Source organism: Eubalaena glacialis, chromosome 1 (genome assembly GCF_028564815.1).
Source record: "Eubalaena glacialis isolate mEubGla1 chromosome 1, mEubGla1.1.hap2.+ XY, whole genome shotgun sequence".
NCBI classification, from domain to species: domain Eukaryota; kingdom Metazoa; phylum Chordata; class Mammalia; order Artiodactyla; family Balaenidae; genus Eubalaena; species Eubalaena glacialis.
Window position 1 is genome coordinate 210426893 of NC_083716.1, and position 117815 is coordinate 210544707.

The following is a 117815-nucleotide window of genomic DNA, read 5'->3' on the forward strand; positions in this document are numbered from 1 at the left end:
TCCTCTTTGAACAGCATTTGAATAAAAGCTGTGCTCATTTGAGGAGAGCAAGGTTGAATCAGAGAAGATGGATGTGAAGATTTCTCGGAACAAAGGTCTAAGAAGTAAAGCAAAGAGAACTGATGTTCTGTATCAAACCGCCTGGGAAAGACAGCAATCTAGTGATTTCATTATTTGACATTTTCCCACTTCCTTCCCCCACTCAGGGTGGGGTGTGCCAAAGGTAGAAAAACGCAGTGTCTGAATCTCACAAGAAGTTCCTGTGACTATGGCAGGCAGATGGGCAGAACAACTTTTCTTTGGGGACAGAAAGCAGCATCCTAATTAATTGGAGAGAGAACAGCAAGGGCATTCTTGAGAATGCCAATTTACATCCAACAGAGAATCCAATTTGCCTTCATGTATATCATGGTTGTTTAGAGAGGGGATGATGAAGAGACTTGGGGTCCAGCCTTTGCTATAAATACCTCATTCACTCTCGCCTTTATTCACTGTTTGTTGGACTCCGATGATGTGCCAGGTGTTGTGAAAACAATGAGTTAGAAAGTGAGATTGAACCAGCCCTTCCTCTCGTGGGGCTCTTCGACCTTCAACAGTACTTTTCTTCGTGTGTTAGTTCCTCAATCCGAAATCTGAAAATTGAAATTCCCTAAAGAATTCAACTCAATTCAACAAACATCTACCCAGCCCTTAACTTAGTGCCAGCTAGTGTATTCAGGGCCAGAAGGCTAGAGAGCAAGGAAAGGGGATGGGATCTAGGGTGAGTTAGACGGGACCCCGCCTTAAAGAAACGGAAATAAGGCGGGGAAGGCAGACCCGGAAAGGACAGATCAGGGCTCAACTGAGGCACAGGCACCAAGCAAAGGAGGGCTAACTCTGAATGCTGAGGGAGAGCAGGAGAAGGCCCCAGTGGGGCGACGTGTGTCCTTTACGCTGGGCCTTGAAGGAGGAGATGCCTTCTCTGGTAAAGAACTGGAAGAGGGCAGCCCAGGCTGAAGGTACAGCATGAGCGAAAGTCCTGGCATGAAAACGCGACGCTGGTGAGAAAGGCACTTAACACGCGCAGCGCTCCTCGGTCACGTGGCTCCTGTCTGCCGCCCTTTCCTCTCGTTCCCGGGAATTCACAAATGCAGTTCAGAAGGGGAGTCAGGAAACAACTGGGCTCCAAGAACCATCAGAGCAATTCAGCTAAGTCAGTACTGGAAACCGAAATACTGACATGCGGCAGGGTGGTGACAGAGAGCTTGTCATCTAAAGGAGACAGCCACTGCTCAGCTCGGCCCAGTAGAAGGAAAGTTAGAGCAGTCAGATTTGGGGACTTTTCAGGGCAGCTAGACATATATATACATAGACACACATCTCTATGAAAAATATAAAGTATATGTATAAAATGTGTGTATACACTCACACATATGTACAGGTATGTATACATATACACACACATATGTACATACATTCTACATATTTATATTTATATTTTTCCCCTTAATGTTAAATATCCTTAACAAATGCAGGGCAAATAAAACACATGTGCATCTGTGGGCCAAATTCGGACCCACGGTCCACCTTGCTGTAAGTAGAGAGGAAACTGAAGTCCTGAGAGGATAAGAAACTTGCAGGGGCCAAGACTAGTAGGTGCAGTGACTGGGGTTCATATCTTGGGCTGTTGGACCCCAAAGCTGAGCTTGCGGGAGCCCTGGGCGAGGACCAGGCAATCACTCCCATTATGGAGCTGGATGTTCTGGAAGGAAGAAGAAAGGAAGCTGTGAAGGCACACCGGGAACAGGGTTGGTGATCTAGGAATGCGACAATCTAGCAGAAGAAGTTTGTTTTGTTTTTTTTTTTTGTATTTTCGGAGGGACGTTATCTTTACTACTTTATTATTATTTTTTGTCGTTTTCTTTATTGGAGTATAGTTGCTTTACAATATTGTGTTAGTTTATACTGTACAGCAAAGTGAATCAGCTGTACGTATACATATACTCTCTCTTTTATGGATTTCCTTCTCATTTAGGTCAGTGCAGAGCTTTGATAGAGTTCCCTGTGCTATACAGTAGGTACTCATGAGTTATCTATTTTATACATAGTATCAATAGTATATATAGGTCAATCCCAATCTCCCAATTCATCTCACACACACCCTTTCCCCCTCGGTATCCATACTTTTGTTCTCTACGTCTGTGTCTCTATTTAGCAGAAGAAGTATGTTTTAGATGATTAGGAAAACCAAAACTCACATGCACTCACACGTGAAGAGTAGTGAGAGGAACTGGCCAGTCTGAAAAAGCTTTGGTACCAAAAGAGAGAGACCAAGGACCAGCAAAAGGAGAAAATACTGGGAGTCATCACAACTGCCGATATTAGATTCTAATGAGTTAGTACTCAACAGTGGCTTCAAACACTACAGTGAAAATGTATTACCAATTAAAGGAAAACACCAACCTGTCCAAAATCAACCCAAAAAGAGAAACGGAATCCTGCACCCTCCATCCCCAGCCCTTCCTTCAAGCCTCAATCTCGTTTGATCAATAATTGTAATAGCATCCTCCAGGCCTATTAAAGACCACAGAAGTGAGCTCTGCCCTGCAGGGTGCCACAGGTGAACATTTGCATATGTCAGCGTAAAGAGCATTTCCACCAGCCTCCCCTGTTCTCCAGAGACAACCCTGGGGCCTCGCAAGTATTGGCAGAATTTTAGCAGACGGTGAAATGACACACACATGTACACTCCCACTGCATGTGTGTGTGTGGTGGATGTGTGTGTGTGTGTGTACACGTGAACACAGATATCTATGATCTGTTGGGTTGATGATGCTGGCAGTGAAGCAAGGTGGGGAGGAGAGAAAAAAAAAGTGTTGAGAGAGAGGAAAATGGAGAGATATTTAATCTAAATGTACCCTTTCAATGACATTTCTTTCTGCAGTAACCATCCAGCTAGTGAATGATGCAGCTATTCCTGGGTTAACACCTTAAGAGAATTTTTTGATTGAAAATGTGGATTCTTTTCAAGAAAATAGGGAAAGCTACATATTTAGATGCATGGTATCAAGCCATTCAGGCCGAAGGCACAGCAGGATAGGCCTTATTGGGTATGAATGTGCCAATGACAGCCTTGTCCTGTCAAGCCTTTGCTGTAATTAATTATACACGCCCTTCGAGATTTCAACAGAAATGAAACTCTGAGGGGTTCTTGGGGAAGATCCACAAAAGCCACAAAGCAGATCTCTTTGACACAGACTGAAAACATCAGGTAGTAAGGGGTTCCCTCGGCTTGATTCACGGGAAATAAAAGGAAAAATAACTTAATTTTGGTATTTGTGACAGGCAAGGCCTAAAAACCTGCAAAGGCTCCACAGGCGACAGTCTGGTTTCCTCCTTTTCCATGAATGATGCCCTGGGAAGGCCGAGCCGGACGAAATAAAAAAGCAACAGCCCTTCATTCAAAGTAGTTCCTTGGAGGAGCAAGGTCAGAGGGGTGAGAAGGATGGGACCATGTGACCCAGAGGACACACAAAAGCCAGGGAGGGGGCAGGGTGGGAGGGTGGTCACTGCCCCCCCCCCAGCTCTCCCCACCAAAGCCAGGGTCACAGTGTCAAGTTCTCCCCTAAGATCTCCTTTTGCTCTCAGGAAAAAAATTTTTTTTCTACTTGACATCTATTTTTAAAGCTTTTTTCCCCCTATAGTGTACATGCTCAGGTCAAAAAGTTCACTCAGGGACTTCCCTGGCGGTCCAGTGGTTGAGATTTCACCTTCCAATGCACGGGGTGCAGGTTCAATCCACTGTCAGGGAGCTAAGATCCCACATGGTTCGGGGCCAAAAATCCAAAACATAAAACAGAAGCAATATTGTAACAAATTCAATGAAGACTTTAAAAATGGTCCACATCAAAAAAAAAAAAAAATCTTAAAAAAATAAAAGTTCACTCAGTCCACTTTCAAAATGCCTCTGTGGTGCCCCTGTCTGAGCAGCTGACACAGGCGCTGAGGGCCGGGCTGCGAACCTGCCCAAACTTACTTTGCAATAGTACAGAGTAAGAAAGGGCCAAGCGAGGCATGGGGCTGGGGAGGGAAAAGCACTGACTCCCGGGCAGAGAGAGGCGGGAGTGTCCGAGGCCAGCTGCTACCTCAAGCATTTCAGCATCAAAAGCTGATCCAGCTGGAGTCACGGGAGCTCCATGTAACTAACTTGCATTTTCTCTTTTCTTCCTGGCTAATGGCGTGTGTGTGTGTTTGTGTGTGTGTGTGTGTGTGTGTGAGAGAGAGAGAGAGAGAGAGAGAGAGAGAGAGAGAGAAGATCCACTCAAAGTCCTGTCAAGAAACAACCGAGGGACTTCCCTAGCGGTCCAGTGGTTAGGACTCCATGCTTCCACTACAGGGGGCACAGACAGGTTAATTGAGGGGTGAAACAAGACGTTTTCTAGCCAAGAGGAGAATACACATAGATGTGTGTGTGTGTGTGTGTTTGTGTGTGTGTGTGTATGAAATGGGTATTTGTATCCCTCAAACATATATTTCTCAATTATTTTGTAAAGAAATTGAGAGTAGGAGATAAAACAGAGTGTTAATATTCACTTCTCGTTTTCAGCCCAAGGAGCTCATTGGGCCTGAGCAGGCCTGAGTCTATTACTTAGATTGGGCTTGTTATTCGTTTCTCCATTTATATCTCTGGGTTTTATTGCATGTATATTTATTTTCTTTTTGAAAATCATCATTTCTATGTACAGCAGAATATCCATGTTTAGTTCTCCCTCAGCTCTCCTCATTCTTTTTCCTGAATATTGAAAAATCTCCTTTTCAGAAAAAAGTTGATTAGACTTGTTTACTGGGTGAAAAAAATCCATTCTCCAAGTGTAAAATGAATGAGTAGGAAAGGAGTTTTTTGGAAAAAATAGAATTATTGAATCTAGATTGGCATAACATATATTATACTGCAGTTTACTCTGAAGAGAGACATGAGATATGGATGACATCATTCTAACAGAAAATCTCTCTGGAAAAATACCTTCCTGCTTTGAAAGAATTTTAACAAACAGTATTTTAGATGTAAGATTGAATCACATTGTAGGTCAAAAACAATTAAACATCCACAATTTCAATGACTGATTCGAATACAAGAGGACTGAGAAAAGTGTCATTATTTTTTTACTTAAATATAATAAAAGTTCTGCTTGAATTGTACATTTAAAATGGGTGAATCTTATGGCATATAAATTATATCTCAATGCTGTAAATTAAATGTTTGTGTACCCCCCAAAATTCATGTCGAAAACCTACGCTTCAGTGTGGCCTTTGGGAGATAATTAGGATTAGACGAGGCCATAAGGATGAAGTCCTCACGAGTGGGATTAGTGCCCTAATAAGAGTGGGGCGGGAGCTTGCTTACTTCTGTGCTCCCTGCCATGTGAAAATACAAGAAGGTAACTATCACAACCCGGAAGAATTCAACCATGCTGGCACCCTGATCTCGGACTTCCAACCTGGGAGAAATAAATTTCTATGGTTTACAGGCCATCCAGTTTATGGTACTTTGTTATAGCAGCCCAAATGGACTAAGACATGCAATAAAGCTGTTACAAATACTATTGAGTTATTTATTCATAACTATTTGCAAAGCACTAACCCATTATTTATAGGTAGGAGATCTACTGAGGGTCCATGAAGCTCTATGAGTTATCTAACTTATCCAGAGAAGGGGAGAAAAACAAGCCACAATGAAAAGCCCAGACCTTGCTCCTCTTGGCTCAGTCCCCTACCTCACAAGACTTGAGTGTAAAAGGGCCCAATCTATTGCCAGCATTTGCAGTTCTCCAGGACAGGAGGATAATTAAACCAAGGCCACAGAAGTTTGTAGAAAAAGAGCCAGAAACTAAAGTCCATGGTCTCAACTGCTTCTTTCTCCATGGTAAGTTAACCATTAACTTGAGACCAAACAAGGACTTCGTCTTTTTCTCTGAGGCTTCCCTCTTCTACTGTGACACACCTGCTTCTCCCCACCCCACCTCCCAGCCCACCCTGGAAAGTGTTATCAGACAACAGCCTCCCTGTGGAAGTTCACCTCAACCCAAAGGGTCCGTGCTGGGAGACAGGAAAAAAAACAGAATTGGCAGTAACACTCTGAAAGTCTCTCAGGTGCTGTTCAGCATGCCACCACGCTAGCATGCTTTCCTGGTAGCAGATGGATCCACTAAACCTATAGGAAGCCCTCTGAGAGGTGCTTCTCAAACTTGAATCCCCAGCGGATCTAAAATGCAGATTCTGATTCTTTAGGTCTGGGCTGAGCTCTGAGAGTCTGTATTTCTCACAAGATCTCGGGAAATGCTGATGCTGCCTTGAGCAGGGACCACACTAAGCAGTGAGTTTTTGAACAGCACTGTTCAAAAGAAATGTAAGGCAAGGCAAAAACGTGAGCCCCGCACATAATTTTAAATTTTCTGGTAGCTACATTAAAAAAGTAAAAAGAGGGACTTCCCTGGCAGTCCAGTGGTTAAGACTCCATGCTTCCACTGCAGGGGGCCCGGGTTCGATCCCTGGTTGGGGAACTAAGATCCCACATGCCAGCGCGGCGCGACCAAAAGAAAAAAAAAGTAAAAAGAAGCAGATGAAGTTAATTTTAATACTACATTTTTAATACATATGAACTTATTTACAAAAGAGAAACAGACTCACAGACTTAGAGCACGAACTTATGGTTACTGGGGGAAGGGTGGGGGGGATAGTTAGGGAGTGTGGGATCGACATGTACACACTGCTATATTTAAAATGGATAACCAACAAGGACCTACTGCATAGCACAGGGATCTCTGCTCAATGAAACGACCTAAATGGGAAACATTTAGGTTTCCCACTGAAACAACCTAAATGGGAAACAACCTAAATGGGAAAAGAATTTGAAAAAGAATAGGTACATGAATATGTATAACTGAATCACTTTGCTGTACACCTGAAACTAACACAACATTGTTAATCAACTGTACTCCAATATAAAATAAAAAGTTAAAAAAATTTTTAATACTACATTTTTATTTAACCCAATAGTTCAGAATGTCATCATAACTAATGTAAGAATTTATTTTTGAGCTGTTTTACATTCTTTTTTTCATATTAAGTATTTGAAATCTGGTATGTATTTTACACTTACAGCACATCTCAATTCCAACAAGCTGTTTTAAGGGCTCGGTAGCCCCATATGACCAGTGGCCACTGTTACAGGACAGCTCTAGGGACCTCCTCACGTGGCCCTGTAATGCCCAGCCAGGCACCCCACAAGCGGCAAATGCTAAGAGGAATTATTCCCAATCTACTCTATTCTTTCCTGGTGAAAGGTCTGCTAGGAGTTCCTGGAGACTCAGAAAAGGAGACAAGAAATGTCTTGTCTTTTAGGGAGGGGCATGATTCCAAGAGAGGAAGGAGAGCATTTGCATTTGGGAGCCTAGCAAGGACAATAGGAAGTTCAGGGTGGCCAAGTGTGGTGCGTGAGAGGCAAGGAAGAGGCCCCAGAGCTCCTGAGCTGCTCGCCAGTCCCTGAATCTTCGTCACCCATCACTGACCTGGTGCTGCTTGGGTCCCTGCCCCAGACTCTGAGGTCACGGCCAAACTCACCAACCCTATGACTTGAATTTAGTGCCAAAATCAAAGAGGGCAAAAAAGAAATTAAAGAATTATAAAATAAAGAGAAAAAGGAAAGTGAGACAAGTGGGAGATAAAAGAATCCCAAGGAAAATAAAAACTCCTCTAAACACTTAACCTCTATTTACTTTCTCACTTCCTCACTCTTAGTTCCCAGGCTACACACAAGAAGATAAATTTTGGAGACTTTTTTTCCTGCCTTAGCCTAGAAACAGGAGGAGGCTTGAAGCTACAACATTCAGCTTTTACAAAACCAGCATGAGAGTATCCCTTGTGACTCTTCTACAGAATTGGCTTCTGGAAGTAGCCAATTTCCAGAGGACCATCGACTTCAAACTCCCTTCAAGGCAGGAATTCTTTCAGAAACAAGGACAGCCAGCCAGCCCTTCCATGAGAACTTCCAGAAAGAGTTCACTACCTCCATAAGGCATCCTTTTCCATTTTTAAGAAATGTTACAAAATTGTTTCTATCAAGTGGAAACTTACCTCCATTTAATGTTCATCCACTCATCCAAGTCCTATTTTCTGGAACTACGCAAAATATATGTCATCCTTATCCTTTAAATAATTGAAGACAGATGTTCTGGCGTGCTTGTCCTAGATCTCTTCCTGTTCAAGTCTGCCAACACTTTTATATCAATCTGAGACCAATATATATAATATTATAATTGTCCAGAAAGAGGATTAGTTAAGTAAATTGTAGTACTTCCATACAATGGATTATTATGCAGCCATTTAAAAATGATGATGGAGATGTAGATTTATTGACATTGAAAGATTTTTACCATATGTTAAATGATTAAAAGGCAGGCTAGAAAACCATATGTATAGTAGGATCCCATTTTAAAAATACATATATAAATATAGATAAACAGAGAGAAAAGTCTAGGAGAATACACACTAAAATATCACAGGGTTATTTATGGGTGAAGGCATTATAGATATTTTCATCTTTTTGCTTAACAGCATTTTCTAATTCTTTTACAGGAACATGTGGTACTTGTATAGTACAGTTAAATAATGTTTTCTGTAAATAAATTGTAACCAGTCTTCATAGCAGATAAGGATCAATGACAAATCATTCATCATTCATTTATTCATTCAATGAATGAATGTCTACTATATGTCAGACACTGTTCTAGGTGCTGGGAGACAATAGTGAACAAGACAGTCAGAAATCCCTGCACTTCTGGAACCTACATTCTAATGAAGAAGACAGATATCAAAAAAGAAATAAGAAAAATATATAGCATATTAGTAGTGACAAGTGGTCTGTTGAAAAAATAAAGCAGGCAAAGGGTAGCAAGTGTAGGGGAGGTTGAAATTTTAGATAAGATTGTCAGGGAAAGCCTCACAGAGAAGGTGCTAATTGAGTGAAGACCAGAAGTAGGTACAAGGATGTGCCACGTTTAGGTGTGTGTGGAAAGAGAGTCAAGGGAGATTCAGTACAAAGACCCTGAGGCAGGAGCATGGCCCACATTCAGAAACTATCAAAGAGCCCAGCAGGGCTGGAGTGGAGGGAGCTGGGGAGAAGGAGACAAGGTCAGAGAGGAAACAAAGGCCAGATCAGTAGGGCTTCGCATCACTCTAAGATGGGCAGCGCATGGAGGTTTCTGAGCAGAGGACTCACGTGATCTGACTTATGTTTTAGCAGAATCACTCTGGCTGCTGCTGTTGAGAATAGACTGAAGTGGGCAAGACCAAAAGCAGGGTGACCGGGTGGCCACTGGAATCATCCAAGCAAGAGACGACAGTGGCTTGGACCACCATGGTAACCGGGTGCTTAATCAGATTAACCAATTGTTAGTGACCAGAGTATATTTTGAGAGTAGAATCCTCAGGATTTGCTGATGGGCTAGACGTGGGGTATAAAAGAAAGAAAGGAGCGAAGAATGACGCGGAGGTTTGGAGCAGGAGCGATTGCAGTGATTGTATTCGAGATGGGGAAGACTGGGGAAGGGGCAGACAGGGTTAGAAGTCAGGAGCTCAGCTTTGAACATTCAATTTGAAAACCTCTTGGGCAACCAAGTGGAGGTATCAAGAAGATAAATGTTTCTGAAGACAAAAGGAAAGACGCTGGATAGAGATATGTTAACAAAACAAAATTCAACTGAGGACATTTTAAAGATCTTACTGGCCTTAGGCACTGATTCATGAATCAGGCAGCATCTAGTCTAGCAGACAGAAAGGAACCCCAAGGAGCTGTACAAAATGAAAAACTTTTATAGGCAGAAGGGTGCAAGAACAAGAAAGTTATCATAGGCAAAAATCGGATCAATTATCACAAGGTTACTTTCCCTATTGGCAGGGGCCTATCAGGTAGATTATCTAACTGGTGTTGATCAGGGGATTCCCGATTGACTGGTTCAAGGTTCCATTTCTGGGAAAATGAAAACCTTAATTAAGCTAAATCTCGGTTTTGGTGACATGGGGCTTCGCATAAGCGGCTCCCTTTGGGGTCTGTTGTTCTTAATAGACGTAAATCAGGAGCTGTCAACAGATGGGACTTAAAGGTATGAGATTGCAGAAGATGACAAGACTGTGAGTGTAGGGAGAAGAGCTGCAAGGTCTGAGCCCTGGTGCACCCAACGTTATAAGGTCAGGGAGAAGAGGAAGATCCAGAGAGAGACTGAGAAGCAGCTGAGTGGAGAAGGAAAAAAGATGGAGAAACTCTAGCATCCTAAAAGATGACTGAAAAAAGAGATTTAAGATGGAGGGAGTGGTCAACTGTGTCAAGGGCTGCTGCTAAGATAAGTGAAGCGAGGAGCAAGGGTGACCTTGGGATTTAGCAACACAGAGGTGTAAGTGACCTTGGCCAGAGCAGTTCTGGTGGAGCAGCCGGGGCTGGAAGCAGTGGTGAAAATCTCATAGGAGTAGGATCAAGAGAGACTGGGAGGAGAGAAACTGGAGACAGCTTTCTGGGAGCTTTGCTCTAACGTGAAGAAAAATAGAATCATAACTAGAGATGAGGAATCAAGAGAGGGTTTTTTGTTTTGTTTTTTCTGAGATGTGAAACGTAACAGCATGTTTGTCTGTAAGTGGAAATGATCCAGTAGAAACAATAGGGAAGAGAAGGGAAAATTACCGGCGCAGTGTTTTGGGTAAATGAATAGGTATGGGATCCAAGCACCAGTGGAAAGCGAAGCCCTTGCTAGAGGCAAAGGCTCATCCTCCACGGTACCAAGACAAAAGGAGGAAACGGGAACAGATGCATCTACCAATAAGTAGATATTTTGTAGGAGCGTGTAGGGCTGGTCTCTGATTGCTTTAATTTTCTTAGTGAAACAGGAGGCAAGGATATCTGCTCAAGGTGAGGATGAGGTGTGAGGTGAGGTTGGAGGAAAGAGGAGAAAGTGTGAACCTATCATCTAGGAGAGGGAGAAGAGTAAAGGGATTACGGTACTTGTTTGCTAGGCAGCATTAAAGGTAGACACACTTGAATTCAGTGACCATAACATCATGTTTGAGGCCTCCGATTTATAATTCCTTTTTAAAGAATAACTAGGAATCAATCAATGGAAATATTGACTTCACTACTAAAATCACAGAACCCTAGACTTTTTGAATTGGAGGATACTGTAAATACTATCATTCAACTTCTTTCTTTCATAGAGAAAAACATAGGAGACCAGGGAAGTTAAGATGTTTACTAAACGAGGTCCCTAAACAAGTTAGTGGCAGAACTCAGATCTTTATGGAGGGGAAGAGAATAAATAATTGAGTGGTGTGTCCCCCAAATACAGACTACACATTAATAGCTGGAGTGTATATAACACTTTCTTGCTAGAGATGTACAATAATGGCATGGACTACCTGAGAGGGAGTGAAGGTTAAAAGACATCTTTTAAGTGTTGTGAAGGATGGTTCATGCATTACAGAGTTAGTCTAAATTACCCTTCCAATTCCAATGTTCTACCCTTCAGATGAAGTGTTCAAGAGTACTGTGCAAGAAAAAAAGCATACCAGGGGCAGCATTAGGACTACTAGGATAACTAAGGCCCACAGCTCACTTAAAAAGCCTCTAAAGTCTTCAATTACAACTTTTGAAATGGCAGAACTGACTGAAGTTCCTTATTTCCCCTGCCTGTGCTACGGTACCTGTGCTTATCCAGCAGGAAACGTCTATAAAACAAGTAGCCAGAGGAAGAGGTAGGAGACCTAAGATGCTTGAATATTAACAGGACAGATAATTAGTCCTTGAATAATTGATGCATTTAGGCTCCAAGGCTATTATTCTGACAAACACTCCTAATGGTGCTAAAACTAATCCAAAGATTTCCTAGTGCCAACCAATGAATGGACCACAAGTTTGCTCCAAAGGAAGTGTACAGAAATGATGATTATGTTGCTATTCTAATAAACAGGAATTGCCACAGGAGAGAAGTTACCTTTAAACAAAATCTGGGAAAGTTTCCTTCAATCTAGTTGTAGTTGTAGCATGTTTGTAGTTTTTAAATTTTTCTACAGCATATTGGAAAAGAATTGGGGGAATGATAAGGACAGATAGAACATGTCCACTGATAATTGCTGTGTGTCAAGTGGGGCTAGGAGATTCGGCCAGAGCCCTGTTAGATTCAGTTTATTATTTACATAGCAAAAGAGCAAGGAGCAAAGGTGCCAGCTCCTGTGTCCTCTGTCCCACAGAGGGGGCCAGGTGACTACAGCATGGACGATAGGAAGCTCTATTGCAGAGGAGCCATCACCAAGCTCAGCTAAAGAGTTTAAAGCCTGCAGTTGTGCGCTCACAGTAGGGACAAGGCCTCAAACCTCATCAGAGGCTGGGAAGCAGTGAGGAACTGTCTCATGTTGGCTTCCCAGGGAGACTGGGAGGCAAGTGGGAAATGCCTGATAGCATCTTCTCACAAGCCTCTCATGTGCTGAGACAATCACAGGGCCTGCGTGGAGACATGCACAGATCGCCACGGCGCCAGGGCAGAGCCGTCCCCTATACCATAGTGGGCTTAGAGTCTCTTGGGAAGGATGGTGAAAGAGAGGGAGAAATGACATGCAGAAATCAGTAAAAATAGTCAAAAGAGCTCTGATTAGGACGCTGAGTCACTGACTAGTCGGCAAGAGAAAGAGGACCTACAGGCAGCATTGGCTCACTGAGGTGGGACCCACTAGGGGCAAGGAGCTGACAAACAGCCCATGGGACACAACATAACGGGAGAGCCCAGGGCATCCCCAGCACATGGATCTGAAAACACTACTTCACATCAACAAAATCAAAAGCTATTCAGAACAAAGAATTTTTAAAGGCTAACAAACTATTCTGAGAAACATATTATGTTACGTTACATGAATACGCATTTGAAGAGTTTCTGTCATAGATGGTGCTCCCTAATTATTGTGCTCAACAGACTTTGTTAGAATCTGGATCTTCCTAATCCTTCAGACCCTACACAGCTAGAACCTGGTGGAATAAGCAGGGAAAAGTACAATTTAAAAAGAGAGAGATCCAAAACAGTTGTTTGCTTAGCACTCTATACTTCAGAGTAAAGACACTATGTTCAAAACTAAAATGACAGTTGTTAGAACTTTAGTTTTGGAAGGAATCTTTGAGATGATATAATCCGAAGATTTCCAAACATTTAAAACTTTTAGCTCCAGAAGTCACTTTTCAAACAAAAGCCCATGAAAAGGGAAGCGGGACAGTCCATCCCACTCCACCGTTTTCTAATCCCACCCACTGCTCTGAGGGGCCTTGAGGACACTCCCAGAGCAAAGTTGAGAAACCACTAATTTAGCTGAATTCTCCTAGTTTACAGGTAATAAAACTAAGGTCCTCACTAAGGGTGAGGTTATTTTTCCAAGGTTAAACTTCTAGTTTAGAGAAACAGCTTGCACATCTGAGCATTTCTTCACACTACAGTGCTGTTTCTAGTCAACTACTCATTTCTAAATGGCTACATAGTTTGATTTACTAATACAAATTTGCACTAGTAAGGATGTGTTCCAAAGCAAAACTGACTTTTAGAATTCTATTGTTCTGAGACTGAAATTATGCTTTTAAAAATCACTTTTGTTCCCCTACTGGACTAGTTCCATGGCATCAAGAATAGCTTCCATTCTTAGTAATTTAAGCATTATTTTATCAGAAATTTAAGAATATGTGACTTTAATGTTTCATTGCATTATCTACCAATATTTTAATTTAGTCTTAGACCCAAAACACTTTCCAAAGGAGAGCATCTCCAATCTGGTAATTTATGTCAACAAGAAAATATGATGAATTAATATAAATCAGATTTACTGCCAACTTTTCATGAATAAATTTATTTTGTTAAGTAGCTTATTAATTAAATAGGAGTATGATAAGATAAATAAATTACAATAATACAAATAAATTATAGCCCCAAGTTTCTTCTTATTTTCAGAGAGAAATGTTGTAGGTAATAGCCATGAACAGGAAAACATGTTATATTTTCAATACCAAAATTCAAAAATAATTTTGGCATAGCTGCTCCATCAGTACATGAAAATTAAATAAATAAGGAAAGACACTGGAACACATTCTTTTTTTAAAAATTTATTTATCTTATTTATTTATTTTTGGCTGCATTGGGTCTTCGTTGCTGCGCACGGGCTTTCTCAAGTTGCGGCGAGCGGGGGCTACTCTTCGTTGCAGAGCACGGGCTCTAGGCATGCAGGCTTCAGTAGCTGTGGCACACAGGCTCAGATATCCTTGATTGTGGCGCCCGGGCTTAGTTGCTGCACGGCATGTGGGATCTTCCCGGACCAGGGCTCGAACCAGTGTCCCCTTCATTGGCAGGCGGATTCTTAACCACTGCACCACCAGGGAAGCCCCTGGCACACATTCTTAATGATTAATATTCCGCACATATTTTGAGCAAGACAAGACATGGATAAATGAATGCTGACAATCTAGCATATGCTGTGACAAATGAGTGTCATAGACAAGATCAGCAACTTTGAATATCAAGATATATTTGAAGATTCCTTGTCTTCTCCCTACCCAAAGAAACCAGATGTATTATTTGGCTTCTGCTAAGCATGCCAATGAGCAACAATTAATTGAGGTTCTGCTGTATGCACCGGGCCACCATCCCAAAACAGTAAGGATTTTTAAAAGACAGCTATCCTAATGTAGCTTGTTCTTCTTGAGCAGACATAGGACACAGAAAGATAAATAAGTCAAGGAAACATGTTTTGCATCAAATTATTACTACAGGTAATGAGTGCTGCCGAGGAAAAGTAACTAAGGATTTCTCTGGAGGGGGAAGTCTTCTTGAGGGTAGGATGGCTTGAAGGAAGGTAGCTCTTAGATAAGCAAAGGGCAGGTCTTCACAGTATGCACTATCACAGGTCTAGACAGGACTATGGGTATATGCACTCAAGTGTGTATAGATAAGTTTGGCTGGAAGAGAGGAGCTGTGAAGGGAAGCACATTTGTTGTTGATGATCACGCAATGAAATGTGGTTCATACAGGTTAGAAGAGACAAGATGTGGAGCCTTGAAAACCAAACTATGTTGGGACCTTCCAACGGGGGAATGGAAGGAGATTGAATGAAGGACGTTCCCACTGGAAATGATAAATTGCTCTTGGCCAATTTGGGAGCGTCGTGGGAAGGTCAATCTGGCAGGAGCGTATGTAAAGGATGGGTTTGAAGAAGGAGAGATTAGAAGCAGGGACACCAGTCAGAAAACTAATGTGCTGGTTCAGTCACCAAGTGATGAAAAGCTGGGAGGCTGGGAGAAATCAAGATGACTGAAGATTCTAGTGTGGGTGACTAGGAGGCTTTATACTTGCTGAATGAATGATTGAACAAGGGAGCAAGGGCAGAAATTCAGAGTGAAAGCTGGTTTAAAAGGGATAGATGGTAAGTTTGGATTTAGACAAACCAAATTTATTGTGATGACTGAATACGGAGGTGGAGGTCCTCAGGAAGCAGCAGGAGATGTGAGACTAATCGGAGCAATCAGAGCTGTAGACATAGGTTTGGAATTAATCTCCAGGGAGGTCAACGTTTAAGCCACGGCAGTAGAAGGATCCTACACTGGGAGCTCATGTACAGAGAAGAACAACAGAGAAGGCTGAAGAATGAGGTTGAGACATGTTCAAACTTAGGGAGAAGAAAGAGGAGTTGGAACTAACAAAGAACCCAGAAAAGACATAATCTGAGAATTAAGTGGAGAAACAGGACAATGAAACGTCATCAATGCTGACTGGATCAGAGAGGTTAAGGAGAATGACAGCAAAGATCATCGATAGCTTTGGAAAGAATAGCTTCAGGAAAATAACAAGGTGAAAGCTAAATTGCAATGGATTAAGGAGTAAAGGTGGCAAAAGCAAGTATAATGCTTAGCAGTAAAAAGAAATGACAGCAGTTGAAGGGAAAAGAAAGTAAGGGAAAGATCTTAGTCTTAAAGAAATATCTGTGGTACAGAGCGTAAGTACTGCAGGGCACCATGCTTGACCTCTGTGGACTGCGGAGGTGATATATGGTTTGGCTCTTTAAATTTGATTTCTACTTTTTAGTTTAGCAGTTGACATGCACATCTTTTGATAAAGGACCCTCTACTAATTCTTTATATTTATATTTTATTTTCTTAAATACTTTTTAACCCAAAGTATATTCTACAAGTAAGGATACAATGATATATTTTGTTCCACTACATGATGCTTTGTACTATATAAGGTTAAATGTAGAATTTATAAAAGTTATAAAGCAAAAGACAAATATATTTTAGTTTACAGGGTTTCAGTAACTGAATACATCCTAGAATATTTTGGAACTTGAGTAAAAGTAACCTTATTTGTTGGTTACCCATGTCCTCTCGTATTACAAAAATCAGCACTCCTCTATCAGACCCTTTATCTTCAGACACTTCTTGCCCAAGCTTCGTGCCTATCTTCATCCTCCTTCTCCACAGCTAACTTTTGTTCTTTTGCTCATTTTCTTTCCACTTTCCCCTAGACACCTATGCTGTTTGTATCTTCAGTCTTTTCCTCTAGTCATAAAATGAGCATAAGTAAAATAACAAAGTGCTTACTTAGTATGTGCCAGGGACTACTGTACATGCTCTCCATGGGTTGTATCATGTAATCCTCCCAATGCATTTTATGGATGACGAAACTGAAGCAGGGAGAGGTTAAATGACTTACCCAAGATCACACAGTTTGTAAAAAAAATGAAGCCAAGATTAGAAAACAAAGGAAGTCTTACTCCAAAGTCCATAGCCTTAACCAATTGCTACATTGCCTCTCACCAGATCCTGTAAGTCTCTTCAAATCTCCATTCCTTCCTGTCATGAACTTCTTCAGAGTACTAACTTCATTCAGTAATATTTTCCTGTGATTATGGGCAACCCACATCGTGCCAGGGGCTGGGGGTTCAGGTGCTAAGAGTATGGACACTGGAGCGCCCTGTCCAGGTGAGGTGGACAAGAAGTCATTAGAATGGAGTGTGAGGGGTGAATGCACATTCACAGGCCCTCACAGGCCAGCGGCAGGGGAGGGGCTGACTTTCCTCAACACCAGCACCCCTAGGCAAGTCAGCCTGCTAAGCCTTTACTAGATAAGAGACTCTGGAAAAATTATTGAAGCTCTTTTCAGGTCTGTAAGTAAAATACAACAGATTACGTAGTGTTCTCCAAAATCTGTCCTTATCTTTCTTCTCCATCACTTATAGCTGGCTTCAACAATCAACTGTATGTCCATAGCTTCTGCATCTGCAACTTCAGCTTGGGCCTCTCTTCTGAGCCCTAACTACAATCAGTTGTCCATGCCAGTGGGATGCCCCTGCTTCCAACTCAAACCTTAAGTATTTAAAACCCATTGAGAACCAAACCAAACCAAACCACACCACTGACTCTCTGAAGCCGTTGTGTGTTGAGAGTGGTGCTGTCCACACCTGCCACCAGCACCACCATTCTTCCAGAAATCCAGGGAAGAAGCCTCTTTTTATTCTTCCTCCTCCTCCCTTGGTCCTGACATCTAGTCAGTATGTTTCCAAGTTTTTTTTTTTTAATTCCTCCTTCCTTTCGATTTTTTTTACTGCCACACCAGTTTCAACTTCATTCGCAAGCCTAACCATTGCAGTAGCAGCATCCTAGCTCACCTCTCTGCCATGAACCCCTGTCTCTTATATGAGGCCAGATTAGTCTTCCTGAATCACAGCTGACCATCTCTCCCTGTCCCACTGCCTAGTCTATCCTTCCATGATCATTATGCTCTCACCTCCATTAACTTCTCCTCACCACTCTCCTTCATGCATCGTATACATGTCAAGTTAAACCGCTCCCTATTTTCAAACAAACCATGAGGCATCCTGACTGTGTATGCAGCTTCCTCCATCTGGAATACTTTCTCCATTTTTGGATGTCCCAATACTGCTCATCCTTGAATGCTCTGTTCAGATGCAAAATTTTCTCTCCCCTTTGGTTGCAAATGATCTCTTTCTGACATGAACTTACACAGCATTCTATCGCACTTCTAAGCTCTTGACGATTTATACCTTGTTTATGTAGTTGTGCATCTTCTCTCTTCTACGTGGCAGTCTTGGAGTGCAGAATCCCGTTGTGAGTCATTCTCATATGTTCCACTGTCCTTAACACAAAGTGCTCAAAAATACAAACAAGTGGATTAAAAAAAATGAATGGAAGGGCAAAAACGACAAAAGATGGAATGACAGAAGATTGGAAAGATGGAAGAATAGAGGCAGTAATATAGCATACTACCATGGGCTAGAATGACATTTCAGAATTCTAAGCAGTAGGCATCTTTCCATCACAGGGATTTAAAGTAGGAAAAATAACTGACCATAGTCACATGTTAGAGGAGAATTTTCCAAGAAGCCAGTTATGTGAAAGAAACAAAGTAGTACCACCTTAATGTTCAGATCCACACATTGCTGAAAGCTAGAAATTAATGCAAATAAGTAGGCTTTTAAACAATACAGGGTTTTTTTTTTTTAAGAATTGTTGTTTTGGGGGGTTTTTTTTAATTAATTTTTATTGGAGTATAGTTGCTTTACAATGTTGTGTTAGTTTCTGCTGTACAGCAAAGTAAATCAGCTATATTTATACATATATCCCCTCTTTTTTGGATTTCCTTCCCATTAGGTCACCAAAGAGCACTGAGTTCCCCGTGCTATACAGTAGGTTCTCATTAGTTATCTATTTTATACATATTAGTGTATATATGTCAATCCCAATCTTCCAATTCATCCCACCCCTCCTTCCCCCCTTGGTATCCTTATGTTTGTTCTCTACGTCGGTCTCTTTCTGCTTTACAAGTAAGTTCATCTGTATCGTTTTTCTAGATTCCACATATTAGCAATATTATATTTGTTTTTCTCTTTCTGACTTACTTCACTCTGTATGACAGCCTCTAGGTCCATCCACATCTCTGCAGATGGCACAATTTCGTTCCTTTTTATGGCTGAGTAATATTCCATTGTATATATGTACATCTTCTTTACCCATTCCTCTGTTGATGGACACTTAGGTTGCTTCCATGTCCTGGCTATTGTAAATAGTGCTGCAATGAACATTGGGGTGCATGTATCTTTTTGAATTATGGTTTTCTCCAGGTATATGCCCAGCAGTGGGATTGCTGGGTCATATGGTAGTTCTATTTTTAGTTTTTTAAGGAACCTCCATACTGTTCTCCATAGTGGCTGTATCAATTTACATTCCCACCAACAGTGCAAGAGGGTTCCCTTTTCTCTACACCCTCTCCCGCATTGATTGTTTGTAGATTTTTTGATGATGGCCATTCTGACTGGTGTGAGGTGATACCTCATTGTAGTTAATAAAGGAGATGAAAGAGCAAGGAGCTAGAGATACGCTAATGAAGGAGTTAAGAAAACATTCTCGTCTAAACTTGAATTTTTGCTTGTACCTGGCAATCCACAGGCTCTCAGCACCATCCCTTTAAACACTGCCTAACTCAAACATTTCACTAATAAGCTTATCTGCTTAAGGCTATTTTTAAAAAAATCAAATCAAGAACTCAGCACAATCTCAAAAGTTTCTGCATTTACACAGATATTTAGAAAAGCATCCTTAAGTAGAAAAGCAGTTTAAAATCAACTACTATATAACTGAAGAAATGGACAGATCAATTTCAAGCATTCTTCTTCATACCCTGTCAATTTCAAAGGCAGAGAAAAGGATGAATGAAGCTGTCAGTGCTGGCCATTTCACTAACACTGTGGTCATCTGCTTCTAGCTGCAGAACGTTTATTTCTTTTAGAGAAGCAAAGTACAATTTTGGAATGTATCTTAAACATGCCTGGATTAGACAGAAATCGAGGAAAAAGTCCAAATGTCCCACAAAAATTAAAAATCATAAATCTCTATACGAGGAATGTGTGATTAGAAGATTACTAATTTTTCTTTGTGAATTTTTTCCTAGCCTCTATTTGTACCACAAAATTCCTCAGCACAGGAAATGAAAAGTTCCAATCTACATATTAAAAAAAAATAATTCAGTTCCAAGGAGATACAGGGCACTTGGCAATGCCTTAAAGCAGCGGTCCCCAACCTTTTTGGCACCAGGGACCAGTACCCGTCTGTGGCCCAGGGGTTGGGGACCCCTGCCTTAAAGGAAGAGTGTTTCTTCCAGTTTTTTGTTTGTTCTTATACTTGTGAAACTATGAAAATGAATAGAGAAAGGGCTCCTGATTAAATGAAATAGAAATTGGCTTGTAAGACCTCCATTATAGCATATAGTAATTTCCAATGCAACTTCCAGTTGGATTTCAAGGTTGGATACCACATTAAAGTCATCTTGAGTAGCATTTAATTGATCCATGGTTATTACACAAATATTAATCATTGTTAACCATAAAGTATCATGAATATAGCCCCCTGGGGTTCTTGACAAAATATAAGGTATAAAAAAAAATATATATATATATATACTCTATTTAAATAACAAAGGGGAAAAATACCCACCCTGGATTAGCAGCTTCCATCAATATCCAGGCAAAAGAAATTAAACCAAAAGCAAGGCTACTTCACAGCAAGATTTATTAATACATCCAAAAGAAAGAAAGAAAAATCATTTTGTCACACTATATACAGATAATACATACAGTGTTTTATACACATATTACATCAGTTTTTACACAAGAAAAATATACATAAAAATGTAAACTTTTGTATACAAAAACCCTTAAACAAATTAAACAAGGACCAGATAACAAAAGGAGACCAATCCATTATTATTTCATCAAATTTTTAAAACGGTAATACAGTACATTCATTGAGATATATATGGAAAACGTGAGCCATCTCTTCTTGTTTAAAGGGAAATTACAAACCGAAAGCCCATCATCTCCCAAAATGTGGTCTCCCCCAGCAACAGCACACCCAATGCTGTAGATATGCCTTTCCTCAGAACTGGGGGCCTCTTCCCAAAATCTGCCAATCTCCTCATCTTGCTCCTACAGCCTGTGCAGAAACAAGTGGCTCCTAGCTTTTGTGCATATAACTAAGCTTCCAGCCACTATTTACACAAATACAGAGAAGATTCTCAGTTTGTAAGTTCCCTTTAAGCAGCTTTTTTTTTTTTTTGTATATATTTTTAATGTATGGCCTTAAAACATACTTGTGTGCCAAGGTGAAGGAGAACACTGAAAGAGAAGGGCTTTGAGAACGGCTAGTCCTTGCTACCGTGCAGTTACTTTGTTAGAAGAGATTTCAAAACTGTGCAACCTGTCATTTTACTGGTTTCCAATAAGCTACCTCACCTTTGATTTCCCACTGCAACTTGGTTTCAATCTGTACTTCAGTACTCTGGTTAGTACCATACAATTGCCAAGAGGCTTGTTAAAGGCTGCTTCTGATATCAAGTTTCAGCTAAGCTACTCTGTGAAATCCCTCAAACCCCAACCTCTATTTGAGTCTTCAAGGGTACTCTTATTCCACCTGTTTTTTGTTAACATCTTAAGATTTAGGATTGTCCATCTACACTCCTCTCTCTATAAGGTCTTGAAATGGAATCTGCTGCCAACTCATCACAAAATAAAATATGTAACAGTTTTAATATTCTTTCATTCAGGGTATCAAATTGATATATTAATGAAAAATACCTGAAGCTGTGGGGAGTAAGAATTAAATCTAGGTCGAGTGCATGCAGACTTGGAGTTCTTAAAAAAAAAAAAAAAAAAAAGTCTGGGAAGACCTCTGACTAAATAAATGCAAAACCTACTTAAGACAACTGCATGAGAGAGCTGTCTTCTCTCAAAGCTGAATTTTGAACAAGGCTGAAAAACAATTAGGTGATATATTTCCCTGCAGCTAGAGAGTAGTTAACTTCCCCCAGGCAAAATGATCTTAATGATCATTATTTATTAATGAAAGGAAGAGGCAAACTGGTGAATTAAGTTGATCTAGGAGATGGTGGATGACATACAGTAATGGAAATATTAGGATTGCTTTATAACTGAAATAAACAGGCTAGTTTGTGGTACATCTCCATTTCAGAGAGAGGAAAATGCACAAGGTTCCCCAAGTGAATCTCCAGCTCTCTTCCTCTCACGGGACAGATGGCATTTTTAAACTGACAGTCTCCCTTTCAGTTAAAAAAAATAAAAATAACAATAAAAGGAAAAGGAAGATAAATAAATAATGTGTGGACGTCTTTAGATGAGACTTTTAAATGTTCTTTAAATAACTTTTGATAATGTATTTTAAATCATTACATACAACTGCCATAGCAGTGACAATATTCCAGTAGGGGCAGCATTTTGCTAAATGTAAAAGATTGCCATTTAAAACTCATACATATACATATGTATATACAGTATATCAACACTATTTATATACATATATATCTAGAGAGCAACATTTCATTGCCTTTGAACATCTATATATCCACTCCCACAATATATACTAGAGACATACTGTGTGAGTATATACGAAAGTATATGTACACATGCTCCGACATGTATATATACACTTTTGTCTGTGTGTGCATAAAAGCTTTAAAGGCACAATATATAGGGATACAAGTTTTCTAGAGAGCTGCAGCAAAGTTAAAACAGAATGTCACCAATGTGAGAAAAGTCAAAAGGAAATATAGCAGAACTCATTACACAAGAATTCATTAAAGCAGTTTCACCATGAATAAAATGAATTATAGAATTTAAGAGGCTTAGGTTATAGAATTCAAGAGGCTTTCCATTAAAATGAAAATGGTAAATTTATGATTAAATCACAAAGTAAACCAAACTTTTGAAAGGACAAATTAATGACAATAAATGACAAAATAAACCTAACACTAATGTCAATCATAAAATCATAATTATGTTCTTTTTCAATTTAAGTAAAACGTCCCAAAATTATCTAGGTAAAACTTTCAAAGTAGTCTTGTTTGAATGTTGGTTTTTGGGTTTACTGGTTGTTTGTTTTGAGACAAAGATGATGCCCAATTCTCAAAATTACTAAAAAAAAGTATTATATACAAAATTTGTTATCTTCTGGGAAATTTCAGAGACAAAGATATTTAAAAGAAACGAGTGAAATATTAATGAAATATGGCTAAGCCAAATGATTCTGGCTAGAAAGGACATAATAAAGGGAAAAAAACACAACGAAGTGTGATTTTTAAATGGTGAGAGATTGACTTAGAAGGTAATGAAGATGAAGAATAGTGAGACTGGCAAGTAAGTACAGTTCTAAGAGGAACTCATAAACAAGACTATAATCCTAAGGACTTCCATCTTTGTATGCTCTGACGATTACCCTAGACTGTCACCTCTTCTTGCTTATAGAATAATCCAGAATTTTCCATAGACGTATAATCTTGCTTAACAAAGGCTGTTTATCTATTATACACACACTTTTTTTAGGGAAATATATGTATATATATATTTATCTATACACACACATATACATACGTGTATATATAGATTTATACAAATGTATAAATAAACATAATACTTCTCAATCTTTCCACTGACAAGGCAAGTTCACATTCAGCAAAGTGCCACCACATCCCATATACACATCTCTGTACAGATATACACAAAAGGGTCTATTTTCACCCTTCAATCAGGGGAAATTTATTCTAGCAAATCCCATAGTAACTGAAGGGAGAAATGGCACCAATACAACGTCCCTTCTTTCATTTGCATGCATATGTACAAGAAATACGCAGATTTTAAAAACCTATAAAGCAAGAGTGAGTGAAACTGGGAGATGCTGCAAAAAATACAACTGTAAAAAGAACAACATACAAAGCTTTCCTAGGTCTTGAGTTATCTAAGATGAATGAGGCTTCAAAGGTAACTACAAATTCAGATGGATTATTAGAAGTTGTTTTGACATGTCTCAAAGTATATGATTTTTTAATATTAAAAATAAATGTGATTGGAGCATTTAATAACAACTCTAGCTTTGACTATTTTAGACCACCAGATACTTCAGTAACGAATGTATAGCAAAAAGACAAAACTGAAAATATAGGAATGTATTTTTTTTTTTAAATTCCAGATAAATCAGGTAAAAAGTCGAGGGTAGCATAACTTTTCGTATAGCCAAAATATGGGGGTTGGGGGGCATGCTAACTTCATAAATAACAACACAACTGAGTAACTTTTTTTTTTTTTTTTAAATTTTGGAAATAACTGAAATCAACCCAGCTTTGAAATGTGCATGGTGAAATGATCCCACCAACTCTTTAAACAAAGCAGCCCCTTAAAAGATGTCATTCTTTATAAAAGGCCTATACTTTTCTTAATTTCACCAAGACAAGGTGATCAATAATATCTTATAAATCAGAAGATGAAGAAATCTATTATTAACATAAAAAAGGTTCAGCTGATCTCTGGTCCCATCACCCCAATAGATAAACACAGCTCATGTCCAGGTCTGTTTCTCTCTTATTTTTACTCTCAAAAGTGAGAGGCTGGTCTTAGAACCTGCTGTTTCTTGAGTCATTTTAAAAACATAGCATAAGTTAATCAAAAGGTTAAAATAAAATGCACATGATATCAGAGCTAGCCTTTTAACATAACATAATCAAGAATTTGGTGTATTTATACAACAGAGACGATGAGAAAGTAACTCCAATACCCTCAACTAAATAAATCATATTTCTACCATACATTGTTACCTTTTTCTCTTTTTACCTAAGCACACATTCATCTCTCTCACACACGTGCCCCCAATGTATATTTTTGCATGTGTGTAAAAGCACAGACATATACATGCACACAAGTACTTTAATTCTATTTTTAAGTCACAGTGGGAATTCCTTAGTGAGGAGGGATAAAAAGTTCCTGAATAAGACACTGAGAACATCTAGATTTATTATTTTCTCTATTTTACTTCCCAACTTAACTGTAATTAAAGAATAAATCCATAGGAAATAAAAGAGGTTTTAAAAACTTAGTTTACAAATTCCAGCTACAGTAGTTGGGAGCTTTACTTGATCTATGTATTTCTATTTACCCTGTAACTAAGCTTCTAGCCATCGTAAGTGTAAACCACAGATCATTTACTAAAGAGACATCATTCTCAACAGTTCTATGAGCAGTAATAAATGGTCTAAAGGTGTTCTATGTTTTGAGGCCCCAGGATATCCTTTTATTTTATATATCTGCAAGGTAGCAAAGGATAGCTATACACCTTGACACGGCAGAGATCCAGTGTAAAAAGGTGCTTCACTAGTTTGTTTTGTCAAAAAAAAAAAAAAAAGCTCATATATAATTTTTTAGCTATTAAACACATAGGCAACATAATTCATTACACTCAATACAGCTTTAGTATAAAACTTATAATTTATGAGGTGATGTTAATAGTATAAATTAATATACCTTTTCTCTTAAAATCTACAATAAGTATTCTGAAAGCACATTGGGGAAGGAAATTTTTAAATAAAAGTTTTAAAGCTGTGCGTGGTGGGAAAGGATTCTGTATGCTGAGGCTGAGATGAGAGCCTGAAGGAGAAGGAAAAGCGTCCCATGCAAGACACCGTGGGCTACGAAACCAAATGTTTTCTCTTTCTTGCGCTCTCTTCAATGATGAGTCACCTTTAGTTTCTTTTAAAACTATTTTCTTGTTTTAAAAACTGCCCTAATTTCCACAAGGAATCCCTGAGACATACTCAACACTACACAGTGAAAAGAACTATCACTGTTGAGAGGAACTGATTCAACCCTTCAGAGCAGATGAAGACACCGTCACAAGCACCAAACCTCCCATCCCTTCCACACTCCTCGGCTGCAGCCTACTGTACCTCAACAACGCAGGGTGGAGTCATTTCAGGGCAAATCAGTCTATTCCCCAAGTAAAAGCAAGGGTGGCATTTAGCTGCATTAGAGCCTTCTGCACTGCATGTTGAAAATTTTTCCAAGGGTAACTTTGGGTGCATATAGAGCTTACTTCAGTGGTCCCCAGCTTAAAAAAACAAACAAAAACAAAAACCAAGTGAAAGAAGGGGATTCTATTACTCTTAGGCCAGGAGCAGTACAGATCGTGTGTGTGTGCGTGTGTGTGTGTGTGTGTGCGTACTTCAGTGCCGGGTGTGGGCTGAGCAAGCAGGCAGAAGGGAAAACAGAAGGAAAGCTGTGCTGCCCTACATTGCTAAGAGTTAGACAGGTTTTCTCCAATAAGACTGTTTTTGGACTGAACTTCAGATCACCAAAACCCTGCCACTCAAAAGTAGCCAAACATCCCCAAGATTTGGGAACCTGGGGTAAAAAAAGTCATTCCAAGTTTGTTCTCTTCTTCTCTCTCTGAAATGCCACGTTTCTTTTTATTTGCTCTGTATCACAGTGCAGAGAGGAAAGCTAACAAAAAATAAGAGCTGGAGTGAAAAGAGAATTTTTGCTATTTAGAAATAAGGCTAAGTTTGACCCACAATTTTCGCATTAATGACACCGGTCATTAGGAGAGACATAATTATTCATTTATGTTTTTTTTATGTTTTCTTTCCTAACTCACTGGTTAGGAAAGAAGAAAACGCTTAACGGATATCCAACTATGTCCTTCACTGATATCTTATTACACATCTTTTGAAAGGTGGCATTTAAAAAATGCTACTTTAATCTACTGAACATGGATTTTGGATCCCTCCAGAATATGATATTGGAAAGCTTTATAAAGTTCAGAATATTAAGAAGTCATTACATTGTTTTACTTTTCTATAGAATGCCCATGAAAATTCAGTTGTTTTCAATGTATTGAGAGGAAAACAAAAAAAAAAAATCTACGTTCTATCACATATATAGTCCCACCCCCCCCACCCCATCCTCAAGAAATATATTTCTTGTCAGGAAAGAAATCCTTGGAGCGATGTAGGTGTCTGTGATGAAAGATCTGGTATGACTACATTTTCTTCCAGGGAATCCTTTAAATTGCCTCATTAAACTGCAGAGTTCTGTTGACCATTTAAAAGACCACTGTATTATTCTATATATACCAGATTAAAAACAGAATTTAATAGAATGTTAAAAGAAGGCTAAAAAGAAAAAGGATGAAGAAACTGGAAACGAGACACCTAAACAAAATTTAAAGGAATTTCTAACGCTGTAACTTGAACTGGTTAACTGCTGTTAACATCCTCGTCTTCTTGCGATACCATCCACAGCAATCTTATGAACTAACGTGAAGAAAAGGCAACGTGCCCCACACAAGCACTGCCGATGAAGCTACCACCCGTCACCGCCACTCCCACCATGCAGGGGCACAGGAAGGGCTGCGGGCAGGTATCAGTGAATTCACAGGATGGGCGTGACCTACAGAGGCTCAAATTCTAGCGCCCAGTGATAAAAGCCCAACGGTAAAGGTCAATAGAAATATACATTTCCTCATGTAAGAAGCAAATTGTACAGCTAGGGCATCTGCATGTATCACGGACACTGTTTCCTTCCAAATCGAGGAACTGTCTTTGCCTCTGTGGATTATGATCACTGACTGAGAACGAGCTCTGATAAGGAAAAGCTTTAGTGTTAGTCACAGAAAGTGATGATTCTTAACTTGCGGTTGAGAGGTTGGGCTTATTTAAGAAATAAATCTTATAAATAACTATTTGGCAAAGATAAAGTATTAGCTTTCGTTAGCCTTAAACTGCTCAAGACAATAACTACAATTTTAAGGAAAAGAAAAAAATTTTTTTCCAACTTTATCTCCATACCTACTATTTGCTTCTCATTAAATTATACTCTTTTCATGGAAGGACACTAGACACGCCATACTGCCTGCCAACATGAAATTGCTCAGGAAGTCATTTATGAAGCAGTTCTATCTCACATGGTAGGTTACTAGAGAAAATAATCCTTTGCCATATAAGCTATGCGACGATAATTAGAAAATTTTTCCATTGCATAGTCTGTCACTTGGTGGGTTAAATGTAATTGCTATTTACTATTGCGAATTGTTTACTAACTACATAACCTACCCAGATGTGCAAATTGCTAAGCCATTTGTACAGAAGAAAAACAATGTCTTAAGTACTTTAACTAAAATAATACTAACAATTATGCAGAGGGTGTAAAGGAGAAAAACACATCTTTCCTTCGGATGCTACAGATCACAGCCAGTGAATATTATACATTAGAATGGAATTCAGATTCTCAGAGCACAGAATGTATCCATTAACTGCAGCAACTTTGTAAATTAAATCACATTAACACAATCTAACTGGCCTTTATAAATGGTCCCAAAGTACTGCAGAAACAGAGTGAACCTTCTTTGCCACTATTTCTCATGAGTTTAACACTAGAATGAAAGCTAGTAGCCACCTAATTAGATAGAACCTTATATAAAATTTGTTTTTGATTCCAGTATTGCCTTATTATAGAATAAGTGCTATTTTAAAAGACACTGATTTTCATATTTCTGGAGTAAAAGACACATCCTTCCTTTCTTTACATATTAATAGCAAACCTACTACTAATAGACTAGAATTGCTCCATTAGCTAAAAGAACAACATTAACAGATATCTCTGGGTTCACAGATGTTCTTCTCTCTTCCAAAAAGGGACTCACATGAAACAGCAAGAGCAAACAAATCGCAAGCTCGGATATTTGTTTTGAAGTAGACGAAACGAGAAGAAAAATTTGTTTTTTTGCTAACTCCTCAAACCTACACTGGTACTTTCTACGGGTGCCCTTTCTTCAGCTATCATCGTGGGCATCTACACAAAAATGAATTTACTCAAAGTTTTTGGTGTGAAGCTGTAACTGGCAACATTCCTGATCATTTCATGCCTCCTTACCAGAAAGCAGAAAAGGGCTTAAAAATGCACAGAAAACAGAAAATTGCAAACAATAAAATGTGCAACTTACTGCAAACTCAGTTTTGATAACTGAAGAATTTTAAGCAGCTACCACGAGGGACAAATAGCCAGAAAAATTCAGATCGACGTCCCATGACTTGCCCTTCACTGTCAAAGAAGGGCTGATGAGAAAGTCAATGTGTATGTACCACTTTTACCTCAATAAAAAAGAAAGTCAATGGGCTGCTCTGCTACAACCTTTAATTAGTACACAATGGAGACGGAATCGAATCACTGGGAATGGACAGTTATCTCGTGATGATTATAATGGGATGTGAAGAGTTTAGCAAACTAAATGACACTTTTGAGCAGAGGCAACTACTCATAATCATTTCATTACAGTACATTAAAATAAAAAAGCTTACTAACATAGGTTCACAGGTGAAAAATATTCAAATGATCTCTTCTCACCCTTCAGAATAGAAATTTACGGTGCTACCAAATATAATTTTGCTTTGTGACATCATTTTATAATTTAGAAATTTCTCAATCTGCAAAAAAGGCAAAGCTATTAAAAAATAAATCTTCCAATCAATTATCATGATAAAAAAAAAAAAAAACTAAATATATTACAAACATATTTTTGGCCCACAAAAAGAAACTTCAATAAATACAAAATAGGGCATATAATGATTTCATACAGTCATGTGACATTTCCCCTCCATAATCTCAGGCACGTTTTATCTGCATAATGCCTGCTGATTACCATCATTCCTTTAAAAAGCAGAGAAAGAAAAGCTTTCAAAAGAAGGGACTGGTTAGAATTAGCATGGCATAAAGAGAATACATATAGGAAGTAGGAAAATACATCCAAATCTTTACCTATTGAAAAGGAATTAAGATCAAATATTCCCTGACAAATGAATTATTATATCACATCATTAATAGATATGTTCTCTCTACTCATCTTAAAATATATATATGTAAATTAGACTAGACTCAGGTATAAATAGCCAATGGTATCTCAAGGGACAGTGAAACTTCTCAGCAAAAGCAGAGCACAGATGCCTTTAAAATCTAGTTCCACCCTTGGGCGGGGGGATCGGGGGTCGGGGAGAAGGCAGGTAAAAAGAAACCTCACATATTCATTTCATAGTCACCAACTTACTAAACTATCCAATATGATTTTTAACCCTAAAGTTCTGGTACTTAAAAAAAAAAATTTCCCCAAACTTAAACCTAAATACTTAAATTATTTTAAAAGTACCAAAGGGTGGGTAAAATTTATGTCTAATTTCCATATTCTGCTTTGAAAGAAACTTTAAAATGTGTATCCTTCAGATATTACACATCACTTCACAACTGGTACATTGATTCTACAAGTGTCTTCAACATTTTACAAATCTTACCAAAGAATCACTACTGTAAACATGAAAAACTCAAAAGCAAAAGATGGATCAAGGAGTTCACAGATCCCATCTTTCCAAACCTATCTGACCTATCCTGCTTTTCACATCAAAACATTTTAATTACATCTTGCAAACATATTCCATGGAAGAGGGATTTAGAAACAAACGCATGTCTAAAAAGGCAATATAACCAACCACCAGATCTCAGAATCGCAGCAACCCCGCAGTCCCTCCAGGCAAGCTTTTCAAGACATCTGCAGGGCACTGACATGAATTCAGCTTTTTGTGTTCTGGGCTAACTTAGCAGAAAAGGGTTGTGCTATTCACGCCACCAGACCACCACCCTTCTCCATTCAGGAAAGTCGGTTAACTCAGTGGGAAAGAATGACCAACCTTATCAGGGTTGTGAGATGTGGGAAAGGAGAAGAGCCTTCTACTCATTAGGAAAGAAAAAAAAATAACAATGGGACAGCTGCTTCCTGCCCTGCACAAAAACACACGCGTGGGTGCACACATACACACAGGCAGTCAAAAGACTAATTTTTTTCTTTTTAATTAAACATGATCACAATTAGGAATGGAATCCTGGCCTCACGTGATGTTTAGCAGTTGGTGCTAAGTCAGAGCCTTGATCTGCCTCTACACACCGTTTGCCGTCTCTTACACAGGAACTCGATGAATAGGCTCATTCTATTTAGAACCACCTATGTAAAGACCTGGTATTAGAATGGAAAGCATTGATCTGAATACTAGGAAATAGTAAAGGGCACTGGTAATCTGAGGTATCTTTCACTTCTAGGACTTGCTGCTAAAAGTCGATTCTATCCAGTCACTGTGCTGAGCCACTAAGGAAACCATTGGGGGAGAGTGGACCTGCCAGGAGGGAATGAGCACCAGTGCGGAGGAGCACATGTGAACACTGAAGCGAGGTCCACTGCGGGGTAACTTGCTTAACTGGAAAAGGGAGTTCTCCTCTAGTCCCCATCTGTTATTTTTAAAATCTTCTTTAGGAAAAGGGGAGAGGGGTGATAAAGAGGAAAACAAGATAGAAAACACCAGGTTCCCCACCTGCCTGCAAGCACACAGATACGCTCAGTTAGGGGAGGTAAAGGGAGAAGATGCATTATTGGTACTTGTAGCTGTGGCACCTGTCACTGTGAAGCCTGTGGGAGGCGCTATTGAGCTGTGGCTGGGCTGCAGGTCCTTGGGGATGCCACTGTGAGAACTCAGCTGGTGGCCGAAGGCTGCGCTGAACTGAGGGAGTTGCTGCTTGGGAGAGGTGGAGGCCAGCAGTTCAGCAGAAGGCCCCATGCCACTGAAGCTGGTCTGCGGTAACCCCGGAAGCACACTGGAGCTGCTGGGGGTCACAGTGGCGAAGGCAGGCTGTGTGGTCTCTGAGTTCGAAGTGGTGGGTGGTGTGGACAGGGAAGTGGAAAGAAGATGTCCATCTGCGCCGAGAAGGTTGCTAAATGGAGAGGGATCTCCGAGGCTGACAGGGAGATTGCCCCAGTGAGTCCTGGGGTTTACGACTCCTCCAAGTGGCACCTCAAGTTGGGTTGGGAGCAAGTGCTGCGCCATGATGGGCATCTCTGCTGAAAAGGTAGCTGCCATGTTATCACCAGAGTAAGATGTTGTGTGGGGAGAGGTGATATGGTCACTGTAGGGGGACGGCACGTGCTCGCTGTCATAATGGCTTCCATGGGGCGAGGAGTGTGAATGATCACTGCTGTATTGCTGTCGTGAGGTGATTAGGTCGTCTGCCTTGCTCAGCAGCTGGGCAGGATGTGGCCTCTGGGAGGCATGGCTGCCATCATGAAGTCCATGAAACTGTCCTGGGAAGGCTCTCTCCCCAAGTGCACTCTGGCTGATCAGAGTGGCAGAAGTAAGGCCAACGTTGGCTGGGGCAGAGAACTGCCCCTGGATCTGCCCTGCCAGGGGTGTAGGTGGGTTAGACAAGGTAGCAGAACGGAGCAGGTTCTCATCCAGCTCTAGACTAGGAAAATTGTCGTGTACTATACGCCCATTCAGCAGCTCCCCCAGGTCCGCGTTTACCTCTCGGCTCAGGGACTGAATTCCTGAAGCTCCAGTCCCTGTGGAGAACACCCCTATTCCTCTGTCTGACAACTCCTGGACGGGTACACCGTCTGACTGGGTGAGCACCCCGATGGTACTCAGGCACTCGAGAGAAGTCACGGCCTGCAAGGCCCGTTCGAGCTCCTCGGCCTCTTCGGTGGTGGGGAGGAGATCCCCGTTCTTGCCTGAGTAAACGAGAGCCAGCAACAGTCAGCAGAGCTTTCAGCGCCCCCGACCACAAAAATCGTACGGCGGAATCATTGGTAACAATATTCTATTAAGGATCGGATGGAAAGGAAAAAGTGAAACATTCGGCTGCAGGACAGGTGTGAGGGGTGAAGCTGTCCCGGCCTGAATCGCACCTTCCGCTCGTTTACAGCACCATCAGAAGCCATCTGAGCAAAGTGTGCGGTGCTTAGGAGTCTAAGCGTTACCAGTTTAAAACCCAGGTGACTATCTGATTCCACGTATGTTTTTACCCGAAGTTATATTAACGTCATTAAAGCGGAAAACACGTCAATCAGTTCGGATCTGAGACAAAAGGCTGTGCGGGAGGAGCCGCCTTTGTGCCTCTACTCCTGGGCTCTTCCAGCTGGAAGGGCAGCTGTGAGGCCCAGAATACAGAGCTCACGTGCGTACTTCAGCGCAACACCAAGCACTCAGCTCGCTTCATAGGTTACCTTTAGAAATGCTTCTGCCTTACTCTCTACTCTTCCCCTCTCACCCTTCGCCCATTTCTAAGTGATCTTCACAAAATGGAAGTCACAGGCCTCGCTGATTTCATTTCCAATATAAAAAATCCATTGTTAGGAACTTGACTGATCACCCCCCAAATATCCAGTTTTTAATGGTGAAAGAAACCTTCTAAGAGTATAAAAGATTTCCCCTGAAAGCACTAGAGAATTGGCGGTATTAAGTCAACTTTGTTCTGGAAAAGTGCACTTCAACTGAAGTACAGGGTGGGGTATTAAAATGAGGACAAGTTCTGAAAGGTATCAATAAACTCAAATTTAAAATGTCTTTGTGCAAAAATAAACGGAAGTAGGTGCCTTCCCTGGCGGTCCAGTGGTTGGGACTTAGGGCTTTCACTGCCGCGGCCCCGCGTTCAATCCCTGGTCGGGGAACTAAGATCCCGCGTGCTGCGCGGTGCGGCCAAAGATAATAAACAAGTAAAGGAACAAAGTTATAAACCTAGCTCTCAAATGTACTGATCCACTAAGGCTAGGATATCAGTTTAAAAACTGTACATGCCTCACCTTCTAAAAAGAGTAAAACAGTCTTAGTGCTTTACCTTTCCCGTCTCTGGTGAAAGACGTTACACGTGAGGAGGGATACTCCAAACATCTCTCAAAAAAGTTACCTCCCCCTTTAAAAAACTCATTTTAAAAACCAGTTTTCGCCAATCAAAACATTGACCATACCTTCAAAAAAATCAAAATCTTGTAAGTCATCAGGTAGCCGCGGCAGGACGTCTGAAAAGTCCTCCTGGTTCAATTCCAAGTCATGTGGAATGTCAGTGATCTCATTGGCAATGTCATCCGGCAGCTCATCAGCACTCAGCTCTGGCGTGGACGGGCTCCTGGGGAAGACGACACGATTGGCCCCGCCCCCTCCCCACTTGACCGCCACACCAGTGTCCGCGAGTCAAGTCTGTCGATGCAAAACCGGAAAATCCTAACTCAAAATGTCTCCCTTCCTACTTTAAGAGAAGGAAATCGGAAACCAAAACGACAGACCTCGCCGTATGCAGTTACACACTTCTACAACGCTTACCCATGTATTAAGAGAAGACAACCATTTGGAGGTAACTATTTTTACTGCAAATTAGTAGAATGAATGACAATTTGGTGCACTAGTAAAATGAATTACAAATTGGTATATCAAGTGTGTCTTAGTACTTTCTAGTAGAATTTAAAATCTGGTCAAAATAATAATTAAAAAAAAAAAAAAAAAAAAAAGAAACAGGGCTTCCCTGGTGGCGCACCGGTTAAGAACCCGCTTGTGCCAATGCAGGGGACACGCGTTCGAGCCCTGGTCCGGGAAGATGCCACATGCCGCGGGGCAACTAAGCCCGGGCGCCACAGCTACTGAGCCTGCGCTCTAGAGCCTGTGCTCCGCAATAAGAGAAGCCACCGCAATGAGAAGCCCGCGCACCACGACAAAGAGTAGCCCCCACTCGCCGCAACTAGAGGAAGCCCGCGCACAGCAATGAAGACCCAGTGCAGCCAAAATAAATAAATAAATAAATAATAAATGAATGAATGAATGAATAAATAAATAAATTTTAAAAAATGAAACAGATAAAACTGGGATGTTTAGCTGAAACAGAAGCCTCATTCATCTGGTCAAAATGCTTATTACCCCTGCCAAAATTAATAATGCATCAGATTTCTGATGGAATATTTCTGTTGGAACATATATGGAATTTCTGTTGAAATAGAAAAATCTGAGAGTAGTCAATTAAATTCCCAATATCAGCATTTGCTCTCTTGGTTATCAAAAGCTTTGCTTCAGATCTAACCCCATCAGATATTTTGTAAAAACTCATACTGAAAACTACAAAGTCTAGGCTTATATACCAATTGGTTCCTTTAGCCTACTTCCAACACTAGAAAAGTAAATGAAGCCAGATATTCTGAGAACAATCAGAACACGTAAAGGAGATGTAAACTCTGGCGCCATCACTGACCGGATGTGAGAGGCCTCCACTGGCAGTGAGACGCTGGTGGGCATGCTGAGGTTCCCCTGAGGAACTGCAGGGGGAATGGGTTTTTGGGGTCGACGAGGTCCACGCCTTCTCTTCTTCTTGTGTTTTTTGGTAAGTGCAGGAGGCTTGGTTTTTTTCCTGGGTTTCCTCTGCTGCTGGTGCTGAACTTTACGGGAGCTATCTCCTCTCAAGAAATTATCCTTTGGAATGAATAAATGGGTATTTTTAAACTGAGATTATTTGGGAAAAACCAAACAACTATCTGAAAAAAATACTTATATCTCTTAAAATTCTATACAGTGCCTAAAACTATGTATAACGATAATTAAATGAGTAAGAAATTCATTTTAAAATTTAATTCAAATCAATTCAATATATACATATAGCTCATCCCACATTTACAGGCATTGTCATAGGTGCTGTAGTATAAAAAATTGAATAAAATTTGATTTGTGCTCTCAAAGAACTTAGTCTCCCATGGGAAAAACATGACTACAAGGATACATAAATACAGTAGAAAAAACTGGGCAATAATGATATAAACACCTTCTAAGGGTACACAAAAGGAAAATCCTGTATTTGTAGTTATGTGAGATTAAAGGATAAACAGGATTTTAAGTTGTTGGGATAAGGGGGAAGATCATTCTAGGCTAAAGGAAATGGCACAAACAGACAGAAAGGACAGCAAATAATTGGGTATGACTATTGCTCGGGGTATAATGGAGGACAAAATATAAAAGTAAGCTCTAAAGAAGTCTGGAACCAGATCCTGTATGACTTTGAATACTCTGTTAAGGATTTTAAACTTTATTTTATAGGCAATGGGAAATGATTTTTGATGACAGGAGTACATGTTTTAAAAGGATTAACTATCCTGGTAGCAACGTAAAGGGATAAAGAGAAGAGGCAAGTGAGTGGAGGAAATAGTTCCAATCACAGGGCTATTTCAACAAGTATTACGAGACTGATAAATAGCTGAGGGCAAAGTGAGCAGGAATGGAAAATCGAGGGCCTGTTGAGAGAGAATTCTCAAGATGTGACAGCTCCTTGGATGTGGTGAGGATGAGGGGAATATAAAATTCTCAAATGTGTCCAGGATTTCTAGTTGAGGTGATTGTTAGGGGATAATGCCATTAGTTGGGATACAGAACACAGCAGAATAAACAGAATCAGGAAAAAAGTTAAGGAATTCAGCTGGGCTCAGATAGAGTTTGAGGTGTGAAGACGTCCAGGGAGGCAGGAGAAAACCGTATCTGGTGCACAGGAAGGAAGACAGGGATGGAGATGGAGACCTGGAAGTCGTGACACAGAAAAGTCCTTCAAATAGTTTACAGGGACCAGGGAGACATGGTAAAGAGAGAAGACAGTGGGCACACAGCTTTATAAAACTGTTGCAATTAAGTGAGGAGGCAAAGGAAGAAGAACCAGGAAGGAATAAGAAACCTGCACTACAACTAGCTTTCTTCAGCTAGTACCCTTAAATCTGAAGACCCAGATGCACATTTTACTCTCTCTACAATCGGAAAGCATTTTACAATGACGGCATATTATTACTGCCGTCAGCCAGGTGATGGTCATTACAGTTGGTGCTGCCTACATGTTCAAAGTTGGTCATAGCTCTTTGTACTGTCGTTGTTTGAATGAAGGTATGTGCATTGTTGGTTTTTCATGCAGACGAAAAACTGCTGTGTATGCAGAAAGGCACAAAAAGCGGCAGTGTATAAAACTGTTACTGGTGAAGCAAATATTCATTATTGAAGAACTGACCACAATCCCCCCCACCCACCTTTTTATTGCAAAGCAACAACCAAATGAAAAAGGAAAATAATCCACAAAGTGGACAAAGCTGTGTTATAGTAGATGTATGTAGAAAATACTGCCTATCACACACCAAGAATTAGCTGAAACCAGGAGCGCTATAGAAGATAAAAATATCTATGTCCATCTAAGACTAAAAAAGCTATTTTGGTAAGTATAAAATAAAAATTTTAAGCGATGAAAATGCACTGTGCAACATTTTTTCCTTCTTGGTGGTATATAAAACAATCGTGGTTTTTACGATTGATGTCACCTTTGAGTTGATGAACTCAGTAATAACTCTTATAATCAAATACATAAAAAGATCTGAAGACTAATAATTATCACTAGCATCAAACAAAGTCAAAGCAAGAAAGAATAAAATTAAGCATAAATTCAGGAAATCTAAAAGATGTTTAGTCCCAGACAAATACTTGAATCCAAACACAATTACAGACTCAAAAGTCACAAATTTAGAAAACAACAAAAAAGAGGCTGCTTCCCAGCCTCTGTAATTCCTTTTGGTTCAACACTTGACATCTCCTTTTTTTATGCCCACTGTGTGACTGAATAAATAGTGAATAAGCAGCTACTAGTACCCACCAGGTGCTGGCATCCATTCCAGGATTTCCCTCTAGAACCAGTGTGAATCTTGAGCAAGAGGGAGGAAGTAGAGCTCTAGCTCTACTGGTTCTGCTTCCAGGCTTCTGTCTTACTCTCTTAGGCTTATGCTGTGTAGCCAGGCAACGTTTTTGGTAACGTGCCAGCTCCTCCACACAGAAGTGCCCATGACTGAGACCCTGCCTGGCTCTTGGTATTCCCTTACTTAGCTCCTCCAGAGAGCACCTGTGTCCTAGAGGCTTTCCTAATAAGGCCAACTGTTCATTTACCTACACTACTTACAAACACTGTTCTCTCCCAGCATTCTCACTGTCCCATTCTACTTCTATGCAGGACAACGCATTTAGTAACTTACCATCTGTTGCATGGTCTCATACCTGTTGAATACCATGTTCTGTCTGCCAGCCTGGACCTCGGGCAGCTCTAGCCTCTTCTACCAATGGCTGTCCTATCAAGTGGCTGAGTCCAGTTCAGAATCTCACCCCTCTCCCCCACAAGCCATGTGCCTAACCGATAATTTATTCAACAATTACTTATGGAGCATCTTTGTTTCAAGCACTGGGGATATAGTAGCATTGAACAAAAAAATGTTCCTGCCTTTGTGAAGTTTACATTCTAGTAGGGGGATTCAGACAATAAACAAACTAATTAATAAATAATTTAGGCAAATACAAACGTTAGGAAGAAAAATAAGGTAGAGTACGAGGATAAAAAGTAGCAGGGTAGAGGGGAGGCAGAAATGAACTGACACTTGATCAGAAACCTGAATGAAATGAAGGAGTGAGACATGGAGAATCTGGGGAAAGAACACTCCAGGAAAAGAGAAAAACAAGCAGAAAGTCCCTGAGGTGGGAGCATACTTAGAGTGTTTAAGAAAGAGCAAGAAGGCCAATGTTGCTGGAGCTGTGGAAGTGAGGAGAGGGTATAAGACGAAGCTGGAGAGGCTGCCAGGGCCACATCAGGAAATGCCTCATAGGCATGGTAAGAATTTCGGATTGGATTCTAGATGCGATGGGAAGCCACTGGAAAGTTTTGATCAGGGAACTAAAATGATCAGATGTATATTCTAAAAGGCCTGCTCTAAAGGCTACATACTGAATGATTCCATTTAGAAGACATTCTGGAAAATGTAAAATTATACGGACAGAAACACATCAGTGGGGAGAGAAAAGGGCTGACTACAAAGGGCAGCACGAGAGACTTTTGGGGGTGATGGAATGATTCTGTATCTTGATTATGTATCTGTATGCATGTCAAAATTCATAGTACTGAACACTAAAAAGAGTGAACTTTACTATATGTAAATTCAAAGACAGTGGGACCCACATGCATAGTCTACCCTGGCTGATACGTGAGCAACACATCCGGGCACAGGGGGCATGGCAGGAAGAAGGGAGACTAATCAGGAGACTATTACAATAATGTAGGCAAAGATGATGGTAGCCAAGGCTAAAATGGTAGCAGCGAAGTTGGTAAAATGTGTGTGAATTCAAGATATAGTCTGAAAGTAGAGCCATGAGATTTGCACAGTTTTTATCACCCAGTGTTAGTCTCTCACTGGGGGACGGATGGAATACAAGTGTTTGCTCTACTCTTATGTAATTTTTAACTTAAAAATAGCTCAAACTAGTGTCAGATTCTACAACTGCCTTCAGAGAGAAAGCCATCTGTATCGTATTGTAGAAACTTTGCATTGAAAATAACTTTTAAAAACCTGATTAATATTATTTTATACTGTATTTTTATTTTACATTATTATATAAAATATATATTATTTGATGACTAATTTTATTATACTAATTCAACCTTCTGTTTGCCTGGCTGAATCTACCTAAGTAGGAATGTTTAACCAGCTGAAAAGTATAAACTGCTTTCAATTTCTTTAGAAGCATTCACATAAAAACTGTTATACTAATCATCAACTCACTAAATCAATAAAGCAGATCCTAAAGTACAGCCTCCCTATTTAACAATATTTTCCTAGTCTTATTAGAAGTATGATGGAATGGTATAACTTTAAAACCAACATTTACAACCAGGATCATTTACTTCAGTGGTTTGAAAGCTACAGTGCCCGTATTACCAAGGGTCTGTGAAATCATCAATGAAGGTCCACAAAAGTGGTTCAAAAAACATATGGAAGTCATTCTTTAACCGTGATAAAACCTCAATAAGCTAACAAAAATGTCTATATTTTAAATGTTTTAAAATTAAAATGGGAAAGTAATTATTCAATATTTGTATACGTAGTTTAGTATACAACTTTTCAAAATATATGGTCCATAAAGGAAATCTAGAAAACAAAACAGGTTCTTAGAGAAGAAGCCGGTAAACTTCATACACGGCAACTGAGGTCTAGAAAGGGTGACTCATTAGTCCATGTTATACCTATAGCTAGTGGCAAAGCCAGGACCCCAGTGTTACACTACTAAGTCCTGTCCAATGGCCACTTGGTTACCCTGATGCATCCCTGCAAACTAAAATATGCTCATAGCAGGTAAGAGTTGTCTTATTCAACTTTTTAATACATAGGTACCTAGCACAATACCTTGCAAATAGCAGAACAACTCAGTAAGAGTCTGACGGGTGAAATGCATTTATTTTAAGTGATTATATAATTCAGGTAGTTCACTAATTCAGACTTTTCTCTCCAAATTATTCTGAATTAATCAGGGCTTACGCTACCAGCATTAACTAAAGCAATAATTAAGTCCAATGGAATTATAATAAGGGTTGGCTTTTGGCTGAAATTTCATCAAATATCCAAGACATTCGCAGAATTATATATAAGAAAAGCAAAATCCTAGAGAAATGGAGCAAAGAAAGATCTTGGGAAATCTGCCTATGTATAAGAAAATGTATCTTGAGGAGAAGAGAAGTATAGACTAGGTATAGATAATAAACAAAATGACCACATCTAACTAACTACTAAATACTTTCTAGAACGGTGTTTTTTTTCAGTGAGGGTATACAATTAATTCAATAGGTTATGACCAGCATTTTTTTTTTTTTTAGTGAAATAGAAGAGACTACAAAATATGAGGTACTAAAAGAGTATTGTTTCACAAAACTTGTTTCAGTGATTTACATACACATATAGTTTGTACTAAGTCATAAAATATTTCCTACTCTGGACAGCTATCAAAACTTTGAAAGCCTCAAGCTATTACATATAGGATGGATAAACAAGTTCCTACTGTACAGCACAGGGAACTGGATTCAATATCCTGTGAAAACCATAATGAAAAAGAATATGAAAAAGAGTATGTATATACATATATGTATAACTGAGTCACTTTGCTGTACAGAAGAAATTAACACAACATTGTAAATCAACTATACTTCAATACAATTTAAAAAATATATATATAAACTTTGAACGCCTCTGTTGCAGAAAATAAAATTTGAACTTACCATTTTTTTGGCATGTTCTTCACACAGAGGTGTCTGGTGTGTAATGTCAAAAACGGGCACAGAGCACTGCTGTCCATCTGCAAACTTGGCCGTGCAACTTGAGAAGAGTTGCTGAGAGCGGTTCAAGAGGATATCTGGGGTTTTTTTTAAGTTAGGAATAAAATACACTGAAACCATTTAATTTTTCGAGCTCTACATAAAATTTGTTTCTTCCCTAACTTGTGCTTAGTAAGTATAAATTTTATTATCTATAAAAGCTAAAGAACCAACCCAACTACTAATAATAGAAAAATGATAATAGTTGAGCTTATCATCTTTATTTCTCAGAATATACTTCTGAAGGAGTCTATTTTGCTAATGAGCTTCTAACATGAGTCTCCCATTGTGATTTATGGCCATTGTGATTTCTGTTATTTGGAGAAGCAGGGTCATTTCCTTCCTAACACACTGACTCCTAAAAGTTCCACTGTGATGATTAAAAACAAACAAACAAAAAACTTTCTTTTAAGGAAAATTTCTGCCTAAGATACTCATCAAGAATAAATATTTAAAGATATAATTACAAAAAACTTGACTATCCAAATTTGAATTTTTCATTTCACACTTCCAACACCAAACTCAAACTTATAACTTATGAAAAATTACTTTTAAATCAAAACTGTACTATTAAAATTGGAGCATCAGCTTTTTATCATCGTCATTTTTAAGCATCTATACTTTTAGCCAGCCACTAACTACATTTCCATAGATTTACTTTATATCTATTAAGGAAATACCTTTCATTTTTCCTTTATGATTTTACGGTTAAGGCTATTTATAAAGCCTTTACTGCATAGAAACTACTGCTGAAAAAGCTGTGAAAATACAACACCAAGAACAGAAAGGAAGGCAAAAATCAGAAAAGTAATTGCAACTATATAAATTTTTAAAATGCTACTCAACTTCAAATGTTTAATAAAAGTGAAAGTAATAAGATTTCATAACCAGTCTGAAGCTCCTTAACATAGGTTTTCCTCAAGTATATCCTGTCTTAAGATATCTTCTTTCCTAGTCAGTGATGTTTGTTATCTTTCATTCATCTCAAATCAGCACCATATTCGATAAAAATAGCAAATTAATCCCATAGCAAAAAGTGTACTGTGAAACTGCATAACTTTCTTGGAAGACTAAAAACAGCTTTTGAATAATGGGATTTGACTTTCCCATCAATGAGTGTCATGGTTGCCTCATACAAACTACCTAGAACCACTGGAAGGACCAGAATCCTATTAACAAAATTTATGTAAGTGACAGCCACTGGAAAAACCTACTGCTTGCTGTCAACTTTGCTCATTTTGACATGATTCTTGAATACAGAGTCACAATGATATAAGCAGAAAAAAACTACTCAGAGGACACCAAGAAAATCAGAAGTAATATAAAAATTATTTCCAATATTACAGTTATGATTTCAAAAGTCATTCATCACTTGGCCTAAGAATGAAATATATCACCCCAATGAATTAGTACTTTTCAATGCACACTTGATTTAGTTAAGAGGATACGTTGGAAACAATGTCTGGTGAATGGAAGGGCTTTGTTGGTGCACTGTTCACCCTTCACGGTCCCACTGCATGCTGCTGGCTCCACCTCCTTCAACTTGGTCCGGCTTATGCTAAGGAACAAAAACCACAAAACTGATTTTTAAAAATGGTTTAAGAATCCAGGGCAATTATTTAAATAATGTTACTACTCTGCAACACCCACATTTTTAACTACCTACATTCATTATTTAAATGCAAACATGGCGGCTTCCCTGGTGGCGCAGTGGTTAAGAATCGGCCTGCCAATGCAGGGGACACGGGTTCGAGCGCTGGTCCGGAAGATCCCACGTGCCGCGGAGCAACTAAGCCTGTGCACCACAACTACTGAGCCTGCGCTCTAGAGCCTGCGAGCCACACTACTGAGCCCGCGTGCCACAACTACTGAAGCCCGCGTGCCTAGAGCCCGTGCTCCACAAGAAGAGAAGCCACCGCAGTGAGAAGCCCGCGCACCGCAACGAAGAGTAGTCCCCACTTGACGCAACTAGAGAAAGCCCACATGCAGCAACGAAGACCCAACACAGCCATAAATAAATAAATATATTTTTTTTAAAAAAATGCAAATATGAATTACAATGACCAGTTCCAATACTTCTCCAACCTACTGACAAAACAAATATTACATTATAATTGGTCTCGGCTATGTCTATCTGTTTTTGTTTTTTGTTTGTTTGCTTTTTTAAGTGATATTTTGGTTCCTTTTACTTTACAAAGAGGCAGTAGAGAATAGTGATGAAGACCATGAGACTAGATCAGACAGACCTGGTTCTGAATCTCCGCTCTACCTCTTATTAGCTCTGTGACCTTGGGCAAGTTACTTAGCCTTGCTTAAGCCTCAACTTCCTCACCTGTAAAGTGGAGATAAGAGTACTTCTGGTCGACAGGCAAGCACCAAAAGACATAACACACCTAAAACACTTACCACATACAGTATATAGTATGGTACATAGATAGTAAAGAGTCAATGGTTGTTAGTCACCACTATCATCATCATCATCATTTTTTTTTTTTCAGGTTTTTTTTAACATCTTTACTGGAGTATAATTGCTTTATAATGGTGTGTTAGTTTCTGCTGTATAACAAAGTGAATCAGCTATATGTATACATATATCCCCATATCCCCTCCCTCTTGTGTCTCCCTCCTCCCCTCCCATTCCCACCCCTCTAGGTGGTCACAAAGCACCGAGCTGATCTCCCTGTGCTATGCAGCTGCTTTCCACTAGCCATCTATTTTACATTTGGTAGTGTATATATGTCAATGCTACTCTCTCACTTCGTCCTAGTTTACCCTTCCCCCTCCCCGTGTCCTCAAGTCCATTCTTTACGTCTGCGTCTTTATTCCTGTCCTGCCTCGTCAAGCTGCTAAACAATACATCTGCAGAAAACTTAACCTAATACATGAGGAATGGGATACAGAACAGAAAGCTATGCAGTGAAGAATCTCCTTTCCACCCTTGTCTTGATTTGCTAGTTCCCACTCATTCTATAATAAGCATTCATTTTATTAGTTTGTGATCCTTCCATAGTTTTATACAAACATAAAAACATTTTCAAAATAAACAATATTTAAATTCTTGAAAGTATCAATATAAAAACTATGCTATCTATGTAATTCTATAGAGCGTCACAAACTATTAGGCCTTTACACATGCCTGAGTATGGAAAAAGAATCTACTTAATGCACTGAGTCGTAAGTCAGGCATCAAAAATAAAGAAATATTTTGAATTGTTTCTAATATCTTTCTAAGGATTTAAGTGGAATGATTTACACTAATTAGAGAAGGTCATATAGAATAAGTTACATACGAACTTATTACATAAAATCTAAATAAAAGAATATTTTCATTATAATTGTAACTTTCATATAAACAGTAAATGCAAATAGATGCTGCCAGGTGCTGCCACAGAAGTTGCTTTAATTAAAAGTTCTGCAAGATTTGTCAGATCACAAGAGTGAGGAACTAGGTCATTAAGCCCTGTAAAAAGAATACACATTTTCAAAAAAAAAGAAGCTTTACTATTTTGGCAGCTAAGCCTAATTTCTCTTGGTCTAGATTTAAATAGAAGGTACCTCTCTATTTTGAATGGATAATTTTCATTGAACAGTTTAATAATTTGCTCAGCCAGCTACCAGGCCTAGTGTTACAACACGACCCTCACTTTCTTTACCCTAAACTTCAAAGTAAACCATTGGTTTCATTTTTTAAAAATCACCATTATGTTCCAAGTCACCAATCTTTCTCTTAAAATAAACCCAAAGTCAGAATTTCAATATCCCCATGGATAATTAAGGTAAAAATGCCTGCTGTGATGTTAGATATATTTTATTATCCAAATAATCCCAACAAAACAAAGGTTTTGATGTTGTTAATATGAAAATATCTACGACAGGCTTCCCATTTGTATGCTCTACTGGATCCCCCATTAAAAAGGAAGTTTTCACACAACCAACACTATCTCTCTGCAGGATTGTGGGTTATAAGATACTGAGATTTGGGTTTACATACTTTAAGTTATTTCAATGGCTTGTTCCACATATTCACCAATAAATATGACAAAGTTATTATATAAAGAACATTTTAATATTGTTCAGTTTATATCTAAACTATATTTAAAGAATACCTATTAGAAGGTAGTCCCTATAGTATTAATTTCTAAAATATTTAGTGACTTCCCTGGTGGCGCAGTGGTTAAGAATCTGCCTGCCAATGCAGGGGACTTGGGTTCGATCCCTGGTCCGGGAAGATCCCACATGCCGCAGAACAACTAAGCCCGTGCGCCACAACTACTGAGCCTGCGCTCTAGAGCCCGCAGCCACAACTACTGAGCCGGCATGCTGCAACTACTGAAGCCCGCGTGCCTAGAGCCCGTGCTCCGCAACGAGAGAAGCCACAGCAATAAGAAGCCCACACACAACGAAGAGTAGCCCCCGCTCCCCGCAACTAGAGAAAGCCCGTGCACAGCAACGTAGCCAAAAATCAATAACTTTATAAATAAATAAATAAATAAATAAAATATTTAACAGCGGGACTTCCTTGGCGGTCCAGTGGTTAAGACCCCGCGCTTCCACTGCAGGGGGCGCGGGTTCGATCCCTGGTTGGGGAACTAAGATCCTGCATGCCGTGCAGCACAGCCAAAAAATTTTTAAAGAAATAAAACTTTAAAAATTTAAAAATAAAATAAAATAAAAATAAAATATTTAACAGCAATCTTTTAAATGTCTTTTGTGGAACTAGGCCTTTGAGAACAAAAAATATTAAACACAGAGGACATTATTCAACTGACAGCTGATTTCTGCAAACCTAAAATATATGCAATGTAAAGCAGTTAGTTACTAATCACCAAGGAATGACTGTGGCACACTGTCATATGATTATCAGTGATGCACTGAGCAATAACCTTTTTACTAATCATGGGAGACATAACCAAATGACATCATATAAATCTGAGAACTGTAATCAAGTTCATCTTGGTGTTTGTTTTGTAATACTCAGTTATCATGAAATTTTCTTAAAAACATCACTAAGGGTGGTTTGGGAGATGTTCTGAAAAGGAAGCAGTCGATTCTGCCAGTTAAAAATCATAGGTAAATACAGTTTCCACACAAATAGCAAATTGTCCCAAGCTCACAGTATAGTCTCTTACATTTTTGACAGGGTCATAATAATATACGAGACCCGATATATACAATGGTCTACGTCTAGATTGTTTCATGCTGGACAAAACTCAAATTTCTACTGAAATTATACTCTTGAAAGCATAAAAATGTTAGATATCATTATTTTAAAACCTATGTCAAACTGAGTGAGTTCTTTCAATAAACAGAGAATAGACCTTCACTTGTTCAATTCTATTCATTCATTCATCCACACTGGAGATTAAAAACAAAATATACATTGTTCCTGCCCTCATAGAAACCACTGTCTAGCATGACAGGCAGACATTAATGTAAGTATAAATTCTACAATGAAGCAGAGTACAGAGCACAACAGCATATATATCAGGGGGACCCAACACAGTCAGTGGAATCTGGGAATGTTTCTCTGAGAAAGGCAAGTCTCTGAGTAAGTAAGCAGTAAGCTAAGAACTAAAGATGTTCTAGGACAGACAACTACCTCCATTACAGGGGACTGGGAGCTCTTAAGAGTGAGGGGAGCTTTTTTCGTCTTGGCCGCCGACATGCCATCCAGACTAAGGAAGACCCGGAAACTTAGGGGCCACGTGAGCCACGGCCACGGCCTCATCGGCAAACACGGGAAGCACCTGGGAGGCCACGGTAATGCTGGTGGCATGCATCACCACAGGATCAACTTCAACAAACATCACCCAGGATACTTTGGGAAAGTTGGTATGAGGCATTACCACTTAAAGAGGAACCAGAGCTTCAGAGTTGACAGCCCAACTGTCAACCTTGATAAATTGTGGACCTTGGTCAGTGAGCAGACACAGGTAAATGCTGCCAAGAACAAGACTGGAGCTGCTCCTATCACTGATGTGGTGTGATCGGGTTACTACAAAGTTCTGGGGAAGGGAAAGCTCCCAAAGCAGCCTGTCATCGTGAGGCCAAATTGTTCAGCAGAAGAGCTGAGGAGAAGATTAAGGGTGTCGGTGGGGCTTGTGTCCTGGTAGCTTGAAGCCACGTGGTGGGAGATTCATTAAATGATAACAAGTGCTTTTCAAAAAAAAAAAAAAAAAGACTGAGGGGAAATACTGCAGGCTGCAGCCACTATGGAGGTATATTAGATACACATACACAGTTTCAAACAACTTAAATATGCCAAGAAGCAGAAAAATCTTAAGGGCATAGTATTTTTTGAGACACCCAACTGAAAAATAGGTTATTTTTTTTTACAGCAAATATAATGAAAACCGAAATACACAAAATGAAAATGAAATTTCAAAAATTATATAGATATGTAAGGAATATGATCAACAGCTACAAAGCAAAGGTTAATTTTTAGTTCTCTGCTTGTTTTAAACCCTTTTTTCCTCAAATGACTCATGCATGATCACTGTAGAAAAATTAAAATACACAGACTACAAATTTTTTTTAACTTTATCAATAATCCCACCATCTAGAGATAATCACTGGTAATATTTAGGTATATAAACCCCGAAATGTTTTACATATATAATGTTTATTTGCACGTGTGCGCACACACACACACACACAGAAAAAGACAGAAGGAGACAGAATCAAAATGTTCACAGTGCTTGGTCTGTTTTGTGAATGGTGATATTATGGAGATTTTCTGCCTTTTTCTATATTTTTCAAATTTTCACAATAAGCAAGTATCTTCATTATAAACAGAAGGGATTTCCCCCCCCCAAAGAAATCCAATGTAATAAAACATTTTGAATACATGATATATGGGATTATGTAGATATTAACAGAAAATACAATGGAAAGAAAATTTTAAAATAATATAAGTAAAAAACATACAATACCACTTCTGTGGTTTAAAAAAAAAACTAAATATTACTTTTAAATAATACAAAATTTCTAAGCATTGTATTTTTTTAAAGACAGGTAACATTCTCAAATCCTCTACTGAATAAATTCTAATCAAACTCCAGCAAAATTATAGTAATACTTTAATTTTACTGTCGCCTCATGGCAGGATTATTTTGCCATCACAGAACTTTGAGCAACAAAACCAAAATACAATGCTTAAATATTTCAAGATAATATGCCCACCACTCATTGTGTCTCGACTATCCTCTCAAAAATTAGAGAAAACGGACTGAGGTGAGTTCTTAGAAAGAGGTGGTAGTGTGAGGCTCTGACCTGGTCCGACTGCATGCAGCTCTCTGTAGCTCCTGGATCAACTGGCCAGTACATTCTGGCTCTCTACTGGCCGCCTGCAGCAAAGCTTTCCTAAACGTGTGCCGGCATTTCTTTTGACGAGATTCTGCCCGCTCCAGGCGGCAGAGGTGCTTATATTTCTGCTGAAAGTAAGTGCAAAGTTGGGTCACCCTGGAGCTCCTACTCTCTGTATCATCATCATCCGACCTAGAAAGTGCAGGGAGAGAAGCAGAAAACTTGATTACACGTTAGGCTCATTTTAAAAAGGGGAAAAGCAGATGAGGAAGGGGGGCTGGATGCACAGGGCTGAAACTTGTGGCATGTGAGCACACATTTAACAAAATTAGAGGAAGAGAATTTCAGTAGAGCAGCTGAAAATAAGTACAGTGTTTTAACAGTAAGTGAGCAGTAGAGACAATCCAATGCTCTAAGAAGCTTAACCTTCTTAGCTTGTCATAGTTAGACACTCAACGCATCAGTGTCTTCTAAATTTTAAGTGACTAGGGATTTTGGGGAAGAAAATAATTTCTTTACCTCTACTTACTAAAAAGTCTGAGTAAATGACACAATGGTTATGAGGAAACACTCAGCATAATTTCATAAAAGATAGGTCATACCAGAAATAGAGCACTGAATTCTAATGGAGCAGTGAATACTATCTAAGAGCTGCTCTTCCAGATGTATTGGTTTTTAACTACCCTTTTTTTGCTAAGCACTTAAAAGAATTTTGATTATAGGGATCACAATCATTCTACAGTATTTTTTTAAACTACAGGAGATATCCTAAACAACATTTCATATAACAGGGAATTACACAGAGGCTTTTCTATCATTACGCTAATGTTGATTGATCGGTGGCCCCTGCTGGAGCACTACACTGAAAAGGATGTTGAGGGCACATTTAGGCTCAACAAGAAAGAGAGCTGTGGTTAGTTAGCAATGTCTACCACCAGGGAGGTTAAAAAGGTCACCTTTCTATAGAATAAATGTGACCTCATTTTTTTTTACCATTAGGAATAATGCATACAAGACTTGAAAAATGACCTGTGTTATTTTACCTTCCTTCTCTTATAACAAACAAACAGCACACATATGACACTACAGATGATATATTATCTTACTAATATTCTGTAAATCCTTTCTTGGTTTCTCTTCTTGAGTGGTATTACCTGTTTTTTCTTCAGAATAGTCCATAACAGGCTACTCTGTAAACTTCTGTTTAGTATATGTCTTGAGTCATGTTCTCTTCAGTACAGTTTCTACTACAGATATACCAATTGAAGGATCTCACTTCAACCTTTTCACCTATTAGACATTCAACATTTACTCTATGTCTATCATGCTTTGTGAAAAAGCTAGGAGCTTTTTAAAATTTCAGTTTCCCAAGACCTACCCTAGATCTACTGAACCAGAATTTCCATGGGATGGGACGCAGGAATCTCTATTTTAATTGTTCCCCAAAGTCCCACAGCAGGTCTCCATTTGGGAATTGTAGTAGAGCCAGTACATGCTGTTAGTATCTTTAATGTGAGGTAGAGAACAAGAAACATAGGAGAGGTACAGATAAAATGCTTTTAAAGTTCCCTAGAAAGACTGCTGGATGAAAGGCTTTTTGTAGAGGAGATGACAACAGAACTGAACCTTGAAGAAAGGGCAGAATTTGAAGATGAGCAAAGAAAGGTACCTCACAAGGATAAAGCAATATAAGCCAAGATACAGAGACGGACAGGATGGGGAACAGCAAGGACTGAGTAGCCTGCTTTGGCTAAGGCGTGGGGAATGCAGGGGAGTGCTGGTGGGTTAGGCAGACTTTCTAAAGCTAAAGGCCACATTAAAGAGTTCAACCTTTATTCCATAGGCAATGAAGAACCTTGTAGATTATTAAGAAAATAGCTAACAATAACAGAGCTAGGCATGAGAAAGATTACACTGTCAACAGATATAAATGGAGGAAGAGACAGAAGAAGAGAACAGGGAGGAAATTATGATAAAACTCCAGGTAAGACATAACAAGGACCCTACACCAGGGGGGCAGCAGCAGGACTGGAGAATATGAGAGGTAATCTGCATGTATAAGAGACTCTGGGGACTTCCCTGGTGGTCTGGTGGTTAAGAATCTGCCTTCCAATGCAGGGGATGCAGGTTCGATCCCTGGTCGGGGAACTAAGATCCCAGATGCTGTGGGGCAACTAAGCCCATGCGCCACAACTACTGAGCCAGCGTGTTCTGGACCCCGCGTGCTCTGGACCCCGCACGCTGCAACTAGAGAAGCCCATGCGCTACAACAAAAGATCCCATGTGCCGCAATGAAGATCCCGCGTGCTGCAACGAAGACCCGAAGCAACCAAATAATTAGAAAAAAGAAAAAAGAGAGAGACAGACTTTGTCAACTGGGCAAGGAAGATGGAAGGGACAATAATCACCCAGCTGTTTCCATCGGCAAAGGGCAGGAAACAGGAGCAAGAGCAGATTTGGGGTAGGAAATAAATTCCATTTTAGACCTAGGTAATTTAAAGTACAGATGAGGGGTTTCCCTGGTGGCGCAGAGGTTAAGAATCCACCTGCCAATGCAGGGGACACGGTTTCGAGCGCTGGTCCGGGAAGATCCCACATGCCACAGAGCAACTAAGCCCGTGCACCACAACTACTGAGCCTGCGCTCTAGAGCCCGCAAGCCACAACTACTTAGCTCGTGTGCCACAACTACTGAAGCCCGTGCACCTAGAGCCCGTGCTCTGCAGCAAGAGAAGCCACCGCAATGAGAAATCCGTGCAACGCAACAAAGAGTAGCCCCCACTTGCTGCAACTAGAGAAAGCCCGGGCAGAGCAACGAAGACCCAACGCAGCCATAAATAAATAAATAAATTTATTTTTAAAAAAAGTACAGATGAGGCAACAAAGGGAGTGGTGGAAAAACAGTTGGAAATTATAAACTTGGGCACGTTTAGAGAAGAGATACAGATTTCGGAGTCAACGGCTAACAACTGGGAGTGACTAAAAGTAAAAGGCCACAGAGATAATAGGAAGAACACAACACATAAGGGCCATTATCACAAAAGAATCTGGTGACTGGGTATGAAGGATAAGAAAGTCAATAATGACTCAATAATGACTTTGAATCTGTATAACTAAGAGAATGGAAGCGCCATAACACAAAGATGAAAGAAGAGAAACAGTAAGTCTTAAAGGGAAAATAGAGCTAGGGTGGAAAATCAACTGCCAACATTGTTATCTAAAAAGACTCTTATTACTGCAGAGAAAATGTACTAGATGAGTGTTTCTCAAGTTAACCATGGAAAGATGCACCTGGATGTTGCACGTTACATCATGATAAAAGTTTTCAAAGCTTATTCATAACTTCCAAAATTATCTTGTTGTGGTCCAGTAACAAGCAGTTTGCAGACTAGCACAGGTCCACAGACCATCCTTGGCACTGTCCTAAACTAGAAAATCTTCAAGATGCCTCCCACTTCTAAGATGCTAGACATTAATATTTCAAATCTGGTTGCTGAGGAAGAGTAGCAAATTAGGAAGAGAAAGGCCAGTCCTCATAATATACCAGCAGTGACAAGGGCTGGTACCTACAGCATTTCTCGATATGTGTTAAGTTTCCTTCTTTCTTTAACTTTTCTCATCTGGGTGAAATGGAGACATAGCTGGCTCACCTAACTACCATGGTCAAGAGAAAGAAATGATACATGTGAAATCACAACATAAGTACAGGTATTATTATTAAGATGCTACTAATAGCTCCAAATACAGAGCAGTAAATTCCAAACCTGATTTCGTAAAACTTCAGGCTTGTCTGTAATCTCAAGGCATGACATGAAATTTTCCAAATAAAAGTCACTTTATTTTACTTTATTAAAACAACAAAAGAGCGAAAACTTCCCACAAAGAAAAGATCCATGACCAGATGGCTTCAATGGTGACTTATACAAAATGTTTAAAGAATTAGGGGACTTCCCTGGTGGTCCAGTGGTTAAGACTCCGAGCTTCCACTGCAGGGGGCATGGGTTCAATCCCTGGTCGGGGAGCTAAGATCCCACATGCCACGCATATAAATAAATAAATATTAAGAAAAGAAGGCATAGTCAGAGCTGAGGAAAAAAAATAAGGCATAGACAGTTACACCTCAATAAAAAATAAATTTTTTTAAGTGACAGCAAAATAAAAACTTTTTCAGACTTTCAAAAGCTGAAAGAATTTATCACTGGAACACCTGCACTACAAGATATATTAAAGGAAACGTCTCACACAGAAGAAAATGACATCAGATGGCAATCTGGAACTACTCAAAGAATAAAGAGCTCTCTAGAAATTGTAAAAACGTGGGGGATTATAACATAGGTAGAAGTAAAATGTATGACAACTATAGCACAAAGGATGGGAAAGGAGAAATGGAAGTACACTGTCATACGGTTCTTATACATGAAGTGGTATAACACTTAAAGATACACTAAGGCAATTAAGTATGTATACTGTAAACTCTAAAGCAACCACTATAAAAATAAAACAGAGGAATGCAGCTAATAAGCCAAGAAAGGAGATAAAATGAAATCATAAAAAATAATCAAAAAAGAAAAACAGGGGAAAAAGGACAAGAACAAATAGGATGAATAGAAAACAAACAAAAGATGTTAGACTTAAATCCAATAATATCAATAATCACATTAAATTTAAATGGTCTAAATACCCCAAATAAAAAGCAGAGATTGTCAGAGTACATAAAAAAGCAAGACCTAACTATATGCGGCCAACAAGAAACCCACTTCAAATATAAAGACCAAAATAGGTTAAAAGTAAAAGGACTGAAAAAGATACCAAGCTAGCAGTAACCAAAAGAAAGCTGGAGTGGCTATACTAATATCACATAAAGTAAGATCTCAGAGCAAACACTATGACTGGGATAAAGAACGTCATTTTAGGGCTTCCCTGGTGGCGCAGTGGTTGAGAGTCTGCCTGCCAATGCAGGGGACACGGGTTCGAGCCCTGGTCTGGGAAGATCCCACATGCCGCGGAGCAACAAAGCCCGTGAGCCACAACTACTGAGCCTGCGCGTCTGGAGCCTGTGCTCCGCAACAAGAGAGGCCGCGATAGTGAGAGGCCCGCGCACCGCGATGAAGAGTGGCCCCCGCTCGCCACAACTAGAGAAAGCCCGCGCACAGAAACGAAGACCCAACATAGCCAAAAAGAAATAAATAAATAAATTAAAAAAAAAAAAAAAAAGAACGTCATTTTATAAAAATAAAAGGATCACTTCATCAAGAGAACAGAACAATCTTAAATGTTTATGTATCAAATAACAGAACTACAAAATGTATGAAGTAAAAAGTGAAAGAACTCATACAAATCAATAGCAAAAAGGCAAAAAATCCAATTTTGCAAAAGAAGACATACAGATGGCTAATAGGTATATAAAAAGATGCTCACCATAGTTAATCATCATTAAAATGCAAATCAAAACCACAATAAGATATCACCCTACACCTGTTGGAATGGCTACTACCAAAAAGAAATAACAAGTGTTGGTGAGGATGTGGAGAAAAGGGAATCCTTGTACACTGTTGGTGGGAATGTAAATTGGAGCAGTCACAATGGGAAACAGTACGGAGGGTCCTCAAAAAGTTAAAAATAGAACAGAATTACCATATGATCCAGCAATCTCACTTCTGGGTAAACATAACCAAAGGAAATGAAATCACTGTCTCAAAGAGATATCAGCACCCCCAGGTTCACTGCATCATTATTCACAATAGCTAAGATGTGGAAGCAACATAAGTGCCCACACACAGATGAATGGATAAAGAAATTGTATGATACATATGCAATGGAATATTATTCAGCCATAAAAAAAAAATGAAATGTTGCCATTCGTGACATCATGGATGGACATCAAGGGCATTATGCTAAATGAATTAAGTCAGAAATAGAAACAAATACCATATGTTCTTTCTTATATGTGGAATCTTTAACAAAACAAAACAAAACAAGGACTTCCCTGGTGGTCCAGTGGGTAAGACTCTGCGCTCCCAATGCAGGGGGCGCAGGTTTGATCCCTGGTTGGGGAACTAGATCCCGCATTCATGGTGCAACTAAGAAGCCCGCATGCTGTAACTAAGATCCTGCATGCCACAACTAAGACCCAGTGCAGCCAAAATAAACAAACAAAACAAAACAAACAAAAACCCCCATCAAGCTCATAGATACAGAGACTTAATTGGTGGTTGCCAGAGACAGGGGTAATGAGTAAGAAAAATAGGTGAACTGTGTTTTGGGGGATTTTGCTTTATTTGTTTTTTAGTTTCAATAAATTTTTTAAAATTTATTTATTTTAATTTATTTATTTTTGGCTGCATTGGGTCTTCATTGCTGTGCGTGGGCTTTCTCTAGTTGTGGAGAGCAGAGGCTACTCTGCGTTGCAGTGCGCAGGCTTCTCATTGAGGTGGCTTCTCTTGTTGCAGAGCACGGGCTCTAGGTGCACGGGATTCAGTAGTTGTGGCACGCGGGCTCAGTAGTTGTGGCTCATGGGCTCTAGAGCGCAAGCTCAGTAGTTGTGGCGCACAGGCTTAGTTGCTCTGCGGCATGTGGGATCTTCCTGGACCAGGGCTTGAACCCATGTCGCCTGCATTGGCAGGCAGATTTTTAACCACTGCACCACCAGGGAAGCCCAGTTTCAATACACTGAATAATAAAAAAGATCCTGCTTAGTCTCTCATGGTAGAGATAAGACAGCAAAAGAAACTGTGAACAATGATACCAAGAGTCTTATTCAGGGGCTGATGGTTGTCCTGCTCTCCATCAACATTGCCTCACCCCATCTTCCACACCCAAGCATACATATGTTGTTTTTATTGGCTACAAAGCAAATGTGATAATATTAAGGGATAGTTTAAAAATAAAGAATGTAATTTTCCAAAAAAAAAAAAGTGAGAGAACTAAAAGGAGAAATAATCAAATCCACAAATAGAGATTTCAACATCCCTTTCCAGTAACTGATAGAACAAAATGAAAGAAAATCACCGAAGATGAAAAGAAAGAAAATTACAGAAGACCTGAACAACACTATCAACCAACTTGACTTAATTGACATTTACAGAACACTGTAATCTAAATGTGGTCTCTGAACACAGTACAGTTAAATTAGAAACCAATTCCTGATAAATCCCCAAATATGTGGAAACTAAATATCACTTCTAAACAACCCATAGATCAAAGAAGACATCAAAAGGGGTATTAGAGGGAATTCTCTGGTGGTCCAGTGGTTAGGACTCCACTCTCTCACTGCCAAGGGCCTGGGTTCAATCCCTACTCAGGGAACTAAGATCCCACAAGCCACGCAGCATGGCCAAAACAAAAAGGTGTGGGGGGGTATTAGAAAATACTTTGAATTGAATAAAAATGAAAACATGTCATATCAAAATTTGTGGGATGCAGCTAAAACCAGTGTTTAGAGGGAAATGTATAGCACCAAGCATCTATGTTAGAAAACAAGAGGGACTTCCCCGGTGACACAGTGGTTAAGAATCTGCCTGCCAATGCAGGGGACACGGGTTCGGGCCCTGGTCTGGGAGGATCCCACATGCCGCGGAGCAACTAAGCCCGTGAGCCACAACTACTGAGCCTGCGCGTCTGGAGCCCGTGCTCCACAACAGGAGAGGCCACGACAGTGAGAGGCCCGCGCACTGCGATGAAGAGTGGCCCCCGCTCGCCGCAACTGGAGAAAGCCCTCACACAGAAACGAAGACCCAACACAGCCAAAAATAAATAAATAAATTAATTAATTAAAAAAAAAATTCTATGAAAAAAATTAAAGCCAAACAAAAGAAAACAAAGAGAAGAAAGCAATGAAATAAAAAACAAGAAATTAAAAGAAAAAAAATCAATGAAACCAAAAGCTTTCTTCAAAAAGATTAAAATCTATTTGAAGCTATTTTTTTATATTTATTAATTTATTTTTTGGCTGCATTGGGTCTTTGTTGCTGTGCGCGGGCTTTCTCTAGTTGTGGCGAGTGGGGGCCACTCTTCGTTCTGGTGCACGGGCTTCTTAATGCAGTGGCTTCTCTTGTTGCGGAGCACGGGCTCTAGGCGCTCGGCTTCAGCAGTTGTGGCTCACGGGCTCTAGAGCGCAGGCTCAGTAGTTATGGTACACAGGCTTAGTTGCTCCGTGGCATGTGGGATCTTCGCAGACCAGGGTTCAAACCCGTGTCCCCTGCACTGGCAGGTGGATTCTTAACCACTGCGCCACCAGGGAAGTCCCTATTTGAAGCTATTTTAATTAAAACTTTGAAGTTATTTGCACAAGGACAGACAGGCCAATGGAAGGGATTAGAAAATGCACAGACATACACATATGTCAAGGCTTCCAATGCAATGAAAAATAAGTGTTCAATAAATAGTGTTGCTTAAATAGAGAAGCCATATGGGGAAAAAAAAAAAAAAAAGATCCTTGGCCCTAACTCACATCATATATAAAATATACAAAAATAAATTCCAGAAAGATTGTCAGTGAAACAATAAAGCTTCTAGAAGATAATATGAGAAAATAGCTTCATGACCCTGGGGTAAGCAGCGATTTCTTAAACAGGTCACAAATTAACCATAAAGGAAAAAACTAATAAACTGTATCCATTGAAATTAAGAACTTTATTCTATCAAAGACATCATTAGGGCTTCCCTGGTGGCGCAGTGGTTGAGAGTCTGCCTGCCAATGCAGGGGACGCGGGTTCTAGCCCTGGTCTGGGAAGATCCCACATGCCGCGGAGCAACTAGGCCCGTGAGCCACAATTACTGAGCCTGCGTGTCTGGAGCCTGTGCTCCGCAACAAGAGAGGCCGCGACAGTGAGAGGCCCGCGCACCGCGATGAAGAGTAGCCCCCGCTTGCCGCAACTAGAAAAAGCCCTCGCACAGAAACGAAGACCCAACACAGCCAAAAATAAATAAATAAAGTAAATAAATTTAAAAAAAAAAAGACATCATTAGGAATGTGAAAAGGGAAGCAGTTACTGGCAGTACTTACTGTTCCTTAATACTACATTTAAGATACCAACTTATTTCTGCTACTGAGAGACCTAAGTAAAATCCTAAGAGCTCCACTTTGGCATATGCATCTACAATTAAACTAAGTAACCAAGGAACCTCTGCCAAAACAAGGCCAAACTTTCTCCCCAAATTTCTTTAAGTACAATTTTGGTTTAGGAAGAAAGCTCATGAAAAGGTTTTTCGGGGGGAATGTACCATCACACCACTGTGCCTTTTTTTCCCCCAAAACACAATGAACTCACTGAGGAATTTTAAATGGCAAAACCTTGAGAAATTTCACGTGGCAAAAACTTCTTGAAGATATAATGGACGGGCTAGGTAGGGCCAATTTTCTACAGCTCTCCATTTTCTATTACACTGAAGCACAACAACAAGCTGGAATAAATAGTTCTATAGGTAGCCTAAAAAAAAAAGGACAGAGGCTCCTGTGAGAGAGCACAGTGGCAGATGCAGATGTGCAGTTGCAGGCATAGAAGGGATGGTAAACCAACGCAATCCCAGTTTCACCCAAGGAAAAGAATGTAGTGCCCCATGCCTGAAGCATAATACTAGTTCAACAAGAATATGCTGAACAAGTGAATAAACAAATGAGTGAAGAGGAAAAGATTAAAGGGACAGCTGGGCAGGAAGTAAGGAAAATTGCTTGTAAAAAGGAGAAATATATACTAAAGGAAAAGAAGAGCCAGGAAAGCAGAGTATCATGGTAAGTCAAAGAAGAAGCAAGTTAGCCAAACTGGCCAAGAAAGTAAAATGCTACAGAGATGAAGACAAAGATGATGGTCACAAGTCTATAACAGCAAAAGAAATATTCTGAGAACTGCACTAGAAGGCAGAAATGGCATATACATTGCTCCTAACCAAGGGCAAATACTCCCAATACTAATGTTCAGGTAATTTTCAGAATTAAAATAGGATTCTTAGCTATCATTTATCATTTCCCATGAACCAGGTATTGTGCCGAGCATTTACTTATGTTACCTATTTATAGCATTTGGAAAATTAACCCAAAATATCCCAAGTCAAGCTACGCTGATTTGAATATCAACCTTAGGAAGCACGGTTGATATCATCTATAACTTAGAAAGCTTAAGCTCAATTGTACTTCTATCTGAAAACAAGAAATGCTAATGGTGAGGAAACAGTCTTAAATGACATATAAAATGGAATCTCAGAGAGAGAAAGAAAATATATAGCATTTTCCAATACTAACTAGGAGACAACTATACGGGATATAAAGCCCAAGAGTGGAAATGGAGGCATCAGGCTGTTATAGTTTAATGACACTGACCATTAATAAATCCAGCTAACTCTCCTTGCGCTGATTCCATGTCCAAATAAGCTTCTGACTATAATTTGCTTCCCATATAGTTTTGCTTAGTGAACATCTGTACCACTTAATGATGATACTTCTTACTAAAAACTGTCATTTTGGCTTATACATTAGTCTCTAGTGAATCAGCTCCCTAAGCCTAATCATTTCTGGGTGTACTAACAAATCACATTTTTAAGCTTACAAATTCAGAAACCGGACCTTAGAATGTATATGCATACTATGATACTGTGAAATTCTAGGAGTCGGCCTGGGTGCAGATAGCTAGTCTCCCCTCTGTCTTGCTGAACGCCTGCTCAAACCACAGTACTTAAACAAAAATAATAATTAGCTGAGTCTGTGAGTCATCTTTTAGCCCCGCAGACAAGGATCTATCTCAGTCCTGTCACACCGCACCAAGCATATACCTATGATGCTGAGGCAGTCCCCTGAAAGAGAACTAGTCTTCTTCTTACCACTGAAGGGGCTGGGCATTAACCTACAGCTTTCTGATAAGGTAGATATCGAGAACCTCTAACGAGATTATTTCAAAAAACTATTTTAACACAGAAATATTCAGCGCATTAGAAATATCAGAGAATGGATAGGGATTTCCCTGGTGGCGCAGTGGTTAAGAGTCCGCCTGCCAATGCAGGGGACACAGGTTCGAGCCCTGGTCCGGGAAGATCCCACATGCCGCGGAGCAACTAAGCCCATGCGCCACAAATACTGAGCCTGTGCTCTAGAGCCCACGAGCCACAACTACTGAAGCCCTCGCGCCACAACTACTGAAGCCCGTGCTCTGCAACAAGAGAAGACACCGCAACGAAGAGTAGCCCTCACTCGCCGCAACTAGAGAAAGTCCACGCTCAGCAAAGAAGACCCAATGCAGCCATAAGTAAATAAATTTATCTTTAAAAAATAAAATGAAATTAGCATATATAGGAAAAATCAATCTACTACAGTGGAAATTTAAGAATAAAAAGAAAAAGGAAGACTCACGTGTGTCTTTCGTATCTGAGGGTCTCTCGGATGGACCAGGCAACCTGGTATGGCGAGGCCTGCTCTGAGTCCTCCAGTTCTTCTCCACTCTCTTCAGACCAGTCCAACCCTAGGACGGAGGAGAGGATGTTGCAAGTTAGAAAAAATTAACATTTATTTAAAATTTAGATAAAAAGCTACCTGAAATACATAACCCGACACCTATAGCAAGTACTATCATAGTGTGAATAAATCCCTCCTGATGAGTTTCAGCCCTGTTCTGGCAAAGGTATTAATAATGAATGTATGACATGCACTCGCATTTAAAATAATGACATTACAACAAAAAGGCTATATTCCACGGATGAACTTCTTTCGTCAGATGCTTCACAAATGGAGTAGAAACAACACAAAGCAAAGAGAGAGTTCAAGTCAAAAAAAGGGGTAGAATTTCTTAAGTATCAAAACGTTATACACTAAAATAATGTTGAAAAACATAAAACATATTCAAGACGACAGGAAAAGAAGCCTAATGCATGTTCAGGCAAGAAAAAGTCAAAAGGTGCCAGTGGACTCATGCTATACCTCAACAAAGAAGGGGCCTAGAATGTATTGTGAAAGGCAGGCACACTCCATCCCCTTTTCCCAACAACATCGCTGGAGGAAAGGACACCATCCACTAGGCAGGGCCATTCCCAGGCTCTTGCCCCCTGCGGGAAGAGGGAAGGGTAGGATGGCAATGTTCTCTTTCTAGTATCGCTTGGGGTTTCTTTCGGTTCTTTTAAACAAGAGCTGTCACATTTTGAGTTCCATTTGGAAAACAAGGTTAGAGGGAAAAGTAGAGAAATACAGTATAATGATGCTTATTTATTTTGTTAAATGCTATTATTTTTAATGACTGGATAACTGTTAGCTTCCAACATACAGGTTTTGCCTTTTTTTTTTGGCCACACAGCAGAGTATGCGCGATCCTAGTTCCCCGACCAGGGATCGAACCTGTGCCCCCTGCAGTGGAAGCACAGCATCTTAACCACCTGACCGCGAGGGAAGTCCCAAAGGTTTTGTCTTTTTAATTTTGTATCTTGAAGAGGTCTTAAATACTGATGTTGCATAGCCTAAAATACAACAGTGTGTGGACTACATAACCTTAATAAACTCATACCACTATGAAACTTTAATTAGATACCTTGATGACTAGTATTCTATGTCTTCCTTCTTGAGACCCTCAAAAATCAAAAGACCATCTTCATTAGGCACAGTTAGTTAAAAAGGACCTCACAGATTTCTTCCATAATTTAAATGAGTTTACATGTGCCAAATTGGGAAATTAAGAAAAGGTTAATTGAAATGCAAATTATAAATGCTTAAAATTAAATATTGCCATTGGCATAAAGAAACGCCAAATCTAGTTCCAAGATGACTATTCAAAATGTCAGGTTATCTTAAAAAGTAAGTTACTTTCTCTAACTAAAATAATTAGTAGTTTGTTAAAGAGTAAATCAAAAAAACAAAAAACAAGTAAGTGACCACATCATCACCTTCAGGATGTTGAAAGGTGAGATCTTTCAAACACAAAGTGACACTCAAGGCACCTTTAAAAATTAGAACATGAGTTGTTATCTTTTATATTTTCTGTAGAAGTCATAATAATGTCTACTAAGATACCCATGCTTTCTCTGAAAAAGTCAAGATCTAAGTCATAAGAAGTAAGATGGAAGTGTTTCTCCTGTTGTAAAATTAACTGTCCAATAAAGCAAACCTTTGATCTTGGCTTCATTATCACTAGTTTCAACGTAACTAATTGAGATAACCAGCCCAAACAGGACTGTAGAAGCCAATTAAATACGTTTTTAAGTGTTCTTTGCTGACATGAATGCAGAGTACACTTGGTTATAATAGTGCACTGTAATTTCTGGTTTCTCCAAAATAAACTGTTTTAAAAATTTGGGTCCCTCATATGCTTGAATTTTTTAAAAATAAAAAGACAGGGCTTCCCTGGTGGCGCAGTGGTTGGGAGTCTGCCTGCCAATGCAGGGGACACGGGTTAGAGCCCTGGTCTGGGAAGATCCCACATGCTGCGGAGCAACTGGGCCCGTGAGCCACAATTACTGAGCCTGCGCGTCTGGAGCCTGTGCTTCGCAACAAGAGAGGCCGCGATAGTGAGAGGCCCGCGCACCGCGATGAAGAGTGGCCCCCGCTTGCCACAACTAGAGAAAGCCCTAGCACAGAAACGAGGACCCAACACAGCCCTAAATAAATTAAAAAAAAAAAAAAAAAAAAAGTTTAAAAAAAAAACAAAAAAACTGCAGATTTCAAAAAAAAAAAAAAGCTTTTCTATGAGTTTTAGTTCTGTTCAAAATGATTGAAAGTCAGCCCTCAACACAACATAAAATTTCATAGTTTCAAAAGCTAAAATATTATCAGCATCTAGAAATAAACAGAAATATAAATAAAAATTTAGCAGATAATATGGGTAAAAGGTAGAATAAAAGGCAAACATTTGGAAAGAAAAGTTAGATCTCTGCCTCAAAACTAATGCCTAATGAGTTCCAAACAGATGACTAAAATAATAAAAGGGCTAAAACAAAATATAGGTGAACATATTTATATACTCTTGGAATGAAGAGAGACTAAACAAGAGGAGAAAAAAAACCTGATTCAAAAGGAAGAAATCTTTAAAAAGAGAGAGAGAATACATAAAAAAATTTAACCTCTAAATTCCAAAACCTTTATAATAGATACTAAAAGCAAGTAACAAATGGGAGTGAGGAGAGGTTTTGCAACAAACATTAAATATGTATAAAAAGCTCTTACACCTATCAATAAAAAAGAGAAATGCTTAAATAAAAATGGATGAAAAAACTGACAAGATAAAATAGGAAATACATATGTCCAAAAAAAGCAGTATGAACCAATATTCAAAACTACATTATTAATCTAAAAGAGCAGTTCTTACTCAAAGTATGGCCCACAGATCCCCAGGGGTCCCTGAAACCCTTTTTCGGGAGATGCTTAGGTCAACACTATCTTCAAAACAATACTAAAATGTTATTTGCCTTTTTTACTGTGTTGACATTTGCACTGACGGTAAAAACAACAACAAAAAACCCATGGTGGGTGAAACTGCTGACGCCTTAGCGTGAATCAAGGCAGGGGCACAAAACTGTACGAGTTGTCAATATATATTCCATACCATGACTTGCAATTAAATGAAAACAAGTATACAAAAAACAATTTAAGACCATCCTTGATAAAGCACTCATTTATTAAAGACTGTTTATTTGATTAAATCTTGATTCTTGTGTATATGTCTTTATGATGCTGTGTGTGATGAAATATGAGGTATATATAAAGCACCTCTACTGCATCCGAAGAAAGTACAGCAGCTGTCTTGAGGAAAAGCACTTTGTAGGACTCTTAGTTGTGACCTGAACTAGCTGCTTTTCCCTCATTCAACACCAATTTTATTTGAAAGAGTGACTGACAGACAAACTATTGGCTATCTGGCAGTCATTTTTCCTAAAATGAACACAGTGAAACCATCACCCCAAGGAAAACAATGAACAGTATTTGTTGCCAATGATAACATTCAAATGTTCACTTGAAAGCTCAGTTTTGGGGGAAAACTTGAATTTATCACTGACAGTATGACAAATACCTAAGAGTTGGACTTCTCCGATAAGATTGGTGTTAATATTAATGAATGCAATCTAAAATTTTTGAATAATGAAATGTGTCAACATTTGGGACATCTGTGTAACTCAGTAGAGCAATATCGTCCAAATGACCAACATACGATGTTACAACATCATGCATGGGTAAAATATTCATTCAAAAATCAATGGATTTTAATGTAACAGTATGCAAAATTCCTAGATATGGTTTCAGATTCCACGTTGAAACTAATTTTTAAGAAACTACCACTTGTCAAGTTTTGGTGTAGAACCAATTACAAATATCTACAATTATTTGGAAAAAACTATTACAATATCCCTCCCTTTTCCAACTACAAATGTGTAAGGCCATATTTTTATCTCCTAACCAGAAAAAAAAAAAACACATATCAGGACACATTGAATGCAGAAGCACATATCTAGCACACCAGACATTAAGATTTGCTAAACAATGTCAAACAATGCTGCTCTTCCCATTATATTTGTTTTTGTTTTGGAAAACAGTTATTTTTCATAAAAAGAACATGTTAACATGCAGTAAATTTATTGTTATTTTAAAATGAATTAGTATTTTTTTTAATTTCTCAGTTTTAACTTCTAATTCAGTAAATATCAGTAAATATAACTCACATATACAAAATCTCTACCGTGTCCTCGATAATTTTTGAGAGTGCAAATAAAGTGATTCTCAGGCCAAACACTTGAGAAACACTGATCTAAGGTATGCAAATTAAAGCAAACTTTCTATCAAATTTGCAAAGGCAAAATAATAATAATAATATCTAATATCCAGGGCTATAAAGATGTAGAGAGACTGTCATTCTCATACACTGCTGAAAGAAAAGTAAACTGACAAAATAATTCTGAAGGAAAATTTGGCAATACATATCAAAAACCTTTTTAAAAAGTGCAAAAGCTTGGGATCAGCAATTCTGCTTCCAGGAATCTATTTGAAGGAAAAATTAGATGTGACGGTAATTATTTTACTGAGAGGGCTATATAGCTACAACACTTTATACTGCAATAAATTGGAAATGATTTAAATTCAAGAAAGAATTCAGCTGTGACAAACTGTATGAAAAATTACTAACGTGATAATACATTACAAAACATTTTTAAATAGGTTACAATACTGTACGTATAGCAGGAACTTAATTTTATATATCTGAAAGAATATGCCAAGATATTAACAAATAGGTATTAATAAGGCTTGGGGTGTTTTAATTTATTACTTTTGCTTATCTATATTTTTTTTTTAAGTTTTATTAGGTTTTTAAATTACCAAAAGTCATACATGGTTTAATAACAAATGAAATAATATGAAGCTATGGAAGAAGAAATATCACTCCCATCTCCCAAAAACACATCCTGTCCAATTCCATCCCCCGCCATGGTAGCCAATGTTAACAGACTGATAGTGTACATCCATTCACACTTTAACTATGCTCATACCAGAAAGGCAAACATCTATCCATATGATTGATCAATAGATATACTGGTGTCCCTTGTTTGTTCACTTTGCTTATTTTTACAAAAATGGGACAGTACAATACCTATTGATATTTTTCTACTTGTTAATGTATCATGAGCACATCCAGGTAAAAGATGGAGATTTCATTCATTCTTTTTAATAGCTGCATAATACTTCATAAAATGTATATGTACCAGAATTTACTCAATTCTGAATTTCCTATAGGTTATAAAGGTTGTTTGCAGATTTTTAATACTGCAAGCAATACTGTAAGCAATGCTGTAGTAAACATCCCGGAACACATATCCTTAACTTTCTGATATTTTTTTTATCCATAGATAGAGTCCCAAAAGTGAGCTTGCTGGCTATACATATACTTTTAATTAGTATATATTGTTGCATTACTCACCAGCAACGTATGAGATCCCATATCCTCATCAACAACAGATATACTTTTTGCCAATATGATGGTAACTCATTGTTACTTTAATTTGTGTTTCCTCGTCTGTTACGAGGATTGAGGTTTTCATTTGTTTATTGACCATTTATATTTCTTCCTCTATTCCCATCCTTTTCCCATTTTTCTATTGCTGTCATATGTCATGCAAATAATTTTTCCTTAAGTTAGAATCACAACTCACAACACATTCAAGAATAAATTCCAAGTGAATCAAAGGCTTAAATGATCAAAAATAAAACAAAACAATTAACAGAAAATACAGAATAACTGTATAAACTTGCTATCAGAGAGATTTTCTTGAGTAAGACAGAAAACTCAGAAGCAACAAAGAAAAGACAGACATTTGACTACATTAAAGTTTTATCTGTAATTTTTTGCTTTTCAATCGTGAACAGGTATTACTTTAAGAATTTTTTTTTTTTTTTTTTCAGAAAACTGTCAGCAGATATTTACAATGCTATCTTATTCCAAAGTCCTGTGATAAGACATGTGGAGAACTTCATTAGACACACAGGGACTGAGCTCAGAGGCACAAAACCAAACACAACTGCTTTTAATATTGCTACTACTACTGCTAGAAGCTGTAACTGGAATTCTAAATTCCCAGCCCCTACTTCTTCTGTATCCCGTTCACCAATCACTGTCCTCTCCAGTAGCATATTTACTTTAAGCGGTCTACCTAAATACGAATCTTTAACTGACCACTCTGTCCAAGTATTCTTTTACTCCTATTACACATGAGAAGGTTATGAAAATAAAGCCTTGTGCAACAGGCACATTTTGTTACATTAAACACACGTGATACGGTAAAATAGACGGTAACTCACCTAAATGGGGAAACAGATCAGTGTCCAGCTGATGTTTTTGGGTGCACAGTTTCACCAGTCTCTGCAGTCGACTTATACAAGAGAAGTGTGGAGAGAAGGCTGTGGCTTTCATAAGGACCCGGTCAGTCCTGGGCGGGTCCACGACGGGAGCCCTACTAGATGGCAGGAGGGGCAGAGGCCTCTTGTGAGACAACTGCCTGTCTTGTGCTATAGTGTGTGGAGTGGGGGCCACTCCCTGCATTGGTAGGCTGGTGTTCTGAGGTTGAGGTGACTTGCAGACTAGACCCTGCGGTGGCGCTGGAGGTTTTAAAGTGGATAAAGGTGACAGGTGGGAGTGCTGCTGCGGAGGCTGCTGCTGAGAAGGTGCAGGAGGGGGACTAAAGTGCTCTTGTCGAACTTTTAAAATCTCTGTCTCTCTCTGGCGCTGCCGATTCTGGGCCAACTTGCTCTGCAACTTCTTTCTCACAGTTGCCCCTTTCTTTAGGTCATCATCTTCCTCGTTGAAAGCAAATGGGTCTTCCAACTCAGTTTCCAGGTAGTGGAGAGGGACCCTTGCCCCCGGTGGAGAGAGGGACATTCCATCCAGTCCATTGGGCATCTTCAAGGCCAACGTGGGCACCGTCAGGCTAAAGGCCATGGTATCCATCTGGTGCCTGACCTTCACCTCATCTATAGGATCATTCTTTTTCTTCCTCTCTTTTTTCGGGATAAAGCCAAGTACCTGCAAGTGGCTGTTGCAGTACCTTTAAAAATACACACATATACAGGAAAATGTTCATGATACATATTAAGAAAAGGAGAATATAAAACTACGTATCATAAAATGTGAATCCTAATATGTTCAAAATGCATGACTATAATAACTCTTTGGCATTCGTGGATGTGATTTATACAACTTCCACTACCCTCAAGCAATCCTCAAAGTCTGTGCAATTTTGCTAAAGCAAATATATGAACTGCACACGTGAAGAGGCTGCCAGACAGAAGCAAGTCATTCAAATAGTGAGTGGCCCTGGATAACCAATCACCCAGCTATTGCTTCTCACACCGCTTTGTTATTCTCTATTCATAGCATACAAAGTAGCTCATCAGAAGTCTAAAGAAGGATCACTTAAAATTCTCTTATGGAGAAAAAAATATATGTCCCAATGCCATTCAAGTATTGGAGATTCACAAAGATCTTATGACATAACACTTCAGAATGTTAAATGTCAAAGAAATGATACAAATGAACGTATTTACAAAATAGAAACCGACTCACAGACTTAGAGAATGAACTTATGGTTATGGGGGGAGGGGGGGAAGGATGGAGGGAAGGGATAGTCAGGGAGTGTGGGATCGACATGTACACACTGCTATATTTAAAAAGGATAACCAACAAGGACCTACTGTAGAGCACAGGGCACTCTGCTCAGTGTTACGCGGCAGCCTGGATGGGAGGGGAGTTTGGGGGAGAATGGATACCTGTATATGTATGGCTGAGTCGCTTTGCTGTGCACCTGAAACTATCACAACATTGTTAATCGGCTATACTCCAGTATAAAATAAAAAGTTAAAAAAAAAAAAAAGAATGTCAAATGTCTACTGTGTGTGTGTTCTACACACACACACACACACACACACACACACACACACACACACAAAGAGAGAGGGAGAAGGAAGGAGAAAATAAAATAATAAAACTAGTTAGTGTGATAATCGATTAAATGAGTTTCTCAATAGCCAGCCACGTGTTAAGTACATGGATTATCTCCTCTAGCTAGTTTCTACCTGCAGTAGGTACCAAAATAATGCCCTTTATACAGATGAGGAAACTAAATTTTATACAAATTAAATAACTTGCCCAAAACCACCTATCTGGAAAGTGACAGAGCTGAGACAAACTAAAAATCAAAGCTTGTATAGCACAGGAAACAATATTTAATATCCTGTGATAAACTACAATGGAAAAGAATATGAAAAAGAATGTGTATATATGTATAACTGAATCACTGTGCTATACAGCAGAAATTAACACAACATTGTAAATCAACTATACTTCAATTAAAAAAATAGAAAAAAATAAAAGTCAAAGCTCATGAAGACTCAATAAGTCTTCAACAATGAGCAGGTTACTTCTGTAATATAAATGTTATTTTAAAAATACTATGAAAAGACAGAATCCTTCTACATAATGAGAAAGTAGAATGCATGTTATTCCAATAAATTTCACTGAAATCCTGTGGAGGCTTCTAACCAGTAGAAAAGTAGTATTTCCTAAACTGGTATACCTCATGCAGTTCCAAGGTATGTTAACAAGTATGTCATAAAAACAGTATTCCATGCTTAAATAAATTTGGGAAATGCTGGCTTAAACAGAATTAGATAACAATTTCATCATTTGTTTCTGCTAAACAACCTCTCAAAGCATTTTGTATGATAATGTGCATTATACACCAAGGGTAGAAATCTACCCATATAGCATTGCTTCCCAAACGTATTTAAAATGGCACCTATTTTATTGCAGCATATTTATGATATCTCCATAGAACACAGTTTGGGGAAAAAGGCAATAAAGTAAATAATGTCAAGCCCCAAACTCAACGGGCTGCAACAAAAAACTGTTTTAATGACTCTTAAAAACACAGATTCACCAAAAATCAGGACACATGGTTTTGTTGGTTTGTCTTAAAAATAAATCTATCAGAGGCACTCTTTAATTTTAAAGAGAACTATTAAGAAAAAGCTTTCTGGACAGTAAAGAGACGTCACACTGTGTTTTTGTGTGTGTGCGCGTGCACGCGCGTGTGCCTAGCAGGTTTGAGCTAGGTCCCTTACACACCTTAAACAGAATAGATTCATAAAGCTGCAGCCAACAAGGAAAAGGGTTTCAGGGATAACTGTACTAAGCTTCCCAACAAAGAGTTAATGGTTTTTGTTGTTTTTCTACTCATTTTCAAATTAACAAAAGGATTAGTACTATTAGTGGAGAGAAGTGAAGTGGGTTTTTTAAATTTAGAAATCAAACTTTTCTGCTCATTTACATGGGCAGCCTGGACTGGTAAATGTGGCTACTAGGTGCTACATTACCTAACCCAGCAGAGGCGAATCCGCATATACAGTCCTCCTTCAACCCCACCCTCAACTCCCACTCCAGCCACTGTCACACTATCGCAACATTTAGCCTGAACCCTTAAAAACTCTGCCTCTTCTAAAAGGGAAAATTCTTCATAACTAGAATTATAACAGCTTACTTAGTTATGAACAGCATTTAAAATAATGCAAATATGAATTTCCAGTCTAAAAGAGTACAGGGGACTGACGGCAAATGGGTTCTTTTGGGGGGGATGAAAATGTAAAATTAGACTGTGTTGATAGTTGCACACTCCTGTAAATACACTAACAAATACTGAATTGTACACTTCAAATGGGCGACTTGTATGGTATGTGAATTATATCTTAAGTTGTTTTAGAAAAGAATAAATATAGGAAACAAGAAAATTTCTTGGTAAATACATACCATTAAATAAATATATATATAAAATTATACCAAACTTAAATTTAAAATACCATATAAAATAACCAACTTAATATACCCATTTATCTCTAAGCTATCAAGGCTACAGTAATGGGCCTTAGCTTCCCACTGTATATTAGAAAATGGACTTTTCAATTATACCAGTACTTCTACCGAACATAACACTATTCTATCCAAAAGACGGAATCCCATAAGTTAGCATTTATAATACACACCAGGTAAGTTACACACCAGATATTATTAAGAAGCTTCCTCTAGCTGACTACCAACCAGATAATTCTGTCAATTAAAAGTCCTTGGGAATTTGTTTTCTAAAACTGTACATAAAACCATGTCAAATTCCCTAAATGTCCAAGGAGTAACTGCCTTAACAATGATAAAAGCTTATTTTCAAAAGAATATTAATCTTTTCTACATTGTATCATATAGTACAGTTATAACTATTATATTTATACACAGGTTTAAACATATTATTACATGAATTCAACCTGGGTTTCTTGAGGTAAAATAAGAATATTACCTCCTACTAACGTCTACTTAAATCTGTTTTCAAACAACCCTACAACAAGAAAAGTATTCATAGCATTTGTGTTCATATGATCTTGGACCAATTCTGAAAAAATATATAACTTAGCATTTATTAAGCCTAGCTTCTCTTGACACAGCAACACAAAAGTCCTTTCCCTTCTTGTTCTAAAAAAAGAAAATTACTTCAAATATAAAGGTGAAGACATATGCTTCAGAGAATTAATATTTTGGAGAAATTCAGAGTGACTCTCACTTTACTTCTTGCTGTTAGCTATTAAGATAACACTTGCTTCGACTGAAATGAAAAAAATTCAAGGCTGACAAAAATTGCAACTGTGTGTGATAAACTAAATTTAAGACAAAATTATAGAAATGTGATTATAATGGATTTTGAAGTAAAAAAGTTAATCCAAGTCCATCCATTCTTCAAGTTAGAAAAGGGCAGCAGTAAGAAATTATTTTCAGTCAACTAAAACCAACTGGACAGACATGCTTAGCCTAATACCTTGGTACCTTTCTCACCTGAGATTAAAATTTTATTCCTTTCCTCACTAAACAGCTGTTTCTAACTTTCAGGTATTGTAATCTGAAGCCTAAAGTGCTCATTAGAAATTCTACGAGAGTATTCCCAAATCACCACATTATACTGTACTCATTTTGGTGGGATATTTATCAACACAAATTATTTATTTCACCCTAGAAGTTTAAAAGTTGCTCACCATGACATATAAAATACATGATTCCTTTTCAACCAATTTATGTAGGTGACATTCGCTTATATATAGGAACAAAAATAAAGGTTGTATATGTATTTTTTAAAGACAGAAGTAAAAAGTTCAAATTTCTACCTAAAGATAACAAGTATTTGAAACTTTTAGGAAAATAAGCATGCATCTCTCTGTAATATCCTACAATGATCAGCATGGTTTCTGGAGAACTGAGAAAAAAGAGACATGATAAAAAGAGATTACATGTGAAATCATATAAATTTTCCTAAGAATATGAAAGATGAATAATCAGCATAAGACTCCTTTAAAAACACCTCCACATTTTTTTTTAACTCAGAAAAATATAAATTCATAATCCTAGTCAAAAAGCCTACTTAACTATGAAAATACAGTTTCTAAATTATAGTAAACATAGTCTATATGGAACCCTTTTTAACCAAAAGAAGTCTGAGAGGAAGTAAATCTGAATGATTCAAGTAATCATTCTTTTGAATAATTCTTTTTCAATAAGTACATACCATTTGCTACCTTTCAAACAAAGATTTAAAAACTCCAAAATTATTATCATTAATTATAACACCTAAGTAGTTCCTATAATTTCTCTCATTTAGGCTGATGAAATTCTAAGTAGAGAAATCAGGAAATACTTTCTAAGGCTGCAAACCAAACACATCAGTGCCAAGACTTGAAGCAAAAAAAAAATTTTTTTAAATAATCCTAGAAAGTCTATTAAGTAAAAAAGAAGAAAACAAACATATTTTTCAAACAATTCCCCAAAGTTACTACTCCATTTCTTAAAAATTGCCATCACTCATCTTTAGAACCATTCTAAAGTTTACTTAGATTACCCCCAGAACTCAACATTTAAGTTCATCATATCAAAACACAAACAAACAAAAAAACCCAACTTCCAAGCCTACTAATTAATAATCAAAGATTGCTTCCCGCTGTCAGCGCTTACCTGCGGTCCTCTGATTTAGGGATGGGGTTGGTGCAGCGCTGGCTATTATACTTGGCCACATATTCACATTGCTTGAAGGGGGCAGTCTTGTCCTCCAGAACGTGTCTGATACAGAAAGCGTAGCCGTTGAGTCGCCGCTGCTTGCACAGTTTGGGGCTATATGAGCACAAGGGCTTATTGTCAACCTCAGAGAAGTGTATATGTTTCCCTTCATACATCACGTGACTCTATTCCTTGTGAACATCAGCTAAAAGACCACCACAAAAAAAGAAACCCAAATGATAAATCAGAGAGTATAATGCAGATTTAAGTTGAGAATTTCACTGAGGGACTTCTGCCCCACAGCCATACCTGATTTTAAATCTTCTGCACCATAGCAATGTTAAGAGAACCCCAAGGATACCACAGTTTGGAATGCTGCAGAATCAAGATGAAGCAGATTGTCTACAAAAATATCAAAAGGCCTAGTTAACAAAGAGAAATAAGCAAAGCTTGCTCATCTGGGAAGGAGAATACTAGGATATCACCCTTCCTAACAGGATGGATTCTTCATTGTAATCCAACATCCCAATATTGAATTCAAATAATAAGACACATTATAAAATATCCAGTTGCCCTACCACTCCAAATTGAACTGAATAATTTCTGCTTTGGTTAAGTTTTGTAAATAACTCAAAGCAGCAGGGCTCTTCCACCAAACTAATGTCATAAGGTGGCAAGTCATTTTTTTCACTATTGATGGTTGCATGCTATGCCTATTTTCAGAACCCAGATCTCTTTAAAATGACAATGGAATGAGCTCGTAGACCCAAAGCTTCCCCCAGAACTTCTACATTTTTTGATATGTTGGCAAAATATTTAGCAGTTTATAACAAATGTTTCTATAAACTACAAAAAAAGAACAAATTCCTGTTTTAAAAAGTCATTTTCCCTCTAATATTCCCCCCTACCTATCCCATCCAGACTGTAAATTTCTTGAGTCCAAAGACTATTCACCACATTTCTACCATTCAGTTGAGTGCTCTGCAGCACACTGTGCTATAATACAATTATCATGGCTTATGAGTCTTTGGAGGTTTAAGAAGAAAACGGAAGGAAGCAATCACAAAATAGTCACTATCTCTCTACACACAAAAGGTCCAGCAGTAACATTTATGTACCATAACACCATATAGTCTGCAATGAAAGTGAAACAACTAATCTGTCACATCAGGACATAGGGGGCTGCTGTGGTCTAACCCAGGGATCCCCAACCCCCAGGCCGTGGACCCGTGACAGAACCCGCGGCCCAGCAGGTGGGCAGCCGGGGAGCGAGCGAAGCTGCATCTGCCACTCCCCATCGCTCCCCATCGCCCACATTACCACCTGAACCATCACCCCACCACCACGCCGGCCCGCAGAAAAACTGTCTTCCACGAAACTGGTCCCTGGTGCCAAAAAGGTTGGGGGCCACTGGTCTAACCCACTTTCTCCACACTCCAGAAGTCACCCAGACAGCTGATGAACAGCTTAGATACCAGCTGCAGAGAAACTCAAGAAACACTCTCTCATTTCCAAAACTAAATATGAAACTCCTTATACCAGTGAATAACAAGATACATAAACCCTTGAAGAGTCAGAAGATATGTCTGCTCAAGTCTGATTATCTGCCAAGGTAACTACAGTATTCACCTTGAACAAATCATTTAACCTCAGTTTTCTCACCTGTAAAATAGGGATAATATTAGTAGCTATGTTATCAGGTTGCTCTAAGGATCCGATGATACAAAGCACGCAACATGCGAAGTACCATGCCTTGTATAAGTTAAGCACTGAACAAATAGAAGTTATTACTCATAAATGTTCTTATTATTACTACATTTTACCTGCTGATGATAAAGGTAGAGAATCTGTATTACCTTTGAGAAGCATTTCACTTACTTTAGCAGAAAAAAAAAAAATCTGAAACATTAGCCTGGTTAATAAAAATCACATTTATTACTGAGTAAACCTAATCACACATCAATGTAAAACAAAAATAACAGCTTTCCCTTTTCACTTTATCAGGAGGCAAGGAAGAAAAGTTGGACTAAAAATTTAAATTTAGCTGCCCCGAAGGTCTGGATGTTCAGGACAGGAAATTATTTCAAAGCAAATCCATGCTGTTTCATTTTTACACCCTCTCTTTGGCCTGCTCATCCACCTGGCAAACATAAATCTTTCATGAATTAGTCCAAGTAAATCTATATGAACTTCAGGAAATAAATAGGCTGGAAATAAGTGACTGAAAAAAGTAACTGCCATTATGAAAAAAGTAGCCTATATATGTATGAGAATATTTTATAAATCATATGAAGGGTTAACGTTCACTTTTTACTGACATATTCTATCTAGGTGGCATCATATCTGTCAAGATTGATGATTCCCCCTTCCTTTCCAATGTTTATGCATCTCTTTTTTTTCCTATTTGCATTGGCTAGAACTACTGGAACAATGTTAATAATAGCAACCACTGGTACTCTTAACTTTAAATGAGAACTGCTTCGAGTCAATGGCAGCAATAATGCTGATTCTGTGTTATGTTAAGGAAGTATAAAGAAATTCCTACTTTATTAAGAGTTGTTTCTTTTTTTAAAAAAACTCAGAATTGATGGTTAATTTTTACTGAATTCTTTCCCAGCTTGTAGGGAAATGATCATTTTTCTCTTTTGTACTTTTAAAAATATGTACTAAAAATATTTGGTATTTAGTATTTCCTGATACTGTACTCTTCTTACACTCCTGGGATGAAAGCAACTTGGTCATCATGCATTATTCTTCTAATATATGGCTGAGTTACATTTGCTAATATTGAGGATTTCTGATTTTTGTATTTTGAGAATGTCTAGAGTTTTTTTGTGTGCTTTGGCAGAATTAGGTGTTAATGTAATATTTTAAAAAACAATTTATAAAAATCTATGTTCCTGAACAGTTAAAAAGCATTGTAGTTATAATGTTACTTAGAATGTTGCCTGGGTCTACTAGTGTTTTGTGCAGATCAGGTTTTCAAATTTATCTGCATACAATTTAGCAATGTGACCTCTTATGTTTAATTTTCTAAATATCTGTGACTCATTCTTGTATTCTGTGTATGTCCATACACATACGTGATATTTGTGCTTTCTCCTTTTGTTCATGATTGGGTTCAACAGGAGTTTATCTGTTTAACATTTTTACCAATATCCTCCCCCAAAAAACAAAAACAAAACAAAACAAAACAAAAATCTCTTGGATTTATCAGCACCTCCATGTATTTTCTAATTCATCAATTTCTGCTTTTATATTTGTTCATTCTTTCTGCTTTCTTTCCATTTATTTTATTATTTTGTTAACTTCTTGGGCTGAATTCTTTTATTTTCATTCTTTTCTTGCTTAGTAATTTGTTTACATCTATGAATTTTCCTGAGTACTGTTTTAATCATATCCCATAGGTACTAATACACAGAATTCTGATTATCAATACTTTCTAGTTGATTTGGATTTTTTTATTTCTCCTTTGACCCAAGAGTTATGTAATTTTTTCAGATGGTAGAGTTTTATGCTTCCCTTTGTTTTAGTTCTAGTTAAGAATAAGGAGCATTGGGAATTCCCTGGCGGTCCAGTGGTTAGGACTCCGTGCTTCCACTGCCGGGGGCCCAGGTCCAATCCCTGGTCAGGGAATTAAGATCCCACACACAAAAAAAAGAATAAGGAGCATACTGGTATCTGAGTGAATATTCTCTGGGCCCAGCAAAGGAACCAAGTTTCCAGAGCTCTGAAGACAAGGGGTAACACCCCAAAATATGGACTTATTTTCCACTCCACCTTCATTGGCCTAGCAGCTGCCAAGAACAAAGGCTGCATCTCCAGATACCTAGCAAACAAACACAGTACTGCTTCATGAATTGATTGCTTCTCTGAGGTGCCCACAAGTGTATTTGGGGAGAAGCTTCATGAATAAGTCGAGGAACGGCTGTCTTATGAGACTGGAGATTCCACAAAAGAATGGATGTCATGAAGGAGGCAATGGTTCAGGCAGAGAACAGCTGCTGAGATTACAAGGAAGCTGGAGAAACAGAAGAAACACTTGAAGAAGGAAAAGAAACAGCTGGCTGCAACTGCCCTCACACCTTTAGAAAACAGCAGCAGTGTAGAGGAGGAGTGTGAGGAAGGACAAAGGTGCTGAGACCCTGCTGAGAGCCCAGAGAGCTGACTGCAGCACACACCCATCCCCTGGGCAAGTATGTTCTGTCCTTGGCTGCCTCCCAGGAGTTTTAGACCCTGAATGAAGAAAACGCAAAAGCCCCAGTAAGCTCCTCAGGAGAATGGAATGGAAGACTCATCTCTTTCTCCAAACCCAAGAAAAAGAAATCAAGGAGAAGCTGGTTAGCAGTGATCTTGAAGAGACAGCTAGCAGTGGAAGCCTTCCCAAGAGGAAGAAATCGTTCCCCAAAGAGGAACCAGTTAGTGACCCTGAAGTCAGAAACGAGAGTGCCCCCAAGAAAAAGAGGAAATTCTCTTCCAAGGAGCAGCCACTCAGCAGTGGACCTTTAGAGTCTGCTGGCAGCAAGAACAGCAGCTCTAAGGAAAAGTTCTTAAAGCTATCCCAGGAAGATCAGAATGGACACTTCCCTGGTGGGGCATAACCCACGGAGTATTTCTCAACCCATCCCCTATATCCTAATAAAAACAAATTCACAAGGAAAAAAGAAAAAGAAGGAGCATAATCTGCATATATCTCTATTTTGGATTTGACCGAGTTTTTATTTGGGGACTAATAGATATTCCTGGGAAAGAGTATTCATTGTTTCCAGGGTATGTTGTTAGTTGTATCATATATCACGCTATTAACATTCACTATGTTATTACTTATTTCGTTTGCTTTCTCTATCTACCAAGAGCTGGAAGAGATGAATCAAAATCTCCTACCATCATCTTGTTTCTCCTTGTATTTATTTTACAAATTTTAAAGCTGTATTATTTGATACAGAGATTCATGACCACTATACTGTCACTCTTTATCATTAGGAAATGCAACTCAGTTGAGGCTTTTTGTCTTGAATTCAACCTTGTCTGACACTAATACCTGGACTCCATATTTTGGATTTGAACTTGCTGGTTAAGTCTTTGCCCATCATTTTACTCTCAGGTTTTCTGAGGCACTGTTTTAGATCACAGGTCAGCAAACACTGGCTTATAAGACAAATTTGGCCCATTGCCTGTTTTTGTAAATAAAGTTTTATTGGAAGGCTGTTCTGTTCACTCATTTACATGTTGTATATGACTGCTTTCACGCTGTAACAGTAGAACTAGTAGTTGTACAAAGCCTAAAATATTTACTAAATTATTATTTGTTGGTCCCTTTTTTAGATGCATCTCTTAACAGGTTTGACTTTTTTGCGCCAATGAGTCATTTTCTTTTAATTAATGAGTTCATCCAATTAATAATTTTGTATTTACTTACATAACAAATGTTTCATCTTAATTTTATTATCTTATTTTTTGTGTTGTTTTTAGCTTTCAATTCTATCTTTTTATTACATATTTCATTATATAGTCTATTTTCTTGGAAGATTTATAGTCTGTGTCCTTTAAATAACATTTCTTTACTCCAAACTAAGAAAATTAGTATATTTAGCATTATTGTGATTAATCTCATGTTATGAATGAGAAAAATTTCCATTTTTATAAACTACCTACCCATTCCAACTCAGTATTTCTTCCTTAGATTATTATTTTTACATTGCTATAGCTTATGACATTTTAACGTTTGTCCTACTTTTAAAATTATTCTATGCTAATCACTAATCTTTTAACTTCGTTTTCAATTCATCTCTTGATTAAATAGTTTATAAAATAGTTACGTCCCTTTTCCACATTCCCCACCAAGGACTGACTTATGGAAAATAAGCCATGGCTTTTGTTTAAAAATATATGTCAACTGAAATTATACTTAAACTATAGCTTGCCTGGACATAAGTCTTGGATCATATATTTTTTTTGTCTATTGACTTTGTATAATTTTTTTCCATGTCTCCTAGGTAAAAGCCTGAGGCCAGCCTCTTTTATAGGAGGTTTGATTTTTTTTCCCCCCACTTTAACCTAACAATAAAAGTCTTTATGGGAATTCCCTGGCGATCCAGTGGTTAGGACTCAGCACTCTCAATGCCGGGGCCAGGGTTCAATCCCTGGTCACGGAATTAAGATCCCGTAAGCCACGTGGTGTGGCCAAAAATTAAAAAAATTTAAAAAAAAAGTCTCTATATTTAAATACTAGAAACCATTCTAGAATTTCAATTTGTCTTTTATTGTGGGAAACTCTTCCTTAGTATCTTGAATTTTTTTTTCTACTGCATTTATTCTATTGTTTTCTTCAGGGGTACCAATTATTGGTATGCTAGATTTACTGTCTTCCATATCTGTCTCTGTCTCTAGTCTTTATTTTTACTTTCTCCATTTTGGATTGCTCAAATTTCTCAAGCTCACCTTCATTGTCATCAGCTATAGTGTATATGTGCTGCTTTGAAAGTGACCTTCATTTCTACAATGACTATATTTTCCTCTTTTATTTCATACCCTGGTTTCATGAGCTCACTCTTATATCTTATTTATTTCTTGAGCTTTTGTATCTCATCTTTAAACTCCTGTTTCAGAGGAGCCATGTCTCACCCCCAACTCTGCACACCACCTCCCAGCATAAGGAACTATTTATTCATAATTTTCACTTTCTCTGTTCTTTCTGAAAATGATCAACTCCAACACTCCTCCCTTAAGGCTTGACTCAATGTTGGATTAGTCTCCCCAACTCACAGGGGCCCACATGGCATAGATTAGGGGATGATAATTTAGGCTTTATTTCTCTTCAGTTGACCAGATCAGCAGCGATATGGCTGCATGCTTCCAGTTTCTCCTCTACTCTCAACTTCTTGCAAAAATAGTATGACTCTACGGTTTGTTATTCAACCCCACCTCTCCTGCCACTCAGGGAGCACAATGTATATACCAACTTTGACATTCCTAGTAAGGGGATCACTAGTTTCGTCCTCATGGTGTGTCACCTACTTGGGAGGAAGCTGCTCCCCCCACTTTGCTTGAGTTCTACAGAGGAAATCATCCTCTCCTTGCATCCTCTCTTGCCCTGGTTCCATTCCCACTGCACTTAAATAGCACTAAGTCATATATTCTGATTATAAGGTTTTTTTAGTTATCAAAGATTGAGTTTTTCTTCTGTTTCTCATTCTCCTTATTCTTGTTAGTTGGTTTAGAGAACAGAGATGTCAGTATTCTGACATCATTAACCAGAAGTATCTTTTAAAATTCTGTATAGTAAAATGTACCAAAATAAAATCAAAATCATAAAACAAATTATCTAATTTTTACAACAAACATATTCCTTATGTTATTTTCTGTTTATTTTAAAGAATCAACATGTTATTAAAGAAGTTACTAAACTTGATTCATTTTCACTATGTCAGATCCATGTGATTCTAGCTTTAATGACAAGTATTTATTTATTAAACACTGATGGCAAGTCCATCATTTTCGGAGAAGCTATATAGGCTACTAATAGTAAAAGACATAATTTTTTCCCTGAAAAGATTATAATCTATGCAATGAGATGCACTCAAAAGAAAGGAAGTGAATAACTGGAGGACTTCACCCAGAGCTCTGAGCACCCAGGCGCCTCTGGCCTCACTAAGCCCAAGGACAGGCCCTCTGTCCAGAGCAATGGATGTCTTCCTCTTTGTGCCCCCTCCTCCGGCCAGCCCTAGCCTCAGAACACAGCTCAGTTGTCACCACATGCAGATTCCCAAAGGCTGAGTTAGTTACATGCTCCTCTGAGGTACTCTGTGCATTTCCCTGTTTTAACCCTTATCACATTCTACTTTAATTGCCTGTTCTTCCGTTGTCTTCCCTCTTAGGAAATAAGCTCCTAGAGGGATAAACAGTTTTCTGTTCATCATTATATCCCAGAGCTTAGCATAGTATCCAGAAGTTAATAGCTGCTCAATAAGTACATGCCGCCTACATAAATAGCTTCTGTGTAGTACCTCAATTCTAGGCTGTCTACCCAAAACAGGTTACTAGATTCACCCACCAATCATTAAGTAATTTTAAAAAATCACTAAATTGGTACTTCAGACAGTCTACACAATAATTTCTAATAGCCATAGTCATATACCAAGAGAAAATATAATTTAGAAGCTTTAAATTTTTTGAATATTGCAGTACATCTGAGGTAACACCAAACATTTCATCAAATAGATTCACATAATTTGCTACCCAATGTCTATTTGGCAAATAATGTTTTTTAAAACAATGTAAGAATGAATTAAAATCTACCTATTCAACTTCCTCCTAACTCTAAGAATTCATTAATCTATCCAACTGCCCTCTTTCAGCATTTGCCACAAGGTGCCAAAGCTCTTGCTAATGATCTCTATGCCATTACAAATAGATGTTTAATTGCAACATCTTATAAACAACTTCTCTTCAAACTTAGTTTTTTTTACATCTACCTGTGATTATTTTTTTCTATTAATATTTCTTTGATTTTTAACGTTTTTAAGTCCTACTAAAAGCCAAACATCCATCTCCTTTTTGAACAATCACCTACCTGTTCTCCATTTTCAAATCCCTCTTTTAAAAAGCCAATTCACGGACTTCGCTGGTGGCGCAGTGGTTAAGAATCCGCCTGCCAATGCAGGGGACACAGGTTCGATCCCTGGTCCAGGAAGATCCCACATGCCGCAGAGCAACTAAGCCCGTGTCCCACAACTACTGAGCCTGTGCTCTAGAGCCCGAGCGCCACAACTACTGAAGCCCGCACGCCCTAGAGCAACTACTGAGCCCGAGTGCCTAGAGCCTGTGCTCAGCAACAAGGGAAGCCACCGCAGTGAGAAGCCTGTGCACCACAACAAAGAGTATCGCTGCTCTCCGCAACTAGAGAAAGCTTGCGCATAGCAACAAAGACCCAATGCAGCCAAAAATAAATTAATAAAAAAATTTTTTAAAGCCCAATTTAATCTTTATACTTATATTTTCAATTCCCTAATGTATTCAAACTCACTTTATATACCATAAAAGGAAAGAATGCTGGGGGACAATGGCCCTCTGCTTTGAAATCTAACTTCCTTCTTAATGGGTATTATTTAATATCAAAACCACTTTGTCTATAGGGACTTCCCTGGCAGTCCAGTGGTTAAGACTCTGCACTCCCAATGCAGGGGGCACTGGTTCGACCCCTGGTCGGAGAACCAAGATCCTGCATGTCGCACGGCACGGCCAAAAAAAAAAAAAATCACTTTGTCTATAAACTGGAAACAACTATTCATCTGGTCTTCTCTACATTAACAGGTTTTTCCTTTTAAATTAAAGAAGAAATCATCACAAAAGCGCTAAGGTAGATCTCAGGGGAAGAAAAAAAAAACTATATATTTTTCATTTTTTACATCTAGCCTTCCACCACTGAAGTTCTTTACCCTTACTCCACCAAAGGTGAAGTTCACATGGCCTTCACTCATTGACATTCATTGTAAGATAAAATAAGAGAGGAAACATATAATGTATAAAGTCCACATGATCTTGATCAAATGTCTTATAGCCCCTAATATTTAAATACAATCCCACTGACTAATCCATTTAGAACTATACCTAAGCTCTACCTTTTAATACACAATGAATATCACTAAAAAAAAAATCCTAACCAGACAATTTATCACAGCTATAGTACATACTATATTCAGCTGTGGAAATAGCTTCTTTAGAATTAGAATACAAACAGATCTATGCTCCCTTAAAGAACAGAATTAAGGTAATTAAGCACTTAAAAGCAGCAGTAGAATATACACCCTTATTAATTATTACCAAAAATAACTATTACTGAGAATAGACTCACAGAAAGAATATTTTCACAGCAAACATATCCATATACTGAAATTCAAGAGAAGGAAATATGGGTAGGTGTAAAAAAAAAAAAAATCCTCCTTGATATTACATGCTGAGTTTAATGAAAAATAAATTCCTTTCCATAGTTTCTTTCTTCTTGCAAATACGGAGGAATAAGACATTAGCAGGAAGAAAAGTAAGAAAGGTAAGCTTTTAACAAAAGCAACCTACAGCCCTTTCGGTCTTCCAACAGCAACCATAAACCAATTTGCAAAACTTTGAACATTATTCTCTTTGGGACTGCTACTGTATCACCTCCATGTAGAATCTCTGCATGTCATTACTATTCTTTTGAGTCTCCAGTTTCAGAAGCACATTCATTTCACTGCCACAGCATTTTCCCCTAATTGCCATCTGTAATTTTATATTCTACCCCCTTTTTAGAGCCTGGACCTACAACATACCTTACAATTTTTTCTAATCCAACATAAACCTAAATTCTCAGAATGTTAGTTTTCTAATATATTTAATACAAATGAAAAGAATTTTTACTTATCCCAGATCATATAAAGTCTTAAAAAGCGTGTCCCCCCCTACTTTAAGCTTTTTTTGAAATGAATTTTAATGCAACTTCATGGAGCATAAAAATGTGATATTAAACAGATTATTATTATTATTGATTTTTTTAAAAACCAGCAATATCCCACATATCAATTTGAAAAGTAGTAAAATTAGACTCAGAAATGATAAAAATCTATCAACTGATGTGATTCAAAGAGAAAGATCGTGAGAAAAAACTGCCTATCACCCCAAAATATAAACAATATTCAACACAAAGTTCAAACTAGAATATTTAAAAATAAATTGTTTATTGAATGTCTATTATGTGCCAAACACTGTGCTCAAACATCACTGTACAAATAAGTTTGCATTGTGAATTTTAATTAAAATGGCCTTTATGCTAGTCGGGTTCTTTACCTAATTTATTAGAAAGGTAAGGATAGCTCATGCAGCAGTTGAGAGCACTTACTGGCTTTAGTGGGTATCAGAGATGGTGCTTCAATCTGGCTCTGCTAATTACTGGGTGTTTGACCTTGGGCAAGTTATTTAGGTTTCAGTTTTCTCAGTTATAAAGAAAGGATTACAATAGTATGTACCTCATCCAGTCACTTAGGAGAATTAAATTAGGTATTTCACATGCATGGTACCTAGCACATACTAATCACTTAATGTTAAGTACTATTAGAAACAGTAAGTAGTAGTTTATTGGTATTATTTTAATCAAAGATCTGCAGGGCTGACATGCAGTCTCCAGCTGCTGCTGGTTTTCTGAATGGTATAACATAATTCTCGGTTAAGTCAGGCCCTCCCACCTTCTTGAGGCTAGGGTAACAGAATCCACTGAGAACTGTTTTCTATAATCCATATTTAAAATCTAATATTAAAAATATCTTCTCCATTCTACAGAACATCTATATTCCTGGTGTTCTGGTGTTCTTAGGATGACAACACTAGCAGAATTAGCAGTGTTTCATTGGGTTACAGCATTTATTAGCTCCAGTGAACAATCCTTTACAACAAATGCTTTCTGAGTTTCTATCCATGCCACAGCCACTCTCAATTGTTACAGAAACCCTATACTGCAGGACAAGAGGAAAGAAAAATTAAGCTGTAGTTCTAGTCCTCAAAGTTCTTTTGTTCTAAGAATCTGAAACCAATGGCCTCTTTGTTGCTAAATTCCAGGTACACCTTTCCATCCTTATCTCACTTGACCTCTCTGCGGCACCTGACACTTTCTCTTTCTTGAAAACTCTCTTTCTGGCAGCTCAGTTATAGCGTCTCTTGAACCCACACTTAAATGTCAATGTTCCCCAAGATTCTCTTAATCTTGTTTTATAGGGATCCAAGATGAAATGCCTACATGGGCCACAGGGGTGGGCCATGGCCAGACTTTGGCAAACTTTGCTTATCTAAAGGCAGCAGACTCAAACCAGTTCCAACAAGTTGTTGCGATTAAAACACACAGGCACACGTGGACCCAAGGTTTCCAGATCTTCCAATTTTTCAAAGAAGACAAAAATCCAAATTTTCCCACAAAATCTTTTCCATGTCAGCAGCTCATTTAAACTGTTGAAATACAAGATGCATGACCTTGAGCAAGTTATTTTACAAATCTGTTTCCTCATCTATAAAGTGTCAGTGATAAAGTCACACACAAAGAGTGAATGTCAAACAAAACATTTTTACAGGCTTTCATTTTAATGTCTGCTCTACATCTACCCCAAGACTAGATTATCCCAGGTTTCAAGCAAATGTATAAAACTGTGAATATGCATAAATGTATTTTACTGGAGAAGGGGCCAGAAAGTTCATCAGATTCCCAAAAAAGACTAAGAACCACTGACTAAACCAAATTTTTCTAATTCTACAACTTCAGCTGTTACCTATACGAGGATGGTTCCCAAATCTACATCCGGTCAACCTATGAAGACCACTTTTACCTCCGTAACAGCCTCTCCACTGACCTCTCCATCTCCACTGCCACCTCGTGAGTCCAAACCTTCAATCTCTTCTCAGCAGCTGTCTCACTTGCCCTCCTTTGTTCCACTTTTTGTACGATTCAAATCTTCTAAAATGCAAATAATTTATTTGGCCAAAGGCCTACATAAATGTAAAATGAATCCAAATCCCTTGGCCTAAGTACAAACTCCTTAGGACCTGGTCAGGCTGACCACTCCCTCTCCCATTATAGATTCCTACTCCCCCAATTCCTACAATTTGCAATACAGAATACTCCTTTGTCCTTAGGCATTTATTAGTACTTGCAGGTCCCACCTCCTGGAATGCCTTTCTAACTCCTCCCATTCGCTCAGGGCAGAAATCCCCCCCTGGAAAATGCTAACTGCTTGCCCCTAGGCCAGAATAAGTAGGTTTCCTTCCTGCAGGCTAAACTATCCCTCACCATTCAAAGATGTAAATATCAGCTTTATTTTTCTTCTGCAGTAGACTGAAAACTCCTCAAGGGCAGACAATGTGTCTTTTTATTACAAGGCCCAGGGCTACCACTAAAGAAGCTAATCTGTTAAATGAATGAAACAGCACTGGCTTCAGCAAATCCTACCATCACCTCAGATAAACATCCTACCCTCCCAAGGTGAGCCTACCAAAGCCACAGACTACTCAGCCCTTCAAAGCCATGCAACACACACAGCTGCAGGCAGATAACTTCAAGAGTTTAAAAGGAGCTAGAAGTAAACCCACCTTCTTTGCCCACTGGTATACTTACCACTCCTTTACATTTACCAACTCACAGAGTTCAACGACAGAGACTAGGCTAACATCAAGCTACTGAAACTTTCTGTGAATATACTGCTGATTTTTTACTGGCACAAAAATATTTATTTGCCCCATGAAAGTAATTATTATATTGTATCTGTACTCAAATACTTATTAGTATTAATATATGCTGAGTCAAGCACTCATTCACATTGAAAAATTCACATCGAGAATATTAAAAAATCTTTAAAGGAAAATATTATATAAAGGTCACGTACCAGGCACCACTCTAAAGGCTTCATGTGCAATTCCTCATTTAATCATCACAGCAACCCTATGAAAAAGGTGTTATTATCACCCCCTTTCACAGATGAATAAACTGAGACTTAATGAGAGTAAGTAATTTATCCAAGTTACATAGGTAGGATTCAAAGGCAATTTGTCTCCACAGCCCAAGCTTTTAAGCAATACAAAACTATACAACATTGTTAAATGGAAGATCCTGAAATTATGCGGTACGCACATACAATCACAAAATAGGGAAAAACACACACACACAACAAAATGTTAACAATGGTTATCTCCTGAATGGGATGAATATGAGCAAATATTACCTTTAGTCAGAAAAAAAGCAAACAAACAAGAGAAATAGTATAGACGGTGCTAATAGAAAAGTAGAGTGGGCTAGGGGAATTAAGAGCCAAGCACATGGGCTATCTCATCTAATCTTTACATCATTACATCAAAAACAAGTTATTTCCATTTTATAGATAAAGACTGAGGAACCTGCCCAGTGGAAGAACTGGGATCAGAACCCAAGGCCCAGCCCAAATACGGCTGACTGCAGGATACTATGCTACAAATAAAATGCAACCAAAAAGCTGTCTTAAAACCAAGTCACGTTCTGGGAAAGAATCAGAACCAAGTAGCCTGGCATCTTAAGTGCAAGGAGGGGAAAAAAGAGAGACCTAAGGTTTTCATTTTAAGCTGATCAAAAGTAACTCTGCGAGTGTCCCCAAAAAGCCAGGACCAGCCATTACAGTCGGGGTTCTGGAACAAACTCATACCTAAAGGAAGTGGGGAGGAGACTCCACTGCTGTTTGTTTTGCAAAGCACAGAGTCGCATTAGCATAAGTTAAATGGACTTGGATGGGACACCATTGTATATGCAGTGGAGTATCTCCTTTGGGGACAATTTGCTGCCTCCACCCCAGTCTCACCAATTCATCCATTGTTTACAAGTTACCAGGTGTGTGTGGGGAGACACGGAGTGCTACCTGTCTCAGAATATTGCTGTTAACTGTATTCACATACAAATACCTCTCATTATCAATAACTACTGTTCCAAAGCTGGATAGTGAGAGCTACTAACCCTGGGGAAACATTTCAGGTAAGAATGAATGGATCAGCATTTTTTTTTGAAATGACATGTTTAATTTTGGGTGCTCTGACTTGGAAATTTTTAAATCCATCTAAACTATAATTTCATTTCTCTAAAAATAGTACTAACATTACTCACTGAGAAAAATGGTTGGGGTAGGGTATACAAATTTCCTTACACAATCTTTTGGAGGAAAGAAAACGATTACTTCAGACTTATAAATGAAAATTAAACATCTGTTTTTGAAACTAAATATTTAATAGTGAAAAAGTATATTACCTTAGCAACTTAAAATTCATTCAATATTTGCCTTGAAAGTCTTTTCTTAGTTTCAAATACAATGTATTTGAAACCCACCATTCCTTCAAAAATAAAGTAGCCCATGGGGTGATTAGATTAGGAAAGACGTGGAGGCCGGGGGAGTTCAAAACTTTTGGGATTTGTTCATATACAGATTTTGAAAGTCTGGGAATATGACGCCAACAATATACCTTAAAAATATCAAATTATGAGGCAAAGAGATTTTTTTAAACCTTAAAACGTCCTAAGAGACTCATAGACTGATTTCTTCCATCCAATATGCTCCAAAAATAAGGACAAGCTATAACAGAAGTAATAATTTTGGGTACACAGTATATGAAAACATCGAAATCAATAAGCAATTTCAATTAATCAATAAAGTTAAACAACCATTAAATGTAATTTGCATTTTTGTAAGAAATCCATACAGTCTCAAATATCAAGCCTTAAGTAAAATACTAAATGGCTGGATGGTTGTCATTATGGAGAAACAGAAGTTTTACTTTAGGCAGACAAAAGGAAAAGAAGACACAGTAAGAATCACAGAAGGAATCTCACTTCCACGCCTAACAGAAGTCAGCACTGACCAAGTCCTGGGTTACCCCTTGCCATCTGCAAGTACCACCTTGTCCCTGGGTAACAGTGCTCTGGGGGGTGGGGGGGGTTGAGCGGTCAGAATGTGGAACACCTCTGCCAGCCAACTCCAGCCTGCTACCAGGCAGGACACACATACCTACACACAACCTCCTGTCCTAGGTCTGCTAAAAAAAAGCTGGGAAGAAAAGAGCGAATGAAAGAGGAAAAATCACCTCTCCAAACATGCCCACGCTGGGGGCTGGGAGTGGGGGGCAGGGCACATTAACATTTCGACTTCCACACTAAAGAACACCAGGAGATTAAGTGTAGCCACAGGAAACATCCCATCCCCGAAAACCAGGAAATCTAGATTTGGAAATTTAAGTTTTCGATTTTTTTTTTTTTTTAACTTTCAAAACTCACGGCACCAAAATATAGCAAAATTGGATCCGTTTAAACATAGGAAAAAAAAAAAAAAACCCATACCCAAACCACACCGTGTCAGCTATGTTCAGTTCCCCGAGGACTCTTCCACAGACCCTTTTGAGTTGTGGCAATAACAAGTTTCCTTAAAATGCCCATTTTTCTATTTCTAGGGTCGAACCTAAGAGTATCACAGAAATCCAAATAGTTGCTATCAGAATAAATAAACGACTGATCCTTAAACTGCAGACTTTGTTTCAGGAGCTGCCCTGCCCACCTCCACTCCCTCCTCATTCTTAATGCTTCCTAGCAGGGTCCGTCCTGAGAACCTGGGTCTCCCTCTTGGGTCCCGTCCCCGCGCTTGTTTTCCCGGACATTGACCAAATAGGACAGGAAACTCCTCCATCTGGGGGCTGCTCGAGACATCCAGCCCCCTCTCACTGACAGGCTCCTCACCGCTCCCTACCTCTTTCCCTCAGCAAGGCTGTCCAGAAAAGGGGGCTCGAGACCCAAAGGAGCCCGGGATGGGAGGAGGGTGGGTGCTCAATCTGAACCTAACACCCCCGGTTTCCGGGGTGAGGGCTAAAAAAGCGATTAGGAAAGCCTGCCCCGTAGAAATACCACCCGAATTTACCTCCTCCCTTCCCACTGCAACAAGCCCAGTCACTAACTAATAAGCTAAGACAAATCCCTGGAAAACTTTTGCAAACGGGCCGAGAGGGCCCTCTCCCCAGCCGGGGGGCTCCCGGGGAAGGGGCTGGAGTCTGCAGCCCTGGAAGGGCTCGCCGGGGAGCGGGCGAGGGGTGCAGGGGCGGAGTACCTTCCACGGACAGGAACTGGCAAAGAGTTTCAAAATAGCCGAGTGCTCTCCCCCACGCCCTCGGGGGTCGCGAGCGCTAGGACCGGGGCTCCCCGAAAGGAGACCAGCCCCCAATTCGGGCCTAAAAGGAAACTTTCCGGGCCGCGGCTGCACCTGACTCCTCACCACCCCTCCACCCCACCCCACGCCCGCCAGGCCGCCCGCCCCGCCCCGGCCTGGCCGCCCGGAGCGCAGAGGAGGGGGAGAAATAAATTCAACTATTACCGGAATCGGGGGTGGGGGGCGTCGGCGAGAGACCGGGGGAGGGGGCGGCTGGGCGCCCATTCCCCGCTCCTAGGCCCTGACGCCCCGGTCCCGGCCGCCCGGGCCTGCCGCCCCGCGGGGGAGCTTTCCGGGGCCCCGCGCAAGATTCGGCCCAGCAGCAGCGCCGCCGTCCCGCCCGGAGGCCCCGGGGGACCCGAAGGGGCGCGGGGAGGCCCGGGGTGCGGGGTCAGGGCGCGGCCGCTGTGGCGCCCGCCGGCCCGAGGCCTAACCGGCGCCCCCCCCCCCCCCGCCACCCCAGCCCGCGCAGGCCGCGCCGCTCGCCCCGCTCCGGCCCCGGCTGCACCCCCGCCCGGCGGCCCGCCGTCGTCGACCGTGGGCGCCCCCCAGGCCCCCGAGTCCCCAGCCCCCACCACCCCGGCGCCGGCCCCTCTCACCCTTTCATTCTCTGCCCGGGGCCTGGCGCGGGCCGGCGAATCCCCGGCCTCACGTAAGCGCGCTCGCCGCCCGCCCTGCCTGCGCGGCCCAGCCCGCCGCCCTACGGGAGCCCGGGGATGTGGGCCGGGCCTGGGGCCGCCTCTGCTTACCTTTCAGCTGCTTTTTTTTTTTTCTCCTTCCCCCCTTTTCCCTCGGCTGGTCTGACAGATCAGAGTGAGAGGCGCTGGCAATGGACTAGGAAGCTCGGCCGCCGCTGCTACTGCTCCCCCCTGGGCTCCGGCGAGAGCCTTTCCCTGTCAAGCAAGAGGGGTGAGGATCATATTTTTATTTTGGAAACTAAAAAGTGCTCCCAGGGTCGGTGATTATTAAGGGGAAATCCCTGAATATACTCTCCAGCCAAGAAGGCAGGGCTGCCGGAGCTGCACAAGAAGAGGCAGCAGCCTCCTACAGCACCACTACAGGCACTGCGAGGACATAACACCAGAGAGCCGCTCCTCTGCCCTCCGAAACGACAACTTTCCTACCATCTTGGAGGCAGAGGAAAGGGGGGCCGGGGGGAAAAGTGCACCCGCTCCCGATAAAGTACAAATTTCGACTTCTCATCTCTGGAAAAAAGTCCACACCGGCCGTCTACACCGGCGCCTGGGGGGAAAAGCGGGGAAGAAACTGGGGGTGCTTGAGAAACGTTTGCATTTGCACCAGAGGGAAAAATGTTTCTGCATCTTCTGATGGCAAGAAATCTTTACAAGACACAGGTTTTCCGGTGATTATTGTTTTCTATTTTCTGTTTAATTTTTTCCATGTTCGTGGGAGTGGTGTTTGAATTTTTTTTCAGGCTAATAATGATTTTTTTTTCCGTTACAGATCTAAGTTCTGGGTCTGGTGGTCAGTTTATAAATTTGGACTTCAAGAGACTTCCTAGCCACTTTACTTGTCTATTTATTTATACGTTTTTGTATTGATATACAGAGAGATTTATATGTTTCCTTATAGATAAAAATTTGTGTTATATATTCCCCTCCAAACTGAGATTGCTGGAAGACAGTTGTAAAGGGATGTCTTTTGTCTCCTTTTCTCAAAGCAATGTAAATAAAACCTATTGATTGTCCAGAAGGGCAAGATACAGTTGTTTATTTTTCACAGTGCAAATTAAGGCAGAGATCACTGGGGGCATAAATACAACTTAAGTATAACTGACCACCTTTATAGAAATAATCCTAATGCTGTTATGGTCTGCCCATGAAGAAATGTTACTGTACAACTGAAAACAGATTTTAAAGACAGCTTTAGATTTTCTCTGAGTACAATTGCTTATTTAGCATTATGTACAGGCATTTAATTTTTATTTTAATTTAGATCCTTTAAGGTTTAGATCTTTGGTGCGTTACACATGTTGCTGTCCACTTTCTGTGTCACAGAATTGAGAAATGTGTCTATTGTTGTTAGAGTTGAAATGTTCAGAATTTCTAATGTGCTGCCAAACTGTGTGAAGTGCTTTTAATATATTGCAATGGATGTCATGAATCTACATTTTTCCAATAAGCAAAGCTTAGTAGAGAGATGGGAACAAAGTCACACAGTGCAGAGCTAACACAGAGGTGAGGGAGAGAAGGGTGCTGCCCACTTGCAACAATTCCCATAGAACTCTTACTGGAGAAGAACAAATTGCAGAGATATTTTGCTGTTTTTATGAAGAAAGAGAAGAATACTAGAAAATGAACAAAAGGTCTTGTTGTATGTTCTACAGGGAATGATGAATTGAATCTTGTACGAAGAGTTATTTTTCTGACGCAGGTTGGCTGACATAGTGGGAATGAATTTGTAATAGTAGTGCCTTGCATCAGTAGAATATTTTTAATTGGGGTATAGTTACTTTACAATGTTGTGTTTCTGCTGTACAGTGAAGTGAATCAGCTATGTGTATACATATATCCCCTCTTTTTTGGCTTTCCTTCCCATTTAGGTCACCACAGAGCATTGAGTAGAGTTCCCTGTGCTATACAGCAGGTTCTCATTAGTTATCTACTTTATATGTATTAGTGTATATATGTCAATCCCAGTCTCCCAGTTCATCCCACCCACCCACCCCTTACCCCTTTGGTGTCCATACGTTTGTTCTCTATGTCTGTGTCTCTATTTCTCCCTTGCAAACAGGTTCGTCTGTACCATTTTTCTAGATTCCACATGTATGCGTTAACATACGATATTTGTTTTCCTCTTTCGACTTACTTCACTCTGTATGACAGTCTCTAGGTCCATCCAGGTCTCTACAAATGACCCAATTTAGTTCCTTTTTATGGCTGAGTAATATTCCATTGTATGTACGTACTACATCTTCTTTATCCATTCATCTGTCAATGGACTCAGTAGAATATTTAATTTCTTTCATTTAAAATTTATTACAAAGCATTTAGAAATAACTGATGACTCACTTTAAAATGTTTGTTTTTTGAGCTTCCAAATTTAGAAATTCCCATAATGTTAAAATGAGTTCAGATATTGCATGTAACAGATATTTATTATTTTCATGCTGACCCCCATCTTTATCATTTATATTTGAATACAGTACCTGAATAGTCTTGGTTTTCTTTTGCAGTTTTTTTCCCTTACTCTTTGCTAGAAAAATCTAAAGTAATTAAAGTAAAATTAACTGATTCTTATCATCTCAGAAACCTCAGTTATGAAGTTGTGTTCTGTTCACAGTTGTTTTTTTAATGTTTGGAAATCGAACACTTCGGTCATAACAAGGAAATCCATTCCCTTAATGAAGAAATCTGGTGGACTTGAAAAACGTGTTTTTGAGCAACTTGTTTCTTATATGTGACATGACATGACTTTGTAGATATGCTTTGAATTTTTCGAGAAATTAAGATGTGTTTGCTTTAAGCTGACTGGACCCTTTTATGCAATCCCTCTTGTGACCAACAAGCTTGTTTGCGTGATGTCCATCTGGGATAGGGATATGGTGCATAATCTTAGCATTTCAATGTCTTTCTGTTTATAAAGCTTGACTTGTACAGGGCTGTGATCCATGATGTTTATCCACCAGCTGAGCTAAATAGCCCAGACTTGGGGAATTACAGCCCCAACAAGAAGAAATCCTGCTACGTTTGTAACATTGGTGAATTTGATTGGTCAGTGTTTATTTCGGTTGATAATTGAACTCATTTCAGGTGTTATTATCTCTAATTCCTAGAAACTACAGGTGCTGACAAAACTACTGACATAATTAACCTTAAATAAATGTATTTTGCCCAATAAAATTCCCAATACTGTACTCAAATTTGGCTAACATTGAGCCCCTAATACATCTTGGTAACCTTGCTGGACACTTTTATGTATGTGCTCTGGTTTAATTCCCCCAAGGGCTCCAAAAAGTATTATTTTTCTTTCCCTTCTCCCCTCCTCCTCCTCCTTTCCACTTCTTTCTTCTTTTAAATACAGTTGGGATAATCGTCTTCAATTTCAAGGAATGTAGACGTTCTTGGCCCTAAGGCTTTCGATAAGACTCCAAATCCTTTCGCTCTATAGTTTCTGAGGTGCCTTCCACAGCTCTATACGCTATATCTGGAAATGCTAAGTTTCTGCCATTTACTCTTTGCCAAAAACAGAGTAGGCAGTAGCTGGAGCCCCTTCATTCACTAGTGGCAACCAGTGGCTTATTTCACCTTCACGAAGTCTAGTACCTAAGTCTATCCATTGTTTTGAGACAAATATATATTTGTCAATTGAAATGCACTGTGTTTAAGAGAGATTTCCTTCCTGATCCTGAAAGTGAACAGTACATGTAATGAACTAGCATAATTAGAAATCTTACCTATGTTGTAAAGTTATGGTAGTTTCTAAAAGATCTAGTCAGTGGATGAAGTGACCTGGAGCCTCATATGCCAGAGTTTTACCTATGTGATACTTAGAGCAGTAGTGTCTTTTATTTATTCTGTTATTATGCCTTAATTTCACAAGTAGCTTGTTTTGGCCTTTAGTTGAAATAGGAGATACTTGCCTTAATATTTTTACTATTATAAACTTTAATTGATCTGCCTTTTGGTATTGATTTTAATTTTGTAAAAATTAACCACCTTATTGTGAACACTATGGTGAAGAAAATGCCACCTAGGGAATTCCCTGGTGGTCCACTGGTTAGGACTCCGCACTCTCACTGTCAAGGGCCCAGGTTCAATCCCTGCTCCGGGAACTAAGATCCCACAAGCCACGGGGTGTGGCCAAAAGAAAAGAAAAGAAAATACAACCTATATTCTTAAAAGAGCTCATTCACAGATTGTGTGGATTTAAAGTGAAAGATTTATGCATGTTTAATATATTAGATGTTTTTCAGCAATAAAGCCATGCCTTTATTGGCGAATGTTTTGCTGACAGAATCACCAAGTGTTTAAAAAGACACTGACAGCAGACATGGTTATACAAATTTAGTGGGGGGGGGGGGTTTGAGAGAGTAGGGGTGTGATTATAAACCTTCCCTAATCACAGAAATGTTTTTTTCTAACATTTCTAAAGGCAAACTCTGAAGTCATACCAAGAGGTCCCTAGTAGTTTGAAAACTTCCAAGGAGGTGAAAAGAAGTGTGTGTACAGAGCCTAAAAGTTTTCAAAAATCATACTATTATGATGGCCATAAATGTAAATTTTTTTCACTTTAAGCATTTCTGTTTTGGAAACATTTGTTGGTAATGTTTCTATCTAAAACAAAGATTTTAGTTGTACTGTGGTTACTGTGCCACGAAGAAAATGTTTCTGAGACAAGCATTGTATTTGGGAGACATCCACATCATAGCTTTAGGTTATTCGAATATGACATTTCTATAATACAGATGCAACTATAGTCAAAACACACATGATCAGGTAATCTCCAAGTTCTGACACCTACCCAGGGGCACTGAGACCTGGGGACTACTACCTAATGCCAAGCCAGAAACCAAGAAAGTCTTTTTTTTTTTAATCCCCATAAGGGACAAAAGGTATCCTCCAAAAACCAGATGGTCACTGGCAGCAGCAGGGGCAAGACATGTCCCTGGTGCCATTTCACTGCCTTCTCGTCATGCTGCAGACAGAGGATGTGCCATCGCCTTGGCCATAGCATTCTTGGGCCGTTTTATTGACTCCTTACCTTAACACTGAGGAAAACACCTCTCCAACTGAGGTCGTTTTCTAAGTAATGGTTAGTAAAAACACCCCAAAGCAGTATTAAAGATTGGATTTGGGCAGAATTATAAGTGTTAGTCAACTTTCTCTATAATTCATTATGAGAAAACTGAGTCCCAGAGGTGGTGGTTAGCTAAATCATTGTAGTAAGAAGAGAAATCCATAGAGTCCTCGGAATAATAGGCAGAGATCAGCACAAAGGTGACAGTGTTCATTTCTGCTACGTTCCTGGTTAAGCAAGCTTTGTAGACCCGCTGGGAACTTAACCACTATTTCCATGGGAAAATAAATCCCAGGTTCCAAATAACTAATTCACAGTGATATTCTGGAACACAGCCCATTAATAAGTTTGGACTTCCTGTACTATAATAACTTTGCCATATATTTGTTACAGGCTGCCAGAATTCAATAGTAAGGGTGGGGAAAAGGGGGAAATCCTCTCATTCAGTTAAAGTAAGGAATAACTATTTAACACAATTTAAACAGCTTGATTTAAATTCAGGTAAGGAAGATTATCAAAGATATAATATGGTGAGGCCAGTTGCAGTACACCAGGAAGAGGAAAAGACCTCAGTCAAAAATAAAAATTGTACTGTTTACCTTAACTGTATACACTGGTGTTTCTGTTTTATACATACCTGGGTGCTGTATGGTCTTAGAGTAGGTATTTGCATTTTGTGTTATTTTTAAGGAAAACCAGAAGGAGAAAGAAATGAGGGCACAGAAGTAGATAAGATTCTACTAGAAATTACCCAACCTAGCCTCCTCCTATTAGGCTGATGCTGCTTTTGCCCCGCAGAGCAAGCCACGGCCATTCTCGTCGTGATGCCTCTGTTGTTCTCAGCTCGGCCAGGTAAATCCCACTCTGCTCTGAGGACTGGTTCAAAATCTTGTTCCTGAAGCCTTCTGGTGCCAACCTGAGTGTACAGTGACCTTATTCTCACTTTAATGCTTTGAGTTTTCTAGGATTTCTCTTTTCCCCACATGCGTTCCTTTTGTGCAGGAGGAGCTCTAATGGTTTAAGAGCTTAATCTCCAGTGCAGGCCATCTGGTTTAGAAACTTGGCTCCACCATTTCCCTTGGTAGTGTGACCCTCGGCAAGCTACTTAACCTCTAAGGAATAAGAACAGTACCTACCTCATTGCATTGTTTGAGGATTACAGGGCATAGTGCACAAGGCGGGTCTTAGTGCCCTGTAAAGGTCAGCTGCTCTCTCTGGTTGCTTGCCAGTAAACACCTTACAGGCAGCACATCCCAAGGTCAGGGAGTACTGCTTTGTTTGTGTTGTGTTTTGTTTTTAAACACTACCAAGACAGTGGCCTTAGCAGCGCTAGTCACAAGTTGAATTAATTCAATACAGAAAAAGATAGAAGACTATGATTATGCCATACCAAATACCTACAAAAACAATCCTTTTTTTTTTTTTCCAGATATTTTTGAATACCCAGATAGTTGACAGTAGCAAAGATTTTTAAGTTTAGCCGAGATTTGGGTGTCCTTCAGACTCAATCAAGGTCTTAAAGAATATAAAATCAGGACTTCCCTGGTGGCGCAGTGGTTAAGAATCCGCCTGCCAATGCAGGGAACACGGGTTCGAGCCCTGGTCCAGGAAGATACCACATGCCAAGGAGCAACTAAGCCCGTGCACTACAACTACTGAGCTTGCGCTCTAGAGCCTGCGAGGCACAACTACTGAGCCGTGTGCCACAACTACAGAAGCCCACACACCTAGAGCCCGTGCTCCGCAACGAGAAGCCACCGCAATGAGAAGCCCGCGCACTGCAACGAAGAGTAGCCCCTGCTCACAGCAACTAGAGAAGAGCCTGTGTGCAACAACAAAGACCCAACACAGCCAAAAATAAAATGTAAATAAATAAATAAATTAAAAAATATATATATATATAAAATGAGATACAGGAAGAGTACATACAGAACATATAGCAAGAGAAATATTGTGACCAGTTAATGCCTTTTCATTAGCCGTTCTAAAGAGAGAGATGCATTTAAATTTCAATATGAGATATTGGAGAAGACTTTTCTGACAACAAGGCATAAAAAGGTTTACGAAATATCTTCGAAGCAAGTCATCCTGGGACTTCCCTGGTGGTGCAGTGGTTAAGAATCCACCTGCCAATGCAGGGGACACGGGTTCGAGCCCTGGTCGGGGAAGATCCCACATGCAGCGGAGCAACTAAGCCTGTGCGCCACAACTACTGAGCCTGCGCTCTAGAGCCCATGAGCCACAACTACTGAGCCCATGTGCCACAACTACTGAAGCCCACACGCCTAGAGCTGTGCTCCGCAACAAAGAAAAGCCACCGCAAGGAGAAGCCCACACACCGCAACAAAGAGTAGCCTCTGCTCACCACAACTAGAGAAAGCCCATGTGCATCAAGACCCAATGCAGCCATAAATAAATAAATAAATAAATTTTTTTAAGAAGTCATCCCACAAAGGGAATAGTAGGTGTTTGACACATTTAATGTTTCCAATGAACTGTTTGATAGGGCAGGTACTAGTTTATTGTTTTAAAATGCAGAGTGTTAAGGAGTAGACACAGTGTGGGGTTTAGATCAGAAAACCATGTGTGAATTCCAGAGCTAATATTTATTTACTAACTGTACAAACTAAGGCAGTTTCCCTAGACCCTCAAACCTCAGTGCCCTCATTCTCAACACAATTGCTTGCATAAGATGATTTATAGAACCATATGTAGTATACTATATGACATATATCAGCCACTCCACAACTGTCCATTTCCATTTTTTGTTGCTGAATTCGTAGAAAGTGCCTAGAATTAAGGCAGGACTTTAATTAGAAAACTATAAAAAGGGGTCTTGCTCTAGAAGCAATTTCTCAAGTATTGAAGAACAAATATCAAATTAATTAGAACCCTATTTACATATTTACTACTTTTTTGCATGATTTGTGTGAGATTTCTCTTTTTGGTTAGTTACTAGTGCTCTTGAGAAAATGATTAATTATTTTTAAAAAATATGATCAAACTGTATATTTTCACAGTAAGAACAGGCTCAGCCAACACAAAACCACAAGCATTTATTCACTCAGCCATGTGCCAGACAGCTATGCATTTCCCTGGCACTTGGCTCTAACAGAGAATGATTATGGGGTCTTCTTATTCAGGGTATGGGGTGATACAGTGGTGAGAGACCCCATCTCAACTCTGTGGCATAGAGTCTTTACAAGAGGGAACTTAAGAAATCAGTTTGGCAGCTTATGACCTACTAAAAAGAATAGAGTGATATAGAATAGAAAATATCCAAAGTCATCGCAGTCGAAGTATTATTTCACAAAAAATTTCAGTTATAGATACATATATGTATATTTTTATGGTGGGTTAAGGACAAAAAGTTAAAGAGATACTGCTATATCTTATGAGGCTGACTTTCGTAGCGTCCTGCAGCGGTTAAGTAGTGAGCAAGACAGGCGGTCCCTGTCCTCACTGGCTTTACAGTCTAGGTACAGGATAAGGGTCTGAATTGCCCTGGTTGAACACTAGAGGGAAGGTGAGGCCTGAGAGGAACTTGGAGACCACTGCGCTTAAAAATATTTTAAGTTTTTTTTTTTTCCGACTCCCGGCCAAGCTGGACGCATCTGTGGTAAATCTGCTGGCTGATGAGAACATTTGACCCTGGATAGATTATCTCATCAAAATACAGCTTGTCCATGCAGTTTAGCTTGCCATACCTCAAAGACACGAAGGAGCGGTTGTATGGTCAGAAGAATGAAAGAGAACCTGGAAACACTAGGTCTTCTTTGCTGGTAAAAATAAACTGAACAGGCTTGTGATTCAAGTCAATGAAGGAAGTAGATCAGCTGAACATTAAATTGTTTACCTACAAGTCAAAGATAACTTGCATCTCCAATGAAGTATTTATGACTAAAAGGAAGTATTTTTTCACACAGCAGGTTCTGACCATATAGAACTTAATTCAAAAGATAGAATTTGGGGCTTCCCTGGTGGCGAAGTGGTTGAGAATCTGCCTGCTAATGCAGGGGACAAGGGTTCGAGCCCTGGTCTGGGAAGATCCCACATGCCGCGGAGCAACTAGGCCCGTGAGCCACAACTACTGAGCCTGCGCGTCTGGAGCCTGTGCTCCACAACAAGAGAGGCCACGATAGTGAGAGGCCCGCGCACCGCGATGAAGAGTGGCCCCCGCTTGCTGCAACTAGCGAAAGCCCTCGCACAGAAACGAAGACCCAACACAGCCATAAATAAATAAATAAAAATAAATATAAATTAAAAAAAAAAAAACGATAGAATTTGTTGCAAAGGTTAACTTTCTAACAGTTGAAAGTAGGACACTCAGCCCGAGTTGGTTAACCTTCTCAGTTAGCAGGGTATTTATTGAGTGCTCAGTGGGCATGGTACTCAGTTAGGCTCTGCAGGGAAGTAAAAGAAAATATAATACACAGTTGTGTACAGGGAGTTTATGATCTACTTGCAAGGTAAATGACATCTGGGAAGCCCTTGGAGAACAATCAAGGGCTCAGTAGGGAACAAAAGGGGCAGAGTAAGAGAAGCCTGCCTTGGGTTATTGTGGCAGATCCGGCCCTGACTCAGTAGCCGAGGGACCCCTGGCTGCTCTCAGAACTCTGAGCCTCTCCCACTCCTAAAACCAATGAGAGTACGTGTATAGATTCAAGAAGATCTGTGGACATCTCTAGCACAGTCCTGGCAAATAGGAGATACTGGATCAGTGTTTGTTGAATTTAAATGGAGAGAATTTTTATTTACCTGGACAGAGAAAATGGCATTTGGTAAAGCAGGAGTGAGCATGTCTCAACAGAAGGTGTGTGAGGAAAAATGGAGGAAAAGACAGCAGTAGGGTAGGGCCCAGTTAAGAGGACTTTGAGAGCCAAGCTGAAAAGTTCAAACAGATGTAACAGGCAAGATCTTCTGGACTTCCCTGGTGGTCCAGTAGTTGAGACTCCACACTCCCAATGCAGGGGGCCCGGGTTTGATCCCTGGTCAGGGAACTAGATCCCACATGCTGCAACTAATTTCCCACATGCCACAACTAAAGATCCCACGTGCTGCAACTAAGACCCAGCGCAGCCAATCAAATAAATAAACAAATGTTTTTTTAAAAAAAGATCTGCTATTTAATTATTCAAGGAGTACCTATGAATCATTTATAGTGTGCTAGGCACTGTGGTTAGGATATTAGGGAAACAGCAGTCTCTGCCCTCAAGTGTCTTACGTCTGGCAAGAAAGGAGAGAATTATTGTTTGGAGGATGTTTTATTTTTATACAGATCCTACTTTTAAAAATATAAACTGTGGAGGCTAGGGGGTTTTTTGTTTTGTTTTTATTTATTTATTTGGCTGTGTGGGTCTTAGTTGCGGCATGAGGTCTCTAGTTCCTTGACCAGGGATCGAACCTGGGCCCCCTGCATTGGGAGTGTGGAGTCTTAACCACTGGACAGCCAGGGAAGTCCCAAGGCTAAGGGTTTTGTCCTTTTTTTTTTTTTTTTTTCCTCTTGAGCTATTTTGTTGACTTAGCATCTAGAAGAGTGCCTAGCACAAAATATGCACCATAAATATTTGAATTAATGAATATTTGAGATTTTGAACTTTTAAGCAGTACAATCTCTTTGAGACTTAGATAATTAAGATATGGCTTCTGGATAGGTTAAATGAGAAAGGATCTAAGGAAGCAAGTATGGACTTCCTGTTGTCAATCTCAGTACAGGTCCAAGATGATTAATAAAATATCTGTACAATTTTAATTATGTCAATAACCTTTGAGCATTATATTCCATTTGACCATGTTATAGTCCAGCTAAAAAAAATCTGGGGGTGGTGTTAAGTATTCTTGGCATATTTCTGTTGTACATTCTTTTTTTTTTTTTTTTTTGACCACACCATGGGGCTTGCGGGATCTTAGTTCCCTGACCAGGCATCAAACCCACGCCCTTGGCAGTGAAAGCTCAGAGTCCTAACCACTGGACCGCCAGGAATTCCCCAAGTGTTGTACATTCTTTATTGGTAAAAACACTTAAAATGTATGCTCTATTTTTGTTTATGTATTTATTTTCTGTATACTCTACTTTTAAATGACTAATGTCACTTAATATTGAACACTTGACAGGTTAAAAAATACAATATAAGAGAATCACCCGAAGTAAAAGGCAACCATACAAGAGGGAAAAAGTATGGCTTTCATTAAAGGCTTTTGCGTGGAAACGCTCAAGCATATTTGAGCAAATGTCTTGGAGTATTCCCTTCCCCCATTTTGTAGGACGTGATCAATTATACCATCTGCTCCTCCAGGTAACTTGGCAGCTGTTAATTAACTAACATTGTTCCCTGAGTTTTGCTGTCACCATAGATGGTTCCAGAACATAAGAACCAAAGATTTGTCAGAATAGCTTTCATACTACAAGTTTCCTTTAAATTATAGATGGAAAAAAAAAAAAATCAATATTGACCAACTGGGAAGAATTAAATAAATATTTACATAGTCATAAATCATTTCAGTTTTCTCAGAGCTTATTACCATGATGTTTTATATATCTAAATGTTTTAGGTGTGCACAGCAAGAGCAGTTAAGTAATTTAATACCAACAGAATTTATACTTCAAATGGGGAAAGAGTGGATCATCTCCGTTTGTGGTAAGATACACAGATGCTTCCTGTTGCTCCGTCCAGAATGATGTTAACATTAACCTCAGAGGAGGCCGTTAAGCCAGCCTTGAGCTAGACGGTAGACACTATGTTTCTCTCTATGGAGGAAGGAGGGAAGAATTACATTACCTAAAATGTATGAGCAGCAAAGTCAGAGTACTTCATGCAATAATCACTGATGCAGTGATAAATTATCACTCAGTCTCTATAGCATGTGTCCAGTTCTCTGAAATGAAGCTAAGAAAAAGATTATAGGGAAAGGAGACACATGATACCGTTCTTAGAAAACTGATGTAAATACTCCATGCAGGCCATTTGCCCTTTTTTTCTCTACTGGAAGGGCATTTCTATCTTGTCTGAATCAAACTGTTCAAACAGTGTTTTTTGCTTCCCTCCCTCTGTCTTGACTTGAATTCAGGAAACTTCTGAAATGTTCATTTTTTTAAGCTGTTGAAAGGATTTTGTGTATTTATAGTTTTACATGCCAACTCCTTAATTTGAAATAATAGTAAAAAGCAAACATCAAAGCAACAACCACAAAAGCCTCCACAATATACTAATTGTCTAATTTTTCATTTTTGGATTGCATCCATTAATAGTATTTGTTTTCATTAATCTGTACTGTTGCATCAAAGCCATCACAATGTTGAAGCATACTGAGTCTTCCAAAACACAATAACTCTTCCAAAATTTAGCCATCTTAAAGGAAAATAGAAAAGACAAACAGTAAGCAACAAAACTGTTACTATTTCAGCTAAGAATCTTAAAGCACACTACAAATGCTTTTCATGTTACCTAATAACTGGAAAAACATTCCAGAAGTGAATTGCTTAAGATTACATAGAGTCGCCTGATTCTACAGAGGAATAACTTTGGGTATGTTCTGTTGTAATTTTTGTTGTTGTTAACTACAGACTTTATTCTGATTTTGCAGGTCTACCACTAATGTCCTTTTTCTGCTTCAGATACTCAGTCTGTTCTTGTCTTTCATGACCTCCACCCTTTTGAAGAGTACCAGTCAGTTATTTATTTATTTATTTTTTAAAACATCTTTATTAGAGTATAACTGCTTTACAATGGTGTGGCAGTCAGTTATTTTGTAGAATGTCTCTCAGTCTGGGTTTCTCTGATATTTCCTCATGATTAGATGAGGGAATGTATTTTTGGCAAGAAAATCTCAGACGTCATATGTCCTTTTCAGAGCATCCTATCAGGGAGGACATGGTGTTGATCTGTGTTTCGACTAGTTGTATAGTTTTGTGCTGCTGCTGTGACACGTCCCCACAGACCTGGCACCATAGAACAACACCCAGCTTCTTATCTCACAGTTTCTGCAGCTTAGAGGGCCAAGCTGAGTGTGGCTGGGCTCCCCGCTCAGGGTCTCCCAAGGCCACCATCGAGGTGTCAGCTGGGCTGTGTTCTCAGCTGGAGCTTGTGGTCCTCTTCCAGCTCATTCATGTTGTTGGCAGAATTCAGGATGGACTGTTTTCTTGCAGGTTGGCAGCAGGAATCACTCTCAGTTCCTAGAAGCTATTCTCAAATTCTCACTGGTGGCTTCTCCATTTACAAGGGCAGCAGGAGAATTTCCCTCCCCTACAGTCCCTCTCACACTTTGAATCTCTGACTTCTAGACCCAGATTTAAAAGGCTCATATGATTAGGTCAGGCCCAAACCCATACTCCCTTTTTTAAAGTCAACTGTGTCACATAATATAACCTAGTCACGGATTAAGATCCATCGTATTCACAGCCTGGATGGTTATGAAAGGCATGTATCCCGAAGGTGGGGAGGAAAGGGAGGGAGTGGGCATCTTAGAATTATGCCTACCACACTAGTGCTATTAGCCCGATTACTTGGTTTGGCTGGTGGTCTTCTGGTTTCTCCGCTGTAACGTTACTATTTTGCCATTTGTAATTAAAAGATACCTTGGGGGAGATAATTTGAACTATGCAAATATTTTATTTCTCCTCAAACCTTCCTACACTAACTTTAACATTCATCAGTGGAACTGTCCATTTTCCTCCATTTATTTATTTATTTATTTCATTGTGGATGCGTGGATATATATTTTATTTGGGGAATTAGAATCCAACACTATCATTATTTTGTTGTTCTAATTGTTCCAGCTTTGGCCATTGGGAGCTCTTTCAGGTTAGCTCCTATGCCCTTTCCACATGCTCTCATCCTTTTTCAGCACTTCTTTACTTTCTAATGCCATAAGACACTCTAGATTCACCTTGTATTTTTTCCTGCTCCAGCCCCAGAATAAATCACTTTTCCACGGATAACTCCACTTTTAATCCAAGAGAACTAGAAGTACATTTCAGTTTGTACTGGCTACAAATTGGTGTCTCCACAGGTTAGGTGCAGATTAATGAATGTATTCGTTTTGACTTGCTGTCCTAGCAAAGTACCACAAATTTAGTGGCTTAAAACAACACAGGTTTATTATCTTACAGTCCTGCAGGTCAGAAATCCGAAATGGTTTTACTGGGCTAATATCAAGGTGTCAGCAGGGCTACGTTCCTTCTGGAGGCTCTAGGGGAGAATCTGTTTCCTTGCCTTTTCCAGCTTCTAGAAGCTACCTGCTTTCGTTGACTCCTGATTCCTTCTTATGTCTTTATTTATTTTTTGGCTGCACCTCGCGGCCTGTGGGATCTTAGCTCCCCAATCAGGGACTGAACCCAGGCCCTAGGCAGCAAGAGTGTGGAGCCCTAACCACTGGACCGCCAGGAAATTCCCCTATGTCTTTAAAGCCAGCAACATAGTGTCTTTCAACCTCCTCTGACTCTTGTCCTGCCTTGCTCTTATTAGGATCTTTCTGCTTACATTGTGCCCACCCAGATAATCCAGAGTAATCTCCCTATCTCAAGACCCTTAATTCAGTCACATCTACAAAATCCCTTTTGCATGTAAGGTAACATTCACAGCTTAGGGGATTAGAACATGGACATATTTGGGGGCCATTATTCTGCCAACCACATGAATATATTTGGACTAATGGGACCATCAGTCCACATAAATCAGGCAAAAGGAAAATATCCCTTTAATAACAGGTCCCTTTTTACTTTTTCTTCTTAGCCCAGTAGGTCACTTTTTAAAAAATTGCAATATATTTGCGCATTTGTCTAAATCCTTTGTAAAAGTAATGTCATTAATCCTCCATTGGTAGGACATTGGTTTTGATTTGTCCTCCAGAAGCAGTGAAGAACTCCTGTTCATCCATCTGTCTCTCCTCCTCCTTCACTGTTTGTCACCAACAGCACAGATTTTACAGGATCACACCCAGTTGTAAAAGCAATTATTATAGTTTACCATGATACATTACTCTGCTGTCCAAAGAGCTCGGTTTCTATAACCTGTGCGCACATTATAGGTTGGAAATTACATTGCCAGAGATAAATGAAAAAGATTAAATGTTCTCTTCATACTCCTGCCTATAACTGTGCATTTACTTTTTATTCATTTCTGACTGCGCAAGACACTAGATAGATATTAGTGATGACCAGTAAGATGTAATAAATCATGGTTCAAAATATGGGGATATTGCTTTTAGAAGCTTAACCTCAGGGAATAATTCAAATATCTAATTCTTATATACTTATTTTCTGTCTGGGAGTTTGTTTCTAAAACCAAGGTTTTCCCATTCTTACTACTTTCAACAAACTAGAAATACAATTTTTGATGTAAAGTATTATGTGTGAAAAGCCATTTAGGGGCTTCCCTGGTGGCACAGTGGTTAAGAATCCGCCTGGCAATGCATGGGACACGAGTTCGAGCCCTGGCCCGGGAAGATCCCACATGCCGCGGAGCAACTAAACCCATGCGCCACAACTACTGAGCCCATGCGCCACAACTACTGAGCCTATGTGCCACAACTACTGAGCCTATGTGCCACAACTACTGAAGCCCGCGCGCCTAGAGTCCGTGCTCCGCAACAAGAGAAGCCACCGCAGTGAGAAGCCTGCGCACCGCAACAAAGAGTAGTCCCCGCTCACCGCAACTAGAGAAAGCCCGCACAGCAACAAAGACCCAACACAGCCAAAAATAAAAACAAACAAATAAATTAATTAATTTTTAAAAAACCAACAAAAAAAAGGAAAGCCATTTAATGCTTTCTATTCTAGTACTAAACTATAGATTGGTTGCATACTAAATCACAGGCTTCTAGGTATACTTTTTCATTCTTTCTTTTTAAAGGATGAAATATCAACAACTTATTAAGCACTTATTCCTGCCCAGTGCTTTACACATAATACGTTATTTAGTCAACTCTATGAGGCAGGTGTTACTATCATCATCACCCCCATATCAACAGGTAACAGTAATAGAGATGACATGGCTGCTAAGCAGTAGAACCAGGACTTAAATCTAGGGAACCGATTCCAGAGCTTTCTCCTCTAACACACAAATCAGTGTGTACAGTATCACATAGTGTTGCCACCCAGTTTAAAAAAAAAAAATTTGGATATAATGATTGTTCCAAATCCTGCTCGTAACTGGATCATTTTCCCCAACTTTGGCATACAGCTGAAAAACTATAATCTCAATAGATTGTGATACATACAGTAAACAGAAACTTTAGAAACAGCCTAAATGCTGCACAGACTTAGTAAATCTAAGTCCTATTGAATGCACATACAATAACTAGAGCCCAGGACATTTCAGACTCAAGTTCATCATTACCGCTGTTGAAATCATCTCTTTAATTTGATGGCATGACTCAGGGAGAATGTAGCTCCCAGCACAGTTATTCAGAATAAGGTAAAACTATACACTAGTATCTATTTTGCCATTGGCAGTTACTTTCCCATATTTAAGTTGGACTGCTATCAATTTAGGTATTTGCTATGATTTGAATGTTTGTGTCTCCTTAAAATTCATATGTTGAAATCCTAAATGCCTAAGGTGACGGTATTAGGAGGTGGCGCCTTTTGGAGGTGCTTAAGTCATGAGGATGGAACTTTCATGAATGGGATTAGTCCCTTCCATGTTGAGGACACAGCGAGAGATGGTAGTCTGCTACCATCTCTTCCAGACCCTGGAAGAGGGTCTTCACCAGAACTTGACCCCAGCCTCCAGAACTGTGAGAAATAAATTTCTGTTGTTTATAAGCTACCCAGTCTGTGGTATTTTGTTATAGCAGCCCAAACAGATTAAAACAGTATTATTTCTCCAGTTCTTGGAAAAATCCTGGACGGAACTTGGGCAAATAAATTTTTGCTGCCTCATGATAGATTTTTTTTTTTTTTTTTTTTGGCACACGGGCTTAGTTGCTTTGGGGCATGTGGGATCTTCCCGGACCAGGGTTCGAACCCGTGTCCACTGCACTGGCAGGCGGACTCTTAACCACTGTGCCACCAGGGAAGCCCTTGTGATGGATTCTTAACAATATATTCTGTTCACATCTAGTCAGAAAGAATGCTTTTCATGTTTACTTTATACATTTGAGTACTTACATATTTCATTCATAGAAACGTGTAAATTTTTCTATTCCAGAACACCTGAATCAAAAATATTTTCATGTTGAAGTTTGTAGATATTTCCCAACCTAGTTTTAAAAATGTATAAGTCTAGATAAATTGGAAAGGGGGAAAATAAATTCAATTTATATCGACATTTGTACAAGTATTTGAAAGATGGATACACTCAACAAGAAGGAACATTATTCAAGTCAATTGAAAGTTTTGGAGTAAAATAGATGAAGTATATGAAGTGTGATTTATATAGTCCAATAAAATACACATAATCTAAAATATATTCAAAGTAAGTTTAGATTATAATCTGAAAGTAAGTTTTGTCAGCATATATATGACTACACATGACTAACTTCTACTGAATTGCTAATCACTTGGAAGTGATTTTCCTAAATAGAGTTGTCTATCAATAACTTTAAAGAAATAGAAGATAGTGTCCTAAAGGACCAACAAAAATTACACAGCATGAAGAAAGGGTTACTAGTCAATAAATGGATTATTTTTCTACATTTCTGTATTTTCCAAATTTATAGAGAGGCAGTTACTCAACATTTGACAAACTAGCTAATTTCAGACTTTTTGCTCTGGATCTTTTGATTTATTAGTTTGCCTGCGATCAAATTTCAACACCCTTAAACTATATTATGAACAGGGTTCTCCTAAAGAAGATACAGATATTTATTATTTAGGGGTAAGACAAAGTTTTGTTTTTTTAAGAGAGGACCTTAGTTTTAGCTTTGGAAAATTTATGCATGGCCTTGAAAACTTTATTAATTTATTCATAAAATATTTACAGTGAGCCTACTTAAGGAAACTGTACTAGGACTTATACAGATGGTCACATACTATAAGGGGTTGAGAAATTATTGTCTCTGCTAGTTTCTGGTGCAATAACGCACATGTATGCTTTTAGTGACCAAAAAGATACCAGATCTCAATTTCCTATTGGGCCCATAGTTCTTTCCCTGGTCCCTGGATGGGTAACCCTCCATTATGTGTTCTCAATGATACATATGAAAAATGTATACATTCATATTTGTGCCTCTAAATCCATAGGTGGTAGATAAAGTAGGTGGTACCTAATATCCCCATTTTACAGATGAAAAAATATATATCAAAGACCCAGTCATTTAAATCAATAACTGAACTGCTATGACCCAGGGCCTATTTGCTTTAGTTTCCCTGTCTCTACTCCTAGTTAAATAACAGAAATGATATGAGAAAAGAACCACCTAGATGGTAAAGGACTAAGATGACTTTCTAGTACTTTAGCAAGCAAAATTTTAAATGTATAAAGAGGATGGCTTACTGCTCTAGTAAAATGCTCCCTCCTCCAAACAAATGTTAAATTTGGAGGAGAAACTTTTTCTCTTCAAATAAAAATGTGCTGCTCTTTGATCCCATGATGTCATTTCAAGGAATGTGTCGTAACTGATGTATTTAGAAAAGTATGCAAATGTTTACGTATAAGGATATTTATTACTGCATTATCTGTAATAGAAAAAAAAATCTAGGAAAGCCCTAAATATCCCATCAATAGGGAAGCAGTATAGCATAGTGGTTAAGAATCACCTGGATTCAAATCCCATCTCCACAATTTACTATGTGATTGTGGACAAATTATCTCACTGTGCTGTTATTTTACCCATCTGTAAAGTGAAGCTAGTAACAAAATTTACTCCACTGGGTTGTGACAGTATTTAGAACAGTGCCTAATCCATAGTATATGCTCAATACATTTTAGTTATCATTATTGATAGGGAATTGGGATACATTTTTGTAGAGGCACATGATGGAATACTAGGCAGCTCTTTAAAAAAGACAGCTTTACGCACTACTTAACCAGAAGGCAGTCTGTTGCTGACTCATTCTGTCTCCCTCCCTCCAATGCCCCCAAAAATATGTAGCTAGAGAGGGGCTAAATTTGGTGCATATATGTTGAAGAACAGAGAGTAAATTTTGGGGGGCTCTGGTGGAAAAGAGTAAATTTCGAGGGTTTGTGGGGGAAGGAAGGTGAGAGGCTTTGGGGCAACATGGAGGGTGAGGAGAGAAAAGACCAGCCAACTTTTCTTTTTTTTAAAGCAAAGAAAACTTATGTTTATTAAAATGTTTGTTAGGTGACACACACTTTGCTGCCAATTTGACATGAGTAAATAATTCCATTTAGTCCTCAGAGTAACCCTAAGGGGTGGGTGTTCTTGCTGGTTGACCACAAAATCATAGAGGTGAAGTGGGTTGGTTAAGTCACACATGGGGCTTGACCAGGATCTGTGAAACTCCAAACCTGTATTAGTTCATGACATGGAGATACTTTTCTCAACTCGATGCTCTTCACTTAAATGTCCTCTCTAGGTGAGGAGGCACATCCATCAGTGCCTCCAAATAAAGCATAAGTTCTTTCATGAAGCAAACCACATTGTCTGGCATCTACAAACCTTTATGGCACGATTTTGTCAGAGCCGCTGTCTTCCCAAACGGGCATGCTTTCTCAGATCTCTGCGTCCTTGCTCACTGTGCTCCTTCTGTCCACTTGGCTTACTCCTACTCAACCCACAAGACTCCTCACAGTAAACACTTCCTCTTGGAAGCCTTCCCTGAGAGCTCTTGACACCCTCCCAGTCAGGGCTGTCATGAAGGTGCCTTCTCTGCTGTTGCCAGAGCACCTTGTTCTTGTTGTCACAGCACTTGCACACAGATGCAATCATCAGTGATTTGTCTGTCTTTGCCACTGATGACCGGGTCTATCTCCAGCACCTGTACAGTCCTCAACCCATAATAGTTGCTCAATTAACATACAGGAACTGGGGATGGATATTATCCCTAGTTATCACTCTTCTTGAGCTTATTTTTTTTTTTTTGAAGTATAGTTGATTTACAATATTGTGTTAGTTTCAGGTGTACGACAAAGTGATTTGGTTATACATATATATTATGTATATATCTATATTCTTTTTTTATTCTTTTCCATTATAGTTTATTACAAGATATAGAATATAGTTCCCTGTGCTATACAGTAAGTCTTTGCTGTTTATCTGTTGTATATATAGTGTGCATCTGTTAATCCCCCACTCCCCTTTGGTAACTATAAGTTTGTTTTCTTTGTCTGTGAGTCTGTTTCTGTTTTGTAAATAAGTTCATTTGTACTATTTTTTAGATTCCACACATCAGTGATATCATATGATATTTGTCTTTCTCTGTCTCACTTACTTCACTTAGTATGATAATCTCTAGGTCCATCCATGTTGCTGCAAATGACCAGCTAACACTTTTGATGTATTAGTTTGGTGGGTGGGTTCAGGGGAGAAAAGGGACCAGGGAAAGAATTATGGGCCCCATAGGAAACTGAGATCTGGTGGTCTTTTTGGTCATTAAATGCATACATATGTTCTACTGCAACAAGAACTCTAGCAGAGACAATAATTTCTCAACTGTTTATTGTGTGGTAAGCATGCTAAGTCAGAAGTGAGTCAACCCTGCTCCCTGGGAGGGAGGTGCTTGCCAGGGAAAAGGAATGACTTCCTGGGCTGCAGGGCCAATTTAGGAAAATTCCTTGCCCAGCGCCCTAATCAGTATCTTGGTGCCTGGGAAAAATTAACTTATTCCCAGGGGTGAGCAGTTGACTCGCTCCACTCAAGCTTGAGGATTAGGCATTATAATTCGAGTTAACATCACAATGTTCAAATTTAAAAACTGAGCAGGCACAGTCCTTGCCTAGTAGCCTTAGTTGTAAAGCTATTAAAAATAATCGCAGGTTGGTGTATTAGGAGCATAGAAGCTCCTAATAATCTCTTTGGTAGTTTGCCTAGCAGAAATGTCTCTGCCCCCTTTTAGGGTGGTTTTTGTTTTCCTTCTGAAAATTGCTTTTCTTGCACAGGGACTTAATGAATTAACCCACAAAACATGAAATGGAAGAACCAATTCCAATCAAAAAGATCTTAGTGGAATAAGATGTGGACTCTCAAAGAATCAAACAAGTTATTTAAAAAGATTAGGTATCTCTTTTCTGGCAATCAATAGATTTATACAGGGTACCACACTTTCCTGAAACCACTCCCTTACGAAATATTTATCCTAATATTCCAGTTTTGGATGAGAATTGTTCTGGTTTAACCAAAGGGCAATATATTTTGTATGCTGAGTCACAATGAAGGAAAGGTACAGATTACATGAGATGACAATGACAAATGTGAACCTGTAGAAAATGAGCCTCATATATGACTGGGAACGACGTGAGAGGAAAGTATTAGGTAAGAACATTAGAGACAAACCACTAGAGATATAAAGAGTGAAAGGAGTGAGGAGCAAATCCCACCTCTTATGGAACAAAAGGTTTTAAGAGAGATGGACACATGCATTTGACTAGAAAGTGAAGGGTAAAACAAGGGGAGGGCACCGGTCACAGAGTAAAGACGTACACAAGTTACTGAGGAACAACCCCAAATTCCCAAGGGAATGCTGCTGCCCCTCACTCCTCATTCCCTCTGGGTTTGCAGATACAAAACAAGCTCCATCCCATGAAGGGGTGCAGCTGTTTAGTTCCGGCTACTAAGCAAACCATAAATTTCCACTTTATGCTTTATGGGAATTGTAGTTTGGGGTTTGAGGAGCTATCTGAAGGCTCTATTATCATTTAACTTTATCCACATAACAACACATCTCAGATAAAGACCAGGTTACTTTCAGTCTTAAAAGAAAAAAAGCAGAAACAGGCAAAAAAAATTTTGGCCTTTATTTTTCTTGGCAGGGGAAATTGAGATTAATGAAATTTAGTCATGCTTTACTGCTCCTTTTAGATTCCCAACATTATCCCAGGGCTTTCCAGCAGCAAAGTAGATGCTTCTGTTCTAGAACAATGGGACAAGGTCACCCTAACCCTAGGAACATAAGGAAAATCTCCAAGTCTTGGAAGAGTTTAAAGACCTCAACAGACTCAGTTCCTGTCCTAGTTTGCCCATGACTTGCCACCTTTTTTTAATTCAGAAAATAATTTACATTAATAACATACAGTACATTGTCTGGCAGGGGGGTTGCTTACCCTGCTGAAGAATATAGTAAATCCTGTGAAGTGGAAATGGAATAGAAGATACTGAAAAAGTACACTTTGGGTTCCACTACTGTACTCAAACTGTGATACTAAATATATTACTTGAGGAACATTACTCCATTTGGCCTAGTACTTACCCAATCTGTAGTAACCCAGGCTGGACAATCTGTAGGCAACCTAACAAAGGCTCATTTCCTCCTCTAAATAGCCTTAATCCCCCCAAAAGCATTTCAGTTATAGGTGCCAAGGTTCTTGAGTTATATTTAAAAGCTTAAAGAATTAGAGCCAAAGAGAAGGGCCTTAACTCTATCCTATATATGAGAGGGGACTTACCAACTCTATACTGAATACAAAAGCAGTCGAGTTGTGGTAACTAATGAGAAAATAGCTATAGATTAATTGGTATATTATAGAAACTTCACTTTATAGATTATAGTCATTTTTTCCTGTGTATCTCCCTCTTCATTACTGCAGTATGTATCACAGGGCTGATGGCAGGAACTAATTGTCCCCCAATATCTATTGTCCCTTTGTGGTGGTTTTAATTATTTGACCCTCCTCCCATCAAGAGGTGGGATGTATGCTTCCTCCCCTTGAATCTGGGTGGGCTCTGAGACTGGCTTGACCAATAAAGTACAGTGAAGTGATACTATATAACTTCTGAGGTTGTCATAAGAAGACTTGCAGCTTCCTCCTTGGTCTCTAGGAATGCTCTTGCTCTTGGAGCCCTGAACCAACCTGTGAGTATAACTGTCCTGAGACTGTCATGCTGAATAGGCCACAGGTAGATGCTCTGTAAGACAATCCCATCTGAACCTGTCCTTCCACCATTCCCGCCCAGGAGCCAAACATGTAAGTGAAGATGCCATCTGGGGACTGAAGGTCCTCCAGCCACAGCCGCTCCAGTCCCCAGCTATTTGAGTCATCCCCAAATACTTAGTCATCCAGCTGTGACTCCATCTCCCTGTGCCCTTTCTATATTTTGCTTCTATATAGAAGCAATATATTCTTATTGTAAAAGCCTTCAAATGATAGAGGCGTACAATCCTTTTCTTTATGCTATTCCTCAGACTAGTTGAACTACCTAGAGGTAAACACAATTAAGTTTTTTTTGCATCTGCTGAGATACTTTTCATATATGAGATACTTTTCATCCCCAAATACTCTAGTCATCCAGCTGTGACTCCATCTCCCTGTGCCCTTTCTAAATTTTGGATCCACGGAATCTCATGAGCATAATAAAATGGTTGTTGTTTTACACCACTAAGTTTTGGGGTGGTTTGTTACATAGCAAAAGATCAACTAGGACACCTCTTAGAATTTCTGTTTTAGTTGAGTAGATGGCTGTCCAGCTGGAGGCTGCATTTCCCAGCATCCTCTCATGCAGGTGAGTGTGGCTATAAGTCTTGCCTATGGTATGTGAATGGAAGTGATGCAATTTCCAAGTCATGTCAATAAAACATCAGTGCTTGTCCTCCACTTCTTCTCCCTCACTCTTCTTGTTGGCTGACACATAGTGATAATTGGAGCAGCTACATAGGATCCATAGATATTCTAGATGGCTGTCACGGTTTGGATTCCCCAGGTAGCACACTCTGAGCAGAATTCAATGTGCAAAATATTTATTAAGGAATTCCATGGGGGTCAACACCTGTAAGGGAGGGGAAGAAGGCAGGAGTGGGCAGAGGGAAAAGTTGAGCTGCAATACAGGTCCAATGACAGCCTCAGCCAGCCCCACAGAATGCTTGAGAGCTAACCAGCCTTTGAAAAGTGTCCTCCATTGGGTCTAGATGGCCAGGCCTTTATACTCCCACATGAGTCAGTCATTGGATGTGGGTACCCTGGTATATGCCTTTGCTTGGTTGTAATCATAGTGTATTATCTATTACTGCATAACAAAATAACCCAAAATTTCGTGGTTAAAAACAACAAATATGTATTAGCTCACAATTTCTGTTAGGAATCCAGAAATGTATGGGGTTGCAATTAGGCTGTTGGCTGGGGCTACAGTCACCTCCACTCAATTGGCAGCCAGGATTCAGCTCACTGATACAGTTACTGGAAGGCCTCTTCCTTACCACACGAGGCCTCTCCATAGGCTGCCTAAGTATCCTCACAACATGGCAGGCAGTGATCTGAGAGGGAGAGAATCAGAGAGCCCAAGACAGAAACCACAGACTGTTTAAAACTTCATCTCAGCAGAGACATCCCTATTCATTAGAAGTGAATCAGGAAGTCCAGCCCACACGCAAGGAGCAAAGATGACAAAAGGGTGTGAATCCCAGGAGGCAGGGAGCATTGGGGCCATGTTAGAGGCTGCCAACCACATGTAGTACACATACAATTTTGCATCCTGCTATTTTTAGTTTTCATCAACTTAAATGTTTTGTTTTGCTATTTTTCATTTAAGCCATGTTTTTAAAAATTATAGAAGCAATATATTCTTATTGTAAAAGCCTTCAAATGCTCAAATGATAGAGGCGTACAATCCTTTTCTTTATGCTATTCCTCAGACTAGTTGAACTACCTAGAGGTAAACACATTTAAGTTTTTTTTGCATCTGCTGAGATACTTTTCATATATGTATTTCTCTTTGTAGTCCTAATACTTAATATTGTACTTCACACACAGCAGATACTCTGCAAATCTTTAATAAATGTTGGAGCTGAATTTAAGGCTTTGAGATGTCACTGAACCAGGCGTCGGAAGGCCTGGTTCAAATCACAGGATCTGTCCCTAATTTACTCCTTATTCTCTTTGACCTCCATTTCCATAATTACCAAATGTATGTGTAATGCTAGATTTTTTTCTACAGTCCTTTTCAGATCCAAAATTATATGCGTCTAAGAAGGAAATTAGGGACTTCCCTGGTGGTCCAGTGGTTAAGACTCCGCGCTTCCACTGTAGGGGGCATGGGTTCCATCCCTGGTCGGGGAACTGAGATCCTGCATGCCGTGCAGCATGGCCAAAAAGAAATAAGAAGGAAATTGTTATTCATCTTATGATCTCTTTATATACCAATTCAAATTAAATATTGTAAACTAATTACTAGTCCTAGACTGTACATTTCACCCTATTTTTCAATATCAACATATACTTTTCAGGGTAAGTTATTTAAAAAATATTAAGATGTCAATGATTTTGAGTATCAATCATAGTTTGAATATCAGTCATAGGTAAGTCTTTAATCTTTAAAATTTTTCAGTAATAAAAACCATAAAACACTTTAAGCAAAAGGGTATTTGGCTCTGAGATCCTTGTTCTCTTACAATCTAGATCTGAGGTCTAATCAAATTTCTCATTAACATTCTTGTCTCTTGGGCTAAATGAAATAAGCAACATAACTGTGCAACTGTTAAGACATTTTAAAATACTGGTTATTAGAAAATTATTTGGGGATTATCAGTTTTATCTTTTTATAAAAGGTGGCCATATATGTATACACACACACTTTTTTGGTTCCGAAATGTCTTTATCAAGGTTTTTTTCACGTGTACTTGTTTCCAAAAGTTGGGTCGATCACAAACCTAAGGTCTAGCTATGCTAAGGTAGGATTAACCTTACAAAATGTCTAAAAAATTGTCATACTCATGCGTGTCATTTATTTCTGCTTGAACTATTCCCCAGCCACACTGGGCCTTTGGTAACAGGGGTTTGTAATCACTTTGCTAGTGACATTTTAACAGTGGTCATGAATGACATTGTTAACATTAAAAAAAAAACCACCTCTTACCACTGCTTTTGTTGCTAAGCTGCTTTAGTTCCTCTCCCCGTGGGAGCTTGAATCGTGGTGGGGTAATTTGTTTCGGCAACAATAAAGCTGACAGTTTATATTAGCTAAAGGTTCATGTTGGCAAAAGAATTCACCTGTCCCCTTTTATGCACATCAATAGCTCTTACCCTCCTTCAGTACCCTTTCTATCACCAGCATATAGTTTTCCCTCTTCTGATTACACTGCTTTTTGTTTTTGCTTTCAGAAGTAGTCTCTTTTAAGGGTTAGAATCCAACAGACTCAGTAAATCTTACTGTGACTAGTAAAAATTCCATCAAAATATGCAGAGCTCTGCATAATAAATTAATCTTCACAACCCTGGTGGACAGTTTGTAGTAGCAGTATTCTGTTACTTGGGTTGACCTTGGACAAGTCATTTAATTCTCGAGTCTTAGGAAAGAAATCCATTTCTTTAGGACAGCAGCTAGAGGTTATATTAGGCATGACTTTCCCTCACAATCAATGGAATTGAGTTTTTTACTCAATTCACTTAGAAGGGGGACTTCAAGGGCTCCCATGGATGGTTAGTTGCAACCTCCCGAAACATCCAGCAAAGTTCTGAACACACATTTTCCTATAATGATGGTTCTCAGTCCCTAAGCACATTGAGCATTCACTATGTGTCAGGAAATAGGCCAAGAAAGTTTTAGAGGCTTTCTAACTTGCTCCTCATAACAACCCCATAAGGTTGGAGGTAGGTACAATTATTAGAACATTTATCCTCATTTTACAGATGAAGAAATAGTTAAATTTTTCCAAGTAATATTTCCAAAGTTGAACAAGATCTGTCTGACCTGGCAAGAAAGTGTTTAAACAACTCAGCACCAAACAATAATAAATTATTGTATACTGAGTATTGTTAATAAGGTATAATACTTTTTATTGATGTATTCATTATAATACAATTCACAATAAATTTGGGGGGTATTCTGTATGAAGTTTAGGCTTTAAAATTTTTCCTGTATATCTATTCAATTCTTATAGTGGTCCACAAGGTTTTTTGAGGCAAAATGGGACAGTAAAAAATATCTCTAATTAAACATTCTTGCCTTTAGTCTTTAACTGGGTAACAATGGGCAAGTTATTTGATATTTCTTGGGTCTTAACACCGATTGTTAGCAGGGTTTTGTGAAAATTAGACACAATGTACTTAAAGCTTTAATGGCACATATTAGAATGTCTTTTCTAAATGGTATTATTTATTATTCCAGGGTCTTTCCAGACTGCCATCTTCACCTAAAAGGACTTGGCCTTGATCCTCTGTAGATTTCTCATGTTGACTCCCTCGTTGCTTAGAATCAAAATTCCATCAGCTGTTATTCTTCTCATCTATATGTATTTTTCTTCTATCTGGGTCTCTTCTTCAGAAAGTCTTGCAACCATCATCAATGTTTATGGTCACAATAACCTTAATATTTAGCATTAAGTGACTAATAGGTGCCCATGGGACAGACTTTCATGTTTACTTTATGTAAAAACCAACAAATTTTATTGAGTACTACTTAGCCCAAACAAGGTATTCTTTACAGAATTCCAAGTTCAACACATGCTGCCTAGATGGCAGTCCTAGGATCCTGGACCATCTTAGTTATATATCACCTTTTCTCCATTTGAATGCAATATTCCCTCACCAAGAATCCTATTAAATCTAGACTCATTCATTGAAGAGTACTGTGCAAAACACAAAACTGAAAGTGTTTGCCCCCTTGAGGTCAGCAACAGTGCTAAGGGATAAAGAAGGTAGAGAGAGATAAGAAGTTTGTATTAAATTCAAAGACTTTCAGCAAGAATTTATACAATTTATACAATTTCAGGCAACTGAGAATTTTAAGCAAAGTACTTTAAGCAAAGTATACAACTTCATGACTGAAGTGAATAAAATAATTCTGAAAAAACTGTTACAGGCGACAAATTTTGTACAATTTTTGAAGATAAAGTACTGGTGACATACTATAGTCTAAAATTTTTATCCTCTGTTATATCAGTAAAATCGCAACCTATAGTTGGGCTAAGTCTTTGATGAAAACAAAAAGGAATAAGGATTACAAAACAAAGGATTCTGAACATAGATTTTGAAAACAAATTAATATAGCATTAGATTATCTCCTAGATTAATTGGAAATTTTTAACTTTTTTTGACAACTGAAAATTATGAGAGCTGTTAGTTTTGTCTTTTATTACTGGAATAATTTAGTTGACTTAATACTACAGATGGTGTTAATATAATAAATATGGAACATCAATGAGGACCTAAATTATATCTCTTGAAACCTCCCTCATTCCAAGGGTGTATGTGTGTGCAATCTATTATACAAAGAAAAATATCCCATAAATCACCATGACATTATATAAACAGATTCAAGAGAAAACAGAAAAATGTGTTATCCATTAAGCTTCTCAATACTGATTCTTAGACGTAACAACCTATGGAATCTGTACTAATGGGAGGAAATTATGTGCAGCAGTTAAGAACAATGGGCTTTGAAGTCAGAGAACCAGGCTTGATTCTATGACTTTTTTTGCTGTGGCCTTGGGCAAGCTACCCAATATCCCTGGGCTTCCGTTTCTTCACCTGTAAAATGAGATAATACTGTCTGACAGGGATGTAAAAGGACAAAACAAG

At 39.1% G+C, this 117815-nt stretch overlaps 1 protein-coding gene, 1 long non-coding RNA gene and 2 pseudogenes across 3 annotated transcripts; 3 read left to right on the top strand and 1 right to left on the bottom strand.

Moving 5' to 3' along the window:
* Nucleotides 1-30257: 30257 nt before the first annotated feature.
* INO80D (INO80 complex subunit D) lies at nt 30258-89376 on the bottom strand. Of its 2 annotated transcripts, none has more exons than XM_061186744.1 (10): nt 89238-89376; nt 71729-71975; nt 65995-66737; nt 59584-59692; nt 48214-48438; nt 42390-42499; nt 40846-40979; nt 34996-35213; nt 33728-33885; nt 30258-32491 (listed from the first exon to the last, which is right to left on the bottom strand). In XM_061186744.1, exons 2-10 carry the CDS (start codon nt 71944-71946, stop codon nt 31326-31328), a joined length of 3081 nt encoding a protein of 1026 aa, XP_061042727.1. In that variant the 5' UTR covers nt 71947-71975; nt 89238-89376; the 3' UTR covers nt 30258-31325. The 2 variants fall into 2 exon arrangements, with proteins under 2 accessions (XP_061042727.1, XP_061042735.1); XM_061186752.1 differs by lacking the exon at nt 89238-89376 and adding an exon at nt 72080-72115.
* Nucleotides 46605-47085, top strand: LOC133100240 (large ribosomal subunit protein uL15-like; annotated as a pseudogene).
* On the top strand, nt 75740-76371 carry LOC133091889 (nucleolar protein 56-like; annotated as a pseudogene).
* LOC133088724 (uncharacterized) lies at nt 89038-90191 on the top strand. Its single transcript, XR_009700540.1, has 3 exons — nt 89038-89140; nt 89296-89851; nt 89953-90191. It is a non-coding gene; the product is annotated as an uncharacterized LOC133088724 (long non-coding RNA).
* Nucleotides 90192-117815: the final 27624 nt, after the last annotated feature.

Coding starts and splice junctions, on each gene's coding strand:
- INO80D (XM_061186744.1), bottom strand. CDS start 71,946: ATGTATGAAGGGAAACATATACACTTCTCTGAGGTTGACAATAAGCCC. Junction 42,500..48,213: donor GCTGCATGCAGTCGGACCAG/GTCAGAGCCTCA, acceptor TTTGTTCCTTAG/CATAAGCCGGACCAAGTTGA. Junction 32,492..33,727: donor AGATTTTGATTTTTTTGAAG/GTATGGTCAATG, acceptor TCGTTTACTCAG/GCAAGAACGGGGATCTCCTC.